At 46.4% G+C, this 144,179-nt stretch overlaps 2 protein-coding genes and 1 long non-coding RNA gene across 7 annotated transcripts in view; all 3 read left to right on the top strand.

Annotated features, from left to right (window-relative positions):
• Nucleotides 1–26,196: 26,196 nt before the first annotated feature.
• Nucleotides 26,197–39,521, top strand: LOC142292247 (uncharacterized). Its single transcript, XR_012750591.1, has 2 exons — nt 26,197–26,627; nt 39,365–39,521. It is a non-coding gene; the product is annotated as an uncharacterized LOC142292247 (long non-coding RNA).
• Nucleotides 39,522–40,251: 730 nt separating this feature from the next.
• On the top strand, nt 40,252–73,079 carry LOC142292246 (putative inhibitor of apoptosis). The gene is made up of 8 exons (XM_075337467.1): nt 40,252–42,290; nt 43,280–43,379; nt 45,458–45,536; nt 58,135–58,180; nt 59,123–59,362; nt 61,099–61,353; nt 71,404–71,445; nt 72,800–73,079. The coding sequence occupies exons 1-8, from the start codon at nt 41,444–41,446 to the stop codon at nt 72,991–72,993; spliced, it is 1,803 nt and encodes a 600-aa protein (XP_075193582.1). The 5' UTR covers nt 40,252–41,443; the 3' UTR covers nt 72,994–73,079.
• Nucleotides 73,080–137,436: 64,357 nt separating this feature from the next.
• LOC142292244 (putative inhibitor of apoptosis) overlaps nt 137,437–144,179 on the top strand; it is a 24,589-nt gene continuing 17,846 nt past the window's right edge. For 2 of the 5 annotated variants that reach the window (XM_075337464.1, XM_075337466.1), the window contains exon 1: nt 137,848–137,947. The gene's annotated coding sequence lies outside the window, so the exon portion shown is untranslated. Of the gene's footprint in view, nt 137,517–137,550; nt 137,793–137,847; nt 137,948–144,179 lie in introns of those variants that run through there. The other 3 variants (XM_075337462.1, XM_075337465.1, XM_075337463.1) reach the window with 3 other exon arrangements.

The following is a 144,179-nucleotide window of genomic DNA, read 5'->3' as shown; positions in this document are numbered from 1 at the left end:
AAGTAATAAAATGCCTTAAAACATTCTCTCTCTCTCTCTCATTATTCTGGCATTTGGGAAATATAAATAATTTTGTTTCCTAATTTACCTAAAATGGGAAACGTTTATTCTGATCTCATGTCAGATAGTGATAAAAACATGCAGCTGTGTCTTTTTAGAGAGCGTAGAAAAAAAACCTGCAGATGTGTCTTTATAGAGAGTGGATGGAAACTGCTGGTTTCAACTTTAGGCGTTGGAGGTCTATTCTGGTGTCGGTGGATGCGCACAACTTTCAAAGAGAGACTAGGGTTACACACCCATGTTGGGTGATTTATATGCAAGAGAGGTACCCGTTTCAGACATGCTTTCCTCTCCCCTCCTTCCCTTCCCCCTTCCAGTTTTAGTTTTTGGATTATTCTTCTATGAATGAAAGTAACCCTACTTGGAATATATATATATATATATATATATATACATATATATATATATATATATATATATATATATATAGTTAGGTCCAGAAATATTTGGACAGTGACACAAGTTTTGTTATTTTAGCTGTTTACAAAAACATGTTCAGAAATACAATTATATATATATAATATGGGCTGAAAGTGCACACTCCCAGCTGCAATATGAGAGTTTTCACATCCAAATCGGAGAAAGGGTTTAGGAATCATAGCTCTGTAATGCGTAGCCTCCTCTTTTTCAAGGGACCAAAAGTAATTGGACAAGGGACTCTAAGGGCTGCAATTAACTCTGAAGGCGTCTCCCTCGTTAACCTGTAATCAATGAAGTAGTTAAAAGGTCTGGGGTTGATTACAGGTGTGTGGTTTTACATTTGGAAGCTGTTGCTGTGACCAGACAACATGCGGTCTAAGGAACTCTCAATTGAGGTGAAGCAGAACATCCTGAGGCTGAAAAAAAAGAAAAAATCCATCAGAGAGATAGCAGACATGCTTGGAGTAGCAAAATCAACAGTCGTATACATTCTGAGAAAAAAGGAATTGACTGGTGAGCTTGGGAAATCAAAAAGGCCTGGGCGTCCACGGATGACAACAGTGGTGGATGATCGCCGCATACTTTCTTTGGTGAAGAAGAACCCGTTCACAACATCAACTGAAGTCCAGAACACTCTCAGTGAAGTAGGTGTATCTGTCTCTAAGTCAACTGTAAAGAGAAGACTCCATGAAAGTAAATACAAAGGGTTTACATCTAGATGCAAACCATTCATCAATTCCAAAAATACACAGGCCAGAGTTAAATTTGCTGAAAAACACCTCATGAAGCCAGCTCAGTTCTGGAAAAGTATTCTATGGACAGATGAGACAAAGATCAACCTGTACCAGAATGATGGGAAGAAAAAAGTTTGGAGAAGAAAGGGAACGGCACATGATCCAAAGCACACCACATCCTCTGTAAAACATGGTGGAGGCAACGTGATGGCATGGGCATGCATGGCTTTCAATGGCACTGGGTCACTTGTGTTTATTGATGACATAACAGCAGACAAGAGTAGCCGGATGAATTCTGAAGTGTACTGGGATATACTTTCAGCCCAGATTCAGCCAAATGCCGCAGAGTTGATCGGACGGCGCTTCATAGTACAGATGGACAATGATCCCAAGCATACAGCCAAAGCTACCCAGGAGTTCATGAGTGCAAAAAAGTGGAACATTCTGCAATGGCCAAGTCAATCACCAGATCTTAACCCAATTGAGCATGCATTTCACTTGCTCAAATCCAGACTTAAGACGGAAAGACCCACAAACAAGCAAGACCTGAAGGCTGCGGCTGTAAAGGCCTGGCAAAGCATTAAGAAGGAGGAAACCCAGCATTTGGTGATGTCCATGGGTTCCAGACTTAAGGCAGTGATTGCCTCCAAAGAATTCGCAACAAAATATTGAAAATAAAAATACTTTGTTCAGGTTTGGTTTATTTGTCCAATTACTTTTGACCTCCTAAAATGTGGAGTGTTTGTAAAGAAATGTGTACAATTCCTACAATTTCTATCAGATATTTTTGTTCAAACCTTCAAATTAAACGTTACAATCTGCACTTGAATTCTGTTGTTGAGGTTTCATTTCAAATCCAATGTGGTGGCATGCAGAGCCCAACTCGCGAAAATTGTGTCACTGTCCAAATATTTCTGGACCTATTTGGACAGTGACATAATTTTCGCGAGTTGGGCTCTGCATGCCACCACATTGGATTTGAAATGAAATCTCTACAACAAAATTCAAGTGCAGATTGTAACGTTTAATTTGAAGGTTTGAACAAAAATATCTGATAAAAATTGTAGGAATTGTACACATTTCTTTACAAACACTCCACATTTTAGGAGGTCAAAAGTAATTGGACAAATAAACCAAACCCAAACCAAATATTTTTATTTTCAATATTTTGTTGCGAATCCTTTGGAGGCAATCACTGCCTTAAGTCTGGAACCCATGGACATTACCAAACGCTGGGTTTCCTCCTTCTTAATGCTTTGCCAGGCCTTTACAACCGCAGCCTTCAGGTCTTGCTTGTTTGTGGGTCTTTCCGTCTTAAGTCTGGATTTGAGCAAGTGAAATGCATGCTCAATTGGGTTAAGATCTGGTGATTGACTTGGCCATTGCAGAATGTTCCACTTTTTTGCACTCATGAACTCCTGGGTAGCTTTGGCTGTATGCATGGGGACATTGTCCATCTGTACTATGAAGCACCGTCCGATCAACTTTGCGGCATTTGGCTGAATCTGGGCTGAAAGTATATCTCGGTACACTTCAGAATTCATCTGGCTACTCTTGTCTGCTGTTATGTCATCAATAAACACAAGTGACCCAGTGCCATTGAAAGCCATGCATGCCCATGCCATCACGTTGCCTCCACCATGTTTTACAGAGGATGTGGTGTGCCTTGGATCATGTGCCGTTCCCTTTCTTCTCCAAACTTTTTTCTTCCCATCATTCTGGTACAGGTTGATCTTTGTCTCATCTGTCCATAGAATACTTTTCCAGAACTGAGCTGGCTTCATGAGGTGTTTTTCAGCAAATTTAACTCTGGCCTGTCTATTTTTGGAATTGATGAATGGTTTGCATCTAGATGTGAACCCTTTGTATTTACTTTCATGGAGTCTTCTCTTTACTGTTGACTTAGAGACAGATACACCTACTTCACTGAGAGTGTTCTGGACTTCAGTTGATGTTGTGAACGGGTTCTTCTTCACCAAAGAAAGTATGTGGCGATCATCCACCACTGTTGTCATCCATGGACGCCCAGGCCTTTTTGAGTTCCCATGCTCACCAGTCAATTCCTTTTTTCTCAGAATGTACCCGACTGTTGATTTTGCTACTCCAAGCATGTCTGCTATCTCTCTGATGGATTTTTTCTTTTTTTTCAGCCTCAGGATGTTCTGCTTCCCCTCAATTGAGAGTTCCTTAGACCGCATGTTGTCTGGTCACAGCAACAGCTTCCAAATGCAAAACCACACACCTGTAATCAACCCCAGACCTTTTAACTACTTCATTGATTACAGGTTAATGAGGGAGATGCCTTCAGAGTTAATTGCAGCCCTTTGAGTCCCTTGTCCAATTACTTTTGGTCCCTTGAAAAAGAGGAGGCTATGCATTACAGAGCTATGATTCCTAAACCCTTTCTCCGATTTGGATGTGAAAACTCTCATATTGCAGCTGGGAGTGTGCACTTTCAGCCCATATTATATATATAATTGTATTTCTGAACATGTTTTTGTAAACAGCTAAAATAACAAAACTTGTGTCACTGTCCAAATATTTCTGGACCTAACTGTATATATATATATATATATATATATATATATATATTATATTATATATTTTACTACTTACTATCTTATGGTAATGCAGCATATATGTGGTTGCAGGCTTTGGCTAACCCTTCAAATTATGTTTTCTCAAAAATGCAAATTTCAGAGTAAAACAAACAGCTGTAATGCTGAAGCTAAACTCAGTTCCTGTCTAAGGTCATGTTCTCACATAGCCCTATTTTTGGACCAGTTATTCAATAGGGCTAATCAGATGAGCATTTTTTTTTGTCATAGACTGAATCTGCGTGAGAAACATCTCAGAATTCATTCGTTTCTCTCATACAACAGATGAGACACGGAGATTTAGGTCTATGAGTCGCAAAGAAAATCAGATCTCACACTGGTCCATCATATGGCATCCAATTTAAATTAGGAACAGCAGCAGGGATGAAGAAAATGAATGGATGGACAGACAAACATCAGGTTCTTCTCTCTTGTGAACCATATAGAATTTCACCCATATAAGCAATTGCCCAGTTTGCCACTCCCCACCGAGAATACGACTACCGTATTTTTCGGACCACAAGACGCACCGGGTTATAAGGCGCATTATCAATGAGCGCCTGCTAAGGTGTCAAGGTTCATATATACAGTGCCCTGCAAAAGTATTCAGCTCCCTTGAATTTTTCAACCTTTTCCCACATTTCAGGCTTCAAACATAAAGATAAAAATTTTAATGTTATGGTGAAGAATCAACAAGTGGGACACAATTGTGAAGTTGAACGAAATTTATTGCTAATTTTAAACTTTTTAAAAAAAATAAATAACTGAAAAGTGGCACGTGCAATATTATTCGTCCCTTTTAAGTTAATACTTTGTAGCGCCACCTTTTGCTGCGATTACAGCTGCGGTCGCTTGGGGTATGTCTCTATCAGTTTTGCACATCGAGAGACTGAAATTCTTGCCCATTCTTCCTTTGTAAACAGCTGGAGCTGAGTGAGGTTGGATGGAGGCGTTTGTGAACAGCAGTTTTCAGCTCTTTCCACAGATTCTCGATTGGATTCAGGTCTGGACTGTGACTTGGCCATTCTAACACCTGGATACGTTTATTTGTGAACCATTCCATTGTAGATTTTTCTTTATGTTTGGGATCATTCTCTTGTTGGAAGACAAATCTCCGTCCCAGTCTCCGGTCTTTTGCAAACTCCAACAGGTTTTCTTCAAGAATGGTCCTGTATTTGGCTCCATCCATCTTCCCATCAATTTTAACCATCTTCCCTGTCCCTGCTGAAGAAAAGCAGGCCCAAACCATGATGCTGCCACCACCATGTTTGACAGTGGGGATGGTGTGTTCAGGGTGATGAGCTGTGTTGATTTACGCCAAACATATCGTTTGGCATTGTGCCCAAATAGTTCAATTTTGGTTTAATCTGATCAGAGCACCTTCTTCAACATGTTTGGTGTCTCCCAGGTGGCTTGTGGCAAACTTTAAACAACACTTTTTATGGATATCTTTGAGAAATCACTCTTCCATAAAGGCCAGATTTGTGCAGTGTACGACTGACTGTTTTCCTATGGACAGACTCTCCCACCTCAGCTGTAGATCTCTGCAATTCATCCAGAGTGATCATGGGCCTCTTGGCTGCATCTCTGATCAGTCTTCTCCTTATTTGAGATGAAAATTTAGATGGACGGCCGGGTCTTGGTAGATTGGCAGTGGTATGATACTTCCATTTCAATATGATCGCTTGCACAGTGCTCCTTGGAGTGGTTACAGTTTTGGAAATCTTTTTGTAACCAAATCCAGCTTTAAACTTCTCCACAACAGTATCACGGACCTACCTATTGTGTTCCTTGGCCTTCATATAATAATAATGTTTTATTTCTATAGCGCCAACATATTCCGCAGCGCTTTACAATTCAGAGGGGACATGTACAGACAATTTGAGACAATACAAAAAAAAAGCAAAAAAACCCAAACAAAACAAAATTAAGATACCAGGAGGAGTGAGGGCCCTGCTCGTAAGCTTACAGTCTATGAGGAAATAGGGGAGGCACAAAAGGTGAATGGGGGGGGGGTGGGAAGCTTGTTATATATGGTCCAGCCTTCAATTTAATAGGGTATTCAAAACCAGCTGCATGAACCCGTCATTGGGCAGAATTTATACAGGTACAGGGGAGGGCCGTATTTGGGTTTTTTGCTGCCCTAGGCACTGTCAGTGGTGGCGCCCCCTTCTGATCAGTCAGATTAAGGGTATGTGCACACAGCATTTTGTTTTCAGACTGATCCACCCTGTAACCCGCCCAAAAACCCCAAACTCTAAATATTAAAGAAATGAACTCATACACTGCAATGTAAACGACTTGCTGTCCATATGTTCAGTCTTTGGAGTTTTTTTAAGCGCGTCAGGTTTCCTCAGACATGAAGCGGCTGACAGTGACCGGTCCATTATATGGCGCCTGCTGCTTGGATGCCGCTTACTACTTGATTTAAAAAATATAAGTAAAATCCAGTAGCTAAAAGATATTGGAAAAAACAACCAAGAAGCAACAGCAAAAAAAAAAAAAATATATATATATTTGCTACAGGATAAAATGATGACTGTCCTGAAGCGTATTCTGTCTGAATAATTCCGGGGGTTCACAGACATCTACAAGACGTGTGCACATTCCCTGATAGAGCCCAGAGCCTTCAGATAGTAGTTAACACCTGCATACACATTAACCTAAAGTGGTCTAAACCCGCCAATATCAACAGGTTCTGCTGATAGCCCAATGTGTATGGGGGCTCTCAATTCTGATTGTCGAGGGGGAATAAGGATCCAGCATGTCCGATTACAGAGTGTAGATCCTATTATCCTCTAAATGATAAGCTGCTGCTGGAGATGTCCATCAGCGGCTCTAATAAAGAACACAAAAACGTGGCAGAATGAGTGCTCCTGTATATGGGAGAGCTGCCGGCCTAAAAATCAGACTATAGTGTATGGGGGCTTTAGGGGTGCTTCACACATAGCGACAGCGACGTCGCTGTTACGTCACCATTTTCTGTGACGTAACAGCGACCTGGTAAGTCGCTGTTATGATCGCTGCTTAGCTGTCAAACACAGCGACGCAGCAGCGATCATAACATCGCTACATGTGCAGAGAGCAGGGAGCCGTGCACACTGCTTAGCGCTGGCTCCTTGCTCTCCTAGCTACAGTACACATCGGGTTAATTAACCCGATGTGTACAGCAGCTACATGTGCAGAGAGCAGGGAGCCGCGCGCACTGCTTAGCGCTGGCTCCTTGCTCTCCTAGCTACAGTACACATCGGGTTACTTAACCCGATGTGTACAGCAGCTACATGTGCAGAGAGCCGGAGCCGGCAGCACAGGCAGCGTGAGAGCTGCGGAGGCTGGTAACTAAGGTAAATATCGGGTAACCACCTTGGTTACCCGATGTTTATCTTGGTTACAGCTTACCGCAGCTGCCAGATGCCGGCTCCTGCTCCCTGCTCGCTTCATTTCGTCGCTCTCTCGCTGTCACACACAGCGATCTGTGTGTCACAGCGGGAGAGCGCCTTTGAAGAAAATGAACCAGGGCTGTGTGTAACGAGCAGCGATCTCGCAGCAGGGGCCAGATCGCTGCTCAGTGTCACACACAGCGAGATCGCTAATGAGGTCACTGCTGCGTCACCAAAACCGTGCCGTAGCAGCGATTTCGGAAGCGATCTCGCTATGTGTGAAGCACCCCTTAGTCTCTTATTTATTAGGCTGACAGACATGCAGATAGCTGTATTTTTAGTCCAGCATGCTGACCTTATGTTTTAGGATCAAGACTGATAAGGTAAAGATTACAACAGCTACATGACTATCACCAGAACCATCATCAGTACAGTAATACATCTCTAAAACCACACTAAATAGAAGAATACGTAACCAAAACCACAGTTAGTACAGTAATACATCAACAGAACTACTGTCAATACAGTAATATCACCAAAACCCTAAATACAATAATACATTGCCAAACCCACCCTAAAGAAAATAATACATTGCCAAACCCACCCTAAAGACAATAAGGCATCACCAAAACCACCATCAGTACATGAATACATTGCCAACTTCGTACAGCAATCAAGTGCAGTGTCAGGTTAAACCCATATACATATATGTATTCCATTAACGTACAACTCTCAGTATGTCCTTAACAATGGTAAGGAGATGCTGGTAGTTGTTACCAGCCATCATTAGACTGTAGACCATATAAGAACCACAATACTGATTAGTCCCAGGCAGTAGACTTAACTTTTGGAGGAGATCTTATATGTTTAGGTCCATTAATTCTGAGATTAGTAGGGCAGAGGTGGGCTCAGTAGGGAGAAGGGGCATCATGGGGTGGGACTTGAGACCCCCACCAATTGCTCAAAAGACCTCTTAAGTGCACAGCTCAGGAGACAGGACTATGAAATTTTAATCCCGGAATCCATTCTGTCTGCATGTTCTGGTTCTCGGAAAAACTCTGGGCCACGGTAGTCGGACCCCCAGCGATTGGAAAGTTATTCCCCATCCCAAGGATAGGGGGTAAGTTTCCAATGTGAGAAAACCCCTTTAAAGCATTGACTGATTCCAGCAATGTGTCACTTACTGAGCTGTTTGCTGTCATTTTCTCTGCTGCAGATCTCGCAGTTATACAGAGCTCATGAATATGCTGGACTACCTGCAGCACACCAAGAGTAAGGAAAACAGAGCAGTGTATATGGGCTTCATTAGGAGTGAAAGGCAACAACTTCAATAGGAATGCACAAATAAGAAGAAACAGAAGTCTTTACATTTGCCTAAGTATCTGTATATCCCATGGTCAATAATTAGCGATAATAAAACTTTTTATGTGCACTATAGCGTTTATTAGACACAAGGTACATGGGTTATAGAATATAATAACACACAGGACAGGATTTGACAATGACAGGCGAATAATCCCCCTGTTGGTAAACTCCTGTACTGCGATCTCCTCCTGTACTGCGCCACATGCGATCTCCCCCTGTTGGTACGCTCCCTGTACTGCGATCTCCCCCTGTTGGTACGCTCCCTGTACTGCGATCTCCCCCTGTTGGTAAGCCCCTGTACTGCGATCTCCCCATTGTTGGTACGCTCCCTGTACTGCGATCTCCCCCTGTTGGTACGCTCCCTGTACTGCGATCTCCCCCTGTTGGTAAGCCCCTGTACTGCGATCTCCCCCTGTTGGTACGCTCCCTGTACTGCGATCTCCCCCTGTTGGTACGCTCCCTGTACTGTGATCTCCCCCTGTTGGTACGCTCCCTGTACTGCGATCTCCCCCTGTTGGTACGCTCCCTGTACTGCGATCTCCCCCTGTTGGTACGCTCCCTGTACTGCGATCTCCCCCTGTTGGTACGCTCCCTGTACTGCGATCTCCCCCTGTTGGTACGCTCCCTGTACTGCGATCTCCCCCTGTTGGTACGCTCCCTGTACTGCGATCTCCCCCTGTTGGTACGCTCCCTGTACTGCGATCTCCCCCTGTTGGTACGCCCCTGTACTGCTGTCCAGTGCTGTTGTGGGTCTCCATGGCTCACTGTTTTTCTAGCCTGTGATTATCTGACTCTGGTCAGTCACTGCTGTAAGTAAGGGTTGGTAGGTGTTTCATGTATAAGTTTGGTTCTATCACTCAGCACTTTGTATATCAGGGACACAGTATATGAATGACCCTGCATGTGGCCTGTCATTGTCACATCCTGTCCTGTGTTTTATTATATTCTATACCCCATGTACCTTGTGTCTAATAAAACTTTTTATGTGCACTATAGCGTTAATTATCGCTAATTATTGACCATGGGATATACAGATACTTAGGCAAATTTAAAGACTTCTGTTTCTCCTTATTTCTGCAGCACACCAAGTAGTCCTGAAATGATAACTACTGCTGATTAAACAGTGATTTTATCAAAACTACACTAAGCAGCCCAGTAAGTGACAACACTGGAATCAGGATCTCTGCCCCTACATTATGCTGCTCTCAAATTAGGTGGCAAAAACCTGGTGAGACTCATAATTCTCCTCACTAAAGAGTAACCACCATAAGTAAGCCCAAGACTGTGCCCAAGAATAAATAACTGCCCATCACTGAGCTCACAGCACAAAAAATGACCCCACACCGTGTCACTTACAGTATACAGCCTCCACATTCTCTCCTATAACATTTCCACTACACTGCCCCCTCACATGAAAACCCCCACTGTCCTTCCTCCCCACTCAATTATACCCTCCAGACCTTCCTCACTTATGAAGTATGACCTCCACTGTCCCCACCTCTCCATGCAGCCCCCACTTAACTGCCCCCCTCATCCTGTCCCCACTCTATAATGAACCTTCTGCTTCACATTCTGTATACCGAGCCCTCCCAGGCTCCTAACTGAGCGCTCCCCATGCTGCCCCGTCTCCATATCAAGCCTCCTCCATACCAAGCCCACCATAGTTCCCCTTCCATACCGAGCACCCCCCATTCTTCCCCATTCTCCATACCATGCCTCCCCCCATGCTACCCCATTCTCCATACCATGCCTCCCCCCCATGCTACCCCCTTCTCCATACCATGCCTCCCCCCCATGCTACCCCATTCTCCATACCATGCCTCCCCCCATGCTACCCCATTCTCCATACCATGCCTCCCCCCATGCTACCCCATTCTCCATACCATGCCTCCCCCCATGCTACCCCATTCTCCATACCATGCCTCCCCCCATGCTACCCCATTCTCCATACCATGCCTCCCCCCATGCTACCCCATTCTCCATACCATGCCTCCCATTCTCCATACTGCAACTCCCATTCGCTATACTGTCCACCACTCTCATTTTCCCTCGCCCCCCCATTTTCCCATTCTGCTCCATCCCCCATGCTGCGCACCCCCATCATGCTCCATCCTCCATGTTGCACACCCACATCATGCTCCATCCTCCACGTTGTGCCCCCACATCATGCTCCATCCTCCACGTTGTACCCCCACATCATGCTTCATCCCCCCCCATCCTCCATGTTGTGCCCCCACATCATGCTTCATAACCACCTCATCCTCCATGTTGTGCCCCCACATCATGCTTCATCCCCCCCATCCTCCATGTTGTGCCCCCACATCATGCTTCATCCCCCCATCCTCCATGTTGTGCCCCCACATCATGCTGCATCCCCCCCATCCTCCATGTTGTGCCCCCACATCATGCTGCATCCCCCCCATCCTCCATGTTGTGCCCCCACATCATGCTTTATCCCCCCCATCCTCCATGTTGCGCCCCCCACATCATGCTTCATCCCCCATCCTCCATGTTGCGCCCCCCACATCATGCTTCATCCCCCATCCTCCATGTTGCGCCCCCCACATCATGCTTCATCCCCCCATCCTCCATGTTGCACCCCCACATCACGCTTCATCCCCCCCATCCTCCATGTTGCGCCCCCACATCATGATTCATCCCCCCATCCTCCTTCATCCCCCCATCCTCCTTCATCCCCCCCATCCTCCTTCATCCCCCCCATCCTCCTTCATCCCCCCCATCCTCCATGTTGCGCCCCCATATGTTCCATCCCCCCCATCCTTCATGTTGCGCCCCCACACCATGTTCCATCCCCCCCATCCTCCATGTTGTGCCCCCACATCATGCTTCATCCCCCCATCCTCCATGTTGTGCCCCCACATCATGCTGCTTCCCCCCCATCCTCCATGTTGTGCCCCCACATCATGCTGCATCCCCCCCATCCTCCATGTTGTGCCCCCACATCATGCTTCATCCCCCCCATCCTCCATGTTGTGCCCCCACATCATGCTTCATCCCCCCCATCCTCCATGTTGTGCCCCCACATCATGCTTCATCCCCCCCCATCCTCCATGTTGTGCCCCCACATCATGTTCCATCCCCCCATCCTCCATGCTGCGCCCCCATATCATGTTCCATCCCCCCATCCTCCATGCTGCGCCCCCATATCATGTTCCATCCCCCCATCCTCCATGCTGCGCCCCCATATCATGTTCCATCCCCCCCATCCTCCATGCTGCGCCCCCATATCATGTTCCATCCCCCCCATCCTCCATGCTGCGCCCCCATATCATGTTCCATCCCCCCCATCCTCCATGCTGCGCCCCCATATCATGTTCCATCCCCCCCATCCTCCATGCTGCGCCCCCATATCATGTTCCATCCCCCCCATCCTCCATGCTGCGCCCCCATATCATGTTCCATCCCCCCCATCCTCCATGCTGTGCCCCCATATCATGTTCCATCCCCCATCCTCCATGCTGCGCCCCCATATCATGTTCCATCCCCCCATCCTCCATGCTGCGCCCCCATATCATGTTCCATCCCCCCATCCTCCATGCTGCGCCCCCATATCATGTTCCATCCCCCCCATCCTCCATGCTGCGCCCCCATATCATGTTCCATCCCCCCCATCCTCCATGCTGCGCCCCCATATCATGTTCCATCCCCCCATCCTCCATGCTGCGCCCCCATATCATGTTCCATCCCCCCATCCTCCATGCTGCGCCCCCATATCATGTTCCATCCCCCCCATCCTCCATGCTGCGCCCCCATATCATGTTCCATCCCCCCCATCCTCCATGCTGCGCCCCCATATCATGTTCCATCCTCCCCATCCTCCATACTGCGCCCCCATATCATGTTCCATCCTCCCCATCCTCCATACTGCGCCCCCATATCATGTTCCATCCCCCCCATCCTCCATGCTGCGCCCCCATATCATGTTCCATCCCCCCATCCTCCATGCTGCGCTCCCATATCATGTTCCATCCCCCCCATCCTCCATGCTGCGCCCCCATATCATGTTCCATCCCCCCCATCCTCCATGCTGCGCCCCCATATGTTCCATCCCCCCCATCCTCCATGTTGCGCCCCCATATCATGTTCCATCCCCCCCATCCTCCATGTTGCACCCCCCCCCCGGGTTGCTTGTTCGGCGCTGTCTTCGGCTGTAAAGCGCTTACCTGCTCCAGGCTGCATCTCCCGTTCTCCACGGTGGCGGTGGTGGTGGCGGCGGCGGCGGCATCTGACATCTTGCTCGGCGGCGGTTCCATCTCCGGCGGCGGCTCCCGTCCTCCTCTGCGCGGCCTCACGCTGCTGTGACCTCTGCACAGTGAGCGCACGGCAGCACGTCGGGGCGGGGAGCTGATTCCAGCTCCTCTGACCCCGGAAGTAAGTGCCGGCACGCTTACAGTTTCATTTATAGTCGCGTGTTATAGACGCGACTATAAATGACTGCGGTGCCCCCTCCCTCCTCCAAAAAGGCGCCGGATTTAATAAAGAGTTTGGAGGAGGGAGGAAGATTTAAAAAAAAAAAAAAAATTTTAAAGTTTTGGTCTGGGCGCCGCCCCCCTGGAAGACGCCGCCCCAGGCACGTGCCCTCAAGTGCCTAATGGCAAATACAGCCCTGTACAGGGGTAAAGCATTGGAAGTACATTTTTTGTTATGAAGGGCAGAAAGGGTCTAGATTAGATCAGGGCAGTGAGGTGATAGGCTAGTCTGAAGAAATGCGTTTTTAGGGCCCGCTTAGGCTATGTGCACACATTGCGTTTTTTTCAGCGTGGAAAAAAACCGCACCCTCTGGCAGAGGGGAGAATTGTAAACAATGCGTTTTGGGGAAAACGCATCAAAAACGCATGCGTTTTTCGTGCGTTTTCCATGCTTTTTCTTCAGGTGCGTTTTTGACCACATGATCCAGTGACAGTGCCACAGTACATCCAGTACACAGTGCCAGCCTTCCTGCAGAGATGTGAGTGTTGTCCACGGGAGAACGCAGCTGCCCATGCCCACGATTTGGGTTCAGGCTGCTGTGGACTTTAGCTCTATTCTACCTGCAGAGAACACTCTTGTCTCCGCAGCATATATTTACATGCTGAGGCTCGGGAAGCTGCACCACACGTCAGTGTATGCTGCGGAGAAGAGAAGCACAGTGAGCACAGGATTTCTAAAATTCCTTCCACTGTGCTTCTACTGCACAATGCAGCGTTATGGACGCAGGGAAAACACTCTGCGCCCATAACGCTGCAAACCCTGATTGTGGGCACACAGCCTAAAATGTGTCAATGGATGTCAAACATATATATAACGTCCCACCCCCCCTGCATATTCTAAGCTGGCGCCCTTTAGTGCCTTTCATGTGGCAGTAAAGGGTGCCTAGCCTTGTATTTAGCCCAAAAAAAAAAATAATTAAAATAAATGACGTGGGGTCCCCCCTATTTTTGATAGCCAGTCAGGGTAAAGCAGACAGCTGTAGCCTGCAAACCACAGCTGACAGCTTCATCTTGTCTGGTGATCAATTTGGAGGGCTCCCCAAGCTGTTTGTTTTTTTTTATTTATAAATAATTAAAAAAAAACAACAAAAAAAAACGTGGGGTCCCCCCCAAATTAGATCACCAGCCAATGTGAAGCTGACAGCTGGGGTCTGGTATTCTCATGATGGGAAGAGCCATGGTTATTGGACTCTTCCCAGCCTAAAAATAGTAGGCCACAGCCGCCCCAGAAGTGGCGCATCCATTAGATGCGCCAGTCCTGGCGCTTCGCCCTAACTCATCCCGCGCCCTGGTGCGGTGGCAAACGGGGTAATATATGGGGTTGATACCAGATGTGTAATGTCACCTGGCATCAAGCCCAGCAATTAGTGATGTCACGGCGTCTATTTGATACCAGACATAACTAATTGACAGTAATTATAGCAAAAAAAATTGACAACCAAAAAAAAATTTATTTGAAAAAAAACACTCCCCAAAAACATTCCCTCTTTGACCAATTTATTGGAAAAAAAAAAAATTGGGTCCGCAGTATCCATTTTTGACGTCCCACGTTGCCTCTGGACCTTCTAGAATATGGGGGGCACGCTCAGGGAACGTGTCCCCCATTTTCTAGTAGTGCAGACCCTCCATTTGAGGAGAGTGGGTGCAAAGAATCTGCACCCACTCTCCCCGGGTCACAGCTGCACAGTGCCGAGCAGCAGCCAGCGCAGCTCACACTGAACACAGGAAGCTGTCAGCTGCTCGGCACACGTGACCGGCGCGCACTGTGAAGGAGGGGGCCGCGGGGATCAGCGCTGTGACAGGTACGGGGGTTACCGGGGGACACCGGAGGACACCGGGGGGAATAGGGGGTGACCTGGCAGGGCCTGGGGAACAGTTTTCTGTCGCATGTGTTATTGCACATGCGACAGAAACAGAGGAGTAGGGCGGCCGATGCGCTGCTGTGCACGCGGCCATGTTGGATTTTCGGGAGGGGGGGGAGGGGCGGGCACTTTGGCGACACCGGGGGCTTTCCTGAACTTTGCCAGGAAGTGAGGTCAACAGGAACCCTCTTGACCTCACTTCCAGGTAAATGCCTGCGTTCTGTATGCCGACAAAGCCCGCGGACCGCAACAAAAAAGCAGTGAACTGCATTGTAGCTACGTTCTGACCCGCATCACTGATTTCAATGGGGGAGAGATTGCAGCCACAACGCACAAAAGAAGTGACATGCTGCTTTTCTTTCCGCACCGATTTTTGGCATCCAAAACGCTGCGTTTAGAAACGCAGCGTGTGCACTGATTTTTCGGCTTTCTCATACACTTTGCTGGGAAAGCTGAACGCATGCAATTTGCCACTGAAACGCTGCGGTTCTAAACGCAGCGTTTCTGCGGTAAAAAACGCACACAGCCTAAAGGTGTGGATGTTGGGAATTAATCGGATTGCTCTTGGTACTGTGTTCCAGAGCATAGGCGCAGCTCATGAGAAATCTTGAAGACGGGAGTGGGAGGTTCAAATTGTTGAGGATGTCAGTCTTAGGTCATTAGCAGAGCGGAGGGCACGGGTGGGGTGATAGACAGATGTGAGGGAGGAGATGTAGGGTGGTGCGGAACCGTGGAGAGCTTTGTGAGTGAGAGTGATAAGTTTATGTTGGTCTTCATGATGCTATCTCGCTTTAAACAGAACACTGAGACTATCACAGAGCAGGTGTATTTATACGGAGACTTGATTACACACAGGGGCTTATATTTATCATCATCAGTCATTTAGGACAACATTGGATCATTCAGAGATCCTCAATGAACTTCTGAGTTTGCTGCACTGAAAGTAAAGGGGCCGAATAATATTGTACACCCCAATTTTCAGTTATTTATTTTTTAAAAAAGTTTCAAATAAGCATTAAATTTCGTTCAAGTTCACAATTGTGTCCCACTGGTTGATTCTTCACCAGAACATTACAATTTTTATCTTTATGTTTGAAGCCTGAAATGTGGGAAAAGGTTAAAAAATTCAAGAGAGCCGAATACTTTCGCAAAGCACTGTACCTGAAGGTTCCTTCTACATCTGTACAAATAATTATATACAAGTACTAACAAGATAGGAATGTCTAGCCATCATACCGCTCAGGAAGGAGGTGTGTTTTGTGTACCAGAGATGAATGTGCTTTGGTCAGACATGTGCATATCAACCCAAGAACAAAAGCAAAAGACCTTGTGAAGATGCTGGTGGAAGCTGGTAAGATTGTGTCATTATCCAGTGAAACAATTATTGTATCAACATGGGCTAAAAGTCACTTTGCCAGGAAGAAGCCATTACTATAAAAGAAACATAAAAAAAGCCAGATTAATGTTTGCAAATGCATACATGAACTAAAACCTTAATTTTTGGAGACCTGTCCTGTGAAATTGAACTGTTTGGCCATAATGACCATTGCTTGCTTGAGGAGGGAGATGGCCCTTTAAATTGGTCAATTTCTGCCTTCACTGTAGATTTAACCTCTTCTTTGATTAGAATTTTAATCTCCTGTATTATAGAGCGGGTTTCTTCTGCCACCATCTTTTCAATAGAAGAACGGCACAGCTTTTTATCATATTCCCTATCTAGCTTCCTCTTGCACAGGGCACATTCTTTATGCTTTGTTTTAGATGTTGCTTTCCAAGCCTAAAAGACAATAATAAGGCTATCAGTATTGCATTACAGAGTAGGCACTCACCCATTCTTTATCCCAGCAATACCTCGCTAGCAGGGCTGTGGAGTCGGAGTCGTGGAGTCGGAGTCGGTGTTCATTTTGGTGGAGTTGGAGTCGGTATAAAATGGACCGACTCCAACTCCTAAAATATATAATAAATTGGGTACAGTAGTGCAATGCAGAATGTGCTGAATATTTTTTCATAAGAATTTGGGAAAGTTATGAAATGTCCTATAAATGGCTATTCTATTACTGATCTAAGGCTACATTCACACAGTATTTTTGCTGCGTTTTTTGAGGATACGTTTCTCAGCTGCAAAAGCAGATCAGCTTTTTTAAAAACCGCATCACCTGAAAGGTTTTTGAGCTCATAGATTATGTTTTCAATAGCAAAAGCAGATTTGAAAAACGCCACACAAACTGACATGCTCACTCTTTGTGAGGATCCTTTTTTGAGCCCAAAAACGGATCCTCACAAAACAATGCTTCAAACATGATAAGTGCAATTAAACTGAGAAATGAGAGTAATGAACAACAGCTAGAAGAAAATTTAGGATTCAGTATGTGTGAGATGGAGCCACAGTGCTGTTCATGTAACTAAGGAACAAGCAGATATTACAACAGAAGAGCAGCAAAATTATACTTTAGAATTAGATGATCTTGTTGAAGCTGCTTCAAAACACTTTCATATTCATCAAATGCGCTGTGTTGTGCACACGCTGCAGCTGGCAATAAGAGATAGTCTGCAAGAGGGACATGCTGGAAATCTGATTGGAAAAGTGAGGAAATTGGTTATTGCCACCAGAACCCCTAAAATTGATTCCATCTTGAAGAGACGTGCTGGAAAAGGAGCAATTGTTGATCAAGACACTCGGTGGGGCAGCACTTATTTAATGATTGAGCGATTGCTTGAACTAAACCGTTTCTTATAGATATTGCGAACCCTCAGGTAACCCTAAATGAAGGTCAATGGACACAGGTGGCTGAATTGAAGGCATTGCTTAATCACCCATTTACCGTGACTAAAAAATTACAAGCTGAGAATTTAACTCCTGGCATTTTCATAAGGGAGTGGAAGAACTTGCTATTTTGCCTGTCCCAAAGAGGAGGTTTAATCGCAGATGGCATTTCTGCTTCAATGAAACGGAGAGAGAAACAGCTATTGGAAAATAAAATTCTTCTGGCAGCTGTTTATGTGGACCCGAGCCATCGTATACTGCTTGATGATCAACAGCTTACAAAAGGAAAAGAAGCTCTGACTGAGGTAGCAGTTAGGATGAGTGGCCTACAGGACTGCCAGGCGCAAGAGGACTTGGGTCCTGACAGTACTACCGCTGTCATATCTTCATCCTCATCAGATGAGGAGTTTAACTTTGACAAGTATTTGGATGACATGGCGCAGGCAAAGCGTTGTCGCAAGGAAAAAGATTTCACTCCGTCTCCTATAGCAAGCAGATTGACTATATTTCAGCAACATTTTTCACTTGTTCTCAAATAATAGAAAAATTCAACTGTTCATCAAAACTGACTGTTCATGAGGCAATTCCTTTATACCCGGAAATTGTTAGAGATGTTGCCCATGTGGTTACGGCTTTGCCTCCAACCCAAGTTAGTGTAGAAAGGTTGTTCTCTAGCCTTAAAATTATTAGGTCACATTTGAGGTCATCTGCGAAGGAGGATCTGATGGAGGCAATTCTATTTCTTAGAACAAATTCATAGACTGTACAAATGTCATTTAGTATATTTTTGTTGAAAACTGTTTTTTTTGCCACTTACACAGTTTATTACATAGTGATATATATATATATATATATATATATATATATATATATATATATATATATATATATATACAGTACAGACCAAAAGTTTGGACACACCTTCTCATTCAAAGAGTTTTCTTTATTTTCATGACTCTGAAAATTGTAGATTCACATTGAAGGCATCAAAACTATGAATTAACACATGTGTGGAATGAAATACTTAACAAAAAAGTGTGAAAAAACTGAAAATATGTCTTATATTCTAGGTTCTTCAAAGTAGCCATCTTTTGCTTTGATTACTGCTTTGCACACTCTTGGCATTCTCTTGATGAGCTTCAAGAGGTAGTCATCGGAAATGGTTCTCACTTCACAGGTGTGCCCTGTCAGGTTTAATAAGTGGAATTTCTTGCCTTATAAATGGGGTTGGGACCATCAGTTGTGTTGTGCAGAAATCTGGTGGATACACAGCTGATAGTCCTACTGAATAGACTGTTAGAATTTTTATTATGGCAAGAAAAAAGCAGCTAAGTAAAGAAAAACGAGTGACCATCATTACTTTAAGAAATGAAGGTCAGTCAGGCCGAAAAATTGGGAAAACTTTGAAAGTGTCCCCAAGTGCAGTGGCAAAAACCATCAAATGCTACAAAGAAACTGGCTCACATGAGGACCACCCCAGGAAAGGAAGACCAAGAGTCACCTCTGCTGCGGAGGATAAGTTTATCCGAGTCACCAGCCTCAGAAATCGCAGGTTAACAGCAGCTCAGATTACAGACCAGGTCAATGCCACACAGAGTTCTAGCAGCAGACACATCTCTAGAACAACTGTTAAGAAGAGACTTTGTGCAGCAGGCCTTCATGGTAAAATAGCTGCTAGGAAACCACTGCTAAGGACAGGCAACTAGCAGAAGAGACTTGTTTGGGCTAAAGAACACAAGGAATGGACATTAGACCAGTGAAAATCTGTGCTTTGGTCTGATGAGTCCAAATTTGAGATCTTTGGATCCAACCACCGTGTCTTTGTGCGACGCAGAAAAGGTGAACGGATGGACTCTACATGCCTGGTTCCCACCGTGAAGGAGGAGGTGTGATGGTGTGGGGGTGCTTTGCTGGTGACACTGTTGGGGATTTATTCAAAATTGAAGGCATACTGAACCAGCATGGCTACCACAGCATCTTGCAGCAGCATGCTATTCCATCCAGTTTGGACCATCATTTCTTTTTCAACAGGACAATGACCCCAAACACACCTCCAGGCTGTGTAAGGGCTATTTGACTAAGAAGGAGAGTGATGGACCTGGCCTCCAGAGTCACCAGACCTAAACCCAATCGAGATGGCCTGGGGTGAGCTGGACCACAGAGTGAAGGCAAAAGGGCCAACAAGTGCTAAGCATCTCTGGGAACTCATTCAAGACTGCTGGAAGACCATTTCCGGTGACTACCTCTTGAAGCTCATCAAGAGAATGCCAAGAGTGTGCAAAGCAGTAATCAAAGCAAAAGGTGGCTACTTTGAAGAACCTAGAATATAAGACATATTTTCAATTGTTTCACACTTTTTTGTTAAGTATTTCATTCCACATGTGTTAATTCATAGTTTTGATGCCTTCAATGTGAATCTACAATTTTCAGAGTCATGAAAATAAAGAAAACTCTTTGAATGAGAAGGTGTGTCCAAACTTCTGGTCTGTACTGTATATATATATATATATATATATATATATATATATATATATATATATATATTACATAGTGTATTCCATATTTACAATTTATTACAGTTTATTTGTGTTCTAAAGTTGTATTCCAATAAATATATTTTATGTTCTATCTAAATTTCTTGATTATTGTATCATAAAAATGATTAAATGTCTGATGTTCACATTGTACTACAATACATTTTTCACTTAACTATAAGCAATATATGTGGGAGTCGGTGCAAGGGAAATTGAGGAGTCGGAGTCGCAGGTTTGGCTTACCGACTCAACAGCCCTGCTCGCTAGGAGGGGGTTTTGGGTTTTCTATGGCGTCCCCTGGTGTTTTGGGATTCTCCATGGTAGGAAGGTTCCACATGCATCCAGGTCCACAAGTGACAGGGTGCCACTGGTTGCGTTCCTTTAAATATTATATGCCTGGGTGCAGTACATGCAGTGTCTCCGGCTATTTCCTCCCGGAAGTGCCAGAATACCGCGCCTCCAGTGTATGACATCACTGTTGCCGGAAATGACCCGGGAAACCCTGAGCACAGGTGCACTTTCCAGGTATGCCCCCTTCCGGCCCAGCTTCCAGCATAGAGCGTTCACCGGAACTCTGTTGCCTGGACTTTGTTGCAGTGGGGCCATGTGTGCAGGTGCACACACTATATCCGCCCCCTTCCAGTCCTGCTTCCAGAATGGAGCAGTCACCGGTATTCTTATTACTGGACTCGCCAGCTCCGCCATCGGCCAGCTCAACCTCCAGCATGGAGCGGCTACGGGAGTACTTCACTGTAGCGGCCCGTATGTGCAGGTGCACATACCACATCCTCATGGAGCAGTTGGCAGGATCAATCGTCACTGACAGCGGTACGCTCCAGGAGGGAGGTCGCTGCCAGCTGGAGATGCCAACGGCAGCCGCACGCAGTACTGCATCCATCCCCCTCTGGCCCGCACGAGGAAGACACAGGTAGGCCTGGAACTTTCCCCAGGCAGCACCGTAGGTATGCTCTTCCAGGAACAGGAAACACACTGAGGCTGCGGAAAGGTGCCGCCCTTTTTATCTCTATCGGTTTCCTGTTCTTAGGGGCGGACACTCGCTCATGTACGGTGCTATCATGGTGAAAGGAAAAATTAGAATAATTACCACAAAACAACTGCAAACGCTTCCTAAACTTTTAAAATGGTCCTTTAGTCTGCTTCAGTTGGCTATACAGCCATGGAAAAGACTGCTGACTTGACAGATATCCAGAAGGCAGTCATTGCCACACTCCACAAGGAGGGTAAGCCTCAAAAGATCATTGTTAAAGCAGCTGGCTGTTCACAGAGTGCTATATCCAAGCAAACTAATGGAAAGTTGAGTTGAAGGAAAAAGTGTGGTAGAAAAAAGTGCATAAGCAACCGGGAAAACCACAGCCTTGAAAGGATTGTTAAAAAAAGGCCATTCAAAAATTTGGGGGAGATTCACAAGGAGTGAACTGCTGCTGGAGTCAGTGCTTCAAAAGCAACCACACACAGACATATTCAGGACATGGGCATCAACCTACTCTTGACCAATAGACAACGCCAGAAGCATCTTACCTGGGCCAAGGAGAAAAGAAACTGGACTGTTCTCAGTGGTCCAAGGTGTTGTTTTCAGATGAAAGTAAATTTTGCATTTCATTTGGAAATCAAGGTTCCAGAGTCTGGAGGAAGAGTGGAGAGGCCACAATCCAAGCAGCTTGAGGTCTAGTGTGAAGTTTCCACAATCAGTGATGGTTTGGTGAGCCATGTCATTTGCTGGTGTAGCTCCACTTTGTTTTATCAAGACCAAAGTCAGCGCAGCCGTCTACCAGGAAATTTTACAGCACTTCATGTTTTTCTCTGCCAACAAGCTTTTGAGAGTTGGAAATTTCATTGTTCTGCAGGACTTGGCCCCTGTCCACACTGCCAAAAGTACCAATACCTGTTTTAGTAACCAAAGTATCATTGTGCTTGATTAGCCAGCAAACTTGCCTGACCTAAACCCCATAGAGAATCTACAAGAGACACCAGAGCCAACAATGCAGACGAGCTGAAGGCTGCTATCAAAGCAACCTGGGCTTCTATAACCCCTCAGTAGTGCCATAGGCTCATCGCCTCCATGCCATGCCGCATTGATGCAGTAATTCATGCAAAAAGGAGCCCCGACCAAGTATTGAGGCATTTACTGTACAGTCTTTTCAGTAGGTGCCAACATTTCGGAGATAAAAATAATTTTTTCAGTTGGTCTTATATAATATTCTAATTTTCTGAGATAATGACTTTAGGGTTTTCATTGGCTGTAAGTCATAATCATCAGTACTAACAGAAATACACACTGGAAATAGATCCCTCTGTGTGTAATGACTCTATATAATATATAGGAATAGATCCCTCTGTGTGTAATGACTCTATATAATATATAGGAAGCAGTGGCGTAACTAGAGTTTGATGGGCCCAGGTGCAAAGTTCAGACCTGGGCCCCCCCCTCCATGTACACCGTCACTTGGGATACGAGATAATGATGGGGTATGGGATAAAAAGCACCCAGGTTTCCCATGATCTGAAATCCCTCTATCAGCACCCAGCGTTCCTATGTTCTGATATCCATCTTGTCTTCGGCACCCAGCTTTCCCATGCTCTGCTATACATCTTTCCCTCAGTACTCAGCTTTCCTATATCAGAGCACGGGAAAGCTGGGTGCTGAGAGAAAATGTATAGAAGAGCATGGGAAAGCTGGGTGCTGAGGGAAAGAGCCTTTTTCCCTAAGCACAAAACATTCCCATCCCATGCTTGTATCTTTCTCCCCCCTTGTATATAGTTCTCCAAATACTATAATGGCCCCCGCATAGCCTTCCAAATAGTATAAAGAGTCCCACATAATCCTTCATATATTAGAATACACTTCCATAGTCCTCCATATATTATAATGCATTTCCCATAGTCCTCCATGCATTATAATTCACCCCATAGTACTCAATATATAATACTGCACCCCATAGTCCTCCATATATTATAATGCACCCCCATAATCCTCCATGTATAAAGTAGCCCTCATAGCCCTCCAATTATTATAATGAATTTCTCATAGTTCTCTATATATTATAATTCACCCATAGTACTCCATATATTATACTGCACCACATAGTTCTCCATGTTTTATAATGCACCCCCATAGTCCATGTATAAGGTAGCCTCCATAGTCCTTTATATATTATAATGTAGCCCCCATAGTCCTATAGGTATTATAACGCAACCCCATAAAACTTCATATTGTATTTTGCAGCCCCATACTCCATCATGCATAATGCACCCATATATTCCATGTATGTGTCCTTCCAGCCCCATAGACATCCATGTATAATGCAGCCCTTGTCCTTGTATAAGGTGTCCTTCATGTTTATTATGCAGCCCACCAGACCTCCATGTATAATAATGCAGCCAGCCTCCCCAGGCCTCCATGTATAATAATGCAGCTAGCCTCCCCAGGTCTCCATGTACAATAATGCAGCCAGCCTCCCCAGGCCTCCATGTATAATAATGCAGCCAGCCTTCCCAGGCCTCCATGTATAATAATGCAGCCAGCCTCCCCAGGCCTCCATGTATAATAATGCAGCCAGCCTCCTCAGGTCTCCATGTACAATAATGCAGCCAGCCTCCCCAGGCCTCCATGTATAATAATGCAGCCAGCCTTCCCAGGCCTCCATGTATAATAATGCAGCCAGCCTCCCCAGGCCTCCATGTATAATAATGCAGCCAGCCTCCTCAGACCTCAATCTATAATAATGCAGCCAGCCTCTCCAGGTCTCCATCTATAATAATGCAGCCAGCCTCTCCAGGCCTCCATCTATAATACTGCAGCCTCCCCAGTCCGCCACGTATAATATAGCGGCTAGCCTCTCCAAGCCTCCACGTATAATAATGCAGCCAGTCTCCCCAGTCCTCCATTTATAATAATGCAGCTAGCCTCCCCAGGCCTCCATGTATAATTATGCAGCCAGCCTCCCCAGGCCTCCATGTATAATAATGCAGCCAGCCTCCCCAATCCTCCATGTATAATAATGCAGCCAATCTCACCAGGAGTCCATGTACAGTATAATGCAGCCTCCCCAGGCCTCCATATATAGTATAATGCAGCCTCCTCATGCATCCATTTACAGTATTATGCAGCCTCCCCAGGCCTCCATGTACAGTATAATGCAGCCTCCCCAGGTCTCCATGTACAGTTTAATGCAGCCTCCCCAGGCCTCCATGTACAGTATAATGCAGCCTCCCCAGGCCTCCATGTACAGTATAATGCAGCCTCCCCAGGTCTCCATGTACAGTATAATGCAGCCTCCCCAGGCCTCCATGTACAGTATAATGCAGCCTCCCCAGGCCTCCATGTACAGTATAATGCAGCCTCCCCAGGCCTCCATGTACAGTATAATGCAGCCTCCCCAGGCCTCCATGTACAGTATAATGCAGCCTCCCCAGGCCTCTAACCACCGTGTACTCACTAATTTATATATATATATATATATATAAAAAAAAAAAAAAAAGTACTCATCGCATTCCTCCTTCCACCGCTGCTCTGTCCTCACGTCTCCTCTTTCCACCGCTGCTGTCCTCACCGCTCTCATCTTCCACCACCGCTGCTCTATCCTCCCCTCTCCTCGCTCTCCCGGTTGGCGTCCTCCCTCCCTGCGCTCTGTGCACTCAGCACAGCAGTCGCACAGGAGTGACTTCACCGCGCAGGCACAGGGGGAGGATTATGATGCATAGCGCGGCGCCAGCCGCTCTGCTTCATTATTACTGTGCGTGGTGACGGGGGAGGAGGGCCCCGGTGCCGCCGCTGACACCGGGCAGGGGGCCCGCTGTCGGCGGTGGCAGCAGGTCATATAGTGGCCGCGTGCACTGTGACAGATCAGCGCAGCTCCTCTCTCACTGACAGGAGTTGGCTGCTGATCTGCCGGGCGGCCGCCGGGCCCCTAACCTCCCGGGCCCGGTCGCAATGGCGACCGCGGTAGTTATGCCCCTGATAGGAAGAGATCCCTCCGTGTGTAATGACTCTATATAAGGCCCGTTTCACATGTCAGTGAAAAACAGTGGATGTTCTTGACTGACGTGTAAAACACGCACATGTCCCTCCGTGTTCCGTGATTCACGGCACACGTGGGTTGTCCATGTGCAATCCGTGAGGATACGCCAGGGATTGTGTATATACATCACACAGGATACGCCAGGGATCGTGTATATACATCACACAGGATACGCCAGGGATCGTGTATATACATCACACAGGATACACCGGGGATTGTGAATATACGTCACACAGGATACGCCGGGGATTGTGAATATACGTCACACAGGATACGCCGGGGATTGTGAATATACGTCACACAGGATACGCCGGGGATTGTGAATATACGTCACACAGGATACGCTAAGGATTGTGCATACACATCACATAATAAACCCTGGGTTTTCCAAAACAGTTTTACAATTCTGCCAGGAAAATAAAAACTAATAAGCATGGGCAGATTTCTGATGGCTTTTGCTGGTAGTGTCAAAAGCAGCTCTTAATTTTCATAAACCGCGACAAATATTCACGTGGGAACAGCGCCAAAGGGGAATAACGCATTCAGTACACGAGGGAATTTCTTGTCTGATGAATTATTATTATCTTGCCATTACTCATTGTGATCTATAAACCCTGAAGGGCGGATGATGAAGCAGTCACATAGTAACTTGACACGAGACAATGCCACGTCTGAGGGACTTTCCAGACCGAGGAGTTTCCAGTCTCCACTTCAATTACACGGGTGGTTTCTATTTCCCGCCTCTTCTACTTTCCAAAATCACTATTTATTTTCAAAAATCTCCAATTTAAGTATTCACTGCACAATAAAAACCCTCCCCATCCGCACCACCACCGCATCGCAGGGTGACGTAGCGGACTGTGAGAGGAGCGGCTGAGGCAGAGCTGGGCGCCATTTCGCGCTATGTGAGGTAAGTCAGCAGAAAGTAAATCCTCCGTGAGCATTCTCAGAAAAAGGGAGTCAGAAAGACCGAGGGGAAAAAAAACCCAAATCCTGGAGCCGTGCGATAGTCGTGTCTCATCGCGTAAAAGAGCTGAAGGGACGACATAAGGAGACAAAGCCGCCTGCTGCACCCGGTCACAAAATGTCGGCGGTCCTGAGTGTGTGAAAGCGCTGAGTGTGGGAGAGAAACCGACCGCATAGTGACTGCCCGGAGCCTGGTACCGAGGGCTCTGACTGGCGCTGACCGTAGCAGGATTATACTGTATATGATAATGGCTGAGATTTCGTCAGTTATAGGGGGATTTTTGAGGCGTGGTGGTGGGCGTGTATATTGTATAAGAGCCACCTATTTAGTCAACTGCTGCAGTGCATAGCTGCGACATAATCCTGAGGCAGAAAGCGTCCAACACAGGAATGTGTCTGCTGCCGGCATTACCGGGGTAAGTTACCTCAGCCTTACCATACGTGCATGCAGATATGCACGGGAGTGCACCTCACTGTATACATATATACACGGCGGTGTGCACCCCACCTCAGCCCCCCTTGTATACATACATACACGGCAGCATACACCCCACCTCAGCCCCCCTATATACATATATACACGGCGGCGTGCACCCCACCTCAGCCCCCCTGTATACATATATACACGGCGGCATACACCCCACCTCAGCCCCCCTGTATACATATATACACGGCGGTGTGCACCCCACCTCAGCCCCCCTGTATACATATATACACGGCGGCGTGCACCCCACCTCAGCCCCCCTGTATACATATATACACGGCGGCATACACCCCACCTCAGCCCCCCTGTATACATATATACACGGCGGCATACACCCCACCTCAGCCCCCCTGTATACATATATACACGGCGGCATACACCCCACCTCAGCCCCCCTGTATACATATATACACGGCGGCATACACCCCACCTCAGCCCCCCTGTATACATATATACACGGCGGCATACACCCCACCTCAGCCCCCCTGTATACATATATACACGGCGGCATACACCCCACCTCAGCCCCCCTGTATACATATATACACGGCGGCATGCACACCATTATTATAATACAGATTTATCTCCCCTCTCCATAGGTGTGGAATACGATGTCCAATTTGGTATTTTTATTTTTTTTTTTTAGAAACTGTCAAGAAAAAGTCAAGTTGCTAACCCTGTGGGGAGACTATTTAAAGGGAATCAGTCCCCAGGTTTTCGCCACCTAAGCTGTGAGCTAGTGATGTCTGTTGCGAAGGATCCAACACACAGATCCGACACCCCGCTGTGACTGACAGGTGCCGGCACCCCAGTGAGAGCCACTAAATACTCTTAGGGCCGTTTCACACATCCGGCATTTTGCCGGATTCGGCACACTCCAGTACAGTGTAAGGCTATGTGCGCACGTTGCGTAACTGCATGCGTCCTGCGTCCCCTGCACAATCTATGGCGATTGTGCATGAGACGTGCGGACGTGGCGTCTTAGAGCGCAGCGCTCGCGCGTTCTAAGAAGTGAAATGTCACTTCTTTCCGTGCGCTTTGCATGCAGCCCCCGCTCTGTCTATGGAAGGAGCTGCAGTCAGAGCGCATGGAATCTGCTTTTTTTTTTTTCATTACGGACTGTTTCTGCAGCGATTTGAAGCGCACGTGTGCTCTTCAGATCGCTGCAGAAATTTCTGCAGGGCCAGTACGCAACGTGCGCACATAGCCTAATACGGCATCGCGGCAACCTCCGGTCACATTCTGTCATGTGACTGGAGCATGTGACTGGAGCATGTGACTGGAGCATGTGACTGGAGCATGTGACTGGAGCATGTGACTGGAGCATGTGACTGGAACTTGCCGTGATGGTATTGTACAGTATTAACACTGTACTGGAGTGTGATAGATCCGGCGAAATGCCGTATGTGTGAAACTGCCTTTAACTGCTCCAAGAAATCTAAAATTTGTGTTCGCCTGGGGTAAAAACATATTTACTAGGGATCCATTTAGAATGCAAAAGAACTGGCTCTTTTTGGTTAGCGGAGCCATGGGAACCAGATCACCAAAAAGAGCCAGACTGCCCATCACTACTGAGAGCAGCATAATGTAGGGGCAGAGATCCTGATTCTAGTGATGTGTCACTGGGCTGCTTAGTGTAGTTTAGATTATCATTACAGGACTACATGGCGTGCATCAGGTAGTCCAGCATATTCATGAGCTCTGTAGAACTGCTGGATCTGCAGCAGAGAAAACATTGATTTTTTTTTTTAATCAAAATAACAGCAAAAGTAAGTGAAACATCGCTGGAAGCAGAGTCTCCGTCTCTACATTATGATGCTCTCAGATGAGGGAGCAAAAACCTGGTGACAGATTCCCTTTAACTTTTGATGGGTTGAAGTTGGGGGGGGGGAGGAAACAACAACTCAAAGGTCTATAGATGTGGAATATATTTTTGTGACAACTGCTGGTGTTGGATAAAATGCTGCCACTTCAGTGAATCTGTTTACTCATGTGCTCGCTCGTGACCACTGCAGCCAGTCAGAACACACCGGCATCATTACTTAGCTCAGTGATTGGCTGCAGCGGTCCCATGACATCGTCACTAGGGGGAAGCACACACTGGTGTAAGGGCTCATGTGCATGTTGTGTAATTTCATGCATTTACGCTGTGTATTGCACCGCAGCGTAAATGCATGCGACCTGCGTCCCCTGCACAATATGAAGATTGTGCATGAGACATGTGCACGTTGCGTTTGAGAGCATAGCGATTTGGATGCCAAAATTTTGTTTAAAATCGTTCTAAGAAGCAACATGTCACTTATTCCGTGCGCTTTGGATGCAGCTCCTGCTCGGTCTATGGGAGAGGCTGTATCCAGAGCGCATGAAATTGTTTTTTTTTTTTTCTGCAGAAACACTGCATTCATTATGCAGTGTTTCTGCAGCGATTTGACGTGTACATGTGCTGTCAAATCCCTGCAGAAATTTCTGCAGGGACACGACGCAAGGTGCGCACACAGCCTAAGGAAGGATTGATCTCATGAGTGTAGCTTACATTGGTGAAATTGTTGGAGCAAAGAAGAGATATGAACCAATAATATTGATAATTTTCTATAGAAAGTTAATTAAAAAATACATTTATACAACAAAAATTGCAAAATATATATGTTGTTTCTTTGTTTTTTGGGTTGTTTTTTTTTAACGTTTGTTTCCTAAATCTCTTTTGGATGTATTTAGTGGTCAATTTTATTTATTTATTTTTTTTTTTTTTTTATCATTTAAAGAGGTTGTCCACTACTTTTCATCAATTTCTGCTCGTTATGTGGTGGGTGGAGTGTGACACCCCTGTTGATCAGACATTGAACATAGTAGTGGACAATCTCTTAAGATTTGTTTTGTAATTAATTAGGTTGTATTGCTGTAATGGAAAAGGCATAGTGACGGATCTATATTTTGAGTGCTTATTTTCTGTTTTGTTTTTTTTTTTGGGGGGGGGGTTGTTTCTTTCAAAGAGAAGCTGTCAACAATATTTTGTAATGTAAAGACATGGCTGTAACACTGATTATATTGATTCCATTTGGAGACGAAATCCGCTTTGTTCTTTGTAATTTTTCTGCTAAATTAGATTTTGGTGCACAGGGGCTGGACTATACACTAGATCCTCTCCTCCCAGTCTGTGATTCCCCAGCCCCCTCCAATGCCTCTGGTCTGTGAATGACCAATAACTGCTTGAGATTTCAGAGGAGGCAGAGGGAGGGGCTGGGGAATCAGACAGGGAGGAGAGGACAGTTTACAGTCCAGCCCCTGTGCACCCAAATCTAAGTAGCAGAAAACAACAAATCATTATTAAAGAAGAATAAAGTGGATTTCTTCTCCAAAGGTATCAAGATCTGGAAGCATGGTGGCTCAGTGGTTAGCACTCCAGTCTTTCAGCGCTGAGATCCTGGGTTCAAATCCCAGGAGTTTGTATGTTGTTTCCTCCCACACGTCAAAGATATACTGATGGGAATCTAGATTGTGAGCCCCAGTGCAGACAGTGAAGATAATCTCTAAAGCACTGCAGAATATGTTCACGCTATATTAAGCAATGTATAACAAATCAATTTAATCAGTATTGGCGTATGTCAGCACATTGCAATTTTGTCGTAACCACAAAAACACATGCGTTTTTGGTGCGTTATATATATATTTTTTTCTTTTTTTTTATATTATGAATGGGGGGGGGGGGGGCAAGAAGAATTGACATGCTGCAGTTTTGTTGTCGCCACAAAACTGCACCCGCCAAAAAAAGCATCAAATCTGATATCTACTAGACTTTGCTGGGGAGAAGCATGCAGTTTGTGGTGACTAGAAAGTAACCACAAATTGCACCGTAAGCGTATAAAAAAAAAAATGCAGCGTTTGCCTGGGGCCTTAACCCCTTCATGACACATGACTCGCATATCAGCACCTACGCACTTGACCCTCTCACGTCCCACCTCATCCCCCATCCTCACCAGATTCTTCATTCCAACTCTAAAGCGGGCTTTACACGCTGCGATATCGCTAGCGTGCGTACCTGTACCCATCTGTTGTGCGACACAGGCAAATCGCTGCCCGTGGTTACCTGCCTAGCGACGTCGCTGTGGCCGGCGATCCGCCTCCTTTCTAAGGGGGCAGTTTGTTCGGCGTCACAGCAACGTTACTAAGCGGGCGTCCAATAGAAGCGGAGATGAGCGGGACGTAACATCCCGCCCACCTCTTTCCTTACTCATTGCTGGCGGCCGGAGGTAAGGTGAGGTTCCTCGTTCCTGCAGTGTCACGCATAGCGATGTGTGCTGCCGCAGGAACAACGAACTACATCGTAACTGTAGCAGCAAGGATAATTGGGAATAGGGGGGATATCACCGATTAGCGATTTTTGAACGTTTTTGCGACAATGTAAAATCGCTCATAGGTATCACACGCAACGACATCGCTAAAGCGTCCGGATGTGCGTCAAATTCCGTGACCTCCAACGACATCGCTTTAGCGTGTAAAGCCACCTTAACCCATCTCTTCAAACTATCACTAACAACTGCTGTCTTCCCCTCATGCTTCAAACATGCTTCCATCACACCCATCCTCAAAAAGCCCTCCCTTGACCCATCCTCTGTTTAGATATCGCCCCGTATCACTTTTCGCCTATGCCTTTAAAACTACTGGAACAGCATGTCCATCTTGAACTGTCCTCCCACCTCTCCTCCTGCTCCCCCTTTGACCGGTTACAATCTGGCTTCTGACTGCATCATTCCACTAAAACTGCCCTAACTAAAGTTTCCAATGACCTACTAACCGCCAAAGCCAAGCGATACTACTGTCCTCCTAGGACCTAGGCCTTGTCTTCTGCCTTTGACACTGTGAACCATTCACTCTTGCTACAGATTTTCTCATCTTAGTATCAGTCTTGGCACTATTCTGGGTCACTTCATATCGAACTTGCTGGACTTTAAGCATCTCCCTCTTTCATAGCACCTCCTCATATTGCCCCCTATATGTAGATGTCCCCCAAGGTTCAGGTCTAGGACCCTTGTTGTTCTTAAACTATGCTCCTTTTTTTTTTTTTTTTTGGGCGTTTAACAGCTCAGAGTCCTTCAATATCATGTCTATACTGATGACTCGCAGATCTACAGGGTGCTTTACATGCTGCGACATCGCTAACGATATATCGTTGGGGTCATGTCGTTAGTGACGCACATCCGGCGCCGTTAGCGACATCGCAGCATGTGACACCAAGGAGCGACAAGCAACGATCGCAAAAACGTCAAATCGTTGACACCTCGCTCCTTTTCATAATATCATTGGTGGTGCATGCCACTGGTTGTTCGTCGTTCCTGCGGCGTCACACATCGCTATGTGTGACGCCGCAGGAACGACGAACATCTCCTTATCTGCTTCCACCGGCAATGAGGAAAGAAGGAGGTGGGCGGCATGTTCCGGCCGCTCATCTCCGCCCCTCCTCTGCTATTGGGCGGCCACTTAGTGACGCCGCAGTAATGTCGCTATGATGCCGAACGCACCTCCCCCCTTGAATGAGGGATTGTTCGGCGGTCACAGCGACGTAGTTGAAAAGGTATGAGCGTGTGACGCTGCTGTAGTGATAATGTTCGCTACGGCAATTATCACCAAATGTCGCACGAACGACGGGGGCGGGTGCTATCGCGCATGACATCACTAGCGATGTCGCAGCGTGTAAAGCACCCTTGCCTCTCTGGACCTGATACACCTCATTACTACCCAAAATCATGGAATGTCTCTATTTCATCCTTATTCTTTTCTGCTTGATTTCTAAAACTGAACAAAACAAAATTCATGATCTTTCCCTCATTTCATTCTACCACTTCCGCCAAACCTGTTCATCAAAGTCAATGGCTGCTAAGTCTCCAGTCTCACAAGCTCCCTGCCTGGGGGTAACACTTGACCCTACTCTCTCCTTTTAGCCAGACATCCAAGCGCTTTCCACTGCCTGCCGAGTCCAATTAAAAAAAATATATCCTGAATTCGTACATTCCTTGAGCAAGAATCTACAAAATCACTAGTGCATGCCCCATCATATCCTGCCTGGATTACTAGAACCTCCTACTCTGTGGCCTCCCTTCTGGAAAATGGAATTTTCTCAAGAAAATTCCGCAGGTATTCAAAGAATACCGCACCCGCGGTAAAAAACCGCGGCAAACCGCACCCGAAAACCGCATGCGGTTTGATGCAGTTTTACCGCGGTATTGCCGCGGTTTTGCCGCGTGCGGGTTGGGATGTGCTTTATTGCATTCAATGCAATAAAGCACATTGAAAAAAAAAAGTAATTTCACTCTGAGATAGAGAGATAGATAGAGGACAGATCGCTGCATTTCCCACGGATGGCAGTGAGTTCACATTACCGGCCGTGGGAAATTACCGGTAATTACCTCTGCTGTCTGCTGCATTCAGCCTGTGTCTGTGACACATCGCGGCTGGATGTAAGCAGTGCAGGACCCTGTGGATTATGCCGGAGCTGTGTGGATTACGCCGGAGCTTTGGTGCGGGAGGGGTTAATAAAAGGGTGAACGAGGCTTGTTTGTTTTATTTAAAATAAAGGATTTTTCGGTGTCTGTGTTTTATTCACTTTACTTACGGGTTGATTCATGTCAGCTGTCACATAGACGCTGCCATGATCAAGCCTGGAGTTAATGGCGGTGATCCACCACCATTAACCCCTTGTTATATTACCCTGACCGCCACTGCTACACGGCGGCAGGAAGAGCCGAGGACACTCCCGGTGCTGCCGCATAATGCATGCGACAGTCCCGGGACAGCTGCGGCTGATATTCTCAGCTGCGGGAGGGAGAGTGAGGCGGGGGACATTAACCCTGCCCCTCTCCCTCCCCAGCCTGAGAATACCGGGCCGCCGCTGTGTGCTTACCTCGGCTGGACGGTAAATATACAGCGGAGCCCACGTTTTTGTTTTTTTTTTCTATATTTCCGTTTTCTTTCTATGTGTGTTCTATGTGTCTGTGATGTCTGTGTGTGTCTGTGATCTGTGTGTGTTTACTCTCTGCTTTGCTTCCTCTTCCTGTAATGACATCACTTCCCTGCAAAACCGCAAGCAAGTGATGTACATTACCGGAGGTAAACCGCGAAATACCGCAGGGAATAACGCAGTGAACCGCACAGAATTTGCTGCCTGCGTTATTCCCTGCGGGATTTCATGATTAACATTGGAGTCAATGGAGTGAAATCCCGCAGCGACGTGTGGAAAAGAAGTGACATGCAATTGTTTTTGCTGCGGGAATCCCGCAGCAAAACATGCAGCTGTCAAATTCCGCCTAGTGCGCACAGGATTTTTTTTGCCCATAGGTTTTGCTGGTGATTCACTGCAGAGATGTTATGAACATTTTCTGCAGCGAAACATGCAGCAAAACCGCAAAAAAATCCGGTAAGTGCGCACATAGCCTAATTCTCCCACACCCTTAAAATTTATCCTAAACTCTGCTGCCCAACTAATCCAACTGTCCCCTCGCTATTCCCCAGCCTCTCTGCTCAGCCAATCTCATCATTGGCTTCTCATTGCCCAAAGACTCCAGTTCAAAACTCTAACCATGAAATACAGAGCATCTACAACCTGTCTCCTTCATACATCTGTGACCTACTCTCCTGGTACTTATCTGTACGCAACCTCCAGTGTTCACAAGATCTGCTTTTTCTCCTGCCCTCTTATCTTCTCTTCCCACAATCACATACAGATTTGCCCACCTCACCAATACTCTGGAACTCTCTGCCCCAACATATCAGACTCTCTCCTACCATGGAAAGCTTCAAAATGAACCTGAAGATCCGCCTGTTCTGACAAGCCTACAACCTGCAGTAACCCCTGAGTCCACTGTACAACGACCAGTTCTACCCTCACCCAAAGCTTGTTGACTGTGAGCCCTCACGGGCAGGGTCCTCTTTCCTCCCGTACCTGTCTGTGCCTTGCATTGTTCATTATTATTGAACTTGTCTACAAATGGCCCTTTTCACATGTAAAGCTCCATGGAATAAATGGTGCTATAATTATAATATTAAGTATATTTATATCATGTTGTCTCCCTGCCTGCAGGGCTTCCACAGTGACGCGTGTCGTTATGATCACTGCTGCGTCTGCTGTGTTTGACAGCTAAGCAGCGATCATAACAGCGACTTACTAGGTCGCTGTTGCGTCACAGAAAATGGTGACGTAACAGCGACGTCGCTATGTGTGAACCCAGCTTTAGGCTGCAGACACATTAGCGCATGGCATGGCATCCCCCCACCCCCTCCCAATCTCCTCCATTGTCAGCCTGTGCGTATTTTGCACTCCACTGGGATAACATCTGAGTGGAATCTGATGTTTCTCCCACACCCATTCACTTGAAGGGGTGCGAGTGATACGGCTCTCGCAGAAAATCACAGCATGCTGTTTTGTTGTTTTTGTTTGTTTTTTTTCCCCCTCAGTCTATTTAGGGCTGAGAAAAAAAATCGCTGATCTGAGCTTCAGCATTGTCTAATATGGGGCCGAGTGCAATGCAAGATTTTCTCACTTTGCACTCGTCCGATTTATATACTCGTGTGAGTGTACACTAAGGCTATGTGCCCACGTTGCGTATTTGCATGCAGTTACGCTGCGTTCTGAACTGCAGCGTAACTGCATGCGTCCTGTGTCCCCAGCACAATCTATGAAGATTGTGCATACCGTATTTTTCGGACCATAAAGACGCACTTTTTTTCCCCCAAATGTTGGGGGAAAGTTGGGGGTGCGTCTTATGGTCTGACTATAGGGCTGCGGCTGGGAATGAGGGTGCTGCAGGTCATCGGGGGCACGAGCAGGCAGCAGCAGCGCCTGCTCGTGACCATGTGGGCCCGCTCATTACATATGCACTCCCATCCTCCCGCCCATCTCTCAGCGCTGAAGCCGGCACTGACAGGTGGGCGGAAGGATGAGCGGGGACGCGCGCATAGTAAAGAGCCGGCCGCATGATCACCCCTGGCAATTACAGCCTGGAGTGATCATGTGCGGCTGTATTCACTGCCCCCCCCGCGCGTCATTACCAGCGCGGGGTGCAGTAAATCAGTACACTCACCCGTCCCCGTGTGTGGAGCCGCCCCCCCTGCTGCACGCGATGTCTTCCTGTCTGTGCCGGTCAGCTGATCTGTGCTGAGACGGTCAGCTGATCTGTGCTGAGCTGGTCAGCTGATCGGCACAGACAGGAAGACATCGCGTGCTGCAGGGGAACGGCTCCACACACAGATCAGCGTGCCAGAGAGGAAGATGTGATCGGTGCTGCAGGGAGTGAGGAAAAGGTGAGTATAAACGTTTATTTTTTTCTCTGTGCTATAGGATACAGGCCATATACCGGGATGGTATATGAGCACGATGGGGGGATATAGCAGGATGGGAGTACCGTATATGAGCAGGAGGGATGGGGGGGTGTATGTGAACAGGCTGGATGGGGGGGGTATGTGAACAGGCTGGATGGGGGGGGGGGGTATGTGAACAGGCTGGATGGGGGGGGGGGTATGTGAACAGGCTGGATGGGGGGGGGGGTATGTGAACAGGCTGGATGGGGGGGGGGGGTATGTGAACAGGCTGGATGGGGGGGGGTATGTGAACAGGCTGGATGGGGGGGGGGTATGTGAACAGGCTGGATGGGGGGGGGGTATGTGAACAGGCTGGATGGGGGGGGGGGTATGTGAACAGGCTGGATGGGGGGGGGTATGTGAACAGGCTGGATGGGGGGGGGGGTATGTGAACAGGCTGGATGGGGGGGGGGTATGTGAACAGGCTGGATGGGGGCGGGGGTATGTGAACAGGTGGGGGGGGGGGGGGTATGTGAACAGGCTGGATGGGGGGGGGGGGGGTATGTGAACAGGCTGGATGGGGGGGGGTATGTGAACAGGCTGGATGGGGGGGGGTATGTGAACAGGCTGGATGGGGGGGGGGGGGTATGTGAACAGGCTGGAGGATGGGGGGGGGGGTATGTGAACAGGCTGGATGGGGGGGGGGTATGTGAACAGGCTGGATGGGGGGGGGGTATGTGAACAGGCTGGATGGGGGGGGGTATGTGAACAGGCTGGATGGGGGGGGGGGTATGTGAACAGGCTGGATGGGGGGGGGGGTATGTGAACAGGCTGGATGGGGGGGGGGGGGGTATGTGAACAGGCTGGATGGGGGGGGGGGGTATGTGAACAGGCTGGATGGGGGGGGGGGTATGTGAACAGGCTGGATGGGGGGGGGGTATGTGAACAGGCTGGCGATGGGGGGGGGGGGATGTGAACAGGCTGGATGGGGGTTTATAGCAGGATCATATACAAGGCAGGAGGATCATTACCAGGATGGGGTACCTTAGTAGAGAATTTGGGGCCATTACCCCCATAACAGTGTCAGCAGCAGATCCTCGCCCCATAACAGTGTGTCATGACCACATTTTTTGCTTAAAGTTTTTATTTTCCCATTTTCCTCCTCTAAAACCAGGGTGCGTCTTATAGTCCGGTGCGTCTTATAGTCCGAAAAATACGGTAATCCATGCCAGACACAAAACAAATTAACAGTGGAGCACCTTAGAGAGGTGTATCAAAATAAACACATTTCTCAGCCAAGGGAATACTCACTGTGCCCATACATAACTTGAGGTACAAATTAGGAGGGCTCCATATTAAAGGGAACCTGTCATCAGAAATTTCGCCCAAAAGCTAAAAGATTCCCCCTCTGCAGCTCCTGGGCTGCATTCTAGGAAGGTCCCTGTTATTATTGTGCCCCATGTGAGACCAAAATAAAGCCTTTATAAAGTTCTACCTTTTTGTATGCAGCTTCTGTAAATCCGTCACGGGGGCGGGCTCTCTGCCGTCCGTTATTCTGCCTCCTGGTCCTGTATGCCGCCCCCATCGCTCCTTTCCATATCTGATGAACCGCCCACTGCTCCAGCCATCCCCGCGCATGCCCAGTGCCAGTCTCACAGGACTGAGCAGTGTGACCGCTGGTGACATGTGCGCAGGCAAGTGATTATGGACGGGACTGTGACTGTTATCAGCAAGTACCCCGGCCATAATCTCTTGAGCGCGCAAACCTCTCCAGCATTCACACTGAGCTCAGTGTAGATGCTAGACTGTATGGGCTGCTTCCAGGGATGACGTCCCTTTGTCATGTGATAGTATTTCGAACACGCCCCTATCACATGACAAAGGGACGTCATCCCTGGAAGCAGCCCATACAGTCTAGCATCTACACTGAGCTCAGTGTGAATGCTGGAGAGGTTTGCGCGCTCAAGAGATTATGGCCGGGTACTTGCTGATAACAGTCACAGTCCCGTCCATAATCACTTGCCTGCGCACACCGTCACCAGCGGTCACACTGCTCAGTCCTGTGAGACTGGCACTGGGCATGCGCGGGGGATGGCTGGAGCAGGTGGGCGGTGCATCAGATATGGAAAGGAGCGATGGGGGGCGGCATACAGGACCAGGAGGCAGAATAACGGACGGCAGAGAGCCCGCCCCCGTGACGGATTTACAGAAGCTGCATACAAAAAGGTAGAACTTTATAAAGGCTTTATTTTGGTCTCACATGGGGCACAATAATAACAGGGACCTTCCTAGAATGCAGCCCAGGAGCTGCAGAGGGGGAATCTTTTAGCTTTTGGGCGAAATTTCTGATGACAGGTTCCCTTTAAGGCTGGTTGCAAATCCTACACTTGCAGAAATGCAATTCCAGATCTGTGTCCAAATGATCTCTAGTTACAGAGTGCTCAGAATAAGGTAGATCTGGTTAAACTTGCACCAACCTCGATATGACTCCTTAGGCTATGTGCGCACTTTGCGTCGAGGTAGTTGCAGTTCAAAAAGCATCCTCTGGCAGAAAGGACAATGCTTTTGGCTTTAAAAATGCATGTAAAACGCAAAGAAAGTAGCCTATGCGCACCTTGGAAAGTAGCCTATGCGCACCTTGCGGTTTTCATGAGTTTAGTGCTTTTGCGGTGCTTTTAGAAACGCTGCAGTTTTGTATTAAATTGAATGGATGGGAAACGCAGCCAAATGGCAAAAACAATTGATATGTTGCTTCTTTAAGCGCTGAGTTTTTGCCCAAATTATGTAAATTAAACGCAGCGTTTTGAACAGCAAAGTGCGCACAAGAGAAGCTCAATGTCCATTGACTTTGATTGAAAAGCATAACGCATGCATTTTGGCATGAAAACGCTGCAGTGGAAAAACAGGTAAAAAAAAAAGCAAAGTGCGCACACAGCCTTAGTGCGGGGTACTGTGAGGCTCTATCCCAACACCTCGGCCGTCGTCCCAAACACAGCAAGGCACCGAACACTGAACGCGCAGAAGTAGGAGGGGGGACGTCACCACCAAGTACGGCTGCCTCCAAGTTCCAATCCGATGCGTTTTGAAAATGTTTTTTTGTTTTTTGTTTTTTTTTCCTCAGGGATCATTTGTTTGACACTTTGCAGGAGTGTTTGTTACTTGCTGCATCCATGTGCTCTCTATGTGGTGGTGATTTAGGGTGCAGATACCCACCTTTTATATTCTACAGCTTAGTTTAAAACTAGCCACACGAACAAGAAGCAAAAAAATACAGAAATATAAATGAAAGTAGCCTAATTTATTTAGTAGGTGCAGAAAATCTGCAACATCAAAAACTCATGGATCGTAGCTTAATTTGTTTTTGTTTTTTTTCTCTTACAGATTGTAAAAAGGTGCAGGAAAAAAAAACCATCTATGTATCAACGTCATCATTTTTTTTACGGTGTTTGCAGAAGTATGCAAGGCTAAAGGCCTAACACAGAGGGAAGTCCTATTCTGGGAGGTAGCATTTTCTGGCTTTTTTTTTTTTTTTTTTTTTTTTCCTCTGCCAATGAATGAATTTTTTTTTGTTCAAACACTAACCCATATTCAAAGCCCCAACCCACCCACCTCTGCATCCAACTAAGGAGATATAATAATATATCACAGCACAACAATGTTTTTGCTACTGAGGGTAAAACATGTGTTCTTTACTAATTTGAACATGCTGATTCCAAATATGAACTCAGAATTTGCACAGCACGTCCAGATTTTGAGTTATACTTAGAAAAGGCCATACGCCTATTCAGGCATTGTTGAAGATATTCTTACACACATTCGTTGACCTCCCCGGACCTATCCGGGCATGTCCAGACAGGTCTGGGAGCTGATATCAGCACTAACCAGTTATGGCTATATGTAGGACCTATCCAGACATGTCCAGACATGTCTGGGAGCTGATGTCAGCATTAACCAGTTATGGCTATATATAGGGAGTGCTGACACCAGATTTACAGACAACTGTTGGACAGTGTTCAGTAAAGTTTTCTTTTAAAGCTAGTAGTGTGATTTATCTGGATTACAATGAATAGACGTAAATGTCTTAACGACCCGGACAATTTTTGTTATGTTTGCGGGAAATTTATTACGTTTGATCAACGCAAGAATTTGACCAGAAGAGTAAGAGTTGCTTACAAGTATTATTTTGATTGTCAAGTAGGAGATCAGGCTAAAAACTGGGCACCTCATGTGTGTTGCACTGTGTGCTACTCTGGCTAACGCAATGTTGAATGGGAAAAGAAAAGGATTGACATTTGCAGTGCCCATGGTTTGGCGTGAACAGAAAGATCATAGTTCGGACTGTTATTTCTGTATGACTAAAATTGCCGGATATTCAAAGAGGAATAAATCACAAATTGTGTACCCTGACTGTGAGTCTGCTCGTAAGCCATTACCACACGATGCGGAGAATCCAGTGCCTGTTCCTCCTTCACCAGCCACAGCTACTGAGACAGACAGTGATAGCTCAGATCCTAATAAAAAAGATGATGGCAGCGATGATGAATTTCATGCCCAAGAAGATCAGGAATATCAGAAGAGTAAGCCACACCTACTAAACCAATCTGATTTAGATGATCTGATACGAGATCTGTCGTTGTCTAAAGAGAAATCAGAACTGTTAGCCTCTAGACTTCAGGAATGGAATTTGTTACAAGAAGGCACATCAGGCCTGAAGCACTTTTAAAAGTACTCTGCTGAGTTCAAGGCGATTTCTTAAGCTACTATAAGTGATTTTTAAGTTTTTTGGTTTATTTATCTATACTTCTTTTTCAATAAAAATGATAATACATGTTGTGAAACTGTGGGACATAACGATTCTGTATCTTTATTAATTGCTTATTTTAATTTTCACAAAAATTGGAATAACTTAATATCCTGACGTGCTACAAAAAAACTAATTTCAGATTTGGATTCAGCGCATTCGATTTAGTATAGCGCACATGGTTTTTGCCAAGTAGCAGACAAAAAGTGTTTATTTGTTGTGCTGTGAATGGATGACCATGTAACTGCTATGTCTTTTTTACATTTTAAGAACTCTGATTTTGAAAAATTGCTAAATTATTTTCCACCTTAATTTTTTCTTTTCCCTATTATACATGCGCAGCCATCTTACTTTTAGTTTAAAGCAATAACCTGCGTCGCTCTCTGTCGTGAAAGGAAAGGTTTTTTGATGTTGCGCTTGGGTCGACTTTTAGTTTGCAGGTGAGCTAGTTCCGGCACATTGCCAGCGATGTGTTGTATGTAAACCTGAAATATATGGAGAGCAGCTTAATTTATTTTTTTTATATTTAAGCTGCAAAAGTTGACTGTTTCAGTATATAGAAATAGCCTCTACGGTTACATAGCGGTTAGTTGGGGTTTTTGGGTAGGCACAGAACGACCTCCCAGAAGGACTTCCCCTCTTTTTTTTCACACAGCAATATGCAAGATTTGAACAGTAGCCCGTTTTTGGCAAATTTGCTGAAGTCTACGCCGAGCATGAATACCATAACTATGGAGCTTTCATGTGAACTTTATCGGATGTCTACTTTTTCTAAATTTCCAATAAACGCCCCAGTATCTGAACGCAGCCTGGCCAAGGCAGGCTTTTATTACATCGGCAGTGACGACAAGGTGAAATGCTTCAACTGCGGCCTAATGCTCGATAACTGGAAGAAAGGAGACAATGCAATTGAAAAGCATAAAATGCTCTATCCAAGTTGCAGTTTTATCCAGAATGTATCATCGATCAATCTCGGGGCTTCTATAAATTCTGCCTTTTCCCCTCCTATAAGTAATCAGACACATTCAGCCTCTTGTGAAGAAGAGACTGGGTTCTTCAGTGGATCTTTTTCAAGTGTTCCTAATCTATCCGTTTCAAGAGCCGTCGAGGACCGATCTCATGAAAGGGGCGATAACAGCGCCTCCTTTATGTACACAGAGGAGGCTAGGCTGGGCACTTTTACAAACTGGAATCTTAGTTTTCTCGCTCCTACAGAACTTGCCAAAGCCGGGTTTTACTACGTTGGTCCCGGAGATAAAGTGGCTTGTTTCACTTGTGATGGAAAATTAAGTAATTGGGAACCCAAAGATAATGCCATGTCTGAGCACCGACGACACTTTCCACATTGTTCATTTGTGAGCAATAGCGCAAGACCTTCCTTAAGATGCAGTGTTTCTAATGTCAGCATGCAGACCACCTCGTCAAGACTTAAAACCTTTGTAAACTGGCCACCGAGGATCCCAGTGACACCGAAAAAACTGGCAGAAGCTGGCTTTTATTATGTTGGTAAGTACTGTGAGGTAATAAACCATATTCTCATGCAACCATGATTAAATATAGCCTACCTTTTTGTGTCTACAGTCCATATGCAGATCATTGTATCTCCATGGTTACAGGCTTGATTTTGCTGTCAGTCTCTGGCATATGTCCCCTATTTGCTTACCCAGTAGGTTAGTTAGCTGGCAGTAATGGACAGGGAGTACCACTGCAATTTAACACTGGGTTTATTGTTTGTCTGCCATGGAAACAGGTCTGTTAAAGGGAACCTGTCACTGTTTTTTTTGCCCTATAAGCTGCGGCCACCACCAGTGGGCTCTTGTATACAGCAGTCTAACATGCTGTATATAAAAGCCCAGGCTGCTGTGTAGAACATAAAAAAAAAAAAAAAACCAAACACTTTGACACTCCCCTAAACCGGTTGCTGTGGTGGATGTGGCTGAAATGGGCGTCTTCGTGCTCCAGTGCTGGCGCCTCCTCTTTTTCTGCCATCTTCATCCTCCTGAAGCCTGTGTGTATGACGCGTCTACGTCATACACACTTGCCGGTCCCGCGCATGCGCACTACAATACTTTGCTCTGCCCTGCTCAGGACCTGAAAGCTGGTGTGTGTGCATGACGTCGAACACATCATGCACCCAGGCTTCAGAAGATGGAAGACAAAGATGGCCGAGAGAGGAGGCACTGGAGAACGGAGACGTCAATCTGACCCACATCCACCGCAGCGACCGGTTTAGGTGAGTATTATAAAGTGATTCTACACAGCGGCCTGTGCTCTTATATACAGCATGTTAGAACGCTGTATATAAGAGCCCACTGGTGGTGGCTGCAGCTTATAGGCCATAAAACTGGTGACAGGTTCCCTTCAACCAGCTAGTAGGACCGCTATATAAACAAATCTAGTAATCCAGAGCAATATATAGCCTTTAATTAAAACAGGAATGATGTATAATTTTAATTTTCTTTCAACTTAACAGACCTTCCTTCGTTCTCTTGTAGGGCGTAATGATGATGTGAAATGCTTTTGTTGTGATGGTGGTTTGAGATGCTGGGAGTCGGGAGATGATCCATGGGTTGAACATGCAAAGTGGTTTCCCAGGTATTTATTAACTTTTTCAGGTGACCTAGTAAATTTCAGTCTTCACAAGCGAAAGAGCTTAATAAAAGGTCTTATGCCCCTCCCCCCTCAAAAAAAACCCCAAAACAGCTTTCTATATTGGCTATTAAAAAAGGCCTTTATCTTTTCCACTTGGTAAAACCATTCATAGAACCATTGGTGAATGTGCAGTTGCTGAGAACCTAAAGTCCTCCGGCTTCTCTTGCTATAGAACGGCAGTAAGAAGTAATTTGTATGGAGGTTAGGCCACCCATCCAAATGACTACTTCCTTTTAGTGTCAGAAACATCGGAAAATGGATCTAGTTTTGGGTTTCATGTTTTAAAACAGATATTCTGAAGTTAGTGTCAGTTCAAAGACGGCAACTAGATTATTACAAGGAATGAAAGCCTCCCAGATGAGGTTGGAAACGGTGGGCTTGTTTAGCTTAGAAAAAAAGACGCCTCAGAGGAGATCTCATTTATATTTATAAATATGTGGGGTCAATACAAAGGACTGGCTCATGACTTATGCTTTCCGAAGATCATACTAAGGACCAGGGGACACTCACTGTGAGTGGAAGAAAGGAGATTCTGGTAGCCAAACAGGAAACGGTTCTTAAAGGGGTTATCTGGCTTCTTTGACATTTTTTTTTTTATTTCCCTATTGGGCTACATTGGGGCAGGTAAGTAGATAGAGAGCACTTGCCTGCCCTGCTGTCAGCCCCTCTCCCCCGGCTCAGAGCGGTCATGTGACCGCTCCTGCCGCGATTTTGCTGCTTCCGGTCATTTCATGTCTACATGGGCAGGGCCATGTTGACATGCAAATGTGGTACAGCTTGTCGCCTCCCTGCTGGGTGTCTACAGTGTGATGAGCCCCGCCCCCCTTCCCTGCACCCTCCCACACATTCCCCCGCACCTCCAGTAACCTCCCCCTGCACTGCTGTGGGGTCCGTGATCTGGCGGAGGAGCCTGGCGGCAGCTGCCATGGTGTCAGCGCCAGCACCAGGCCCCCTGCCCAGGATCGCACATTCAAATGTACCGGCATCACAGATCACAGATGCCGGTACATTTGAAAGTGCTGATGAGAAGCAGCGCAGCTTCTCATCACTGTCCCTCCCGCTGTCTGAGCTCTCTTGAGCACGGTGGTGACATCACTACTGTGCTGAAGAGAGCACGAACGTGCAGGAGCGGCGGGGACCGAGGACAGGTGAGTATGTACTCCACATGTGTTCCCGATGGGGATGGGGGGGGGTTGCAGAGCCATATGTGTGCAGAGCCATATGTCTGCGTGTGCGGTGCAGAGCCATGTGTGTGCGTGTACAGAGCCATATGTGTGTGTGTGTGTGTGTGTGTGTGTGTGTGGTGCAGAGCCGTGTGTGTGTGTGTGCGGTGCAGAGCCATATGTGTGCGGTGCAGAGCCATATGTGTGCGGTACAGAGCCATGTGTGCGTGTGCGGTACAGAGCCATATGTGTGCGTGTGCGGTGCAGAGCCCGATGTGGGGCTGTTATTTGCAATGCTGTAGTGATACTAGGTCAGGTGCTGGGGGAGAATACTGACAGGGAATGTGTGGGCAGGGGGCGAGGCTGGACACTGGGGTGGGGCTGGACACTGGGGTGGGGCTGGACACTGAGGCTGGGCGGTGACGGCTCTGACTGAGGTTTTGCACAGGAAGTGGTCATGTTTGCTGGAGCTGAATGTAAACAAGAGCTGCAGAGAATAAAGGGATAATTCAAGAGGAACAAAAGTTAGAAAACAAAAAATAACAATGTAGGTGTGATTTATATGACAGTACAGCACAGATAAACTCAAAAATTTTTGTTAAGCTAATGTCGGACAACTCCTTTAACAGTTAGAGCAGTCGGACAACTCCTTTAACAGTTAGAGCAGTCAGACTGTGCAATGCCCTACCACAAGTGGTAGTATGGCAGATACTAGAACAGCTCAACCCCCGCCCCCCCCCCCCCCCACCTATGTAATACTTTCTACTATCTTGAGGCAGACTGAAAGCTGGGTTTTACACGTGCATTATAAGAAAATTGTGTTTTTTAAGTGGTGTAAATTTATTTTTTCCCCTCTAGATGTGAATATTTACTGCATGTGAAAGGTCAGAGCTTTGTAACTGAAATTCAAGACCGATATCCGCATCTTCTAGACCAGGTAAACACATTACTATATCCTTTGCACATTTCCATGGACTCATTAATGTTGCCTGATAATATAATCCAGGAGCTACTGGGTAAGGCCTGTTTCAAGTTAGTGAAAAACAGACTTTCTTTGTCGCTCCATTGGGAGACCCAGACAATTGGGTGTATAGCTATTGCCTCCGGAGGCCACACAAAGTATTACACTCAAAAGTGTAAGGCCCCTCCCCTTCTGGCTATACACCCCCAGTGGGATCACTGGCTCATCAGTTTTCATGCTTTGTGCAAGGAGGTCAGACATCCACACATAGCTCCACTGTTTAGTCAGCAGCAGCTGCTGACTATGTCGGATGGAAGAAAAGAGGGCCCATACAGGGCTCCCAGCATGCTCCCTTCTCACCCCACTTTATGTCGGAGGTGTTTGTTAAGGTTGAGGTACCCATTGCGGGTACGGAGGCTGGAGCCCACATGCTGATTCCTTCCCCATCCCTGTTACAGGGCTCTGGGCGAAGTGGGATTTTAACGGTCTCCAGGCACTGAGACCGTGCTCCATCTGCAGCCCCTGGAGAAGACGCTGGATATGGAGCGGAGTACATCAGGGACATGGCCCTGCTTCCTCAAGGTACTCTGTGTCCCCGTGCATTTCGCACGCACACCGCAGCATTGCTGGGTGTGTTAGTGCGCCGGGGACATCAGCGCTGCTGCGCTTGTGCCATTGTCTCACTTCAGCTTAGCTGAGTGGGCAGACTTATGTAGAACGGTCGCGCCGGCCGCTGGGACTGCGACGCGGCTGGGACTTGTGGTGCGCCGGGGACTTCCGCGCTGGCCGCGCTTTTACGGCGGCCGCGCTTATAAATCGAGTCCCCGGCTTTTGCGGCCTAGTTCGTTCGTTAACGCCCACAGGCCTGCCAGTCAGGGTAGGGGCGTGACGCTGCACATCACGGCAGCCCGGAGAGCTGGAGTATGTTTTGCATACTCCACCCCTCTCACTGTGTGCACTGTGAAACCGGATTCCCGCACTTTCTCAAGCACGCCCACGGCTTCCTTCTCTAACACAGGACGCCGGCAGCCATTATTGTCAGTTCTTTCTATAGCGATAAAACAGACAAGTGTGGGAACACCCTGACAGGGATTCTGAGGTTCACACAATCGCTGTGAGCAGGCGTTAATCAGCACTTGTGGTGCTAACCCCACTAGTGCCGAAGTGCATTGAGATATATGCTTCTACGCTATGCATTGCACTGTTTTGGTCGTACTTTTGTATATATCCTCCTTATTGTGCGGAGGAGATTACAGCATACTGTCTGTGGAAAACAGAGGTGCAGAAGCACATGTTTTCCATGCAGCCGGTACAGCAGGTACGGCTATATGGCCGGCAGGTTACATACACCCCCATTGTATGCAACTCAGCCGGAGTCTCTGCTAATGATCCAGAGGCTGGGGATGAAGTCTGCAGTGTTTACTGACAGATTTTCTGAGACTATGGCTGTGATACTGGAAGCCTTGCAGTCCAGACAAGTCTCTCACACCATGAGCACTGTTGAATCATTGATCCATGGTCCCCCTCAGTGTGAACAATTACAGCTCCGGGGGGGTCACGTGCATCCCAGAGTCACGGCTCTGACACGGACGACAGTCCCAGACAGCCTAAGCGGGCTCGCTGAGCGGCCCTCAGTTTCATCGCACTGGTCAGGGTCCCGCAGGTGGACTCTCTGGGTGCTGAAGCGGAGATAGCTGCTCAGGAGTCTTATCCTGAGACCGCTCTCAATCTCGGTACACCTGATGGGGACGCCATAGTGTATTATCTTATAGCGTCCATCAATAGAATGTTGGTCATTTCTCCCTCAGCTCCTCCTGTGAAGGAGCCAGCTGTACGGCAGGAGAAATTCTATTTCAGGTATCCCAAGCGTAAATTAGGTATTTCTTTTTCGCTCCTAATTGGGAGACCCAGACAATTGGGTGTATAGCTATTGCCTCCGGAGGCCACACAAAGTATTACACTTAAAAGTGTAAGGCCCCTCCCCTTCTGGCTATACACCCCCAGTGGGATCACTGGCTCACCAGTTTTGTGCTTTGTGCGAAGGAGGCAACACATCCACGCATAGCTCCACTTTTTAGTCAGCAGCAGCTGCTGACTATGTCGGATGGAAGAAAAGAGGACACATATAGTGTCCCCAGCATGCTCCCTTCTCACCCCACTGTATGTCGGAGGTGTTTGTAAGGTTGAGGTACCCATTGCGGGTACGGCGGCAGGAGCCCACATGCTGATTCCTTCCCCATCCCTTTTTACAGGGCTCTGGGTGAAGTGGGATTTACCGGTCTCCAGGCACTGAGACCGTGCTCCATCTACAGCCCCTGGAGAAGATGCTGGATGGAGCGGAGTACATCAGGGACATGGCCCTGCTTCCTCAAGGTACTCTGTGTCCCCGTGCATTTGGCGCTCACACCGCAGCATGCTGGGTGTTGTAGTGCGCCGGGGGACATCAGCGCTGCGGCGCCTGTGCCATGGCCTCATTCAGCTTCGCTGAAGCAGGCTCACTTATGGGAATTGGTCGCGCCGGCCGCTGGGACTGCGGCGCGGCTGGCACTTGTAGTGCGCCGGGGACTTCAGCGCGGCCTGCGCTTTTACGGCGGCCGCGCTGATAACTAGAGTCCCCGGCTTTTGCGGCCTGCTTCCGTTCGTTCCCGCCCCCAGACCTGCCAGTCAGGAGAGGGGCGGGACGCTGGCCACTTCTAGGCATCGGTCGCGCCGGCCGCTGGGACTGCGGCGCGGCTGGCACTTGTGGTGCGCCGGGGACTTCAGCGCGGCCCGCGCTTTTACGGCGGCCGCGCTGATAACTAGAGTCCCCGGCTTTTGCGGCCTGCTTCCGTTCGTTCCCGCCCCCAGACCTGCCAGTCAGGAGAGGGGCGGGACGCTGGCCACTTCTAGGAATCGGTCGCGCCGGCCGCTGGGACTGCGGCGCGGCTGGCACTTGTGGTGCGCCGGGGACTTCAGCGCGGCCCGCGCTTTTACGGCGGCCGCGCTGTTAACTCGAGTCCCCGGCTTCTGGGCCTAGTCTCCCTTCGTTACCGCCCACAGCCCTGACAGTCAGGGTAGGGGCGTGACGCTGCATAGCACAGCAGCGCTGAGAGCTGGAGTATGTTTTGCATACTCCACCCCTCTCACTGTGTGCACTGTGAATCCGGATTCCCGCACTTTCTCAGGCACGCCCACGGCTTCCTTCTCTACAAGGACGCCGGCAGCCATTAGTGTCAGTTTCTGTACGAACAGAGACAAGTGTGGAAGACCCTGGCATTCTGATAGTCACACAATCGCTGCAACAGGCGTTAAGCAGCACCTGTGGTGCTAACCCCACTAGTGCAGAAGTGCACTTATAGATATGCTTGTACTATATACATTGCACTGTTTGGTCGCACGTTGTATATACCCTCCTGGATTATGCGGAGGAGTTATCAGCATATTCTCTGTGTAAAACAAAGGTGCAGAACCACATGTTTTTCTATACAGCTGGTACAGCATGTACGGCTATACGGCCGGCAGGTTACATAGACTCCCATTGTATGCACTAATGGCCAGGGGATGAGGACGGTGTCTGCAGTATTTACTGACAGTTTTTCTGAGACTATGGCTATGATACTAGAAGCCTAGCAGTCCGGACATGTCTCTCACAATATGGGCACTGTTGAATCATTGATCCATGGCCCCCCTCAGTGTGAACAACTAACAGCTCCGGGAATGTCACACGCATCCCAGAGTCACGGCTCTGTACGGACGTCAGTCCCAGACAGCCTAAGCGGGCTCACTATGAGCGGCCTCGGTTTCATCAGGGTCCTAGCAGAAGGACTCGCTGTGTAATGAGGCGGAAGTAGCGGCTCAGGATTCTGATCCTGAGACCGCTCTCAATCTGGATACACCTGATCGTGACGCCATAGTAAATAATCTTATAGCGTCCATCTATAGAATGTGGGTTATTTCTCACAGCTCCTCCAGTGGAGGAGTCAGCTTCACGTATTTTTCTGGACCACTCTGCCTTCAGAGAGGCAGTCCAGGAACACCACGCTTATCCAGATATGCGCTTCTCCAAACGACTTAGGATACACGTTATCCCTGTCCCCTGACTTGGTCAGGGACTGGACCCAGTGTCTCAAGCGGCATCCTCCAATCTCCAGACTTGTAGCTAGATCCATAGTTGCAGTGGGAGATGGAACTGCTGTTGGCTCCGGCATTCTCTCCCTTGGGGCACTCCAAGCTATTTCAGCTTGTCTTACACAGATTGACACGGTTACACGTACATCTGTGCCGCAGGTGGCATCCTTAACCTCTCAAATGTCTGCATTTGCTTCTTACGCGATTCAGATTGTCCTGGACTCTGCGAACCGTGCGGCGGTAGCCTCCGCTACTCCGTGTTTTTAAGCAGAGCCTGGTCTGCTCGTTAAGTGAATGGAAGGCAGATTCTGCTTCCAAAAAAGGTTGCCTACCAGTTGCCTTTTTCTGCTGACCGACTGTTTGGTGAATGTAACCATTAAACAGTCCAGGGGTAAGGATTCATCCTTTCCTCAGCCCGGACACAACAAACCCCAACAGAGCAAGAGGCAGTCGGGGTTTTCGGCCTTTTCGAGGCTCGGGCAGGTCCCATTTTTCCTCGTCCAATGTGGACTCAAAAGGATCAGAGGAGCTCAGGTTCTTAGCGGGCTCAGTCACGCCCAAAAAATCGACAGTCTGAAAACCCGCTTCCAAGGCGGCTTCCTCATGACTTGCGGCCTCGGTCGGTAGCAGGCTCTCCCGCCTTGGCGATATTTAGCTGCCATAGGTCAATGACCATTGAGTGTGAGACATTCTGTCTCACGGGTACAGGATAGAGCTCACTTCTCGTCCTCCAACTCGATTCTTCAGAATTTCTCCACCTCCCGGCCGAGCCGCTGCTCTTCTGCAAACAGGGTGCACTCTATAGGCAGAAAGAGTGATGACCCCCGTTCCTCTTCAGGAACAAGGTCACGGTTTTTACCCCAAATTCTTTGCGGTACCTATAACAACGGGCCGTTCCATCCCGTTCTGGATCTAAAAATGCTCAGCAAGCTCGTGGACACCAGGCGGTTCCGGATGGAATCACTCCGCCTCAAGGTCCCAAGGATATTTCCTAGCATCATTAGGCATCAAGGATGCTTATCCACACGTGCCGATTGATCCAGAGCACTAGCGTGTCTACGCTTCGTTATAGGAGACGAACACCTTCTGTTCGTAGCTCTACCTTCCGGCTAGCGACAGTCCCACTGGTCTTCGCCAAGGTCAGGGCAGCAGTAGTCACAGTCCTGCACTCTGAGTCACTCTGTGATCCCGTATTTAGACGATCTACTTGTCAAGGCACTCTCTTGGGAAACATGCCAACACTGCCCGAACGTTGCGCTGGAGACTCTCTAAAGTTTTGGGTGGATCATCAACTTTTCAAAGTCAGATCCGACCCCGACCCTATCGATAACATATCTAGGCATAGAGTTTCTTACTCTCTCAGCGATAGTGAAGCTTCCGCTAGACAAACAGCATTCACTACGGGCTGCAAGCTCTTCTTTAAGAACCAGTCGCACACATTGAGACGCCTCATGCACTTCCTACGTAAGATGGTAGCAATGGAGGCAGTTCCTTTCGCGCAGTTTTACTGCGTCCACTACAATGGGACATTCTCCGCCAATGGGACGAGGAGTCGACGTCCCTCAACAGAGTCGTCGTTCTTTCTCAGGCGGCCAAGGAATCTCTACGGTGGTGGCTTCTTCCCACCTCTTGGTTAAAAAAGAAGGTCCTTCCTATCCCCATCCTGGGCGATAGTTACGACAGACGCGAGTCTATCAGGGTGGGGAGCAGTTTCTCTCCACTACAGCGCTCAGGGTACGTGGACTCAGCAAGAGTCCACCCTTCAGATCAATGTTCTTGAACACAGAGCAGTGTATCTTGCCCTACAAACCTTCCAACAGCGGCTGGAAAGCAAGCATATCCGACTTCAGTCGGACAGCTCCACAGCGGTGGCATACATCAACCACCAAGGAAGAACGCGCAACCGGCAAGCCTTCCAGGAAGTCCGGCAGGTTCTGATGTGGGTGGAAGACACGGCATCCACCATATCCACAATTCACATCCCAAGTGTGGAAACTAGGAAGCTGACTTCCTAAGTCGCTGAGGTGTGGCCGAAAGAGGATGGTCTCCTCACCCGGACGGGTTTCAGGAGATCTGGCGCCGCTGACAGAGGCCGGACGTCGATCTAAGGGCGTCACGGCACAACAACAATGTGCCAGCTTCATGGCACGGTTTCACAATCATCGAGCTCTGGCGGCAAACGCCTTAGTTCAGCATTGGTCGCAGTTCCAGCTACCTTAGGTGCCACCTCTGGCATTGTTGCCCAGAGTACTGCGCTAGATCAAGACCGACTGCGGCCGCGCCATCCTCGTCGCTACAGATTGGCCGAGGATGTTGTGGTACTCGGTTCTGTGGTGCCTCACGGTAGGCTAACCGGGGGCACTACCAGACCAATCAGACTGGCTGTCTCAAGGGCCATTCTTCCATTTGAACAGGACGTGGAAGATATTCTTATCTCGGTGCTCGGCGCAGGGTGTTTCTCCCTGGCCGGTTGCATCGTCTATGTTTCCTTCCTTCCTGCAATCTAGGTAGGAAAATGGGTTGTCGCTCAGTTCCCTTTAGGGACAAGTCTCAGCGCTATCTGTATTTTTCAGAAACGACGACTTCCTCAGGTACGCACGTTCCTACGGGGAGTTTGTCTTCTCAGCACTCCGTACAAGCGGCCGTTAGAGCCCTGAGATCTGAACAAGGTTCTAATTGCTCTCCAGATGCCGCCTTTCGAGCCTTTGAAAGATGTCTCCCTTCCCGCTTTTCACGGGAAGTGGCCTTCTAGTAACGGTCTCGTCTCTTGGGACAGTGTCCGAGCTAGCAACGCTCTCATACAAACTCCCTTCCTGGTCCTTCACCAGGACAGGGTAGTTCTGCGTCCGGTTCCGGAATTTCTCCCTAAGGTGGTATCCCACTTTCATATCAATTAGGATATCACCTCACCTTCTTTGTGTCCTCGTCCAGTCCAACAATTTCAGAAAGATTTGCATCTGTTGGTTCTGGTGAGAGCACTCAGGTTCTACTTCCCGCATGGCGCTCCTGCGCCACCCGGATGCACTCTTTGTCCTTGTCGCTGGTCGGCGTAAACAGTCGCAAGCTTCCAAATCCACCCTTGCTCGGGGGATCGAGGAACCAATTCTTGAAACCTACAGTTCTACTGGGCTTCTGGTTCTCTCAAGGCCGAAGGCCCATTCTATCAGAGCCGTGGGTGCATCCTGGACATTACGGCACCAGGCTACGGCTCAGCAGGTGTGTCAGGCACCTACCTGATTGGGTCTGCATACTTTTACCAAGCATTTTCAGGTGCATACCTACGCTTCGGCAGACGCCAGCCTAGGTAGATAAGTCCTTCAGGCGGCAATTGCCCACCTGTAGGAAAGGGCTGTTTGACGGCCCTATCACGAGGTATTCTTTTACCCACCCAGGGACTGCTTTTGGACGTCCCAATTGTCTGGGTCTCCCAATTAGGAGCGAAAAAGAAGAAGGGAATTTTGTTTACTTACCGTAAATTCCTTTTCTTCTAGCTCCAATTGGGAGACCCAGCACCCGCCCTGTTTTCTCTGGGTTTTTCTGTTTTTTCGGGTACACATGTTGTTCATGTGGTATGGTTCAGATCTCCGATGTTTCCTCGGATTAAATTGGTCTTTAAACCAGTTATTGGCTTTCCTCCTTCTTGCTTTGGCACTAAAACTGGTGAGCCAGTGATCCCACTGGGGGTGTATAGCCAGAAGGGGAGGGGCCTTACACTTTTAAGTGTAATACTTTGTGTGGCCTCCGGAGGCAATAGCTATACACCCAATTGTCTGGGTCTCCCAATTGGAGCTAGAAGAAAAGGAATTTACGGTAAGTAAACAAAATTCCCTTCTTTTCTGGACCACTCTGCCTTCAGAGAGATAGTCCAAAAACACCACGCTTATCCAGATAAGCGCTTCTCCAAGCGGCTTAAGATACACGTTATCCCTGCCCCTGACGTGGTCAAGGGCTGGACCCAGTGTCCCAAGGGACATCCTCCACTCTCCAGGCTTGTGGCTAGATCCATAATTGCAGTGGAAGATGGGGTTCCACTTACAGATGCCGCTGACAGACAGATGGATCTATGGTCGAAATCCACCTATGAGGCTGTAGGCGCGCCGTTGGCTCCAGCATTCGCAGCCATAGAGGCACTCCAAGCCATTTCAGCTTGTCTTACACAGATGGACACAGTCACACGTACATCTGTACCGCAGGTGGCATCCTTAACCTCTCAAATGTTTGCATTTGCGTCTTACGCGATTACGCCTGTCCTACACTCTACGAGCCGTACGACAGAGGCGTCCGCTCACTCCGTGTTTTTACGCAGACCCTGGTCGTTAAGTGAATGGAAGGCAGATTTTGCTTCCAAAAAAGTACTTAACCAGTTTGTTTTTTTCTGCGGAACGACTGTTTGGTGGGCGTTTGGATGAAATCATTAAACACTCCAAGGGTAAAGATTCATCCTTACCTCAGCCCAGACAAACAAACCCCAACAGAGCAGGGGTCCCCTCGTCCAAAAGGACTCAAAAAGATCAGAGGAGCTCAGATTCGTGGCGGGCTCAGTCACGCCCAAAACAGACAGTCTGAAAACCCGCTTCCAAAGCGGCTTCCTCAGGACTTGCAGCCTCCTCTCTTCGCATCCGCGCTCGGTAGCAGGCTCTCCCGCCTTGGCGATATTTAACTGCCATAGGTCAATGGCCGTTGGGGGAGAGACATTCTGTCTCACGGGTACAGGATAGAGTTTAGTTCGTCCTCCAACTCGATTCTTCAGAACTTCTCCACCTCCCGGCCGAGCCGTTGCGCTTCTGCAAACGATGGGCACTTTATAGGCAGAAGGAGTGGTGACTACGTTTCTCTTCAGGACCAAGGTCACGGTTTTTGACCCAATTTATTTCGGGAGCCAAAAAAGGACGGGTCGTTCCGCCCCGTTCTGGATCTAAAACGGCTCAACAAGCTCGTGAGCACCAGGCGGTTCTGGATGGAATACTCCGCTCCGTCATCGCCTCAATGTCCCAAGGAGGTTTCCTAGCATCAATAGACAGGATGCTTATCTCCACGTGCCGATTGATCCAGAGCACCAGCGTTTCTGCGCTTCGTTATAGGAAACGAACACCTTCTGTTCGTAACTCTTCCTTCCTGCTGGCGACAGCCCCACGGGTCTTCGCCAAGTTCATGGCAGCAGTAGTGACAGTTCTGCACTCTCAAGGTCACTCTGTGATCCCGTATTTCGACGATTTCCTGGTCAAGGCACCCTCTTAGGGAACACTGCCCGTATGTTGCGCTGGAGACTCTCCAGAGTTTTGGGTGGATCATCAACTTTCAATGTCAGATCCGACCCTGACCCAATCGCTACCATATCTAGGCATAGAGTTTCATACTCTCTCAGCGATAGTGAAGCTTACGCTAAATCAACAGCGTTCACTACAGACAAGGCTACAATCTCTCCTTTAAGGACCAGTCGCACACATTGAGACGCCTCATGTACTTCCCAAGGTCCTTCCTACTCCCATCCTGGGTGGTAGTTACGACAGACGTGAGTCTATCAGGGTGGGGAGCAGTTTTTCTCCACCACAGGGCTCAAGGTATTTGGACTCAGAAATAATCCAACCTTCAGATCAATGTTCTGGAAAACAGAGCAGTGTATCTTGCTCGACTAGCCTTCCAGCAGTGGCTGGAAAGCAAGCAAATCCGAATTCAATCGGACAACTCCACAGCGGTGGCATACATTTACCACCAAGGAAGAACACGCAGCCGGCAAGCCTTCCAGGAAATCCGGCAGATTCTGACGTGGGTGGAAGGCACGGCATTCACCGTATCCTCAGTTCACATCCCAGGGGAAGACTGGGAAGCAGACTTCCTCAGTCGCCAGGGTATGGACGCAGGCGTATGGTCTCCTCAAGATCTGTCGCCGCTGACAGATGCCGGACGTCGACCTAATGGCGTCACGGCACAACAACATCGTCCCGGCTTCATGGCACGGTCTCACAATCTTCGATCTCTGGCGGCGAACGCCTTAGTTCAGCATTGGTCGCAGTTCTAGCTACCTTATGGGTCACGCCGCTGGCATTGTTGCCCAGAGTGCTGCGCAAGTTCAGGCCCGACTGCCGCCGCGCCATCCTCGTCGCTCCATTGGCCGAGGATGACGTGGTACTCGAATCGGTGGTACCTCACGGTGGGCCAACCGGAGGCACTACCAGACCGATCAGACTTGCTGTCTCAAGGGCCATTTTTCCATTTTTCCAGTTGAATTCTGCGACCTTCAACCTGACGGTGTGGCATTGAGTCCTGGAGCCTTGCGTCTTCAGGATTATCTCAGGACGTGGTTGCCACCATGGGACAGACTAGGATACCAACGTCCGCCAAGATTGACCACAGGATGTGGAAGATATTCTTATCTGGGTACTCGGCTCAAGGGGTTTCTCCCAAGCCGGTTCCATCGTCTATGTTTCCTTCCTTCCTGCAATCTAGGTTGGAAAATGGGTTGTCGCTCAGCTCCCTCTCGGGACAAGTCTCAGCGCTATCTGTATTTTTTCAGAAACGCCTAGCACGACTTCCGCAGGTACGCACGTTCCTGCAGGGAGTTTGTCTTCTCAGCACTCCGTACAAGCGGCCGTTAGAGCCCTGGGATCTGAACAAGGTTCTAATTGCTCTTAAGAAGCCGCCTTTCGAGCCTAGGAAAGATTTTCCCTTTCCCACCTTTCACGGGAAGTGGCCTCTCTAGTACGGTCACGGCTCTTAGGAGAAGTTTTCGAGCTAGTAACGCTCTCATACAAATCTTACTTCCGGGTCCTTTACCAGGACAAGGTAGTTCTGCGCCCGATTCCGGGATTTCTCCATAAGGTGGTATCCCACTCTCATCTCAATCAAGATATCACCTCACCTTCTTTGTGTCCTCATCCAGTCCACCAACTTCAGAAAGATTTGCAGCTGTTGGATCTGGTGAGAGCACTCAGGTTCTACACGGATGCACTCTTTGTCCTTGTCGCTGGTCGGCGTAAAGAGTCGCAAGCTTCCAGATCCACCCTGGCTCGGAGGATCGAGGAACCAATTCTTGAAACCTACAGTTCTACTGGGCTTCCGGTTCCTTCAGGGCTGAAGGCCCATTCTACCAGAGCCGTGGGTGCGTCCTGGGCATTACGGCACCAGGCTACGGCTCAGCAGGTGTGTCAGGCACCCACCTGGTCGAGTCTACTTACTTTTACCAGGCATTATCAGATGCATACCTACGCTTCGGCAGACGCCAGCCTAGGTAGATAAGTCATTCAGGCGGCGGTTGGCCACCTGTAGGAGAGGGCCGTTTGACGGCCCTATCATGAGGTATTCTTTTACCCACCCAGGGATTGCTTTTGGACATCCCAATTGTCTGGGTCTCCCAATGGAGCGACAAAGAAGAAGGGAATTTTGTTTACTTACCGTAAATTCCTTTTCTTCTAGCTCCAATTGGGAGACCCAGCACCCGCCCTGTTTTCTCGGGGGTTTTTTCGGTTTTTTCGGGTACACATGTTGTTAATGTGGAATGGTTTCAGTTCTCCGATGTTCCTCGGATTGAATTGGTCCTTAAACCTGTTATTGGCTTTCCTCCTTCTTGCTTTGGCACTAAAACTGATGAGCCAGTGATCCCACTGGGGGTGTATAGCCAGAAGGGGAGGGGACTTACACTTTTGAGTGTAATACTTTGTGTGGCCTCCGGAGGCAATAGCTATACACCCAATTGTCTGGGTCTCCCAATTGGAGCTAGAAGAAAAGGAATTTACGGTAAGTAAACAAAATTCCCTTCTTTTTCACTGACGTGTTAAAAACTCATATGTCCCTCCGTGTGCCATTATTCACGGCACACGTGGCCTGTCCATGTGCAATCCGTGATCCGTAATACGTGATTACACATGGAGATAAACTCTCCTGTCCCCGCTCCTGCTGTCTGTGGTGCTGAACTCTTCGGCTATGATGTGTTTCCTGTCGCCGCTGACCCGCTGCAGCTACTTCCGGGTCAGCTGTTCCTGCATACATGAATATGCATGCCAGTAATGAGCCAGCCAGGAAGAAGCAGAGAGCAGCTGCCGAACACAGCGTCGCTGGTGAAGGGGAGTTTAAAAAGCTTTTTAGTTTCAATGTCCGTGTTTTTCTGGAATAATCAGTGATGCCAGAAAAAATGGACATATCTCCGTGTAGCAATCACGGACATGCGTGTACGCCGCACGGAGACACGGTCAGTGAAAAATCACTGTGTGCACAGACCCATTGATTAAAATGGATCTGCATATGTTCGTGATTATGGTACGTATAAAAACTAATACATACGTCCCAGACTCGCTGACATCTGAAAGATGCCTAATTGTTATAACTGGTTCTGATGCTATAGGTAAAGGGCCACTATGTATCTGAGCCAATGCAGTAGTTGTAGTTTTCCTAATGACAGACCTGCTTTCTTAATACGCCTCTCTTTATACTAAATGCCACTTCTTTTTTTTTTTTTTTTTCCCTCCTACAGCTGTTGTCCTCTTCAGATACACAGAACGAGGCTCAGTATCCACCAAGTAAGTATAATTGAAGTTTCTTTCCAAAGATTTAAACAAAAACTATTTAGGGCTCAGATAAATAATTTTTTTTTCTATGGACAAATATTTTCATCATACTATTCTGACTTTTATTTCAGATTTCAATATAAGTTAGTTATTCCTAGAGTTGAGCGAGTACCTAGCTATTCGTACTCACTATGCTCATAAGGAGTAATGTCTAATACTCGCGTATTTGTTCCGAATAGTGTGTGCAATGCAAGTCAATGGGGGAAAAACTCACAAAGTAATGGGTAACCCGAATGCTGTACTGTACATGTGAATAGTGCGGAATTTGGGTTATTCGATACTTTGCGAGTATTTCCTATTGACTTGCATTGCACACGCTATTTGGAATACGCAAGTATTAGTACTCGTTATGAGTATAGCGAGTGCAAATAGGTACTCGCTCATCTCTAGTTATTCCCCTTCTTATGGTCCTGTTTAACTACATTTTCTATGGTGCATTGCTTCTCAACTTGAAGAAAAAATACCTTGATGAATCATTTAGAAATTCGCGAGTAAACCTTTTCTATTCCTGTTTAAGCTTCCTGTCGCATACTTCCTGTAAAATGCTGACTTTGCGGTTTGCTATGTCAACATTGCAGATGTTTTAAAGCATGCCCTCACTTTCTGCATAAAGGATTATAGTCTACGCCTCTGAAATATAATTTTTTTAAATCCCTCCAGCACATATTTTTGCTTTTTATCTGCAGCAATGTACTGGGGAGAAATAAAAACAAAAAACTTTTTATATATATATATATATATATATATATATATATATATATATATATATATATATATATATATATATATATATATATATATATATATATATATATATATATATATATATATATATATATAATATATATAACAAACTCTGGCACAGTTCTCCAACGTTTTTGTTTTTCCTCCCAGTTATTCGCTTGGGCAACGAAAACAACCAGGATGATGAGGTTTATCTGAACACGCCTCTAGTCCAAAATGTACTGCAGATGGGATTTCTACGACGACTGGTAAAAGAAACTGTAATGAGTAAAATATTAACATCTGGTGAAAATTACAAAGAGATTGAAGAACTGGTCACTGACTTGTTATGTGCTCAAAAAGAGCAAACCGAAGAGGAGCGAGACCGGCAAATGGAGCAGAGTTCATCAGGTAATCGCAGCACAGAACATCATGATGACGACTTTGCTGTCTGTCTTACTATTGAATTGGAGCTCTGAAGTAGTAACCACTATCACCTAACGAAGAATACTGCCTGCTCTCCTGCAGTGAAGTAATTAGACCCCATCAATGATGCTTCAAAAACTTTAGGATGTATATAAACAAAGGTGGCTGGGCCTATGACTCCTCTATCCAGTGGAGGAAAGTCCATTATTGGCTGACATGTGGTGGTACATTAAAGGGAACCTGTCAGGTGCAACATGCATCCAGAACCACGAGCAGTTTTGGGTGCATATTGCTAATCCCTGCCTAACCGTCCCTGTAAACATCAGCACAGACAATGGGATCTTTAGAAAACGTATTCCTAAAAATCTATTAACTTATGCTAATGAGCGCTAGTCCCAAGGGCGTTATATTCCCCGACTAGCCGCCCTCTTAGCATGTTGGTACGCCCGTGTGGGCGTGCTACCATGCTTTTCAATGCAGCATCACCAGCGGTGCCGTGTGTACCTGTGTTCACTATGACTGCGCTTCTGAATGCCGGGCACTTCCGGTCATGCGCAGAGTATGAAGCCAGGTGTATGCGTCCCGGCTTCAGAGGTCTACTGCGCATGACTGGAAGTGCCAGGCATTCAGAAGTGCGAACACAGGTACGCTCAATACCGCTGGTGATGCTGCTTTGAATCGCATGTTAGTACGTCCCTGGGGGTGTGTTAACGTACTAAGAGGACGGACTAGTTCGGGGATATAAGGGGTGCTTCACACAGCGAGATCGCTGCTGAGTCACGGTTTTTATGACGCAGCAGTGACCTCATTAGCGATCTCGCTGTGTGTGACACTGAGCAGCAATCTGGCCCCTGCTGCGAGATCGCTGCTCGTTACACACAGCCCTGGTTCGTTTTTTTTATTGTTGCTCTCCCGCTGATAAGCACACATCGCTGTGTGTGACAGCGAGAGAGCAACAATCCTGAATGTGCAGAGAGCAGGAGCCGGCATCTGACAGCTTGCGGTAAGCTGTAACCAAGGTAAACATCGGGTAACCAAGGTGGTTACCCGATATTCACCTTCGTTACCAGCCTCCGCCGCTCTCACGCTGCCAGTGCTGGCTCCCTGCTCTCTGCACATGTAGCTGCAGTACACATCGGGTTAATTAACCCAATGTGTACTGTAGCTAGGAGAGCAGGGAGCCAGCGCTAAGCAGTGTGCGCGGCTCCCTGCTCTCTGCACATGTAGCGACGTTATGATCGCTGCTGCATCACTGTGTTTGACAGCTAAGCAGCAATCATAACAGCGATATACAAGGTCGCTGTTGCGTCAGAAAATGGTGACGTAACGGCGACGTCGCTGTCGCTATGTGTGAACCCAGCCTAAAGATCCCTTTATGTATACAGGGATGGTTAGGCAGGGATTAGTAATATACACCAAGAACTGCTCATGGTTCCTGACAGGTTCCCTTTAAATACTGCAATCAAGTCGCTGTTCTTGCTATGACTTTGTGAAAACCATGCCCAAAACAAAGGCTTGAAATTTGGAAAACGTAGAATGGAGTTGGCCGCAGTTTGATGCACGAGCGCCACAAAGTCCTAAAATTCTGGAAATAGCAAGTTAGAGATCATATAACCTGTGGGTATTTATTTATTTATTTATTTTTAACTCCTTGGTTAGGTATATGGGATATGATTGGTCATAATCCATAACAGGAATTTTATTTATTTTTCTCTTTTTAGATGAGATTACATTAATTCGAAAAAGTCGGCTTACCTTGTCTCAGCGCATGGCAAATTGCCTTCTAATTGTAGAAGACCTGGTCACCTCCGAGGTCCTTACACCTGCTGAATATGATGCCATAAAGCAGAAAACTCCAGTTGCTTTACAAGCTCAAGAGCTGATCGAAATTGTTTTAATAAAAGGACGAAATGCAATTGAATCTTTCAAAACTAGTCTTAATAAGCACGACCCGGGTCTCCACAGAGAGTTATTCAGTAAGTGGAATTTTAACATATTTTGATATGAATTTATTAAATATTCACAAACCCATCAAAAGTGGGAAGTTTTGGGGGGTTTTTTTGTTTTTTTTTTTTTTTATAGCTTTGCCCTACCCCATTTATTTTGAAATATCTAGTTTAGAAATTGATGGCAGCAACACATGGCAGTGGCAGGACATTTACCTACCATTGTGTAGCATCCCCTCTTCTTACAACAGTCTGGGAAGTCAGGAGACCAATTGATTACATTCTGATGTAAGATTTTCTCCGCTCATCAATCTTGCATTCTAAAGCGAAAAATCTGGCAAATACGATGCATCATATATTTTTGGTGAAGGGGACTGCATCACTCAAACTCTTCTTCTGCAAAGCCCTGCTGTAGTGAGGGGTGCAGAATGTGACTTAGCATTGTCTTGCTGAAAGATGCAAGGACTTTCCTGAAATAAACATTGTCTGGATGGGAGACATGTTCTAAACAAACAAAAAACATGGGGTGTCAGCTCACCTCCGGAGTTCACCTCCTGGTTCCAGATCCGAAACTTGGCTGTCTTGTCATGGCAGAGACTTTATAAGGCAAATAGATGTCAGCGCTTTAAGAGCCGGGACAAATAGACACACACATATATCGTAAAACTTCACATTTATTTACTTTTAAAATCGCCATGGTGATTTGGTGATTTTAATGAAGCAAATAAATGTGAAGTTTTATGATATATGTGTGTCTATTTGGACAGGTTCTTCCAGCACTGGAATCAATTTGTCTAATGTTATAAAACCTCTACATAATGCTTAGTATCGGGATGTATAAGCCGCCCCTGCCATAGGCACTATTGTTCTCCATTTCATCTTGAGAGGCAGGAACTGTGATCTTATAACAAACTGACTGGTCCCTTTCCTCTTGAGTCCACAGGACACGGCATCTGTGGTTTCTGTAAACCATTATACATTTTGGTACATGAGACCACAAATTGTTTTGTTTTTTTCCATTTTTGCCTCTGTCCATAAGTAATGAGCTTTGACCCAGGAAAGATGGCAGTGTTTCTAGACCATAATGATATACGGTTTCTTCTTTGCACAATAGAGCGTTAACTTACCGTATATACTGGCGTATAAGACGACTTTTTACCCCCTTAAAATAATGGCTACAGTGGGGGGTCGTCTTATACGCCGGATATACGGGGGGGGGGGTGTGTGTATGTATATGTGTGTATATATATATATATTATATATATAAATATATATAAATATATATAAATATTAGTACACTGCAGCGTCCAGGGGAGGTGGGGGCAGCAGCTCTGGAGCACAGGGGAACGGTGCGGGCTGCAGCCTTTGATCTCCTGCAGCCGCTCATATAATATGCACAGCCGCTGTCCATCTCCAATGGTGCTGAAATCGCACGCAGTGAGGGGCTGGGGCAGCGGTGCATATTATATGAGCCTGCGTCCCAGTGTGATCGCACATGCCCACCCCTGTGTTAGATTTGGCCCCCAGGCTGCTGCTCATTCTAAAATAAAAAAAGCTTTACTTACCCCTGCAGCGTTTCTCCCCGTGTCCCTGCTTCCACTGTGATCAGGCAGGCAGAGAGCTCAGCCTGCTGTGCCGATCACATGACCGCACTGAGAACCAGGAAGTGGAAGAACAGAAGCACGGAGCCAGACAGGAGGGAGCTCAGCGCTGGAGGAGATAAGGAAAGAGGGTTTTATTTTACTTTGGGCAGCAGCCTAGGGGCCATATCTGACACAGGGGGACTTGTGCGATCTATATAGGGGCCATGGGCAGCACTATGGGGGAGATATCTAACACAGGGGGACTTGTGCGATCTATATAGGGGCCATGGGCAGCACTATGGGGGCGATATCTAACACAGGGGGACTTGTGCGATCTATAGGGACCATGGGCAGCACTATGGGGGCGATATATAACACAGGGGGACTTGTGCGATCTATATAGGAGCCATGGGCAGCACTATGGGGGCGATATCTAACACAGGGGGACTTGTGCGATCTATAGGGGCCATGGGCAGCAGCATGGGGGCGTTATCTAACACGGGAACGTGTGCAATCCATAGGGGACCATAGGCAGCACAGGGAAACGTGTGCCATCACAAGGGGGCTATATTCAATATAAGGGGGCCATATCCAGATTAAGGGGGCTAATTTTAGGATGGGGGGCTATGAGGGACATATACCCTATATGATTTGTTAGAGGGACACTGGCATTATAAGATGGACCCCATTTAACATTAAAAAAAAAAATTCTCTTTTCCTTCACCAAATTTGGGGGTGCGTCTTATAATCAGGTGCGTCTTATAAAGCGAAAAATACGGTATATATCATACAGCAGGGGTCGGGAACCTATGGCTCGCGAGCCAGATATGGCTCTTTTGATGGCCGTATCTGGCTCGCAGACAGGGCTCCTACCTGTCTATGGGCAAATGCCGGGGCCCTGGAGAGCCGGGGGGGCCCACTCGGCCTCGTCAGTTCTCCTGTCCCTTGGCCGGGGCCCACTCGCCTTTATAGTTCTGCTGCCCCCAGCCGAGTTCCGGGGACCGCAGCAATCTGCGGCGCCGTCACTTTAAGGCGCGCAGACATCCTGTTTTGAATTTCATCTGTGGGCGGAGCTACCGCCTTCTCAGTCCCACAGATGAAGGAGGCGAGCTTCTGTCCGGCGCTGTGTGGGCCCCCTCTCCACCGTGACCTAATCGGGTAAATGCCCTCCCCGCCTCCCCATTATGGGCCCCGGTGAGCTGCTTCTAACCCCCCAGATGTATGCCCTGCCAATTCCCCCCCCCCCCCCCCCCCCCGCCGATGCCGCGGGTGCTGTACCCGCCGAGCCGCGGGTGCAGGCCCCGCAGAGCAGCAGAGTTGTGTGTATTTGTCTGTATGTAGCAGAGTTGTATGTGTTTGCCTGTATGTAGCAGAGTTGTATGTGTTTGCCTGTATGTAGCAGAGTTGTATGTGTTTGTCTGTATGTAGCAGAGTTGTATGTGTTTGTCTGTATGTAGCAGAGTTGTATGTGTTTGCCTGTATGTAGCAGAGTTGTATGTGTGTGTGTGTGTTTGTATGTAGCAGAGTTGTGTGTGTTTGTCTGTTTGTAGCAGAGTTGTGTGTGTCTGTTTGTAGCAGAGTGTAGTACCATTGTTTCAGTCCAGTTGTGGCTTTATACAGCAGGGAGGAGCATTCCTTGCTGTACTAAGTGAACATTGGAGCGATTGATCTGTCAATGGCCCTTTAAAAACATATTGTACGGCTCTCGCGGAATTAAAATTAACATGTTGCAATCAAAGCAGACTTTTTTTCATTTGGGAGCGGGGTAGTCTTATACAGTGAGTATATCCCAAATTCTATATTTTTAGGACAGAAGTTGGGGGTCGTCTTATACGCCCAGTCTTATACGCCGGCATATACGGTAGTCAATGATTTGTGGCAATATTCTTGAGCCCAGGAAAGTGTGTGTGTGTGTGTGTCTGTGTGTGTGTCTGTGTGTGTTTTTTGCACTACTGGATCATGCCTGTAGATAACGAGCATTCAGTGTGCATCCAATATTAACCATCTGCCTTGTGCACATGGATTTCTTCATGATCGCTGAATCTTTCTTTGTCGCTCCATTGGGAGACCCAGACAATTGGGTGTATAGCTTCTGCCTCCGGAGGCCACACAAAGTATTACACTTTAAAAAGTGTAACCCCTCCCCTCTGCCTATACACCCTCCCGTGCATCACGGGCCCATCAGTTTTATGCTTTGTGTTGAAGGAGGCACACATTCACACAATGCTCCCATTTTAGTCAGCAGCAGCTGCTGATTATATCGGATGGAAGAAAAGAGGGCCCCTAACAGGGCCCCCGGCATGCTCCCTTCTCACCCCACTGAGTCGGCGGTGTTGTTAAGGTTGAGGTACCCATTGCGGGTACACAGGCAGGAGCCACATGCCGTTTTCCTTCCCCATCCCTTAGGGGCTCTGGGTGAAGTGGGATCCTAACCGGTCATCCAGGCACTGGGACCGGGCTCCCTCCGCAGCCCCTGTGGGATTCTGACGGACAGGAGACTGAGTATCATCAGGGACAGGACCCTGCATCTACAGGTACTCTGTGTCCCCTTGGGGACGGTGCATGGAGCACTTTGGCCTCAGACGCTGCAGCGACTGCGGTGTTGGTATGAGACCGGGACTACCGCGCCTGCTTGCCGGCCGCGGTTTTAAATTTAGTCCCCGGCTTTTGCGGCCTAGTGCCTTAAACTCCCGCCCCCGGGCCTGCCAGTCAGGGGTAAGGGCGGGACGGTCGGTCTGACGCCGACAGTGAGGGCTGGAGCACACTTAGGTGTCCTCCTCCCCCCCCTCACTAATCACTCTGGGGCACCAGATCCCATATGGTCTAGCGGTTAGGATTCCTGGTTTTCACCCAGGCGGGCCGGGTTCGACTCCCGGTATTGGAACCAGCAGCTCTGGGAGACCCGAGGCAGGGAATCTGGTGGCCACACACCGCTTGAGCGGTCGGTAAGCCACACCGGTTACCCGGTGCTGGTCCCCCTAGGGTGCCGAAATATATATTTTCTCGGTTCGGCTGTACTGTTAGCTTGTGGCTATATACCCTCAGTGATCACGCTCCTGGAGACAACAGCATGTCGTTCACAAGGAGCAAGGGTGCCAAGACACAGTTATTATGCTACCTGCAGGTTCCACATATCCTCACTGTGAGCTATGCTCGGGCCCTGGGGCACTCGCTCAGCCGGAGCCTGGGTCACTGAGGGGACCCTCGGCCCAGGTAGAACCGCCGGCTCCCCCTGTCCAGGTGGCAGGGACAGAGTTTGCTGTTTTAGCTGACAAACTCTGAGTCACTTTCACAATCCATGGCTCAGTCTATGGACAAATGGTCTGCTAAGATACTAGAGGCCTTGCAGTCCAGACCGGCACTTATACAGGCCCCGGGCACTGCGGGATCGCCCCCAGGCCCCTCTCGGTCTGCGACGAAGCGTGCACCTGGTGTGACCTCTAGTTATTACGTGGAGGACTCCGGCACGGACCGCAGTCCCAGACCTGCTAAGCGGGCTCGCTTAGAATCTTCCCCGACTTCATCATGCTGTTCGGGGTCTCAGCTTGAGGACTCTCTAGAGGATGAGGCGGAGGTCGCAGCCCAGGACTCTGACCCTGACGTTGCTCTCAATCTTGATACACCTGAAGGGGACGCCATAGTAAATGACCTTATAGCGTCCATCAACCAGGTGCTAGATCTTTCTCCTCCAACTCCTCTTGTTGGGGATTCGGCTTCACAACAGGAGAAGCACCAGTTTAAGTTTCCCAAACGTACTCGAAGTGCTTTCTTCGATCACTCTAACTTTAGAGATGCTGTCCAGAAGCACAGGGCTTTTCCGGACAAGCGCTTTACTAAACGCCTTAATGACACACGTTACCCCTTCCCCTCTGACGTAGTTAAGGGTTGGGCTCAATGTCCCAAGGTGGATCCTCCAGTCTCTAGACTGGCGGCTAGATCCGTAGTAGCAGTGGCTGACGGTTCATCGCTCAAGGATGCCACAGACAGGCAGATAGAGCTCCTAATGAAATCCATCTATGAAGCCATAGGCGCGTCCTTTGCCCCAGCTTTTGCAGCAGTGTGGGCACTCCAGGCTATCTCAGCTTGTCTGTCTGAGATTAATGCGGTCACCCGTACCTGTGCGCCGCAAGTAGCGTCTTTGACTTCTCAGGCGTCGGTATTTTCATCCTACGCCATGAATGCTATCCTGGACTCTGCTAGCCGTACAGGGGTAGCATCCGCCAATTCGGTGGCAGTCCGCAGGGCCATGTGGCTACGCGAATGGAAGGCAGACTCTGCTTCCAAAAAGTTCTTGACCGGTTTGCCTTTTTCTGGCGACCGATTGTTTGGCGAGCGATTGGATGAAATTATTAAGCAATCCAAGGGAAAGGACTCGTCCTTACCCCAGCCCAAACCAAACAGACCTCAGCAACGAAAAAATCAAGCGAGGTTTCGGTCCTTTCGGCCCTCAGCCAGATCCCAATCCTCCTCGTCCAACAGGCCACAGAAGAGCCAGAGAAACTCTTCTGCATGGCGGTCTAAGTCACGTCCTCCAAAGACCGCCGGAGGCACCGTCTCCAAGGCGGCCTCCTCATGACTTTCGGCCGCCCCAAACCGCATCCTCGGTTGGTGGCAGGCTCTCCCGCTTTTGCGACGCTTGGTGGCCACATGTCCAAGACCGATGGGTGAGAGACATTCTGTCTCACGGTTACAGGATAGAGTTCAGCTCTCGTCCTCCGACTCGTTTTTTCAGAACATCTCCGCCCCCCGAGCGAACCGTTGCACTTTTTCAGGCGGTGGACACTCTGAAGACAGGAGTGGTGATCCCCGTTCCCCTTCAGGAACGTGGTCGCGATTTTTACTCCAACCTGTTCGTGGTGCCAAAAAAGGACGGTTCATTCCGTCCCGTTTTGGACCTCAAATTGCTCAACAGACATGTGAGAACCAGGCGGTTTCGCATGGAATCCCTCCGCTCTGTCATCGCTTCGATGTCCCAAGGAGACTTCCTAGCATCAATCGACATCAGAGATGCCTATCTCCATGTGCCGATCGCTCCAGAGCATCAACGCTTCCTGCGTTTCGCCATTGGGGACGAACACCTTCAGTTTGTGGCACTGCCTTTCGGCCTGGCGACAGCCCCACGGGCCTTCACCAAGGTCATGGCATCCGTTGTGGCAGTCCTACACTCTCAGGGCCACTCGGTGATCCCGTACCTAGACTATCTCCTAGTCAAGGCACCCTCCCGGGTGGCATGTCAACACAGTCTGACCGTTGCTCTGGAGACTCTCCAGAGGTTCGGGTGGATCATCAATTTCCCAAAGTCAAAATTGACTCCGACCCAGTCACTGACTTACCTCGGGATGGAGTTTCATACTCTCTCAGCGATAGTCAAGCTACCGCTGGACAAACAGCGTTCGCTGCAAACAGGGGTGCAATCTCTCTCCTTCGGGCCCAGTCTCACCCCTTGAGGCGCCTCATGCACTTCCTGGGGAAGATGGTGGCAGCAATGGAGGCAGTTCCCTTTGCGCAATTTCATCTGCGTCCACTCCAATGGGACATTCTCCGCAAATGGGACAAGAGGTCGACGTCCTTAGACAGGAACGTCTCTCTTTCTCTGGCAGCCAAGACCTCTCTTCAGTGGTGGCTTCTTCCCACTTCTCTGTCGAAGGGAAAATCTTTCCTGCCCCCATCCTGGGCTGTGGTCACGACGGTCTGTCAGGGTGGGGAGCGGTTTTTCTCCACCACAAGGCTCAGGGAACCTGGACTCCGACAGAGTCCTCCCTTCAGATCAATGTTCTGGAGATAAGGGCAGTGTATCTAGCCCTAAAGGCGTTCCATCGGTGGCTGGAGGGCAGGCAGATCCGCATACAGTCGGACAACGCCACGGCGGTCGCGTACATCAACCACCAGGGCGGCACTCGCAGTCGTCAAGCCTTCCAAGAAGTTCGGCGGATTCTGCTGTGGGCGGAGGCCACAGCCTCCACCATCTCCGCAGTTCACATCCCGGGCGTAGAAAACTGGGAAGCAGACTTTCTCAGTCGCCAGGGCATGGACGCGGGGGAATGGTCTCTCCACCCGGCTGTGTTTCGAGAGATCTGTTGCCGCTGGGGAACGCCGGACGTCGATCTCATGGCGTCTCGGCACAACAACAAAGTCCCGGCATTCATGGCACGGTCTCAGGATCACAGAGCTCTGGCGGCGGACGCCTTAGTTCAGGATTGGTCGCAGTTTCGACTGCCTTATGTATTCCCTCCTCTGGCAATGCTGCCCAGAGTGTTGCGCAAGATCAGGTCCGACTGCCGCCGCGCCATCCTCGTCGCTCCAGACTGGCCGAGGAGGTCGTGGTACCCGGACCTGTGGCACCTCACGGTGGGTCAACCGTGGGCGCTCCCAGACCGACCAGACTTGCTGTCTCAAGGGCCATTTTTCCATCTGAATTCTGCGGCCCTCAACCTGACTGTGTGGCCATTGAGTCCTGGCTCCTAGCGTCCTCAGGGTTATCTCAAGATGTCATTGCCACTATGAGACAGGCTAGGAAACCAACGTCCGCCAAGATCTATCACAGGACTTGGAGGATCTTCTTATCCTGGTGCTCTGATCAGGGTTTTATCCCCTGGCCGTTTGCCTTACCCACTTTTCTTTCTTTCCTTCAATCCGGAATGGACAAGGGTTTGTCTCTCGGCTCTCTCAAGGGACAAGTATCGGCGCTTTCCGTGTTTTTTCAAAAGCGTCTAGCCAGGCTTCCGCAGGTCCGCACGTTCCTGCAGGGAGTTAGCCACATAGTCCCACCTTACAAGCGGCCGCTGGAACCATGGGATCTTAACAGAGTGCTAAAGGCTCTTCAGAAACCACCTTTCGAGCCGCTGCGGGATGTCTCTCTATCACGTCTTTCGCAGAAGGTGGCTTTTCTAGTGGCAGTTACTTCGCTCCGTAGAGTGTCGGAGTTGGCAGCGCTGTCATGCAAAGCCCCTTTCCTGGTTTTTCACCAGGATAAGGTGGTTCTGCGTCCGGTCCCGGGATTTCTCCCTAAGGTGGTATCCCCTTTTCATCTCAATCAGGATATCTCCTTACCTTCTTTTTGCCCTCATCCAGTTCACCAATGTGAAAAGGATTTGCACTTGTTAGATCTAGTGAGAGCACTCCGGCTCTACATGTCTCGCACGGCGCCCCTGCGCCGTTCTGATGCGCTCTTTGTGCTTGTCGCTGGCCAGCGTAAGGGATCGCAGGCTTCCAAGTCAACCTTGGCTCGGTGGATCAAGGAACCGATTCTTGAAGCCTACCGTTCTTCTGGGCTTCCGATTCCTTCAGGGCTAAAAGCCCATTCTACCAGAGCCGTGGGTGCATCCTGGGCATTGCGGCACCAGGCTACGGCTCAGCAGGTGTGTCAGGCGGCTACCTGGTCGAGTCTGCACACTTTCACGAAACACTATCAGGTGCAAGCCTATGCTTCGGCAGACGCCAGTCTAGGTAGGAGAGTCCTTCAGGCGGCGGTTGCCCACCTGTGAGAGGGGGCCGTTTTTCGGCTCTTTTTATCGAGGTATTCTTTTACCCACCCAGGGACTGCTTTTGGACGTCCCAATTGTCTGGGTCTCCCAATGGAGCGACAAAGAAGAAGGGAATTTTGTTTACTTACCGTAAATTCCTTTTCTTCTAGCTCCTATTGGGAGACCCAGCACCCGCCCCTGTTCCCTTCGGGCTGTTGTTCTTTTGTGTACACATGTTGTTCATGTTGAATCGTTCTTTTGGTTCATGGTTTCAGTTCTCCGAACATCCTTCGGATTGAATTTACCTTAGACCAATTTATAAGTTTCCTCCTTCCTGCTTTGGCACCAAAACTGATGGGCCTGTGATGCACGGGAGGGTGTATAGGCAGAGGGGAGGGGTTACACTTTTTAAAGTGTAATACTTTGTGTGGCCTCCGGAGGCAGAAGCTATACACCCAATTGTCTGGGTCTCCCAATAGGAGCTAGAAGAAAAGGAATTTACGGTAAGTAAACAAAATTCCCTTCTTTGAGATACTCAGTAGTTTGGTATTTTCAAAGTCTTTGAAATGTTCCGTTTTATTGTTCCACAATTCATAGATGCAGTTTACAGATCGCTGAACCTCCTGACAATCTTTGCTTCTGAGAGACTCTGCCTCTCTAAAAAAAAAAGTGACTGAGAGTTGACCCTTTAGGTATTTCAACAGAAAAACGTATTCTTCCAGTCTTCTGTTAATCCTGTGCCAACGTTTTTGAGATGTGTTGCTGCTGTCAACTTCTAGAGGAATTCATTTTTACAACTAAAGTGGGAAAAATATCCAACATTCACCTTCTGATCTGTATCCCATGCTCTGTTGTGAGAGTTTTCCAAATCCTTCCATTGTTGTTCTCAACATTTTACCCAGATTCACAACCTTTTGGGAACTGTGTGTGTGTGTGTGTGTGTGTGTGTGTGTGTGTGTGTGTGTGTGATATTTTTCAACATTCTTATATTTGCATTGTATACAACATTTTGTGACTTTTTTTATTTATTGTAGTTGAACAGTCATTGATATGTCAAGCATCAGAAGGCTATTCAGGTATGTTTAGTTTGCTACTTTTTTTTTTCGTTTTAAAACCCAGTGCTTCAGACATATTGTAATTGATATGTCTTCAGCAGTAAATTTACTGTTGATTGCACAACATATGTATTCCCATATACCAGTAGAATCCTGAGTGTAGTTGTAGCTGTGGAAAATTGACCTGTTTTGTTAACTTTCCAGTAGATATAATGTAATATATTGGAGACTGTTAGGCCCAGTGCCCACGCTGTGTAGTTTTGACACGTATTTTCAGAAATCTGCAGCTAAATCTGCATGTCCATTGTGAAGCCAACAAAGTCTGAGGATTCAGAAGTCCTGTGCCCACGTTGCTTATTTTTCCCTTGCGTATTTGGTGCAGAAAAAATGAAATCTGCACCAAATACGCAAGGGAAAAATACTCAATGTGGGCACAGCACTTCTCAATCCTCATAGACTTTTCTGGCTTCACAATGGACATGCAGATTTTGCTGCATATTTCTGAAAATCTGCGTCAAAATACACAGCGTGGGCATAGGGCCTTAGGCTGTGTTGACACGGTGGCATGAGTTCTTTGCAAACTAAAAGCTGCTTTTATAGCAACAAAAGGTTTTAGATTATAGAAATCGCATGCAAAATTGCTTTCCTTCCTGACCTGAAAACTGCTGCTTTTTTTTTTTTTATTTTTTTTTGAAGAGAAAAAAAGCAGTATGTCAGTTGTTCGTGGGGTTTTTTTGCAGCATGTTTTATTTATTTATTTTTTTTTTTTTATCTGAACCAATGATACTGCAAAAAACGAAACTGCTGCTTTTGTAGTAAATCAAACTAACTTTATTAAAGGGAATCTGTCACCAGGTTATTGCTCCCCCATCTGAGAGCAGCATAATGTAGAGACTGAGACCCTGATTCCAGCGATGTATCACTTATTGAGCTGTTTGCTGTCATTTTGATAAAATCAGTGTTTGCTACAGATCTAGCAGTTATACAACACTCGTGAATATGCTGGACTACCTGGCAGCGGGCCAAGTAGTCCTGTAATGATGATCTCCTGCTAATTAAACTAATTTTATAAAAACTACACTATGCAGCCCAGTAAGTGACACATTGCTGAAATCAGGTTCTCTTTTTTTTTTTTTTTTTTTTTTCTTCCTTTCTCTGATCATGCTGCTCTCAGATTTGGTGGCAAACACCTGGTGACAGTCCCTTTTAAGTATGTTGGGTAGACAAATGAAACAACTTTTTTTTTGCCAATAGAGCAGGTTTTGGCTGCAGAAAAATGCAACTTGTGAACATAGCCTACTATTTAGTTATTTTTGTCCTAGGTTTTTAACCCATGCACTTTTATAATTTTTTTTTTTTTATTTATTTATTTTAGATCTTCCAATGGAAGAACAGTTGAGAAGGTTACAAGAAGAACGGACCTGTAAAATATGTATGGACCAAGAAGTTTCTATAGTGTTTATCCCATGTGGACATTTGGTAGTTTGTAAAGACTGTGCGCCATCTCTCCGGAAATGCCCAATTTGCCGAGGCATAATCAAAGGCACAGTTCGCACGTTCCTCTCATAAGGGCACGATCTTCCTTTCAGATCTCTTGCAAAGCTGCCAAGTCTGGTCCCACATGGATCTGACTCAATAAACTATTATTTTTCTAAGCGCCTGTGACTGGTTTATCTTGTGAATGTGGGGATTTCTCTAAATTCTGGTTAACAGAAAGATGTGACCTCTGATCAAATGCTTAATCATCTTGTGACCTTAAATGATTGGAATACCAGAGTGTAAATGATTACATGCCTTCAATATAGAAGCCTTCTTTATACACTATATTCCCACCCCCTGAATTCTTTACACTTTATCTGTACTTACTCATCAATGGCTATACAAGGATGGAATTTGCAACTTCACCCGGCTATAAATCCGAACCCTGCCATGACACATTAGACTACTGTTCACCAAAAACTGCAGATAGACTGGTTCATCGACTGTTTAATGTGTGTGTGGAGGTTCCGGACAATTTGTTGGTAGAAATATTGATTGAGTTTGTACAATTTCAGAATGCCGATCATTTGGTTCTCCTATAGATAAGAACAGAGCAACACACCCTTTGTGACATTTTTCTGTGGTTATTTTGAGTCGGTGACTAGTGACATAGGCATGTCCCCACCTATGTGTTCATAAGGAGAGTCCTGTCCGTCTAAATGAGCGGGGATCATGCCGGGTTCCCGAGAAATGTCATAAAAATCTAATACATAAAGCTGAATTTGTGTGTGTGTGTGTGTGTGTGTGTGTGTGTGTGTGTGTGTGTGTGGTCAGATCATTCAGCCGGATTTCCCACTCTCCAAAGAATGATTTGGGTTTCATGACTGTAGCTATTGTATTACAGTAGAAGTAGTCGGTGCTTTCAGCTATTGTGTGGTGTAAAATAAGATATAGACAGACAGCAGTATAGTGTAATGGACCTCCCTCTTTTCCCAGTGGTTTAGCATAAATTTTTATTACAAAATAATCATGTAAGACTCTCCTTTTATAATTTGGGTAAATTATCATGCAGTGGATACTTAAACCTCATCACGACCAATGACATACATGTATGTTATCGGCAGTGTCCCTGCCTTTGGGCCTGCATCTTTCTCTGCACTGGATGGATGATTTAGTCAGCGTTCAAGTGCCTCTAACAGCCAGTGGTGGATCCGAGGTCCACGCGTGGCATTCAACACTCGCTACCCATCAGCACACATGTCACGTGATTACAGGGTGCCAATGGGTTGTCATGACAGCTGGGGTTCATCATCCGCTGCCTTACATCACGATCCTCTGAACCCCGGGTGCATTATGGCTCTTGGAGGAGGGGAAGAAAAAAAAAACAAACTTAAGCGAATAAAGGAAAATTGCCTGGAGGTGAAGTAGTTAACATCATTACAGGGAATATGCATCTAACATATGGCAAGGAATAGAATTTAAAGAAAATATATCAAGCCACAAGTTGTCTAATGAAATAATGCTAATATGAAAAGGGTAAAGGGGGCTTTACACGCAGCGATATTGCTAGCGAGCGTACCCGCCCCCGTCGGTTGTGCGTCAAGGGCAAATCACTGCCCGTGGCGCACATTATCGTTAGGAGCCGTCACACAGACTTACCTGCCTAGTGACGTCGCTGTGGCCGGCGAACCGCCTCCTTTCTAAGGGGGCGGTTCGTGCAGCATCACTAAGCGGCCGCCCAATAGAAGCGGAGGGGTGGAGATGAGCGGCCGTAACATCCCACCCACCTCCTTCCTTCCTCATTGCCGGCGGCCGCAGGTAAGCTGTAGTTCGTTGTTCCTGAGGTGTCACACATAGCGATGTGTGCTGCCTCGGGAACGACGGAAAACCTGCGTCCTCAACCATCAACGATTTTTAGAAAATGAACGATGTGTCATCGATGGATGATTTTGGTGAGTATTTTCCATCGTTAGCGGTCGCTCGTACGTGTCACATGCAACGACGTCGCTAACTATGCCGGATGTGCGTCACGGAATCCGTGAGCCCGGCGATATATCGTTAGATACGTCGCTGCATGTAACTGGGCCTTAAGGGTATGTGCCCATGAACAGTACTCACTTTGTCCTGGACAAAGCGGGTCCTGACTTGCAGGGCCAGGAGTCTCCTCCTCAGCTGACTGTACCCAAGATCAGGGTTCAGTGCGCTGTGGTCTCTCACTTGTGTTCTCCTTATGGAGGACGAGTGCGATTTTTCCCAAACAAACAATTGACATGCTGCAGTCTGGAAAGACGCACCGCAGGTCAGTGTATGCTGCGGAAAAAACAACCACAGTGCGCATAGGATCTCTAGAAATCCCGTCCACTATGCTTGTACTGTACAACTCAGATTTTTATATGCAGCTTAAGTATGCTACGTCTAAAACACTGTAAACACTGATCGTGGGCACGCAGCCTTAGTAGGGGGAAGTGCACTAATGTGTTAATCTCCGTATGTGGTACAATTAAATCAGTTACTTCAAATAGTGACCCACTGCAGGCAAGTATTATCTGACTGGCATTGTAATAATGTGCTAGCAGCCGCCGCTGCTTGGGCCCGGACCTTCTGGGGGGTGGCTCGAGGGTCTCCAGACCCGGGGGGTCTTGCGGACACGATGAATAAAAAGGGGGGACTTAGATGTATGGGCTAGGTTGTATTAAGTTCATGACGCCACCCACGGTGTGTGGTGAGGTGGGACACCACCGCTACTGTTATGGGGCACCTGTGGGAGATGTAGTGGCAGCTGGATGTTAACCCCTCCGTGGGTAGGGATGGTTGCCCCGGGACCCAGTGTCTTTGTGCAGGGTATAGCGATAGCAAGGGCCGGCGCGCCCGGACGTGCAGGGGAATGTCTGGTTACTCACAGTAAATGAATCACACGAGTCTTTTGGTAAACCAAGGTGCTGGTGGTCGGCCGCCGCGGCCGGTTGCATTCATGTCCCCCACCTAGGCTGGTAGTCACTGTCTTTTTCCTCTGCACTTGTTTTGTGTAAGGTGGACTGCCTGGTCTGGAACTCAGGAGTCCGCTCCCGGCTGGATGTGGCCTAAGGAGCCGTGCCCGCAGACGCTGGCCCGTGGGATTTATGGGCCCTGGCGGTGGCCTCCTATCCCTATCGGTGGGCTGTTGTCTTCTATTAGGGACTTTAGGTGGGACAGGACCTATAATTCTGCCCTCAATCGGTTAATTAGCCAGGCCGCTGGTTTCGGTCCTGGATTCAGGGTCAGAGTACCCCCTCTGTGCTACGGTTTCCAGGTTGGTTCCCCGTGTCGGTACCGGCGGGCTATAACCCTGTCCCGGTCCACCTCGGTTCTGCCGAGCCGTCTTCCCGTCTCCTGCTGACGGAGAACACCGTCTGCCTCCTAGCCAAGGCACCAGGGCTCCAACACTGGCACCGTTCAACTTGAACCTCCTCTGCTGAAGCTACACCTAGCTCCAGCCCACACCTCTCAACTTGAACTTTACTAAGAACTGTTTGTTTTCCCGCCCCGGGCTGTCTACACCCCGGGGTGGACGTGTCCAACCGCCTGGTCCTGCCCACTGGTATGCCAATCTTTCCCTAAAGGGGGGTGACTAGGGTTTCAGGTTGGCTGTGTGTTTCCTGTGTGAGGGAAGGTGTTATACGGGGGTCTATCTGTGACTACCTGGTTTTGCCAGGGCGTCACAATAACACTGGTCAACAACAAAATTGCATTTGATTTGGTATATTACAAACCAAATGCAATGCATTTTCGCCTCCAGATTCCAAATATACCGTCAGAAATGGTGTATCACGTAAGATTTTTTTTTTTTTAGATATTGCAGAAATTTGAAATGTATTTTCTTTATCGTTCCTATGGGAGACCCAGACCATGGGTGTATAGCTACTGCCCCCGGAGGACACACAAAGTTACTACACTCAAAACGTGTAGCTCCTCCCTCCCAGTATAAACACCCCCTGCTAGCCAGTCCTAGCCAGTTTCATGCTTTGTGTCAGGAGGAATCACACACACATGCATCCTTTTTTGATTTTCATTTTTTTTTAAAGATTTGGAAGAAAAGCGGGTCCACTGGACCCCCGGCATGTCCCTTCACACTCCCCTGGCGGCAGTGCTGTTAAGGTTGATTCAGGGCAAGAGCCCTTCATGCCGCGCTCCTTCACCATCCCATGCTAGGGCTCTGGCTTGAAGTGGGAGCCAACACGGTTCTCACTGCTTTGCAGGAGACCGGCCTCCATCCGCAGCCCTTTGACAGGACCCTGCTGGACGGAGCACTGGACCCCTACCCCACCCAGGGACTGGACCCTGCGTCTCAAAGCTAAGTATAGAGACGTTATTCAGAGGGTCCTTCTGCAATGTGGGGCACTTTATTAGGGGGACAGTGTTTGACTTTGATAATGCTGCTTTTACTATGTTTCCGGCCGGTTCCACTGTTTTTTTCTGTGTACCGCGCCGATGATGCCTGATTTTCGGCCGCATGTTTAACTCTAGGCCCCGGCTTCAGCCGCGGCCTAGTTTCGTCTCGTTCCCCTGCATGTCAGTCATGCAGGGGGACGCTGCAGCGCCGCCCAACCGCCGCTCTGCACAGGGGAGGACACTCCTTGTTGAGGAGATGTTTCCCTCCCCTGTACATTTCTTAGCCCTCCGATTCCCGCTCCTGGGTTAACCCCCGCCCTCCCCCCTCACTCTAGCGCCATTTTCTCAGCGTTCTTAGTACGCTGATCGGCGCTGGCTTGGGGGGGCAAGGGAGTGAATATCTGGCTGGGGGTCCAGGTTTGGACCCTGGGGGGGGCACTCACAATAGCGGCCTGACAAGTCACAACCTCTGGTTGTGCACTTTTATATACTATCAGGGCATTGTGAAGGAGTTAATTCTTTATTATGATACCTCCTCCTCAGCAGCATGTCTCACTAGGAGCAAAGCTCCAAGGCTGTACACTACATGTTCTGCATGTAGGCTCATATTGCCTGAACCGGCACAGACCACATACTGTAATGGTTCTTAGGTGGTGGTGCCTCAGCCTGGAGTCTCCCCAGGCTGAACCCCTGTCTTGTGTTTTCTAGTCGTTCTAGACAGAGCCCCCCACCTCTGCAGCATGTCTCACAGAGCGAGGCTGCAGGCTGTTTTTTATTATCCACTGCTGGTAGTCTCGTACGGCTGTACCGAGCTCATAACCGCTGTGGCCCCTCAGCTTGGAGGCTCATGCATGGTCCCTCCAGCTGCTCCGGGACCCCTGGGGGAATCTCTTTTTCCAGGGGTCGGCTGTCCCGGCATCTGCTGAGCATGCAACCCCCTTCTCAGGGCGTTTTCTGCTTGCTCAGCAAAGCTCACAGACCCCGTCCTCCTGACAGGGAGACGCAGGGTCCCCTGTCCTCCCCGTCCCGCAGCTCCGATACGAGCTGACTCACTGGACGAGGAGGATGTCTCTATCAGGGGCTCGGACGCTGCTGTACGTACTTTGATCCGTCCGTAGATGACGGGGATGCGAATGATTAGATTGCGTCCATTATACTTGTATTGGACCTCCATCCGCTTGTATCAGGGGAGTATTCTCCGCTGGCAAAAAGGCATCAGTATACCTTTAACAAGACGAGGAGTGTGTTCCTTAACCACTCCAGTTTTCAGCCCGCTGCGTCCAAGCCCGCAGCCTGTCCTGCAGATCCCACAGCGGGGTTCTGCTGCCTGTCTCCCCCTCCCATCAGAGGTGGTCAAGGAGTGTACTCATTCGCCAAGCGTGGCCACTCCGGTGTCCAGACTTTCAGCCCGGATAGTTGTATCAGTGGCTGACGGCACCTCTATAAGGATCCCACGGTACATTAATATTGTACTGGACCTCAATCCGCCGGAGTTACCTTATCTAGGTGAACACAACGTGTGTTCCTTAACCACTCCAGTTTTCAGGCCCCTGTGACCAGCCCAGGGGCCGCTCTGACAGTCGCTTCCCATGAAGCGTGATTCTGAGGACTGGGTTTCCCCCGTCCACCAATGGTCAAGAGGTGGGCTCATTCACCTCAGCTGGCTCAGCCCGGACCGTTATGTCAGTGGCTGATGGCTCCTCAGAGGAGATGCATTCCCTCACAGGGACTCTATGCCCAAGACGGTTGCCTGAACTTCCAGACTTCAGTCTTTCCATCCTCTGCCAAGTCTGCCATGCTGGACACCGCACAGCGGTGGTTTTGGCTACTTTCCTCGCTTTCCGCAGGTGTGGCTTCGGCAATGGAAGGCAGATGCCTCTATAGAGGTTCCTTGCTGGGCTTCCCTTTGGTGGGACCAGTCTCTTCGGAACCAACTAGATGAAATTTAGGAAGCTCTCGGCGACGAGAGTCCTTCCTTGCCACAAACCTAAACCAGGGCAGGAATCAGTTGAGGTTTCGGTGGTTTACGCTCCTCCTTCTGATCGTCCTCTAGCTCGGCCTTAGTTCTTAGAACCAAATGGCTTGAAGCTGCGTCTTCAAAAGACCGCAGGAGATGCTACCACGGAGTCAGCTTCCTCCGAGCTATCTGGCCACGCCAACCACCTCCTTGGTCGGTGGCAGGCTCTCTCCACTTGGCGACGTATGGTTCTACCACGTCTCCGTTCAGTGGGGGCGAGTTTATATCTCCCATGGCTACAGGATGGAATTCTGTCCACCCGCCAAACAGATTTTTTCTGTCAACTCCTCCCGGCTCCAAGGCCGCCGCCTTCTCACAGGCCGTGGCATTTCTTGCAGGCCAACGGAGTAATTGTTCCGGTTCCCGACTGGGAACGGTTCTGAGATTTTGCTTAAATCTATTTCTAGTCCCCGAAGAGGGCGGTGCCTTCCGACCTGGATCTTTAGCTTTTCAAGCATGGTCAGGTGTGGCGTTTTCACATGGAGTCCCGGTCTTGTTCCGTGTGGTTTTTCACCGGATCAATCAAGAACCCAAGGAGATTCCCTAGTAGCCATTGGCATCAGAGATGCTTTTCTACAGGGGTCAATCGCAGGTTCACACCAGCGTTGACTACGTTTTGCCATCAGAGTGGTCCAATTCGTGGCTCTTCCCTTGCGGTTAGCCACGGCCCATCGAGTATTCTCATGGGGCTGCTGTGATTAGGGTCCTGCACCCCTAAGGATTGGCAGTGATCGTTTACCCGGGACGGCCTTCTTCTCAGGGTTTCATCCAGTGCAGACTCTTAGCAGAGTACTTCGCTTACTCTCACCACTCTAATCTATTCGGGTGGCTTGTCATTCTGTCCAGGCCCACTCTGACTTCGCATCAGAGGTTTTCAGGGACGCAATTCGAGACTCTGTCGGCACTTGTGAAGCTGCTCTTAGTCGTTCAGTAGTCCCTCCGCTGGCGGTCTACGTCGTTCTATCAGACACCAAATAGGTGCTGGTCAGACGGTGGCGTCAATGGAAGCGATTCCTTGCCCAGTTTCTCCTGCGTCCTCTGAGACTGGAGGGTTTCCGCTGTACACGCGACCTTCCTCCTTCTCGGAGTGGTGGCTTCGCCACTGACCAGGGGCTCGTTGCAGTGGTGGTATCGGCCACACTGTCTCAGGGATGCTCCTTCCTGGCCCCGTCCCGGGTGATTCTCACCAGGGTGCTGGTCTTTCCGCCTTGGGAGCAGTATATCTCCACTGTGGAGCGCAGGGCGCTTGGACTCTGTCCGAATCAGCCCTCTGGTTCAATGTGCTGGAAATCAGAGCTGTATTTCTAGCTCTCTAAGCCTTCACCATCTGTTGGCGGCTAGGCACATTCGAGTCCAGTCGGACAACGTGACAGCGTTTTCCTACATCAACTTCCAGGGCGGGACACTCAGCCGCCTGGCAATCTTGGCGGCTCATCATTCTTCAGTGGACAAGGGACTCCTAGTCCACCATATCCGCAGCCCACATCCTAGATGTGAAAACTGCGAGGCAGACTATTTCAGCTGTCCAACCGTGGTCCACAATCCTCAGGTTTTGCGGTAGGCACACTGGTTCATGTCTGATCCCAGCTTCGTCTCTACCTCTTGCCCAGAGTCCTGCGTAAGATCAGTTAAGGGGGCCGTCGGGTCATTCTCATTCTCCAGACTGACCCAGGCAGGCTTGGTACCCTGACCTGCTCCTTCTGTCCGTTGGGTTGCCAGGGCATTTTCCGGACCGTTCAGACCTTTTCTCAAAAGGGTCCGTTTTTTCCGTCAGAATTCAGGATTCTCAGATTGACGGCGTAGCTCTTGAGTCCTGGATCTTGGCGACTTCTGGTATCCTTCCTGAAGTCATCTCCGCTATAACTCGAGCTTCAAAGTGTCCTTTGACCTTTTTAGCCTTGCCGACCCTCCTGGCTCTTTCACAGTCCGGTTTACAGCTACGACTATCCCTCATTAAGGGACAGGTCTCGGCTCTGTCAGTATGTGCCAGCGGCGTATCGTCCGGCTGGCTCCGGTGCGCTCCTTTCAGGGCGCATCTCACATTATTCCGCCTTTCCTGCGGCCTATGGAGCCCTGGGACCTTAATCCGGTCCTCCCGGTTCCCGGAAACCCCCCTTTGCGCCTCTTAGGGAGGTTTCTTTGTTTCATCTTTCACAGAAAGTAGTCTTCTAGTGGCTATAATTTCCCGCCAGAGAGTTCTGGCTGTACTCTCTCGGAGTCACCCCCTTCTTGGCCTTTTGCATCAAGACAAGGTGGTCTCCGTCCGACTCCGGATTTTTTTTCCCTGAGGTGGTTACTGCTTCCACCTTATCCGGGGCAATTTTCCTACCTTCCTTTTGTCCGGCTCCTGTTCATCGCTTGAGAAAGCGTTGCATATCCTGGATCTGGTGCGGGCGCTCCGGATCTATGTGTCCTGCACCGCCGTTATTAGGCAGTGCACCTCTCTCTGGTGCTGACCGCTAGTCAGCGTAGCGGTCTCTCGGCATCTAAGCCGACCCTGGTTCGTTGGCTTAGGTCGGCCATTTCCGAGGCCCAACAAGTGTACTCAAGTGCCTTCCCCGCCGGGGATCAGAGCACATTTGATCAGACCTGTCGGTGCCTTTTGGGCTTTCAGGCTCCAGGCTACGGCTCAGTAGGTCTGTCAGACTGCAGCTCGATTTAGTTTGCATACTTTTTTCGAAGCTCTATCCAAGGCATGCTTATGCTTTGGCAGACGAGGGCCTAGGCAGACGCATCTTTCAGGCGTCTGTCGCCCATTTGTGAAGTTAGGTTTTGCCTGCTTCTCAGTTGTCTGTTTATTCCCACCCATGGACTGCTTTGGAACGTCCAATGGTCTGGGTCTCCCATAGGAACGATAAAGAAAAAGAGAATTTTGTTTACTTACCGTAAATTCTTTTTCTTATAGTTCCGTCATGGGAGACCCAGCACCCTCCCTATTGCCTGTTGGCAGGTTCTTGTTCCGGTGTCTTCACCGGCTGTTATTGTTGTAGACAGAGGTTCCGGTTCTTCCGGTTTTTACTCTGTCTCTTCTTGTGGGTGGATGTCCTCCTTCAGCTTTTGCACTAAACTGGCTAGGACTGGCTAGCAGGGGGTGTATATACTGGGAGGGAGGAGCTACACGTTTTGAGTGTAGTAACTTTGTGTGTCCTCCGGGGGCAGTAGCTATACACCCATGGTCTGGGTCTCCCATGACGGAACTATAAGAAAAAGAATTTACGGTAAGTAAACAAAATTCTCTTTTTGTGCTTGTTTTGTCACCGCAATTACTTTTTTTTTTTTTTTTTGGGAGGGGGAAGTTTGTTTGAAATGATTGAATCACTGACTAAGCATGTGATAGTATTCATTGTGTTCATTGTCAGGTTGGTCTAAACCAGACCATTCAGATATATTAGATAGTAATTGGATGGTAAGGCTATGTGTCCACGGGAGAATGTAGCTGCGGATTTTTCTGCACCAAAATCTGCAGCTTTCCCGCAAAATCTGCACCTTTTCAAAGGTGTGGATTTGCCGCGGATTTACTGCGGAATTGCCGCGGATTTTTTTTTTTCCCCCATTTTAAAGCCAAAATCCGGATGAAAATCCGCAACAATAATTGACATGTTGCAGATTTTTCCGGATCAAAATCCGCACGAAATCCGCTGCGGAAAAATCCGCAGCGTTGGCACAGCATTTTCAAAATGCCATAGAAATGGCTGGGAAGTGCCTGAGCTGCAGATTTTCGGGAAATCCGCGGCTTTTCCTGCGAGAAATCCGCGCATTTTCTGCAGCGTGGGCACATAGCCTAAGACTGCAGTCCGAATGCAAATTATGCATAGTCAATAATGAGCCTGGGTACAAATGCAAGTACCATAAGTTTTATTAAGCAAATCTCTCTCATATTTATACACAGGTAGGTGTGTGGATGTGTTAGCCAAAGTCCATTATGCTCTAATAAGTGTGATCTAATATTACGCGTGACATCTGGAGTTTCTGACCAACATGCTGAATGTAGCAATAATTATGCTTTTGCATGTGTTTATATTTATTACAGCAATAAAATCATAGTTGTGCCTGGTACTTTGTGTAATAGTCACAGTAGAGTCTGCAGGTCATCCTGACAAATTAAACTGTATTAAGCATTATTCTATATTGGTTTCTGGAAAGGGGGTCTTACTGGTATATCATCATTTTTTGGTGTAATATCCAGTGTAAAAAGCTATAAACAGTCATCAGAGGGCTGGCGTCCTATATGATTGATATTGTGTAATGTGATATAGCGAGCTTCCGTGGTATTGCTCAATGAAATGGTATTGCGCAATGATATGTAAAGCTTGGGAATGAGTGAGATATCTGAACGGTATATAAATGTGCAATCGTAGAGTTCTTGTGTATTTCTTAGCGTTGGTGAGACCCTTTTAAAATTCTTGCCATTTTGCTGTAATTAAATAAGAAAAGTGCTCAACGTCGTTGTTGTTGCGTAAACCATGAATGGCAGATTTGCTGTGATTTAAAAGTTGTTGCTCTGCTTTTAGGCTTACAGGGTGGTTTTACTAAATTCTGCTGCTTTTTTGTGTCTGTGGGACAGCTGAGACACCAAAAACCACTACACAGTCAAAGAATGGCCTGTGAGGAAATTGTACATTCCTGGAAAACAAAATGTCAAATATATCCCACTGGTTGATCCAAGCAAAATAATTTTGCTTCCTCTACATAAATATCCAAAAAAACTGACCAGCACATCCAACAAATGTGCACATGTGCTAACTGAAAAAAAACATAGTAACTATAAAATGCATACAGCTGCACACTAAAAAGCCAAAAATGTACAAGGGAAAATATGGCACTGCATTACTGCAAAAGAGAGATATCTAGTTTATGTATTGGCCAATGTATGTAAGCCCGGAAACTAACGGCAAGGTATATCTCTGTAATCCGGGAACCTAACTTAAATGCCACTATGTAGGTTAAAAACATCCGTGTCTGGGCAAAATGCCACTATTTGGACTACAAACCTCCATGTATACATATAAAGCTGGGGATGATCAAGAACTTTGTAAAAGCTCTTGATAAAGAGGGTCAGGCTTTCAATCATTTGGTTGCTATGTTTCCAAAATTGAGTGTAGCTAAGGAAGGCATATTCATTGGACCTCAAATCAGTTAATTGCTAAAAGATGAAACGTTCGAGTCAAAACTCAAGAAGCATGAGTCATCTGCTTAGTCCCCCTTCAAAGCAATTGTTGCTGGCTTCTTGGGTAACAATAAAGATGATGACTGTTTCCATAGTCAGTTATTGCAAAACTACAAATAAATGGGCTGTAGAATGTCATTGAAAATTCATTTTTTACATTCGCACCTTTTTTTTTCCAGAAAACTTGGGTTCTGTTAGTGACGAACAAGATGAGCGTTTTCACCAGGACATTCTTACCATGGAGAAATGCTACCAAGGACGCTGGAGTCCTGCAATGATGGGCGACTACTGCTGGATGTTGTGTAGGGAGACAGATGAGGCTTTCCTTCTGTATGTAGTCTCATCAGCCCATTTTGCCCAAACATGACATTAGAATTTGGATTTTGATAGCAATTAAGCTGAAAGTGTATAATTTAAGTGCTATTGCTATTATGACTTTGAGTCCTCATTACGACTTTATGGCATTGATAGTGTAACTTTTAAGTAGGCCTAATAGTTTAGTGTCTTTCTTAAAATGCTGTGTATCTATTAAATGTGACGTGGTCAAAAGAATCCGACTTTTCCACTGAAATCAGCACCCCAAAATTAGTTAAAATCACCCCTTTTTAAACCTGATACAGAAAAAAAAATGTTGTTGCCCAGTTGTTTTGCTAATATTTTTAGCACTAAGGTTCAGATACGGCTTTAAAGAAGGCAAATAAGTAATTTTATTATAAAGATTAATATGAAATACAAACTTAAAGGAAAAGTATGATATTGCGTACACTTTTGTATAATCAACATACAAAGGTTAAGTACAGTTAAATACTTACAGTACATCACCAAGGAGCTTTGGACATCATCTGTCTGGAGCTACAGTTAGAGAAGCATGACATAGACAGAGGACTCCTGGACATCACTGCCCGGACGTCTCACGGTGCAGCAAACACGAGCTTCTGTCTGTGCTATACTTCAGCTGATTTTAAAAAGGCTTGAACAATATTACAAGCCTTAAAGTTAGGGTACCTTCACACTTAGCGATGCAGCAGCGATCCGACCAGCGATCTGACCTGGTCAGGATCGCTGCTGCATCGCTACATGGTCGCTGGTGAGCTGTCAAACAGGCAGATCTCACCAGCGACCAGTGACCAGCCCCCAGCCAGCAGCGACGTGCAAGCGACGCTGCGCTTGCACGGAGCCGCCGTCTGGAAGCTGCGGAGACTGGTAACTAAGGTAAACATCGGGTATGGTTACCCGATGTTTACATTAGTTACCAGCGCTGTGTGCAGAGAGCAGGGAGCCGCGCACACTGAGCGCTGGCTCCTTGCTCTCCTAGCTACAGTACACATCGGGTTAATTAACCCGATGTGTAATGCAGCTACATGTGCAGAGAGCAGGGAGCCGCGCACACTGAGCGCTGGCTCCTTGCTCTCCTAGCTGCTGTACACATCGGGTTAATTAACCCGATGTGTACAGCAGCTACATGTGCAGAGAGCCGGAGCCGGCAGCACAGGCAGCGTGAGAGCTGCTGGTAACTAAGGTAAATATCGGGTAACCACCTTGGTTACCCGATGTTTATCTTGGATACAGCTTACCTCAGCTGTCAGATGCCGGCTCCTGCTCCCTGCTCGCTTCATTTGTTGCTCTCTTGCTGTCACACACAGCGATCTGTGTGTCACAGCAGGAGAGCGGCTTTGAAGAAAAGGAACCAAGGCTGTGTGTAACGAGCAGCGATCTCGCAGCAGGGGCCAGATCGCTGCTCAGTGTCACACACAGCGAGATCGCTAATGAGGTCACTGCTGCGTCACAAAAAGCGTGACTCAGCAGCGATCTCGGCAGCGAGCTCGCTGTGTGTGAAGCACCCCTTAATGTGTTGTAGTCTTATTGATCCATGCCCTTTGATGGCCAGTCATTGGGCATAGATGAACCAGAGATACACCACACATCAGACAATGGGGTAATAAACCCACAGCATTCAAGTCTCCCAAGAATACACATCAGGTATTTGAGCTAGGTAAATGGATATATTGTTTGTCTGTATATTCAAGACAAACACACAGAAATCCTTAAGTATATACAAGATTTGTAACCATGTACACTTTGTCTGTCTGATTAATCAATGTTATAGTATAACATAATTTATAAACTCAAAAATAGCCATTTTTATATTTGCAATACATTCCACCCTTGGCTATTTTGAGCCATACATTATTTATACAATGTCCCATACCCTAACGGCATAGTTTTAGCGGATGATACAACAACACAAAGCAATGCATGCACAATATCAAAAATTACTCCTAATATATATAATGCATATATCCAAAAATCAGGTAACTAAGAAAATACACATTCCCACCATCTACCATTATCTTGTGTATTGTAATTAATCTAGTATAAATCCATCTCTACTTGTGATAAATATAGCCACCAAACAAGAGAATCGTCCTATTGCTTTAGCTGCATGTGCTGCTACAGTGAGTGTTCCTACAATTATTATAGATAATCCTTGTATCTATGATTTCGTTAACAATTTTACATTTTTTGTATATAATGAAACAGTCATTATATTGTTAATCTCATATTATTTCCTGCCCTCATACGTTTGCATTTTTTATTTGTATGAGAGACACAAATAATAGCAATCTGTTTATGCCCTGTCTTATTCTGTATTTTTAATTGTTGACATCTGCCTATTTTGCTTTAACAAGTCCTCTGATAGATCAACTCATGTAACCCTTTGAGTCCTTAGGGCAATCATCTCTTCTGTTAGAGAATGTTCCCCAGTGCAGTTCATATAGGCACAATACAGATTGGAGATGAAGTTTTGGGTCACATCTTCTTCTTCTAGGTCTTCATTTATGTAAAGGGGTCAGTAGCGCCTCGATACAAGTTTCTCATATATTGTCATCACTGGTAGTCTTTGTTATACAAAAATGGCTCGTATTCATCAGCTGAGCCAGGTAAACCCATAGATTCTGTTTGGCTTTCAATAAGGCCACATTTTCCATGGTTGGTCTCTCTGTTTTCGGTCTGAAGGTTGCTTGGCTTCTGACGGAAGTAGATCCATGCCCATGGTGGCGCCAATGATGCAACATTTCCAGAGTTTGATCTAAAGGGACAAAAATACACATATTACTCATCTGTCAGTTGGGATGTATTCCCACTTTTCTTGTTTCATAACTGTCAGCACATTGTCTGCTCCTCGAGCAATGACTTCAGCAGGTTCTGGAATACCTTTGTCACTCAATTGTTTCACCCAAATGTTTGCACAATCATTGATCGGATGTGAAGATCCAAATCATTTATCTTCTCTGCAGAACTGAAGGAGCCCTCCCTCTGACTATCTACATTTTAGAAATAGACAGTACCATCAACTGATTAACATGTCACTGTCTCCACTATTCATTAGAATTACCTTAATTAATAATCCTGATCTATCCCTTCTCTTATTAACTGAGTTCAGTTGAAGGCCAAATCTGACCTTTGGACTATGAGACCATCATACTGAGAGGACATTTACAAGCCTATTGTGGTCCTGATTGAACATACACATAAAACAAACAACAACCATTAGGTAAATACAATACCCATTCATCACAATGGGATGATTACTTGTTTCATTGTTTTAGCCTGATTGCTCTAATAACATGTAAAACTCTGGTCTCCAGTCTAAAAAGAAAGCACAAACATGATTAGCATATAAGCTCAAATAATGCACAAAACACAATTTTATCCAGTCCATTATCCATATGCTAAAAGATTCACATCTAACTTGACAGCCTAAAAAGTTCACTATTTACCCAACCATATTGGTATATTGTGCTGTATTAATTATCAGCATGGGTATGTAAATATGAGACCAAACAAACAATAGCAAAAATAATTGCCCTTCCAATAGACTGAACACAGGAATTCTGCTGGTTTCCAGTCTCTCTGTTAACATTTGTACGGCTCTGTATTGTTTATGAGCAGGAATGGCTTTTGTAATACTTATCTCTTTACATATCTCTGTACATTCTGTATTGGTGGCAATCTCCTCTGTGGTCTCAATATTACCCTTATCTTTTTCAATCTCCTCTGTGGTCTCAATATTACCCTTATCTTTTTCAATCTCCTCTGTGGTCTCAATATTACCCTTATCTTTTTCAATCTCCTCTGTGGTCTCAATATTACCCTTATCTTTTTCAATCTCCTCTGTGGTCTCAATATTACCCTTATCTTTTTCAATCTCCTCTGTGGTCTCAATATTACCCTTATCTTTTTCAATCTCCTCCGTGGTCTCAATATTACCCTTATCTTTTTCAATCTCCTCTGTGGTCTCAATATTACCCTTATCTTTTTCCCCCCATCTATCTTCCATTTCAGATGGAGACATCTTGATGGAAGATGATGATAACCTCTTCTGCTGGGCTTTGATTTCCTGCACCAAACATTTGACTTCAGCATAAAGCTCCAACACCCCCGGTGCTGTAGGCTTTGCTGGTGACGATGAGAAAGTGGGCCCTCTTTCTTCCCGTGTCCTGCTTTGCCTGCGCTGTGGAGATTCAGAATCTTTTGCTGCAACCTTTTTATTATGTGAAACCCCTGACTTTTTATTGAGTCCTCTCCTTTGATACAATTTTCTCTTTTGATACAATTTCCACATCTCGTCAGTACTAATCCCGTCTATTTTATCCCAGGGAACACCATCCTTTATCAGGGCCATAAACATATCTCTCCTGGTAACACGGGATCTACGATTTGTACTACTTTTGACGTTGTTACACTGTTCTTCAAAAGTAAGCTGACCTCTCTGTTTGGGACCCCATTCTCCCAGACCCCCTAACTGTCGGATCGCCTCCAATGTATTGGAGATGGGTTTTCCAGTGTGATTTACCATTAATGCCATCATGACATGTTTATAAGCTGGAGGGGCATTTCTAATGATACAATTTCTAATAGAAACACAACAACTTGCATGTAATCATCATATGTACTTGCTGAAATAGCATTTTTCATAGCCTCCTCCTTCAATCTCCGAGCACAATCTTTCAATATAAACCATGGTTTTTCATTAGGCGGCCAGTCCACCTCAGATGGGTATTTATGCTGCAATGCCATAGCCACAACATCCATCATACTACACACCACATCTGGTCGCTGAACCATCAAGGAACAAAATGCTTCCTTCACTAAAGGCTCATGGCTGAGTTGAACAAACTTTGGGCCATCCACAGCATCCAGCTGTACTCCATGAGCTCCCATCTCCCATAATCTGACTATCCAAGTTATCAAAGATTCATTTGACCTTTGTGAAAAACGATCAAGAAGCTGACTGCAATCCTCTACCATATTCCTGTTCTTAACAAAACAAAACTCACATCAAGAGCCATTATATAATGAGCACCAAGCCTCCCTAATTTAGGCAGGGAAGGTGCCCGCACTACTCATTACAGGAATGAACACGAGAGAACAAGAGTAAAGTGCAAAAATAGACATAATTTTTATTGAATACACAACAAGACAAATATTTCATTAAAATGGTGCACTACCAATAAATCCTAGGGATGCCGACATAAAAGATTAGACCAGTGGTTATAGCCAATCAGATAAGTCAAAAAAACCAACTAGTAAATATCTATATATATGGCAGCAACTAGCCTAAAAAGATCACAGTGGTTGGAAAAATACCCAGAAAAAAGGGGGGGACTGCAAAATGGGGTGTAGAATATGATCAGATCAAACCGTGGTTGCCCACCATGTAAGGGTGGGGAACCATGGTGATCCCGCTGGCTCTACTGTTACTGAACACTAATGCCCAGCAGAGAATCGGCATGGAGTAACAATATGGCACAAGTGTGTGATTAGAACAAATTCCCTTACCTAAAGTTCTAAGGTGCAAAACAAACCAGCGCAGGAAAGCCAGCCGTGGACACAAGCAGTCCCTATGGGGTGTAAGAAGGCATCCCTCAGATCATCCTAGGGTCTCCATCCGACGCGCGTTTCGCGGGGATAGCTTTATCAAGGTGGAAAACCAAAGTAATAACCCCATGACCTGCATACCTATTATATATACCCCTCCTAATGTGAAATCCAACAGCTGGGGGGCCGGAAATGGCGTGGAGACAGGAAGTGACATCGCTTAGCAGCAAACTTATATCAACATCGTACCTCAAAATGGTTTAAAATACATGTAATCTAAGGGTCCATGGTGCGTCCAGACTGATCTCGATTGAACCGCTAGAAACTGCGGTCCAGGAGACAGAAACTAAATTAACCGTCAGAGCTCCAGCCCTGGCATATGCCGTTGCTATAGACGCACTTCCTGATAGAAATAACAGGAAGTCGTCAACATAAGGGGCGGGGAAAGTCCAGTGGCCGCTGTGTGCGCTAGCATATCGTAACTATGGACGCTATTCCGGGTAGTTACAGGAAGTCGTCATAGGGGAAGTAGGAGGATCCCACATGTCCGCTGTGGACGCCGGTAGCTAAGGTAACAATAGACGCGCTCCAAGATGAGACAGGAAGTCATCATAGGTCCCGAGGTTAGCTTCACGCTATCGCCGGGTGAGTGACGCGTGAATCGCCCAATGGCAATCCAAATGCGGACATATAGGGATCGTCACAAAAGGGGAGGAGACAAGGAAAGATCATGTGACCGCTGTGAACACGTCCATCCCACGGCCACGCCTCTCCATCCCCGATTGGTACGGATACAAACAGAGCGCACAACCCTGTCATAGTATATCATGCCACATGTAACTAACTAAACGGGCAAGAAAAATAATGGTACTACAACCGAATAGCGCAGTAACCAAGGAAGTCACTTATAAGTAGAACCCAAAATGACTGTAAAAAGAGAAGCACACGTCTCCCAAGACTTTGGCACAATATATTAACACTCATAGTGGCCCAGAGAGAAAAAAGTGTCATCGGTTTTCATACCTGGTGGGAAGGCCCCACGTGGCTAGTGGGGACGTGTCACCCCACAACCACGCACCACCATTCCCAATCAGGACGACAAAACCCAAAAGGGCCATAGACCACCACGTTGTGTCCTGAGTCCTGTCACCACAAGACCACCTGGTCCGAGGGACACGTATCCCCGGAGACAGAGTGTACATGTGTATAAGACAGGTGCCAAGGAACACCTTGGGGGAGTAAAGAGAGATCAAGATGAGTAAAAGGATCTCCATATCGCAAGGATGTCATAAAACAATTATAAAGTGCCAAAGTAAATAATATTGCATAACAAATAGGATCACATGGAAAAATGGTACAGTTAGAGTTACTCAAAAAACCACTTGAGGGCATGCAACTCGAGCTTCAATTGATCTTAGACGTGAGAAAGGCCGCCGGAGTATAAAGATCGTGCAATTCTCGCCATGAGAAGATGGTAATTCTTCAGATTTTCCAAAAGTCCAGTATCCAGCAGAGGTCCAGGCCAAACTTCAGCCATACGGCAATTAGACACCCGTACCGCATAAAGGAGGAATAGATCTAAAAGGTAACGTATCAATAATTAATAGCAGGTCAGAGGTCACTACAAAAGTAAGCAAAATATTGCTCCCGGTAGCGTTAAAATAAAAATAACAAACCAATAAAAACAACACTCATGAACACACAAACAGAGAAGTTAAAAGAAGGGAATTGCAAAAAACAAGAGAGCGAGAAATGGCTGGAACGCCAACTAGATATCACATTATAAAAAGGAGACAAAGCTGATGTTCTCATTGAGCCCCTTGGGGGCCAAAGTATCCAAAGGGGAGATCCATCGAGCCTCAACTTGAGCTAAACGCTTTTTCAAATCGCCACCACGGGATCCACCACGTATATGATCAATACCCCGTACCTTCAGTCCAGACGGGTTACTCCCATGAAATTTGTAAAAATGCCTAGGGAGTGTTTTCAACGTGGTAGGATCAATAGTGTCTTTGGCCGCGCTGATGTCCCTTACATGCTCCCTCGTACGTACCCTCAATTCGCGTGAAGTGAGACCAACATACACGAGGGAGCAAGGACACGTGGCGTAATAAATAACGTGTGTGGTAGCACATGTAATATAACACCTGATGTTAAATGTCTTAGTACCATCTGAAGACGTGAATATGAAGGTACGGATGGTGTTCTGGCAGGCCAAGCACCGACCACATGGAAAACACCCTAACAGGGGACCGCGGGTACTGAAAGGATTACAAATAGGTGGTACGTAATGACTCCTTACCAGAATGTCCCGAAGGTTTTTAGACCGACGAGCTGTCATGAGAGGGCCAGGAGGGAGGACATCAGCCAGGATAGGATCCGATCGAAGAACAGGCCAGTGCTTACCCAGGATATCTCGCATGGTCTGCCAGTGATCGTTGTGAGTGTCTATAAAACGAATAGGGGGATCAGTTTTTTGTGATTTGGGAGTATATTGGAGCAACTGCTGACGGGAAGTCCGCTTAGCACGTAAATACCCCTTTCGGACACAGCGATTACTGTATCCCCGATCCCTGAATCGGCTCCTGAGGTCGGCCGATTGTGACTCAAATGTCTCATCAGTGGAACAAATCCGCCTAGTTCTCAGGAACTGGCCAGTCGGGATAGCGCATATTGTAGAAGGTGTATGGGCAGATGACGCATGCAGCAGGGCATTGACTGAAGTGGATTTTCGATGGACACTAGTCTGAATCATCGACAGAGGGTCCACTTCGATGTTAATATCCAAAAAGTCAATGCACCTGCTGCTATGTTTGTATGTTAATTTGATGTTAAGGTTATTATTGTTCAATTGCCCCATAAATTCGTCGAGCTGCTCCACTGTGCCCTGCCAAAAAAACAAAACATCATCAATATATCTGAGCCAGCACTGCACATGGGAGCTAAGCCCAGTGCCACCCTCGCCAAAGACCACCCTCTCCCACATACCGAGGAAGAGGTTGGCATACGCGGGGGCACAGGCCACCCCCATGGCAGTGCCGCGCTGCTGCAGATAAAATTGGTCCTTAAAAATAAAAAAATTATGTGTAAGGGCAAAGTGGAGCAGCTCAAGGATAAATTTATTAAGTTCGCTATCCCGACCGGCCATCCCCAAAAACAGGCGGGTGGCCTCCAAACCGTCATGATGGGAAATACAGGTGTACAGGCTCTCCACATCAGCTGTAACTATCAGCATGTTCTGGTCCATAAAGATGCCATCGATCCGCCGGAGCACGTCAGTCGTGTCACGGACATAGGAAGGCAAGGTTTCAACTAGGGGCTTGAGATGGTAATCAATAAATTTGCAGATGGGATCGCACAAGCCTCCTATGCCGGACACGATGGGGCACCCCGGAGGGCAGAGGGCATCTTTATGGATTTTTGGTAACAAATAAAAAGTGGGTATCGTAGGATATTTGGTGGAGAGCCCGCACACCATTTTGTTGGTAATTAGGCCAACCTCAGAAGCCGACTCAAGGATCTTGGAAAGGTCACGAGAAAAGGACTGCACGGGGTTGTAAGATAGCTTGGAGTAAGTACTTCTGTCACGCAGCTGCCTCAATGCCTCCTTCTCATAACTTGCTACTGCCCAGATCACAATATTGCCCCCCTTGTCCGCTGGTTTTATCACGATATCAGATATATTGTTTAACTCCTCTAACGCTAGTCGCTGTCTATGGGTAAGATTATCATGCCGTCTCCGCGATGAAATTTGTTTAAGGTCACTAGACACTAGGCGGGTGAAAATTTCAATAGCAGGACAAAGGGACAAGGGGGGAAAACTTGTAGATCTGGGCAGAAGTGACCTGGGAAACACACCTGCTGTGGCACTGGACTGTTCTTCAAGCAGGTCCTCTAATACCTGCAGAGCCTCCCTCTCCGCGGGACTATCCAATCCCGCGTCGTCCCGTCTATGGTGGAGTCTCTTGAGTATTAGCTTCCGTGCAAAAAGGTGGGTATCTTTCAGAGCTGAAAAGAAATCAAATTTATTAACAGGGGAGAAGGTTAGACCCCTTGATAATACCTCCAACTGGTCGTTGGAGAGTATATGTGTGGAAAGATTAATCACCTGGAGTCTATTCCTCCCCCCTTGTCTGGTGGTCTGTTGCTTATTACGGGTGGTTTTTACTCGGGCACCAACGCTTGATTCGACCTCACTGCCGCCGCCCGATGCCTCCGATGATTCACCAAGAGAAGTAAGGGACGACAGGGATGCAGACTGGCCACGAGTGATGGTTCTACCCCGAGGGCCCGTTCTGGATCTAGTTTGCCATCGATATGCAGTAGAGCTGGCATAATCACTTAAATCTCTATTGAATTTTTTCAGTTTCTGGCCACAGATCTCTTTCTCCAATTTGGACAGCTCTTTTTCAACTTCGGCCTCCATCCCAGTGACAACATCAGCTGTGCAATTGCTCTTGATGGTTTTCTCGAGCTCCTCTAACTCAGCCTCCATAGTGGAGAGAGTCATTGTGTTATGTTCCTTCAACAGAGACAGGAATCCCAAGGAGCATGTCTGGGCCAGACACTCCCACCTCTCACGGAAGGAGGAGTCCTCCACCGGAAAGGATGGGAATATCTGGACCCGCAGGCCCCGAGGGATCATGTCTCTGTCAAGGTATTTAGAAAGTAATGCGCGATTCCAACAAATTCTCAATCTCCTTTTAAGCAACTCCTTGTATTTAAAAATCAAAATATCACTGTTGGGCGAATTGACATCATTAGTGGTATCCTTGTTGTGGTCTTTCAGAACATTATCGAAATGTACTGACCAAGCCCGATCACGGGCGCGGAAATCCATGCTCGGATGCAAGTAATCTGTGAGAAGCACAGAAACACACATTAACAAAACAAAACTCACATCAAGAGCCATTAGATAATGAGCACCAAGCCTCCCTAATTTAGGCAGGGAAGGTGCCAGCACTACTCATTACAGGAATGAACACGAGAGAACAAGAGTAAAGTGCAAAAATAGACATAATTTTTATTGAATACACAACAAGACAAATATTTCATTAAAATGGTGCACTACCAATAAATCCTAGGGATGCCGACATAAAAGATTAGACCAGTGGTTATAGCCAATCAGATAAGTCAAAAAAACCAACTAGTAAATATCTATATATATGGCAGCAACTAGCCTAAAAAGATCACAGTGGTTGGAAAAATACCCAGAAAAAAGGGGGGGACTGCAAAATGGGGTGTAGAATATGATCAGATCAAACCGTGGTTGCCCACCATGTAAGGGTGGGGAACCATGGTGATCCCGCTGGCTCTACTGTTACTGAACACTAATGCCCAGCAGAGAATCGGCATGGAGTAACAATATGGCACAAGTGTGTGATTAGAACAAATTCCCTTACCTAAAGTGCTAAGGTGCAAAACAAACCAGCGCAGGAAAGCCAGCCGTGGACACAAGCAGTCCCTATGGGGTGTAAGAAGGCATCCCTCAGATCATCCTAGGGTCTCCATCCGACGCGCGTTTCGCGGGGATAGCTTTATCAAGGTGGAAAACCAAAGTAATAACCCCATGACCTGCATACCTATTATATATACCCCTCCTAATGTGAAATCCAACAGCTGGGTGGCCGGAAATGGCGTGGAGACAGGAAGTGACATCGCTTAGCAGCAAACTTATATCAACATCGTACCTCAAAATATTCCTGTTCTGTTTACCTGTAGCTGTTTCTATAACTTGTCTATGGTATATAGGATGAACTCTTATTGGGTTAAGATGAGGATCAATTTCCTTCTCCCCACTGACATGTTCATCCTCCTGTTCTGGGTCGGTGACGTTTTCAGAATCAGTTGAGTTCTGTACCTCACCACTCCACTCATCTGAGTTCCCCTCTGACCCCGCTTTGGCTATGGCCAAAGCTACTTCCGTTCTATTCTCCTTCCCTCTCTTCTTTCTGTATTTATACTGCTCTATACATACAGCAGACTTGTCTGCATCATGCTGATATCCATCACATTTGTCCACTGACAACTTATTCTGGCACTGTGCTGTGACCAATGCAGTCTGGACCTCACACAACTGTCTCTCTAATTCCTGAACTTTTGTTACCATACGTATCTTTTCCTGATGCTGTTTTCTATATGCAGACAACAGGATCCATCCACGCCTACCAACAGCACCCAATTCTTTACCTTTCTCCACTTTCACTTTCTGCAAGCATTCAACCACATCAACAGGTTCAGCATTATTCAAACATTTGTCCCATGGTTCACTCAAACCAACACTTTGCGACCACTTAGTTGCCAAAATATCATAGGGACTCTGTTCCCAACCTGGAATCTCAATGCATTCACTCACAACCACTTTTTTCTTAAAAAGAGGCATATTTTACGCAATATCACACTAACAAAAATACTCAAAGCCTTCTGCGTATACCCTGCTCGCAGCGCCACAATGGGGTAATAAACCCACAGCATTCAAGTCTCCCAAGAATACACATCAGGTATTTGAGCTAGGTAAATGGATATATTGTTTGTCTGTATATTCAAGACAAACACACAGAAATCCTTAAGTATATACAAGATTTGTAACCATGTACACTTTGTCTGTCTGATTAATCAATGTTATAGTATAACATAATTTATAAACTCAAAAATAGCCATTTTTATATTTGCAATACACCAGTGTAATTTTATAATTTATCCTAATTGTTCATGGTTTTTAAACTATATTTTTTTAAGACTACAACAATTTTTATGTCCGACAGATTCCACTTGTCAGACTTGATCCCGGATAAAAAAAAATCAGTATATAGAAGCCAGTATCTTAACATATATTACATTATGAAGACTGAGGGAAAATGGGGGTGCGGGGATGGTGAAGAAAGAAGTTCATAGCCATGTTAGTCAAACAAAGGATTGTGCTCCATGTCCTGTACATCAGTTCTATGGTTTCCTGTGTTTTGTAGCTGGTTTTACAGTTAAACATTATGTATAGGTGAATATATCCACATGTCGTACTCACAACATGAAAGGGTAATGTGTGGAAAAATTGTGTTGGAGAACTCTCTTCAATTTAGTGGACAAAAGTTGACCATTGAACAAGGCAGACTGGCATTTCACTCCCCCACCTAGACCCACACAAGATGCATAGTCAAATGGTTAATAATGGGGGTTGATTATACCAGTTGGCAAAGTATATTTATCTAAAAAAAAAAAATTCCCCCTTCTTTGCACATTTCATTCCTGTAACAGCTGGATTAGAGAAATTTATGTCTAACGCATGCTTGTACTTCCTAAGAAATGATCCTGCTAAATATATTCAAGGCTGTTGAGGTTTTATGCTGACGGCCATTAACGTCTGACGGGATCTGAAAATGATCTTTGGGCGTAATTTGGAAAGTGTCATTAAACAAACATGAAATTGAAGATTGCTAAGAGCATATTAAGAGACAGAAAATTGTATAAACATTGCTGAAGGTGACAGCTCACCGTGGCCTCAATAAAGCCTAGATGGAAGAAGTTCCAAAGCTTTATAAAGTTGACCACTTGGTCAAAGTGAGTGATCAGAAGGGGAAACGCTTCAGATTTATTGTGAAGATGACAACCTACTCGAAGAACAAACATTTTCACTAGCATTCAGGCATTTCTGATACATTTGTCAGACAAAATCCACATGATACGCTGTTTGCAGTTGGCAACAAGATATAATGATGAGACTTTTGCAACTGCGAGAAGTCATACATGTTGAAAATAGAGTAAAGTGCATTGTGAAAAGTTGCACTATAGACTACTGTGAGGGTAGGCCTGGGCTGTAGAGTGCTGGCCAAAAGTATTGGCACCCCTGCAATTCTGTCAGATAATACTCAGTTTCTTCTTGAAAATGATTGCAATCACAAATTCTTTGGTATTATTATCTTCATTTAATTTTTCTTCAATGAAAAAAAATAAAAAAAAATTGTCATAAAGCCAAATTGGATATAATTCCGCACCAAACATAAAAAAGGGGGTGGACAAAAGTATTAGCACTGTTTGAAAAATCATGTGATGCTTCTCTAATTTGTGTAATTAGCAGCACCTGTAACTTACCTGTGGCACCTAACAGGTGTTGGCAATAACTAAATCACACTTGCAGCCAGTTGACATGGATTAAAGTTGACTCAACCTCTGTCCTGTGTCCTTGTGTATACCACATTGAGCATGGAGAAAAGAAAGAAGACCAAAGAACTGTCTGAGGACTTGAGAATCCAAATTGTGAGGAAGCATGAGCAATCTCAAGGCTTACAAGTCCATCTCCAAAGACCTGAAAGTTCCTGTGTATATGGTGCGCAGTGTCATCAAGAAGTGTAAAGCTCATGGCACTGTGGCTAACCTCCCTAGCTGTGGAAGAAAAGAAAAAGTGACGAGAGATTTCAACGCAAGATTGTGCGGATGGTGGATAAAGAACCTCGACTAACATCCAAACAAGTTCAAGCTGCCCTGCAGTCCGAGGGTACAATAGTGTCAACCCGTACTATCCATCTGCGTCTGAATGAAAAGGGACTGTATGGTAGGATACCCAGGAAGACCCCACTTCTTACCCTGAGACATAAAAAAGCCAGGCTGGAGTTTGCCAAAACTTACCTGAGAAAGCCTAAAACGTTTTGGAAGAATATTCTCTGGTCAGATGAGACAAAAGTAAAGCTTTTTGGGAAAAGCCATCAACATAGAGTTTACAGGAAAAAAAAAAAGAGGCATTCAAAGAAAAGAACACGGTCCCTACAGTCAAACATGGCGGAGGTTCCCTGATGTTCTGGGGTTGCTTTGCTGCCTCTGGCACTGGACTGCTTGACCGTGTGCATGGCATTATGAAGTCTGAAGACTACCAACAAATTTTGCAGCATAATGTAGGGCCCAGTGTGAGAAAGCTGGGTCTTCCTCAGAGGTCATGGGTTTTCCAGCAGGACAATGACCCAAAACACACTTCAAAAAGCACTAGAAAATGGTTTGAGAGAAAGCACTAGAGACTACTAAAGTGGCCAGCAATGAGTCCAGACCTGAACCCCATAGAACACCTGTGGAGAGATATCAAAATGGCAGTTTGGAGAAAGCCCTCTTCAAATCTCAGGGACCTGGAGCAGTTTGCCAAAGAAGAATGGTCTAAGATTCCAGCAGAGCATTGTAAGAAACTCCTTGATGGTTACCGGAAGCGGTTGTTCGCAGTTATTTTGGCTAAAGATTCTGCAACCAAGTATTAGGCTAAGGGTGCCAATACTTTTGTCTGGCCCATTTTTGGAGTTTTGTGTGAAATGATCAATGATTTGATTTTTGTTTCATTCTCTTTTGTGTTTTTTCAAGCAAAATAAATGAAGATAATAATATCAAAGAATTTGTGATTCCAATCATTTTCAAGAAGAAACTGAGTATTATCTGACAGAATTACAGGGGTGCCAATACTTTTGGCCAGCACTGTAGGTGGTTTGTCCAAATGTAATAAGATTATCAGTGTGTGTAAATAATCAAAGTATAGATGTTGCATAATTATCTGTGTGTCTATATGACAATTGCATAGAAGCTTTATAATATGATTCTAAAGGTCCAGTCACACTAAACAACTTACGAGCGATCCCAACAACGATACAACCTGATAGGGATCGCTGGTAAGTTGCTAGGAGGTTGCTGGTGAGAGGTCACACAGTCAGACGCTCCAGCGATCCCACCAGCAACCTGACCTGGCAGGGATCACTGGAGCGTCGCTACACGGGTTGCTGGTGAGCTGTCACCAGCAACCAGTGACCAGCCCCCAGCGACGCACTGAAGCGATGCTGCGCTTGGTAACTAAGGTAAATATCGGGTAACCAACCCGATATTTACCTTGGTTACCAGCGCACGCAGCTACACGTTCAGAGAGCAGGGAGCAGCGCACACCGCTTAGCGCTGGCTCCCTGCTCTCCTAGTTACAGCACACATTGGGTTAATTACCCGATGTGTGCTGCAGCTACATGTGCACAGAGCAGGAGCCGCGCACACTGCTTAGCGCTGGCTCCCTGCTCCCCTAGCTAAAGCACACATCGAGTTAATTACCCGATGTGTACTCTGCTACACGTGCAGAGAGCAGGAGCCGGCACTAACAGTGAGAGCGGCGGAGGCTGGTAACGAAGGTAAATATCGGGTAACCAAGGACAGGGCTTCTTGGTTACCTGATGTTTACCGTGGTTACCAGTGTCCGCAGAAGCCGGCTCCTGCTGCCTGCACATTTAGTTGTTGCTGTCTTGCTGTCACACACAGCGATCTGTGCTGCACAGCGGGAGAGCAACAACTAAAAAATGATCCAGGCCATTCAGCAACAACCAGCGACCTCACAGCAGGGGCCGGGTTGTTGCTGGATGTCACACACAGCGACATCACTAGCAACATCGCTGCTACGTCACAAAAGTTGTCCATCAGCAGCGATGTTGCTAGCGATGTTGCTTAGTGTGACGGGGCCTTTAGATGTGCGTACAGGGATGTGTTAACTAGATAATCAAGCCAGAATGAACAATAAACAAAGAGGTATTTGGAAGAGAATCTGTAATCAGTTAGTTCTCACCATGTGGGAGGTTGACTCCTAGTTCTTGCTCATCAATGTGTTAACAAAGAAGTATTCAGTAGCTGGTTTAAGCTGGTATTAGGAAGCAAGAAACAGGCTAATGACGTACTATATGAACATTGCTGGTTACCTCTGACCAATCAGGGACAATGTTGAACTGAATAACTGTGTGTATTTTACAATATACGGATCAGAAGACCATTGAGCTTCTCCCGGATAGAGACATGTCTCTGTGTGGTTATTGTTCCTCATACATACATCTGCGCAGATCGATTTGAACTCTGTCTCTGTGACCCTGAAAAACCGAATTTGCGGTTTTCCCTAAATTCCCAACCTTGACACTACAATTCAAAGATTCATCTTCCAACAGTACTTGAAAAGCACAAAGCCAATAACCTGACAAGCACATAAAGTAATGCAAGTCGGGCTTCTGGACAAGTTTGTGTGACCCTTCCAGAGCCCAGATTTCACATCTTGGTAATGATCTGAAAAAATTAGTGCCCTGAAGCTAACCATCCATTCCCCATAGATCCTGTAGGATGACAATAGGAGAAAATATCCAATATAAGAGTACTAAGCTTGTACCATCATTGCCAAAACTACTACTGACTACTCTGTTGAGGCATCTTTGCAGCAAATATTGAAAAAAAAAATCTATAAATATCGTTTTTATTGTTGCACAATTTTCAACAAACCTAATTTATTTGGTCTGTAAAATAATATCCATTTAAGAATAAGACTTTCATGGGAGTCTGTCACCATAAAAAAACTACAATATACAGGCACAATGTTATACTGTAGAGCAGGGGGAAGCTGAGTAGATCAATTTAAGGATTCAGTATAACCTGTGATTTATAATTATAATATTTATCCACTTATATAGCACTATTAATTCCATAGTGCTTAACATACAGCTGCAACATTGTCCCTTTTGGGGTTCACAATCTAAATTCCTTATCAGTATGTCTTTGGAGTGTAGGAGGAAACTGGAGAACTTGGTGGAAACACGCGAGAACATACCAAGTCCTGGCAGATGTTGTCCTTGGTGGGATTTGAACACAGACCCCAGCGCTGCACGACTGCAGTGGTAACCACTCATTTTAAACCTCTGCTTTTTTCTGGGATTTGGGGTTCAGTGAGGCGTCTGAATAGTGACTGAGAGCTTTCTTATGTCTAAACATGCATACAGAAATGGCTGTCAATCTGACCATGAAATGAAGACACCTTACAGAATTTCATACATCTTTTCAGCAGGGCGTGGAGTCGGAGTAATGGAGTTGGAATCATGGAGTCGGAATAAAATGGACCGACTCCTAAAATATATAATAAATTGGGTACAGTAGTTCAATGCAGAATGTGCTGAATATTTTTTCATAGGAATTTGGGAAAGTTATGAAATGTCCTATAAATGTCTGCTCTATTCCTGATCTAAGGCTACATTCACACTCAGCATTTCTGCTGCGTTTTTTGAGGATACGTTTTTCAGCTGCAAAAGCAGATCAGCTTTTTAAAAAACCGCATCACCTGAAAGGTTTTTGAGCTCATAGATAATGTTTTCAATAGCAAAAGCAAATTAGAAAAACGCCACACAAACTGACTGCTCATTCTTTGTGAGGATCCGGTTTTGAGCCCAAAAACGGATCCTCACAAAACGATGTGTCTGAATGTCATATCTTGAAACCCATTTACTTTGCTGGGATGCCAGAGTCACTGCATTTCACTGCAAAAAACGGATCTGCAAAAACACTTTGTGTGAATGTACCGTAATTTTCGCTTTATAAGACGCACCGGATTATAAGACTCACCCCAAATTTAGACATAAAAAAAGGTAAAAAAAAGAAAAATGGGGTCCGTCTCATACTCCGGTGTTCTCTTACCGGAGGGGGGCAGCAGTGGTGGTGAAGCGGGGACACAGGAGGCACAGGTTGTGCTGGCAGGTGCGGCGGGTCAGTGGCAGTGTGGTCCGTGGTTGCAGGTGCCGTGGCGTCCGTGGTTGCAGGCGCGGTGGCGTCCGTGGTTGCAGGAGCTGTGGGGTCCGTGGTGGCGGCAGTAGCGGCGGCGGGTGAGCCGTGCAGCAGGCCGGTGCAGTGAGTGTCCGCGGTCCCGGTTCAGTGGTGGCAGCGGCGGTGACTGCTCAGTGGTGGCAGCGGCGGCGACTGCTCAGTGGTGGCAGCAGCGGGGACTGCTCAGTAGTGGAGCAGACAGATGCTGTGTTTTCCCAGTGTGTCCGCGGTCCCGTTTCAAGTAATGGTGCCCGGAGCGACGCATGCGCAGATGGAGCTTTCATCCAAGGGCTCCATCTGCGCACGCGCTGACTCCCAGAGCAGCGCGTGCGCAGATGGAGCTCTCATCCAAGAGCTCCACCGGCGCTATCATTTGAAAGTGGGACCGCGGACAACTGGTAACTTGCTGCACAGCTGCCCACCCCGCACGCACAGAGTGGCAGCCAGCAGGCTGCCCGCCCACCTTGCATGCAAGCTGCCGGGTACCCGTGCTTGCGTGCGGTGGCAGCCGGGTACCCGTGGCTGTGTGCGGGCGGCAGCCGGGTGCTGTGTTCGGGCGGCACCTGGGTGCCTGTGTGAGGGCGGCAGCCGGGTGCCTGTGTGAGGGCGGCAGCCGGCTGCCGCCTGCACACAGCACCCGTTGCCGCCCGCACACAGCCATGGGTACCCGGCTGCCACTGCACGCAAGCACAGGTACCCGGCTGCCGACCCCACACAGCACCCGGCTGCCGCCCGCACACAGCCACGGGTACCCGGCTGCCACCGCACTCAAGCACAGGTACCTCGCCGCTTGCATGCAGCCACAGGCACCCGGACGTCCGATCGCCTCAGACAGGACCCCCCCCCAGGTACCGCTATATAAGACGCACGCCCCATTTTCCTCCCAAATTTTTGGGAGGAAAAGTGCGTCTTATAAAGCGAAAAATACGGTATGTAGCCTGAGGATCTAGGTTTTGTCTTAGCTCAGATACGTCTGTGCTGCACTTGAGCACCAGTGAAGCTCCTCCTCTACAGGCAAGGGTAAAAAGAGATATTGCTAATCCCTGCCTAACTGTCCCTGTATACCAGTGTTTCTCAACTCCAGTCCTCAAGACCCATCAACAGATCATGTTTTCAGGTTTTCCTCAATATTAGACAGGGAATAATTCCATCACCTGTGCAACATTAATGAAAGCCTGAAAACCTGATTGAGGAAAACCTGAAAACATGATCTGTTGGTGGGTCTTGAGGACTGGAGTTGAGAAACACTGCTGTATACACTAGCGTAGATAAAGAGATCTTTATCTATTTTCTAAAAATCGCTTTATCTATGCTAGTGTATACAAGGACTGTTAGACAGGGATTAGCAATATGCACCCAGAACTGCTCGTGGTCCTGAGTGGACTGGAGACCTGACAGGTTTCCTTTAAGTATAATGCAAGCCACATGCAAAACACCTAAAGGGAATCCGTAGCATGAAGCTTTACTAACAATGCGGCCAGGTCATACTAATGACTAGTAGAAGTTTCATCTGTTGAACCTTCACGATCACGAAGTTCTGAGATATCTTAATAATCAGTATACTCATTTAGTACAACTATGAGTAAAAGACTTCAGACAACTCAGACATTAACAATATACCCAATCGATTGGGAAAACCCTTTATTGGTGACTTTTCAAAGATAAGTAATGAAGAAAAGGCCACGTTTCAAGCTGACATTATGTCCCAATAGTCAAAATGTAACTAGTTTGACTATCCCCAAATATCCTTTTACAGCCAATAGCTGCACTATGCAAGAACAATTTTTTAAAGTGTTCCTGGTCAGAACCAAAGACTGGAAAAAACATCATGTGAAAAAGAAATTCTAATTCCTCCTCCAAACCATCTGTATAAAAGAAAACAAAAAAAAACCCAAAACTACTGAATATGTATGTTAGATCAGATCAGCACATATATTAATTGTCATTAGTCCTAGCACCATCTGTTTACTAAAATGAAAGAAAAAATGTATTTGACAAAAGTGTAAAACAAAAAATATTCAGTTTTAGAATGTGGCATTCCAAAAGGTGAAATTTTCTGCAGACAGTAAGGGTACCTTCACACTTAGCGATGCAGCAGCGATCCGACCAGCGATCTGACCTGGTCAGGATTGCTCCTGCATCGCTACATGGTCGCTGGTGAGCTGTCAGACAGGCAGATCTCACCAGCGACCAGTGAACAGCACCCAGCCAGCAGCGACGTGCAAGCGACGCTGCGCTTGCACGGAGCCGCCGTCTGGAAGCTGCGGAGACTGGTAACTAAGGTAAACATCGGGTATGGTTACCTGATGTTTACATTAGTTACCAGCGCACACCGCTTAGCTGTGTGAGCAGGGAGCAGGGAGCCGCGCACACTGAGCGCTGGCTCCTTGCTCTCCTAGCTACAGTACACATCGGGTTAATTAACCCGATGTGTACAGCAGCTACATGTGCAGAGAGCCGGAGCCGGCAGCACAGGCAGCGTGAGAGCTGCGGAGGCTGGTAACTAAGGTAAATATCGGGTAACCACCTTGGTTACCCGATGTTTATCTTGGATACAGCTTACCTCAGCTGTCAGACGCCGGCTCCTGCTCCCTGCTCGCTTCATTTGTCGCTCTCTTGCTGTCACACACAGCGATCTGTGTGTCACAGCGGGAGAGCGGCTTTGAAGAAAACGAACCAGGGCTGTGTGTAACGAGCAGCGATCTCACAGCAGGGGCCAGATCGCTGCTCAGTGTCACACACAGCGAGATCGCTAATGAGGTCACTGCTGCGTCACAAAAAGCGTGACTCAGCAGCGATCTCGGCAGTGAGCTCGCTGTGTGTGAAGCACCCCTAAGGCATATGAAAGTCTTGGTCTCGAAAGGATTTCTTCAAGCCTCCCTATCGGTTCACTTCAAGCCTGAAGGACAGATTGTCTGTGTTGTAGCTGTTTTGTTTTGTCACAAGTCAGCTTATGGGATCACCAGTGAGGTCCTCTGAATTAGGCCTCTTCAGACCTAATCAAGATCGAGCGCTCGGAGAAAAAGACCTGCATTCATGTGAGCATGATCAATTTTCTGTTTATTCAGCTAAGGTACAGTTTATTTATACCATTTACAGATCAATGTGATATTGCAAAAAAAGGCTTCTAGCTGGACTTTACAAGTTGCTCATATGACCTTTAAGTTTTAGCAAAACAAAAATGTAGAGTCATGCATATGAGATAAGAAGAAGATAAGAAGAACATTAAGGGGTGCTTCACACAGCGAGCTCACTGCCGAGATCGCTGCTGAGTCACGCTTTTTGTGACGCAGCAGTGACCTCATTAGCGATCTCGCTGTGTGTGACACTGAGCAGCGATCTGGCCCCTGCTGCGAGATCGCTGCTCGTTACACACAGCCCTGGTTCGTTTTCTTCAAAGCCGCTCTCCTGCTGTGACACACAGATCGCTGTGTGTGACAGCGAGAGAGCGACAAATGAAGCGAGCAGGGAGCAGGAGCCGGCGTCTGACAGCTGAGGTAAGCTGTATCCAAGATAAACATCGGGTAACCAAGGTGGTTACCCGATATTTACCTTAGTTACCAGCCTCTGCAGCTCTCACGCTGCCTGTGCTGCCGGCTCCGGCTCTCTGCACATGTAGCTGCTGTACACATCGGGTTAATTAACCCGATGTGTACAGCAGCTAGGAGAGCAAGGAGCCAGCGCTAAGCAGTGTGCGCGGCTCCCTGCTCTCTGCACATGTAGCTGCATTACACATCGGGTTAATTAACCCGATGTGTACAGCAGCTAGGAGAGCAAGGAGCCAGCGCTCAGTGTGCGCGGCTCCCTGCTCCCTGCTCACACTGGTAACTAATGTAAACATCGGGTAACCATACCCGATGTTTACCTTAGTTACCAGTCTCCGCAGCTTCCAGACGGCGGCTCCGTGCAAGCGCAGCGTCGCTTGCACGTCGCTGCTGGCTGGGGGCTGTTCACTGGTCGCTGGTGAGATCTGCCTGTTTGACAGCTCACCAGCGACCATGTAGCGATGCAGCAGCGATCCTGACCAGGTCAGATCGCTGGTCGGATCGCTGCTGCATCGCTAAGTGTGAAGGTACCCTTAGAGACAATAATAATCCTTGAGCTTGTCTCTAATTCCGAAGGCTCCATGATTATTATGAACTACCACCAGATATACTTACTAAATTTCAATAAAATATCTTTAATAAAGAAATAGAGAAACTATTAACCCTTCTATATCAATATCCCCTTTTTGTAAATGGTATAACCTTCACTACAGGGTCAGTAGGCGTCCAAACAGGAGCTGCTGGCTCATGGGCCTAATACCCATGAGGGGTCTTACTACCACTTCACCCATCCACCCTCAGTGTGGACACCTACTCCCCGTCAGCAGAGGCCATTTGGGGTCTGTAGTAAACTACAGAGGGTTCAATACTGGAACTCTTAGCACATACATTATTCAGTAGTTTAGGTAATGCATATATCAATGCTTTTACAGCTATATAAAGCAATAGACAGAACAACAATATTTGCAGTGTTTTATGAGCACACCACGTATTGTTCATTTGTTTTCCGGTCATACCCGAGATACAGCTACCCCGCTCTCTCCTAAAAGTCCGTCTAATAAATGATGATGTACAGCCCTCAATACCCTTCTGATATACTGTCTCATTGTCCTTGGTTAAGTCATGTGTATGTATATAGAAACAGTTATTGTTTTTTCCACAATTTCCAACACCATTGTATTGAAGACTGAACCATAATCCATCATGGGGAATGGGGCCGAATGAGGAATCTTAGTCTTTATTTTGGCTATTATGCCCTTGTCTGAATCGTATTCCATCCACCACGAGTATCCATCGGGCCGTGTGATATTTAGCTTGAACCAGGGTTTAGTGACCCATCCAACTACAGTCAATGTAGCAGATACGCCACGAGGTACATCTTCTCCCAAAAATCTAGATTGAGTCCAGGTTTCATTGTGTATACAGTCTGGTACCAATACCTCCTGTGGTTCCAGAGGTAAGGCTAAATAAGGCATAGTCTTTGAAGAAATAGGACTGTGTGTGCAGATCCAAATGTCTTTTGGCTTTTCTCCTTCCATGTCCTCAGTAAGAGAAATATGGTGTCGAATGAGTTTATTATCCCAGTCCGTATTTAAAAGTTCGCTCAGTGTCTTTGTTTTGTGCAGCAACCCTGCTACACCTAGCAGGATAATTAGCAAAACTGTCATTCTGCCGGTGGAGTGACCTTTTTACAGTGACTGGCGTGGATCCAGGTGGGCTTTCCTTCAATTTTCACTGAGGTGGATGTGGTCAGCTGGACTTGGAATGGGCCATCAAAGCGTGGATCTAGGCTCCTTCTCACGTGTCTGCGCATGACCACCCAATCACCTGGATTCAGCTGATGCACATCTGCACTTGCATTGGGATCTGGAATGGATGAAAAGACATGTTCATGCACCATATTAAGTCTTTCCTGTAAGGCCTGGATGTAGGCTGTCATAGTGCCGTGTTGCATCTGTAACACTTGTGGAAAGTACAGACCTGTTTTTGGGGCACTACCGAAAAGGACTTCAAAAGGAGACAAGCCTGTCTTTCTATTTGGAATGAGTCTGACTGAAAAGAGTGCCAGGGATAAGTACTCTACCCAATTCTTTCCTGTCTCTGCCATGGCCTTTTGAATTTTTTGTTTAAGTGTCCCATTTAATCTCTCTACTTTTCCCCTGCTCTGCGGATGATAAGGGGTATGGAATGCCTGCTCTATTCCCAGGGCCTGCATAATGTCCCTCATTATTTCTCCAGTGAATTGCGTACCCCTGTCACTTTATATGGCTTCTGGGATGCCATACCTACAGACTAGTTCCTTCATCAGTTTATCTGCAGTTGTTTTAGCATTTGCACATTTTACTGGATAGGCCTCAACCCATCCTGAGAAGAGATCTACACATACCAGGACGTATTCATACACTCCTACCTTGGGTAGTTGTATGTAGTCTATTTGCAGTCGTTGAAACAGGTAGAGCGGTCTGGGTGTTGCTTTCTTAGGGACTTTTACTGTTTTACCTGGGTTGTGTTGTGCGCAGATAATGCAGGATTGTACGTGTTTGGAGGCTTCATAACTGAAGCCAGGAGCGATCCAGAAGGCATTCACCTGGTTACACATGTGACTTTTTGAGGCGTGAGTGGGGCCATGTGTTGCTTGTGCCATCATAGGGACCAGGGACCTTGGTGAACACAACCTATCCTTACTTTCCCATACTCCATTTGAGTTCAGCCCAGCTCCCATTTTCTCCCAGTGTTCCTTCTCTGTTTGGGCAGCCTGATGCTGGAGGGATTTCAGGACATCCAGACTCACTGTGGCTGGGACTTGCTGGCTCCCTGCCACTATCCTCTGATCCCTAGGCCTCTTTGCCGCTGCTTTCGCAGCCGCATCTGCCCTTCTATTGCCCGCTACCTCCAGTGAGTCACCTTTTGTGTGTGCTTTCACCTTAATGATGCCAACCTGGACTGGTAACATTAGTGCCTCCATTAACCGTTTTACCAATTCTGCATTTTTAATAGGCTTACCAGCTGAAGTAAGAAAAGTTCTACTTCTCCAGATAGGGCCAAAATCATGACAGATCCCAAATCCATAATTTGAGTCTGAATAAACGTTAATTTTCCTACCTGATCCCGCTCTACACGCCTCAATGAGCGCTGTTAGCTCCGCCTCCTTCGCGGACATGTGGGGCGGGAGTGGTTCAGCTTGGATTACCTCATGTGAGGATACTACTGCATATCCAGTGTAGAATCTCTCATCCAGGTGGTATCTGGAGCCAGCTACAAAAAAACTCAAAATCTGCATTAGTAATAGGTGTATCATAGACATGCGGAAAACCTGCTGTCTCCTGACTCATCAGCTCTATGCAGTCATGTTCATGCATCATGTCAAAGTATTCATCCTCACTTGCTACCATTGTCACCAATTCCCCCTTTTCTGAATCTACTGGCAAAAGGGTGGCTGGATTCAGAACATTACACCTCTTGAGGGTGACATACTCAGGAATCAGAAGGGCACATTCAAGTCTGAGCTGTCTGGCCATAGACAGGTGTTTCGGTTGGACTTGCACAAGTATAGCATGGATGTCATGCGGGGAGTAAATTGTTAAGGGAAATGTCAATGTGATCTCACAAGCCTTCCCTAGCAGTACTGCAGCAGCCGCTACAGCACGGACACACGTGGGTGACCCTCTGACAACTGGGTCCAGTCGCGCTGAGTAGTTTAAGGGAATGAAAGGAATCAATAGCTTCCTGAGCGAGGTCAAAAGGGGTCAGATGACAGACAATCATAGAGGGGTTGCATCATTTGCGAGGCAGACCTTATCCAAGGCCTGTTGTGTGACACTAAGCGCAAAAAGGTGCGCAGTTGCCGGTGGGACCTGGGTAAGGAGAGATTTTGGACTGCTTGTTTTCTCTCCTCAGTCAGGTGTCTTGTATCTTCAGAGATACAGTGACCCAAAAATGTTACCTTTTGCTTACAGCACTGTAATTTTTCACGTGAAACTTTGCAACCATTCTCTGCCAGAAAACACAGCAAAGAAATTGTGGCTTCCTTGCAGGATGTCTGGTCTGGACAGCAGAACAAAAGGTCATCCACGTACTGCAATAGCGTAACCTGTGGATGAGGCGGTTGCCACTGCTCCAGAATTCCTGCCATAGCTGTAGAATAAATGGTAGGTGAATTCATTCCTCCTTGCGGGAGGACTGTCCTCATGTGTGAAGGCAAAAAGATACTGACAGTCAGGGTGTAGAGGCACAGAGAAAAATGCATTTGCCAAATCAATTACTGTAAAACATTTGGAGGTCCCTGGGATTTGTGACAGTAAGGTATGAGGGTTTGGAACAATGGATGTTACACTCTCAGTGACAGCATTGACAGCTCTCAAATCATGCACCATTCTGTATGTATCAGGGGAACCTTTGGGCCCTTTTTTTCTTGATTGGATACAAGGGAGTGTTACAGGGGGAGGACCTTTGTACTAGAGCCCCTGCTTGCACATATTCTCTTATCTCTGGTCAGGGCCATTGATTTGGCTGGGCTTAAGGGATACTGTTTTGTCAAGGGAATTTCAGACACCAATCCCTCCAGTCCCTTCATGGTCACCAGTTTCCTAGGCCAGAGGCAAAGGAGGAGGGAAGGGAGGAGGAGAGTCAGTCTGCTCCCTCTCCTATTTGGGGTTTTTGCACTGTCTGGCGTAATGTCCATTCTGTCCACAATCCCAGCACTTTACGGTCACTAGGTCACCTGGTGCCCTCCCTCTCTGCTTACACTGTCTTCCTTGTGCTCTAGCATACATAACTGGTCGCTTGCATTTTGTCAGTTCAACCCCCTTAGCTACTTGCAGAAGGTCTGTTGGGTCCATGTTTCTCCACTCAGGTCTGGCTGGCTGTACTGCTTCTCGTAAAAACGTATTCATACCGTTAACGAATATACTCATCAGTATTTTGTTATTAAGGGAGGTTCTGACTTTGTACCCCACGTCTGCCCACTTCAGCTGTAACCTCCAAAAGTACGTCTCTATACTCTCCCCTTCCTGCTGTATTACGTCAGTCAGGGAAGGAGGGAAAGGTTGGTCTTCAGGGTCAGATAACTGTTTTCTTTCCTCACCGTCAGAGTAATGTCCAGCTTCGTCCCCAAACCTCAATTCCTTCACTACCTCTGTCTCAGTGTCAGCGTCCTCTGTCATCACATGTGATCTGGTTCGAACAGGATTTAGTGCAATCCGCTTAGGGCGAGTAACATTACACATAGCACAAGTACTTCTCCAGTCTGGGTTTTTCTGACTACAATGTTTACAAGTCCATTCATCTGGTCTGGGTTTCTGATCGTGTGAAGGTGGGGCGGTAGCAGTCACAGTTTTTTATTTTGGTGCATTAAAACATTTATAATACACTTTACATAACAATAATATAATAATACATCCCACTGTTATTTCTTTACATCCACAATGCTGCACCTCTTCCTTGAATCTGTGCCATTTCTCAACATCCAAACACCCACACTCTGGCATGTTTGCCTTTCTGAGTATTGGTCTGATATTTTTCACTGCTTCCTTGACTTTCCTTTCTTGCACTATCTGTTTGGCTGTTTTGGATCCCGCTGGAGCCCCAAACTGCACACTGAACAAGTTGCCCATGGCTTCAACTTATTCCCACACAGCCCACCTTTCTGCAAATGCCCTCTCAGTGTCCCTGGACCTTGTCAACAGGCCACACGTCTCCTGGCAAGTCAGAATGGGCTCTCAAGTGGTAGATGCAAGGCTAAATGAGCATTCACTCTCACCTGCTACACTTGCAGGGCGTATTGGGAAGGGTTAAAAAAACACCTCTCTCACCCAATAGACCAGATGACTAAAGCAGGAGGAAGGACCAGGTGTGATAGTCCTCTCACCTACTAGACCACCTCCATGTAAGTGGGAAGGCCACACTGCTCTCTAACCCACTTAGACCTGATGTGCAGTTGGGTACTCCATGCTGGTCCTTTTCAAAGTATTCCAGCAACCAACGTAAACTAGAGTTAAACCAAAACAATCCTCAGAGCTGACTTCTCACAGAGGGCAGAAAATCGCGCAGCTGTTCACTTGCCTCCTCCCAACAGAATAGCAGCGCACAGTTTGTTTAGCAAGAGTCTTATCTCGTCCAGATTCAGCTTTCCAAAACATTCCTAATAACCACTGGTATAATACACAATCCCAGCAGAAAATTGAGACTACTTATATACCTTCACAGCACTTGATTCTAGAAATATATGTAACAATACACCTTCCAAGGATCAGTTAACCTCACATGTAAATAAAATTATCTAAACCGCTGTTGACACTGATGGGAAAAAAAATACCTATGTCAGGTATCCACTCAAATACTCTATATGGCTATGCCCTGTGACATTTCACAACCAGAACATCGTTTCACAGTCCACAGTATGACCTATAACCATTAAACTTATACATACATATTATTTCACCAAGTCTCTTATCTCAATTACTTGTCACTTTGTTATTCAGAGGCTTCTCATCAATATACAACAACCTACTGCCTGCCTACTTTATCTAGGCATTAATATGAAACCACTTATGAACACATATCCCTAGACCAGTGTATTGCCCATCAAAGATGCAAAGATGGCCAAAGCAAAACACAAAACACAGCAACACAGCAAATGTAATTATACAGAGACTGTCCCAAATTCCGTGCTATGCAATCTATGCAATCAGTTAATGGACGGACAACAGATTATCTTATTACAGTATATTTCAACTCTCATTCAGACATGCATGAGGAAAAAAACAATACTCACTGGTGATGCCAGAGTTCTTGAACCGTGTGTACAGCCTTACCCAGAATATTCGGGAAATCAGAGAGAGTGAAATAAAGTGTAAGAATAAAGCTTCTCACCTTGCTGCAGCTGAAATTTCACTGTCTCAAGAGTCCCCAAAACTTCTTCCGAATAGGCTGGTTGGCCACGGCTCCACGTTGGGCACCAAAAACTGTTGTAGCTGTTCTATTTTGTCACAAGTCAGCTTATGGGATCACCAGTGAGGTCCTCTGAATTAGGCCTCTTCAGACCTAATCAAGATCGAGCGCTCGGAGAAAAAGACCTGCATTCATGTGAGCATGATCAATTTTCTGTTTATTCAGCTAAGGCCCGTTTCACACGTCAGTGAAAAGCACTGACGTTTTTCACTGGCGTGTAAAACACGCACATGTCCCTGCGTGTGCCGTGAATCACGGCACACGTGGGTTGTCTAAGTGCAATCCGGGCTCCGTTCTCCGTGGCCCGTGATTGCACTTAGTAATCAACTCACCTGCGCCCGCTCCCGCTCTCCATGGTGCTGATCACTCCCGCGGTGCAGCATCCGGCCGGCGCTGACCCCCGCAGCAGCTGCTTCCTGGTCGGCTGTGTCGCGCATCATGAATATGCGCGACAATAATGAGCCGGCTCAGAAGCAGCAGGGAGAACGGGCTGCAGAGGACATCGCTGGACGCTGGGTGAGTTAAAATGTTTTTTATTTTAAAACCACGTTTTTTTCATGATTAAGACCTGAGCGTAGAAACGCGTTGTTCTGTAACCCATCCGACATATGCTGTACCTGCTGTTTTTTATTTTATTTTCCTAATAAAGTGGACTTTTAATTGAGCTTCTCCTGGCGCTGGAAATTTGCTGCTTTTTCCTACGTTTTTTTCTGGCACGTGTTTCACGGACCACACCACTGCGTGGTCCGTGGGACATCAGTGATGCCAGAAAAAAATGGACATGTCTCCATGCGGCAATCATGCACACGCGGGTACGCCGCACGGAGACACGGAGACACGTGCAGTGAAAAATCACTGACGTGTGAGCAGACCGATTCATTATAATGGGTCTGCATATGTCAGTGATTCTGGTACGTTTAAAAAAAAAGCACAAACGTACCAGAATCACTGACGGGTGAAAGAGGCCTAAGGTACAGTTTATTTATACCATTTACAGATCAATGTGATATTGCAAAAAAGGCTTCTAGCTGGACTTTACAAGTTGCTCATATGACCTTTAAGTTTTAGCAAAACAAAAATGTAGAGTCATGCATATGAGATAAGAAGAAGATAAGAAGAACATTTAGAGACAATAATAATCCTTGAGCTTGTCTCTAATTCCGAAGGCTCCATGATTATTATGAACTACCACCAGATATACTTACTAAATTTCAATAAAATATCTTTAATAAAGAAATAGAGAAACTATTAACCCTTCTATATCATCTGCAATGTTGCTACTAGGTTTTGATGAAATCCAGAATAAAGTTATAAGGACATAAATATTCACTTTGCCTCATTAAATATTTTTGAAAAACATTTTAGTTTGTGATTTGTTACTCATAGTTACATAGTTACATAGGTTGAAAAAAGCCCCTGGTCCATCTAGTTCTACCTTCCTCCACCAATTACACATTTCTCATTTATCAGCATGTTTGGGTACTCGCAGAGCTCGGCCAAGTATCGTGGGTACCCAGATATTTCATCCATGAAACAATGACCGCAACGCATAGGCTTGCTTCATTGCATGACATGTGCAGGCACCCAACTGCAACTGGCTCTCCCGGGGATAAAACAAACTTCTTGGGTGTAGTGATACCCACCCCCCCAAAAAAAAAACCTCCCTCCCCTTGAAATGCTCTGTTAATGGCTGGCTGTATAAGGGGGAAACCAAAAACGCCAATCATTGATTCTTCAGAATACTCGTTACTTGCGTCAAGCTTATCCATAACAAGCATTTTAGTGCTCACCCATCACTAATTGTGATGTTTGGCTTTATAAAGTTTTTCAGAAGTGAAAGGTTCTTTTTTATAAACTCCATTGTATTTTAACAAGCTCTTTTCACAGCTGACCACGATACTCTGTCAGACACATACAACCGACACCAATGAGGTCTGTGTTTTGGTTTCGAGACTAAGAATAAGCTGTAACTGGGCAGAAATCTATAAAAATACCCCACTAATAAGATAATGAACTGAAATTGTCACAATGCACTTTCTCCTGTAACTACCTCCGTATGCAGTGAACAGAAAGTCTAAATGTGAACATGGTCAGACGACACTGCATGGCGTTCGTGCACTATCTCCTGCTGTAGCTCTCCTCAGTTGTATCCCAGTGTATCCACTCTCACCTTGTTCTGCGACATGAAAAAAAGGCAAAATGCTACTTGTAGTGATGAGTGAGCACTACCATGCTCAGATGCTCATAATGAGCAGTTGGATGCTCAGATGGACGCGACTTGAGTCCCCGAGTATATCGGAAGTCAATGGAGAACTTTTCAGGAAAAGTGCTTGAGTTCCCCACTTCCATTATACTAAAGTACTTGAGTCACGCCCATCTGTGCATCCAACTTCTCATTACAAATTTAGAGCACCTGAGCATGGTAGTGCTCACTTATCACTAGTTATTTGATTTTAATCGTCTACATAAAGAAAAATATAAATACGTTTGTTCATCAATTGTGGAAAAGTGTATCGTAATAAAAAGTTTGCAAAGATTACGATTTATCTGCTGCTGAGGGTTCCACCCCTCTCTACCTGCACCTCTTCTACCTCTACTTCTCTGCGCACGTTCAGTCTTTTACTTCTTTTAACCACTTTAGGGTTTGGAAACCATAAAGCATTGAAAAGAAGTAACACTGCATCATTCTATTTGAAGCTCAACTATGAAGCCACTCACAATTAAGGTTTAAAAAACAGAGAAAAAAGGATGTTGGTGGACCCGCCAGAAAAAGCCACTTCAGGAAAAAAACTGCCAGCGTTCTCCTGAAGAAGTTTCACCTAGAGAAACTATTTTGCTTAAGGGTATGTGAATATGATACAAAGAATGAACATGTGCACAGCAATGAAAAAAACACTTTGGGCAAGCCGTTAAATAAAAAAGTAGCATGTTCATTCTCTGGGCGGCTTCCACTTGAAAGCCGCTCAGTATTTCAATTACAGAAAATATATCGCCGCAAAAACGACTAAGCAAAATGCCAATGAAGACACTTCAGGAAAAACATCACCAGGAAAGCTGCCTCAGTAAAATGCTGGAAGCAGCTTCGCAGACAGGTTTGCCTTTGTTCTTGCGGTGGCTCTGCAGCCCTGCCTAATATTTCAGGGTGTCCTGACTCTCCTCCTACAGATGGTGTCGGGATAGAAAAGGGTCTGCAACATCAGGCTTTCAATGGCTGATCCTTTTGTTCTCCGTGAGCTACTGCCAGAAGTCAGGTAGCAGCTCTTCCATAGAAAACACAGGAGAACTTGACAGAGCTAATGGTTCCTTTGTATGGGGGACATCGGAGAGAGAGCTGTCGGAAAAAAATAATTTGACTGACAGTTAAAGGGAACCTGTCAGGTACCCTATGCCCTCTAACCCATCTAATGGATGTGGCAATACCGGGTGGCTGCGGGTTGAGAATGCCAATCCCCAGCTGGCTTTATCTTGGCTGGGTATCAAAATTGGAGGGGGACGGCACATTGTGTTGTTTTTTTTAATTATTTAATGCGGTTTCTCTTAGGCTGGAGGCACACTTGCGAGGGACTCGAGCGAGTCTTGCGTTGCATCACCCAGCCCAGCCGCATACTCTCCTAACAGGAGCGGGTCTGCCATTGTGTTTCTATGTACCTGCATGCTCATGTTCGGAGAGCAGCAGACCGTGTCGGGTGATGTCATGCCAGACTTGCACGGGTCTCACATTGCATCACCCGTCACAGCCGCACACTCTTCTGACAGGAGCGAGTCGGCAGCGTGTGTTTCTATGTACCTGCACACTCATGTTCGGAGAGTGGCAGGACATGCCGGGTGATGTGATGTGAGTCCCTCGGACGTATGACTCTGGGCTTATTTTGATACACAGCACAGATAAGGCCCAACAGCTGGGAGCTGCAGCCGTGGGCTTTATCTGTGCTGGCATCAGAATATGGGGACCCTGCGCCGATTGTTTTATTTATTCATTTATTTTTATACCACCAGACTGACCCGCTGACACTTGCATTGCTTTCCCCGCCCACCAGCCGTCCATGCACCTGTGATTGATAGCAGTCAGCTGACACGCTGACACTCACGGTGGGGGCGCATCTAACTGCAACCAATTACACCTGCCGGTGGGCGGGCAAAGCAGTGACTATTCAATGAGGATTTATCGTCGGCTCTGTAAGGGAAAGCCGCCATGACAAAGCCTCGGTGAGTACACCACACGCGCTCCTACCCCCTATCCCTTCCACCAATGGTTTTACTCTCCAGATTCTGGTTCCCATAGGGTCCCGGATTCTGGAGCGGATATTCATGGTTTTTGGGTTTTTTTTAATTTAGCCACCGATCCCAGCTTTTTGTGCGTAAAATCTGCGACAGTTAAAGCAAAATGGATATGATTTAATGAAAACTCGTGCCCACTTGTATTTATAACACTCATGAACTCTGTATTTTTTAGTGTTTTGGGTTTTTTTGCCTTATAGATATCAATGTGGAAGGTAAAAACAAAATGTATGTAAAAATTATATTGTATTTTCAAGTTATAATCTTAGCATTTCTGCATTAAAAAAAAAAAAAGAAAGCAAAAAAGAAAACATAAAATGTAGCAAAAAAGGTAATCATGGCAGATTGCTATTGCATATTTTTGTGCACGTTGGACACTTGTTCCGCACACAGCGATTCCTCCCAACTTCCCCATACACATGCATGCTTCTCATATTCTCAACGGGTAGAGGGTAATAAGGCACAGCCAGACATCTTTGTTGAGGACTTAATTCCCTTGAGAACAAAAGGAATGAAATCCAACATGCCCAATCCTTATTTTCCTTTAGATTTGGCTCTTACTTGGTTCTTCGAAAATCAGCCTTTTCAGCCATAATTTAGCTGATGTGTATGGCCGTCTTTACTGCTTTTTCGTTCATGTGTAAACATTTCTGTACTTGTATTACCAATTTTTACGACATTTCTCCGGAACCCGGCATGCTCCCCGCTCATTTAGACAGACAGGTCTCTCCTTATGCACACATCACATAGGTGGGGACAACAGACAACATGCCTATGTCACTAGTCACAAATGTCACAAAGGGTGTGTAAATATAATTTGTTTTATAATTGTGCATGATGCAATAGTAAAAAATTCTTTTTTCTTTTCTTGGTTTATTAAGTGTTGTTAAAGGCTTAAGTACAGAGCACTTACAATACAAGCTTCAACATTTTTTAAGAATGTATAAAAAGCCCTTAGTGATCCTGTCCAAACTGTAAACATTTCTTCCAGTTTCAAAATGTTCTAATAAAGTTCAACAGGCAGGTAAATACTCACATTTGAAAGTGATATTCTGTCTGCGGATTAAACGCTGCATCTGATAATGATGAAAACTCCATAAAGCACCACTTCAGCTTAATTTTTGTTTGTTTTTCTCAGCGCTGTAGTGGCGTTTTAAATGTAAGTCCCCTGTCCTTTGTGTTACATTCACCCTCTGGCGTTTTAATACTTTTTCAGCGCTGCTCTGGTCCCTCTGCGCCATCTTTTAACTACAACTTCTGATTGGCCACAAATCAATGCAACTCTATGAGAGCCAGTACAAGGCTCTCCTAGAGTCATATACTGATTTTTGACCTTCAGGCGCTCCATGAAACACTGGAGCTGCTGGCAGGTCACAAACTGCCTCAGACTGACCGGGGCAATGGTGAAAGAAGGTGAAGCTGCCAGAAGGTGAGTATAATACAGGCGTCAGAGGACTTAAATTTAAAGCACCACTCCACAAGTGCAATAAAAAAAGTTGGTGTGGTGCTTTAACTTTGTAATATAATGAGATTTCCCTCGTGAACATTCAACTGGAGACAGGGGGCTCCTGATGATATAGCAACCGGTGAAGTTCTGAGAGTTGTGTAAATCTGTTGTAAGTTCAACCTGACGTAAGACGATTGTGAAAACTGTCCTGGGACATTTACTACCCAAATGTCAAACAGATGGGATATTACAAAAACTGTTGTGCATTAAAAAAAAGCTTATATAGACATGCATGAAATTCACACAACACATACCACTCACATGTAGACATGCATGAAATTCACACAACACATGGTAATGCTGGAGTTCTTGAACCGTGTGTACAGCAATACCCAGAAATTCAGGAAATCAGAGAGTGAAATAAAGTGTAAGAATAAAACTTCTCACCTTGTTGCAGCTGATATTTTACTGTCTCAAGAGTCCACAAAGCTTCTTCCGAATAGGCTGGTTGGCCACGGCCCCATGTTGGACGCCAAAAACTGTTGTAGCTGTTCTGCTCTGACTCAAAGGTCAGATTACGGGATCACCAGTGAGACCTCTTATATATCAAGCGCTTGGAGAAAAGGATGATGCACACTTGTGAGCAAAATCAGTTTTCTGTTTATTTACCAGTGCACGGATAATATATACCATTTACAGATCAATGTGATATTACATAAATGCTTCTAGTGATAATTTACCAGTTAAACTCCTCGATAATATGACCTTTAAGTCTCAGAAATACAGAGATGTAGAGTCGCATATGAGATAAGAAAATATTTTAAACAAAACTAAGACATTGAATTTTCAGATAGACTAGACTGCAGCTACTATGTACCCAAAACAAAATGTACTAATGTAATAATAAGTAATTGAGAATTCAGCTCACCGAATTGCTGTGATCCGCTGTCTGTCTGGACCCGCGCACGGAAGGTTAGGCTGCCAGTTTCACAATCAGAAGGCAAAAAAGTCCAGCGCAAACCTCAGAGTGGAAGTTAAAAATTGTAACATTTATTTGGTAAATCCTTTAAAAATGAGTAGTATACAAAATGGTCAGCTGGAAAATTATAAGGGACATAGGTTGAACCACACAGAACTACGCGTTTCGACACATAGTCTTAATCATGTTCAAAACATGATTAAGGCTATGTTCACACACTGCGTTTTTTACCTGCGTTTTGGGTCCGTTTTTGCTGCAGAAATTTCTTGAGAAATTCTTGTAACCTTTCTGCAGACATTCCCCAGCAAAACCTATGGCAAAAAAAATTAGCTGTGCACACACTGCGTTTTTTTCTTAAGAAAATTCTTTCAGTAGATTTTCTTAAGAAAAAGAATGAGCATGTCACTTCTTTTCTGCAGCTAACTGCGTTTTTTGCCATAGATAATTGGCACAATAACGCAGGGAGCAACCAGCGGTAAAAACGCACCGAAAACGCACCGAAAACGCGGCAAAAATGCAGGTGCGTTTTTGGTGCGTTTTTTAACGCAGGTGCACTAATCCTTCACTCTTAAGAAATTTCTTAAGAAATTTCTTAAGAAAAATAATTTTTCTAGTGTGAACATAGCCTAAGACTATGTGTCGAAACGCGTAGTTCTGTTCAACCTATGTCCCTTATAATTATCCAGCTGACCGCTTTGTATACTACTCATTTTTAAAGGATTTACCAAATAAATGTTACAATTTTTAACTTCCACTCTGAGGACTGCGCTGGACTTTTTTTCCTTCTGAATGTAATAATAAAGTATTTAAAATCTAGAAATATAGAAACTATTAACCCTTCTATATCATAGGTACAGCTTCAAAGAAGTCTCCCATGAAGACTATTTGTTACTAAACAAGTGCATATATGTAAGTAGAGTAGTGTGTTTGTATTTTTAATACACTCACCTAACGCCATTTTCTTTGTCATCCAGCGCTGTTCTACTCCTGTTCTCAGTGACATCAGTGCAGTTATGCTTGCTCTATACATGAGCCGAAAGTCTCTTTTACAATGGAAACCTATAGAGTCTTCTTCTGAGGCTCCATAGGTCCTTGGTGTCAGAAGAGCGTTGGCGTTACCCAGAAGAAGAGCAGAACGGGACTGGATCCAGGAGAAGATGGTGGTGAGTATACACACTACATAGACATATACATGGGTTTAGTGAAAAAAAAAAAATCTTAATGAGACGGCTTTTTTAAGGAGGTTGCTTAAGATTTCCAAAAAAAAAAATTCCTTCTGGTTGTTGCCGGTATTAAAATTAATACCCACTCAAGTAAATGAGGCTGACCAAGCCGTACCCATGGCATCAAGAGGATTCTGAGAGGTGGAAGAAAGCAGACCTTTCTCATAGGCTGAATTTAGATATCAGTATATTCTGAGGACATCCATGTCTGGACTGACTATGGGTCTCCTCAGTCGAAGTAAGAGCCTCATAAATGCCTAAAATGTGCAGTCAATACAGGCATTATAGTCCATATACGGTCCAGGAAACAAGGATGTCTGAACAAGGATATTCCAGCTACAATAACTTACCACCTATCTACAGGATCAGTAATAATGTCTACACTGGTGGGGGTCCGACTGCGGAAACCTCTGGCGGTAGCTAGAACATGGCAGTTTTGTCCGCCATCTAAGTGGAGCGCATCCTAAACCACCGCTATATTCATTTTCTATGGAACTACTGTCTACATCTATTTACAATTCTAGAGGGAATGTAGAATGGATCGTATTTACCATAAAGCTTGTTACTATTTTATACAATGTGCATGATCTATGGCCAATCTGGCCAAAAGCATTTCTTGATTATCCAAACTCGATTATGGAAAAAGTCCTGGATTTTTTTTTTACTCTGCCTTCGACGTAACATGTCTGCATGTACAACCCTGTTACAGGAGAAGAGAGCAGTAGATGACCTTCTGTATTCTTCCTCTTGGCTCTGACTCGAGATTTTTCCAAGAAGTGTGGAACAACAAACAACCTAGTGTTTCTCTATCAAGTGTAATTTTTTTTTTTTTTTTTAAAGAGGGGGGACTTAATATAGGAAATCTCAAGCCCAGAGGAGAGAATTTTCTTGACTTTATGCTCCCATTGTCAAAGGGTATATTGGAGAGGATTAATTTAATAACTTGTTTGAATTGATTTATTGCTTCAGTATCTTTAGTTGAAGCTTTGCTTTAGCCCAGAGGTCTCAAACACGCGGCCCGCGGGCCGCATGTGGCCCCTGAGGCTGCTTCTTGTGGCCCGCAGACACCTAGACCCCGTGACGATTGCGCCCGGTACATACATGGAGCCGCCGCTGTCACCTCTTTCCTTCAGGTAAATATAACTTGCTGCACTGCGCAGAGCAGCATGTCTCTACACAGCTTCACTAATGGCAGCTGCCACCGGTGAGGAGAGCAGCAATGCTGGAAATTATTCCCCAGAAGGACAGCGCTGATGGCGACAGCCCCATGTAGAGGACAGCAATCGTCACGGCCCTCACAGGGTCTAGGCGCCTGCGGCTGCAATAAGCAGGTAAGGAAAACACTGAGGGAATGGAGGAGAGGTGAGAAGAATCATTTTTTTTTGTATGTGATCATAACAGGGGATATTACTACAGGATGGGACATTACTACAAGGGGACAATATGGGACATTACTACAAGGGGACAATATGGGCACATTACTACAATGGGGCACAATATGGGCACATTACTACAATAGTGCACAATATGGGCACATTACTACAAGGTGGGAGGTGAGTATATGTTTATTTTACCTGGTGAAATCAGAAAGGGTTGTCCAAGTAGTAGACAACCCTTTAATGGTTAAGGTCTGTTTACATAGAGTGATTGGCAGCATTAGCCATTTTTTAGAGGGACAGGTTGTAGTTTGAAATGATGTAAATATGAAAATTGGCACTCGGATACAATGAAGAAGTAGATTTAATCAATATCAGCAATGCAAAAATTGATGTTTCAGTCTGTACAATAGACCTTGATCAATATACTGTAGAAAATAATTTACAAGACCAAACAATTCAGGTAAATATAATATTATTATTTATTATTAAAGCCCCATTTATTCCATGGCGCTTTACATGTGAAAAGGGGTATCATAGTAGGAACAAGAATAATAATCATAAACCAAACAAGGCACAGACTGGTACAGGAGGAGAGAGGACCCCGTCCACATGGGGTCACAATCTACAAGTGAAGGATGAGGATACAGTAAATGAGGGTAGAGATGGTCGTGCGGTGCCATAGCGGACTGAGGGTTACGGCAGGTAATAGGCTTGTTGGAAGATGTGGGTCTTCAAGTTCCTTTTGAAGCTTGTCAAGGTAGGCGAGAGTCTGATACGTTGTGGCAGAGCATTCCACAGTATGGGGGATCCACGAGAGAAATATTGGATGCGGTGGTGGGAAGAGGAGATGAGAGGGGAGTAGAGAAGGAGATCTTGTGAAGATCTAAAGTTACGTGCGGGTAAGTATCAGGAGACTAGGTCACAGATGTCTAGAGGAGACAAGTTGTGGATGGCTTTGTAGGTCATGGTTAGGGTTTTCAACTGGAGTCGTTGGTCAATGTGAAGCCAGTGAAGGAATTGGCAGAGAGGAGAGGTTGGGGAGTAGCAGAGGGACAGGTGAATTAGTCGGGCAGCATACCTTAGAATAGATTGTAGCGGTGCAAGACTGTTAGAAGGGAGGCAATAGAGCAGGAGGTTGCAATAGTCTAGGCAGGAGAAAATAAGGGCATGCACTAGTGTTTTTGCATCTTCTTGGGAAAGGAATGTACAAATCCGGGAAATATTTTTGAGTTGGAGGTGGCAGGAGGTGAAGAGGGCTCGGATGTGTGGCTTTAAAGAGAGAGCAGAGTCTAGAGTTACTCCTAGTCAGCGAGCACGTGGGACTGGGGAAAGTGAGCAGCCATTGACTTTGATGCATAGGTCAGTTGGGGGGATTGAGTGAGGAGGAGGAAAGATAATGAATTCTGTTTTGTCCATGTTCAGTTTTAGAAATAGAACAGAGAAAAAGTATGAAATAGCAGACAGACATTGTGGGATTCTGGTTAGTAAGGAGGTGATGTCAGGTCCAGAGAGGTAGATCTGCATATCATCAGCATAGAAGTGATACTGAAAGTCATGGGACTCTATGAGCTGTCCCAGACCGAAGGTGTAGATGGAGAACAGCAGTGGTCCAAGAACTGAACCTTGGGGGACACCGACAAATAGCAGGCAAGATGAGAAAGTGGTGTGAGGTTGGGAGACGCTGAAAGTTCAGTCAGTTACGTAGGAGGAGATCCAAGATAGCGCCACGTTTGTGATGCCCAGAGACGAGAGAATCTGTAGTAGGAGGGAGTGGTCTACTGTGTCAAAGGCAGAGGACAGGTCCAGGAGGAGGAAGACAGAGTAGTGTCGCTTGGCTTGCAGTTAGTAGGTCATTGGTGACTTTAGTTAGGGTAGTTTCAGTTGAATGATGCAGTCGGAGGTCAAAGAGGGAGCAGGAGGTGAGGTGGGCTGACAGATCAAGATGGACATGCTGTTCCCATAGTTTTAAAGCATAGGGGAGAAATGATATGGGGTGATAGTGTGACATAGAGAAGGGTCAAGGGAGGGCTTTTTGAGGATGGCTGTGATCGAAGCATCTTTAAAGCATGAAGGGAATACACAAGTTAGTGATAGGTTGAAGAGATGGGTTAGAGTTGTGATGAAGACTGTGGTGAGATTGGGGATGAGGTGGGATGGGAGTGGGTCAAGTGGACAGGTGGTGAGATGTGATCTTGAAAGTAGAGTGAAAAGAAAGAAAATCAAGTCAAATTAGAAAAAAAATGAATATTAAATAGTAAGATCATCTCTCAAAATCTAAAAGGGAAAGGAGATCAAAAGGGAAAGAGAAAAAAGGAAAAAATAAAAGAGAAATCAAAAGCACAGAATATCAAAAGAATACTGAATAATTATAATAGATATATCTAGATAATCCAATGGAAAAATGAAATGAAAATAAATAAAGAATAAATTGAAACAATAAAAGGAAAATAATGGAAAAATAAATAGATTAGTTTTTATTTAAATGTAGAAAATAAATTCAGAAATTTGGTTAAAATGTAACCATTTTAAGAAACCCAGAACATTTTTGCTTTTCCGTCATTTCAGCTGGGTGAGGGCTATTTTTTGCTTAACAAGCTGACAGTTTTACTGATACTATTTTTGGGGATATAGATACAGTCATATGAAAAAGTTTGGGCACCCCTATTAATGGTAACCTTTTTTCTTTATAACAATTTGGGGTTTTGCAACAGCTATTTCAGTTTCATATATCTAATAACTGATGGACTGAGTAATATTTCTGGATTGAAATGAGGTTTATTGTACTAACAGAAAATGTGCAATCCGTATTTAAACAAAATTTGACAGGTGCAAAAGTATGGGCACCTCAACATAAAAGTGACATTAATATTTTGTAGATCCTCCTTTTGCAAAAATCACAGCCTCTAGTCACTTCCTGTAGCTTTTAATGAGTTCCTGGATCCTGGATGAAGGTATATTTGACCATTCCTGTTTACAAAACAATTCCAGTTCAGTTAAGTTTGATGGTCGCCGAGCATGGACAGCACGCTTCAAATCATCCCACAGATGTTCAATGATATTCAGGTCTGGGGACTGGGATGGCCATTCCAGAACATTGTAATTGTTCCTCTGCATGAATGCCTGAGTAGATTTAGAGCGGTATTTTGGATCATTGTCTTGCTGAAATATCCATCCCCTGCGTAACTTCAACTTTGTCACTGATTCTTGCACATTATTGTCAAGAATCTGCTGATACTGAGTTGAATCCATGCGACCCTCAACTTTAAGCAAGATTCCTGGTGCCGGCATTGGCCACACAGCCCCAAAGCATGATGGAACCTCCACCAAATTTTACTGTGGGTAGCAAGTACTTTTCTTGGAATGCCGGGTTTTTTTGCCTCCATGCATAACACCTTTTTGTATGACCAAACAACTCAATCTTTGTTTCATCAGTCCACAGGACCTTCTTCCAAAATGTAACTGGCTTGTCCAAATGTGCTTGTGCATACCTCAGGCGACTCTGTTTGTGGCGTGCTTGCAGAAACGGCTTCTTTCGCCTCACTCTCCCATACAGCTTCTCCTTGTGCAAAGTGTGCTGTGTTGTTGACCAATGCACATTGACACCATCTGCAGCAAGATGATGCTGCAGGTCTTTGGAGGTGGTCTGTGGATTGTCCTTAACTGTTCTCACCATTCTTCTTCTCTGCCTTTCTGATATTTTTCTTGGCCTGCCACTTCTGGGCTTAACAAGAACTGTACCTGTGTTCTTCCATTTCCTTACTATGTTCCTCACAGTGGAAACAGACAGTTTAAATCTCTGAGACAACTTTTTGTATCCTTCCCCTGAACAACTACAGTTAGGTCCAGAAATATTTGGACAGTGACACAATTTTCGCGAGTTGGGCTCTGCATGCCACCACATTGGATTTGAAATGAAACCTCTACAACAGAATTCAAGTGCAGATTGTAACGTTTAATTTGAAGGTTTGATCAAAAATATCTGCTAGAAATTGTAGGAATTGTACACATTTCTTTACAAACACTTCACATTTTAGGAGGTCAAAAGTAATTGGACAAATAAACCGAACCCAAACAAAATATTTTTATTTTCAATATTTTGTTGCGAATCCTTTGGAGGCAATCACTGCCTTAAGTCTGGAACCCATGGACATCACCAAACGCTGGGTTTCCTCCTTCTTAATGCTTTGCCGGGCCTTTACAGCCGCAGCCTTCAGGTCTTGCTTGTTTGTGGGTCTTTCCGTCTTAAGTCTGGATTTGAGCAAATGAAATGCATGCTCAATTGGGTTAAGATCTGGTGATTGACTTGGCCATTGAAGAATGTTCCACTTTTTTGCACTCATGAACTCCTGGGTAGCTTTGGCTGTATGCTTGGGGTCATTGTCCATCTGTACTATGAAGCGCCGTTCGATCAACTTTGCGGCATTTGGCTGAATCTGGGCTGAAAGTATATCCCGGTACACTTCAGAATTCATCCGGCTACTCTTGTCTGCTATTATGTCATCAATAAACACAAGTGACCCAGTGCCATTGAAAGCCATGCATGCCCATGCCATCACGTTGCCTCCACCATGTTTTACAGAGGATGTGGTGTGCCTTGGATCATGGGCCGTTCCCTTTCTTCTCCAAACTTTTTTCTTCCCATCATTCTGGTACAGGTTGATCTTTGTCTCATCTGTCCATAGAATACTTTTCCAGAACTGAGCTGGCTTCATGAGGTGTTTTTCAGCAAATTTAACTGTGGCCTGTCTATTTTTGGAATTGATGAATGGTTTGCATCTAGATGTGAACCCTTTGTATTTACTTTCATGGAGTCTTCTCTTTACTGTTGACTTAGAGACAGATACACCTACTTCACTGAGAGTGTTCTGGACTTCAGTTGATGTTGTGAACGGGTTCTTCTTCACCAAAGAAAGTATGCGGCGATCATCCACCACTGTTGTCATCCGTGGACGCCCAGGCCTTTTTGAGTTCCCAAGCTCACCAGTCAATTCCTTTTTTCTCAGAATGTACCCGACTGTTGATTTTGATACTCCAAGCATGTCTGCTATCTCTCTGATGGATTTTTTCTTTTTTTTCAGCCTCAGGATGTTCTGCTTCACCTCAATTGAGAGTTCCTTAGACCGCATGTTGTCTGGTCACAGCAACAGCTTCCAAATGCAAAACCACACACCTGTAATCAACCCCAGACCTTTTAACTACTTCATTGATTACAGGTTAACGAGGGAGATGCCTTCAGAGTTAATTGCAGCCCTTAGAGTCCCTTGTCCAATTACTTTTGGTCCCTTGAAAAAGAGGAGGCTATGCATTACAGAGCTATGATTCCTAAACCCTTTCTCCGATTTGGATGTGAAAACTCTCATATTGCAGCTGGGAGTGTGCACTTTCAGCCCATATTATATATATAATTGTATTTCTGAACATGTTTTTGTAAACAGCTAAAATAACAAAACTTGTGTCACTGTCCAAATATTTCTGGACCTAACTGTATGTTGAATAATCTTTGATTTCAGATCATTTGAGAGTTGTTTTGAGGAGCCCATGATGCCACTCTTCATAGGAGATTCAAATAGGAGAACAACTTGCAAGTGGCCACCTTAAATACCTTTTCTCATGATTGAATACACCTGCCTATGAAGTTCAAACCTCAATGAGGTTACAAAACTAATTTAGTGCTTTAGTAAGTCAGTAAAAAGTAGTTAGGAGTGTTCAAATCAAGAAATTGATAAGGGTGCCCATACTTTTGCACCGGTCAAATTTTGTTTAAATGCAGATTGCACATTTTCTGTTAGTACAAAAAACTCATTTCAATCCAGAAACATTACTCAGTCCATCAGTTATTAGATATATGAAACTGAAATAGCTGTTGCAAAAACCCAAATTGTTATAAAGAAAAAAGGTTAACATTAATAGGGGTGCCCAAACTTTTTCATATGACTGTATTTTGATCTGTTTTTAGTGCAAATTTTGTTTTAGGGAGGAGTAGTGACTAGTGATGAGCGAACTGCTCGGTAAGCTTACCGAGCATTTTGATGCTCAGTACTTGTTTACAGAGTATAATGGAAGTCAATGTGGAACTTGAGCATTTTCCGTAAGATTTTGACCTGGAATTGCTTGTGAGCAGAGTCTATGAGGGGCTGCTGATAAGTCTTTGCTTTTTTTGTTTGCATGGCAACGAATGTTACATCACATGGAAGCCTTGTGTGTCTAATATATGTTTTCAAAAATTTGTGTTTGTTGCTTATGGTAACAGTGTTCTACACATGCGGGAAAACAAAATGGCGGCGTCCAATGCAATATTCATAGCAGCTGAAAGCAGAGGAGTGATAAAATTCTTGTTTCTGCAAGAAAAGTCTGTGAAGGATATGCATAGTGATATGTTGCAGATATTGGGGGATTAATGCCCTTCATATTCCACAGTTAAGAACTGTATTGCCAAATGTAAAATGGGGCACTTCAGCACCAATGATGAGGAACGTCCTGGACGACCGATAGTGGTTATTGTTCCGGAGATTGTCCATGCTGTGCACAACCTCATACTGGAGAATCAACAAATTTCAGCTAAAACAATAGCAGACATCACGGGGATTTCCCGTGAACGTCTTTGTGTCATTATCCATGAACATTTGGACATGAGGAAGCTATCTGCAAAGTTGGTCCCCAAATGTTTGCCAACAAATCAGAGAAGCATGCGAATGAAAACTTGTCAGCGTAACTAGATTGATAAGAGCTTCCTGGATTAACTGGTCACTATGGATGAAACCAGGATTTATTTGTATGCCCCTGAAAACAAGGAGCAGTCAAAACAATGAAGGCACAGTGGTTCTGCTCGTCCAAAGACGTTCAGGGTGCAAAAAACAGCCACTAAGGTGATGGCGTCTGTGTTCTGGGATTAGGAGCGAGTGCTGCTAGTAGACTACCTTCAAAAGGGTTCCACCATCAATGGAAGGTATTACATTGAACTTTTGGACCAATTGAAGGCAGCTCTGAAGGCCAAAAGGCACGGCAAGCTATCCAAAGGAAACTTGTTCCTGCAAGACAACGCCTCCGCTCACACTGAACAAATGACCGCGTCAAAACTGGAAGAGCGGGACTTCCATCTGGTTGACCACCCACCTTATTCACCAGATCTAGCTCCCTCCGACTATCATCTGTTTCCAACGCTAAAGAAACACCTCAAGGGTGCCAAATTTCACACCATTTCTGATGCCACGGCTGCTACGAATGCCTGGTTTGAGGTACAACTGAAAACCTTCTTTTTGCTAGGCTTACAGAACTTGGAATACCGATGTAAGAAATGTGTTGACATCAGTGGAGAGTATGTGGAATAAATATAAAGTTTCATCATCCTATCTCGTTTCTTTCTGTATAAAACCAAAGACTTATCAGCAGCCCCTCGTATAGAAGTCTATAGACTTTGTTCGCCAGATATTCTCTGGACTACGGTGGTTCAACTGTAATTTTTTTTTTAATTTTTTGAATAAAGTGATAATTGACCAATAGACAACGCTAGAAGTGTCTTACCTGGGCCAAGGAGAAAAAGAACTGGACTGTTGCTCAGTCCAAGGTGTTGTTTTCAGATGAAAGTAAATTTTGCATTTCATTTGGAAATCAAGGTCCCAAAGTCTGAAGGAGGAGTGGAAAGGCCACAATCCAAGCTGCTTGAGGTCTAGTGTGTAGTTTCCGCAATCAGTGATGGTGAGCCATGTCATCTGCTGGTGTAGGTCCACTGTGTTTTATCAAAACCAAAGTCAGCGCAGCCGTCTACCAGGAAATTTTAGAGCACTTCATGCTTCCTCGGCCGACAAGCTTTTTGGAGATGAAAATTTCATTTTGCAGCAGGACTTGGCACCTGTCTACACTGCCAAAAGTACCAATACCTGGTTTACTAACCACATTATCATTGTGCTTGATTAGCAAGCAAACTTGCCTGACCTAAACGCCATAGAGAATCAATGGGGTATTGTCAAGAGGAAGATGAGAGACACCAGACCGAACAATGCAGACGAGCTGAAGACTGCTATCAAAGCAACCTGGCCTTCCATAACACCTCAAGAAAAAAACAGGCTGCAGCCAATATAGGAGGGAACAAATTATGTAAGACCAAGAAAGAAAAATTCCCTTAAAATATACCCTTTAATATAACATTTAAAAGGTATAACATTTTTACCAAGGTGTAACACTCACCCTAATAGTGTAGGGACAATGGAAAAAATTAATTAATTAGCCAGGGGGAGGGGGGGGGGAGATGCACCTATACTAACCCTCCAGTCACCCTACCTAGCAATGGAGGGTATGACGCACTAGGGTTGTGGCGCCCCCATTCACCGACGGGAAACCCTAGAGTAACCCTGGATAGCCCTACACTACACTAATATGTGCACAAAGTGAATTAAAATAACATATTGATGGAGGTAGTCAACATAATAGTGTGACTTATCTGGCCAATTGTATCAGATCCTCATGACGTCGTCCCGACGCGTTTCTCCCTGTTTGCTTCACAGGGTTCATCAGGGAAAAAATGTAGATAGAGTCCAGGATTAAAGTTTCATCCTGCTGGTAGCCAAAGTCCAGGTGCTGTGAGGAGAATCCTTGTCTTTTTTTGTATTTTATGTCATGTTCAGTTACGCACCTGTTCACACGTCAGTTTGGCGAGTGCAGTCAGTCTTTTTGTCTACATTAAGAGGGTCATACCTTCTGACCGTGCACCCCTCCTTCACTTGCCACAGGTAATCTTATCCTATATAGCAGGTTCCTACTTGCCCATACACAGGAGGTTTTTAACCCAGAGAGAGGCTTCAGCATAGTGTAGGTACCCAGTTACGAGATATGCCGTGACGTGGCAACTGGGCAGATATACAAATGGCCATTTATGTATGCTAAATATCTCATTTTTCTTAGATTTTCCTTAGCAGTAATGCAGGTCCATGTTCACACATTCATGGTCTCCATACTTTAGCATTATCAGAGTGCAAACTGTTTTTTTGTATTTTATGTCATGTTCAATTATGCACCTGTTCACATGTCAGTTTGGTGAGTGCAGTCAGTCTTTTTGTCTGACTATCTGCTTCTCCCCTCTCCCTCTTCAGGCTGTCACTTCCTGTCTGTGTGAAACTGCACTGACCAGCCCCTCCTCCTCCCAGATCTCTGACTAGTGGATTGGATGCGTCCCAGCCTATAGGTGACCACCCGTCAGTTCCATCTATAGCCTGTCACCCAGTCTGGGGAAAGGGCGTGGATTTGTGTGTGTGTGTTGTGGTGTTTACCAGCACTGGTCTTCCAGGAATCCGGGGTTAGATGTAGTACCCTGTGGCACCTGACAGTCAGGGGCGCCACATTCCCCCTTGGAAAAATCCCAGCACGTCCTGCAACATAAACAACAAATTATACTTTTTTTTTTCATTTGCAGAAAAACTTTAAAATGTTCTTCCCATACAAGGGAGGCACTTCTCTTAAACGTTTCTATAAACTGAAACATATGTACATGAGGCTCCCCTTTCTGCCACCCCAAATCTGGTGTTCCTGGGAGGTACAGTTAGGTCCAGAAATATTTGGACAGTGACACAATTTTCGCGAGTTGGGCTCTGCATGCCACCACATTGGATTTGAAATGAAACCTCTACAACAGAATTCAAGTGCAGATTGTAACGTTTAATTTGAAGGTTTGAACAAAAATATCTGATAGAAATTGTAGGAATTGTACACATTTCTTTACAAACACTCCACATTTTAGGAGGTCAAAAGTAATTGGACAAATAAACCAAACCCAAACAAAATATTTTTATTTTCAATATTTTGTTGCGAATCCTTTGGAGGCAATCACTGCCTTAAGTCTGGAACCCATGGACATCACCAAACGCTGGGTTTCCTCCTTCTTAATGCTTTGCCAGGCCTTTACAGCCGCAGCCTTCAGGTCTTGCTTGTTTGTGGGTCTTTCCGTCTTAAGTCTGGATTTGAGCAAGTGAAATGCATGCTCAATTGGGTTAAGATCTGGTGATTGACTTGGCCATTGCAGAATGTTCCACTTTTTTGCACTCATGAACTCTTGGGTAGCTTTGGCTGTATGCTTGGGGTCATTGTCCATCTGTACTATGAAGCGCCGTCCAATCAACTTTGCGGCATTTGGCTGAATCTGGGCTGAAAGTATATCCCGGTACACTTCAGAATTCATCCGGCTACTCTTGTCTGCTGTTATGTCATCAATAAACACAAGTGACCCAGTGCCATTGAAAGCCATGCATGCCCATGCCATCACGTTGCCTCCACCATGTTTTACAGAGGATGTGGTGTGCCTTGGATCATGTGCCGTTCCCTTTCTTCTCCAAACTTTTTTCTTCCCATCATTCTGGTACAGGTTGATCTTTGTCTCATCTGTCCATAGAATACTTTTCCAGAACTGAGCTGGCTTCATGAGGTGTTTTTCAGCAAATGTAACTCTGGCCTGTCTATTTTTGGAATTGATGAATGGTTTGCATCTAGATGTGAACCCTTTGTATTTACTTTCATGGAGTCTTCTCTTTACTGTTGACTTAGAGACAGATACACCTACTTCACTGAGAGTGTTCTGGACTTCAGTTGATGTTGTGAACGGGTTCTTCTTCACCAAAGAAAGTATGCGGCGATCATCCACCACTGTTGTCATCCGTGGACGCCCAGGCCTTTTTGAGTTTCCAAGCTCACCAGTCAATTCCTTTTTTCTCAGAATGTACCCGACTGTTGATTTTGCTACTCCAAGCATGTCTGCTATCTCTCTGATGGATTTTTTCTTTTTTTTCAGCCTCAGGATGTTCTGCTTCACCTCAATTGAGAGTTCCTTAGACCGCATGTTGTCTGGTCACAGCAACAGCTTCCAAATGCAAAACCACACACCTGTAATCAACCCCAGACCTTTTAACTACTTCATTGATTACAGGTTAACGAGAGAGACGCCTTCAGAGTTAATTGTAGCCCTTAGAGTCCCTTGTCCAATTACTTTTGGTCCCTTGAAAAAGAGGAGGCTATGCATTACAGAGCTATGATTCCTAAACCCTTTCTCCGATTTGGATGTGAAAACTCTCATATTGCAGCTGGGAGTGTGCACTTTCAGCCCATATTATATATATAATTGTATTTCTGAACATGTTTTTGTAAACAGCTAAAATAACAAAACTTGTGTCACTGTCCAAATATTTCTGGACCTAACTGTATGTCGCCGGTTGCTATAATGACTGGCTCTCGGCCGCCTCTGCCGCAGACCCTTTCTGCGACCTTTCCTCTCCCCAAATCTTTGTTTGCAGAATAAGGGTCCTCTTCAAAAGACTTTGCTACAGAATATAGGTCCTCTTCGAAAAACTTTGTTGCAGAACACAGGTCCTCTTCGAAAGACTTTGTTGCAGTATTACTCTGGTAGTGTGCACAACTGGTGCAACTATTTACAAGGCAAGTTTTTGCTACTAGCAGTCCAGTAATTGGTGATCCATTTTTATCAAAACCAACATTATCATAACCATATTAAAGCAAAAATCAACATTATATCAACATGTGAAACACTCTAGTAGCAACAGGTTTCAGCTACCGGGGACTTGGTAACTGGAAATCCGGTTCAGCTGGCTTCCTGGTTTGGGTGCAATGATCCCTTGCACCTCTGCTGCCTCCTGGTGGTATTGGTGAGACTGGTGCTGGTGGTGGAGAGGCGGTGACTGGCTCTGGATCCATCGGGATCCCCTTTTCTACAACGACTCTCTGTCGGGCTATGACCACTCCCCACTCCGGGCCTGGTCGGGAGGCCTCCGGTTCTGGAGCCGGACCCTCCTGATCCGGGTAGTAGGCTGCCGCGTCCCCGGCAGCGGCTTGGGGCGGTACCTGGTCATCGAGGATGGCTGTGGCGTCCTCCTCTGCGGCTCCCGGTGGCGGTGTGGCCTGGTCCTTCATGGTTGGGTCAGGTAGCGGTACGGCCTGGTCCTTCACGGCCGGGGCAGGTAGCGGTGCGGCTTGGTCCTTCGCGGCCAGGTCAGATGGCAGTGCAGTCTGGCTGAGGAAGGATTGGTAAAGACCAGCACAAACCGGGTAGCAGCAACTCCTAAACCAGTGAGTAAAGCACAAATTAAACTGCAGCCCCTGTGTTGTCAGAATTCTTCCCACACGTTTGCACTTAGATACTACTACCACCATCATCCTCCCCTGGGGCCTAGCTCTACTTGCGGAGAACCATAACACCTACGCAGCCTAATACCACCAGCCCCAGCAGTGAAAGACTTTGCAGCGGCGGCTTCTCCCATATAGCCGCATACCACAAGTGGCGTCACGAAAAACTTTATTTTTATTTTTCCCTTGTACAAAACCCCTTTTAAGCGACCCCCAGGGTCACGGAAACGGGCAACGGCCACCCAGTGAAATATCCCAGCAATATACAGCCCGGGACCGAGTACCCCAAAGCCCTGGGGTGTGTCAGCTTTTTGGCGTCACGAACAGGATAGGCCAGAATCTCGTCACCAGTTAGGGCCCACTTCATCTGTCTGAAGGAGTTCTCTTCTCCTTCACCCCATTCAAGTGGAGGACCAGAAGTCTTGCCCTTCTTTGCCTGGCCTACCAGGAGTTCTTGCAAAGGTGCTGCCATCTTCGTATAGCCCTTTATGAATCTCCTGTAGTATCCTACCAGGCCTAGGAACTGACGTACCTCTTTGTCGGTGGTCAGTCTGGGCCAGTTCTTGATGACTGTGATCTTCTCTGGATCTGGTGCCACTCCCTCTGTACTGACCACATGCCCGAGATACTGGACCTTTGGTTTCAGCAAATGGCATTTTGATGGCTTCAGCTTCATTCCATATTTGGACAGTGCTTCAAATACCTCTGCCAGATGTTTCAGGTGTTTCTCATATGTTTTTGAATACACGATGACATCATCCAAGTAGAGCAGCACGGTCTCAAAGTTTTGATATCCCAAGCAGAACATACATCACATAGGATACGCCGAGGATTGTGTATATACATCACATCAGACACGCTGAGGACCGAGTATATACATCACACAGGATACGACGAGGATAGTGTATATACATCACACAGGATACGACGAGGAAATTGTATATACATCACTTAGAATATGCCGAGGATAGTGTATATACATCACTTAGGATACACCGAGGATAGTGTCTTGATGACGGTGATCTTCTCTGGATCTGGTGCCACTCCCTCTGTACTGACCACATGCCCGAGATACTGGACCTTTGGTTTCAGCAAAATGGCATTTTGATGGCTTCAGCTTCATTCCATATTTGGACAGTGCTTCAAATACCTCTGCCAGATGTTTCAGGTGTTCCTCATATGTTTTTGAATACACGATGACATCATCCAAGTAGAGCAGCACGGTCTCAAAGTTTTGGTATCCCAAGCAGAACATACATCACATAGGATATGCCGAGGATAGTGTATATACATCACTTAGGATACGCCGAGGATTGTGTATATACATCACATCGGACGCGCTAAGGATTGTGTATATACATCACACAGGATACGACAAGGATAGTGTATATACATCACTTAGGATACGCCGAGGATTGTCTTTATAGATCACTTAGGATACACCGAGGATAGTGTATATACATCACTTAGGATACACTGAGGATTGTGTATATACATCACATTGGACACGCCGAGGATCGTGAATATATATCACACAGGATACGCCGAGGATAGTGTATATACATCACACAGGATACGCTGAGGATCGTGTATATACATCCCATAAAAAACACTGCGATTTCAAAAACGTTTCCAATTCAGGCAGGACAAAGAGAAAATAAAAACTAATAAGCATGTGCAATTTCAGAAATTTAATAATTTTTGCTGGGACTGGCAAAAGCAGCTTTTAATGTTCATAAAAGCTGCTGCAAAAACGCAATGTGTGAACATAGCCTGACCTGTGCAGAAAATCTGTGTATATCTTAAACCGTGACAAATATTCATGTGGGAACAGCGACAAAGGGGAATAACGCATTTAGCAAATTCCTGTCTGATGAATCATCAGTCATTGTGATCTATAAACCCTGAAGGGCAGATGATGAAGCAGCATAAGCCCCTTTCACAATCATTTTTTTTCGACGGATCCTTTGCAGATTGTGTAAAAACTGAGTCGTACAAGATTTTTCAGGCCAATGGTTATTTGCTGTTTAAAACCCAAATCACTCCATTGAGAGCAGTTAATTTACACCCCATCTGAGCATGGTCAATAACAAAAAAACAGATCCGTCACCAGATTCCGTCATTTGACGGATGACGATGGATCCTGCGTTCATAGGCTTCCAATCTATGGATCCGTCGCTGTCCATTTTTTCGACGTACATAAAAAAGGTTACTGTGGACGTCGTCTCCGTCCAATGGACAAACATTTTTCAACGATTCCGTCGGACGGATGAAACGTGAGGCCACCCGTCGCACTCTGTCGCTAATACAAGTCAATCAGAAAAAAACTGATCCAGCGCTGGATCCGTTTATTTAAAAATTTGACGGATTGTGACTGATGGAAAAAAAACGGATGTGTGAAAGGGGCCTAAGTGACGCATGAGGCAGTGCCACGTCTGAAAGACTTTCCAGAATGCGGACTTTCCACACTTCAATGATACGTATGTTTCTATTTCCCGCCTCTTCTATTTTATAAAATGAATAATAAAAAAACACCGAAAAATTACAAATTATATTCAAAAATCTCCAACTTAGTATTCACTGCACCATAAAATCCCTCCCCAGCCCCTCCACCACCACCTCGCAGGGTGACGTAGCGGACAGTGACAGGAGCGGCTGAGGCAGAGCTGGGCGCCATTTTGCGCTGTGTGAGGTAAGTCAGCAGAAAGTAAATCCTCCATGTTCCTTTTCGGCAAAGTGTTAGAAAGACCGCAGGGTGAGGGGGAAAAAAACACAAATCCTGGAGCCGTGCGATAGTCGTATCTCATCACATAGAAAAACTGAGGAGAAGGGCCAAAATGTCGGCGGTCCTGAGTGTGTGAGCGCTGAGGAAGAGCTCGACTGCATAGTGACTTCCCCGAGCCCGGTACCGAGGGCTCTGCCTGGCGCTGACACAAGCATGATATGATAAGGCTTTCATGGAGATTTCGTAAGTTATTAGGGGAGGTTTGAGGCGTGGTAATGGCGGGCGTGTATAAGAGCCGCATATTTAGTGAACTGACTGCTGCATGTCCGGGTGGCGACATTCCTGACTCTGAGTCAAAAAGAGTCCACAGGAATGTGTCTGCTGCTGGCATTACCGGGGTAAGTTACCTCAGCCTTACTATACGTGCATGCAGATATACACGGGAGTGCACCTCACTGTATACATATATACACGGCGGCATGCACCCCACCTCAGCCCCCCTTGTATACATACATACATACATACATGGCATTGTGCACCCCACCTCAGCCCCCCTGTATACATATATACATGGCAGCACGCATCCCACCTCAGCCCCCCTGTATACATATATACTTGGCGGTGTGCACCCCACCTCATCCTCACTGTATACATATATACACGGGAGTGCACACCACCTCATCCTCACTGTATACATATATACACGGGAGTGCACACCACCTCATCCTCACTGTATACATGACGGTGTGCACCCCACCTCAGCCCCCCTGTATACATATATACATGGCAGCACGCATCCCACCTCAGCCCCCCTGTATACATATATACTTGGCGGTGTGCACACTACCTCATCCTCACTGTATACATATATACACGGGAGTGCACACCACCTCATCCTCACTGTATACATATATACACGGGAGTGCACACCACCTCATCCTCACTGTATACATGACGGTGTGCACCCCACCTCAGCCCCCCTGTATACATATATACACGGGAGTGTGCACCACCTCATCCTCACTGTATACATATATACATGGCATTGTGCACCCCACCTCAGCCCCCTGTATACATATATACATGGCATTGTGCACCCCACCTCAGCCCCCCTGTATACATATATACATGGCATTGTGCACCCCACCTCAGCCCCCCTGTATACATATATACATGGCATTGTGCACCCCACCTCAGCCCACCTGTATACATATATACACGGGAGTGTGCACCACCTCATCCTCACTGTATACATATATACATGGCATTGTGCACCCCACCTCAGCCCCCCTGTATACATATATACATGGCATTGTGCACCCCACCTCAGCCCCCCTGTATACATATATACATGGCATTGTGCACCCCACCTCAGCCCCCCTGTATACATATATACATGGCATTGTGCACCCCACCTCAGCCCCCCTGTATACATATATACATGGCATTGTGCACCCCACCTCAGCCCCCCTGTATACATATATACATGGCATTGTGCACCCCACCTCAGCCCCCCTGTATACATATATACATGGCATTGTGCACCCCACCTCAGCCCCCCTGTATACATATATACATGGCGGCATGCACCCCACCTCAGCCTCCCTGTATTCATATATACATGTATACATGGTGGTACATACATACACGGGAGTGCACACCACTGTATACATATATACACGGCGGAGTGCACCCCACCTCATCCTCACTGTATATGTACACACGGTATGCACCTCACCTCTCGCCCTCCCCAGCCTGAGAATATCGGGCCGCCACTGTGTGTTTACCTCAGCTGGACGGTAAAAATACGGCGGAGCCCACGTTTTTTTTTTTTTTATTTTTAACATGTATGTTTGATTTCTATGTGCATTCTATGTGTGTGTGTGTGTGTCTGATCTGTGTGTGTGTTTACTCAGCTTCCTCTTACGGTCATAATGACATCACTTCCCTGCAAAACGCAGGGCAGTGATGAACATTATGTCCGCAAAACGCGAAATACCGCAGGGAATAACGCAGGAAAACGCAATGAAACGCACATAATTTGCTACCTGCGTTATTTCCTGCGGGATTTCACGATTACATTACAGTCAATGGAGTGAAATGCTGCAGCTGCATGCAGAAAAGAAGTGATATGCAATTCTTTTTGCTGCGGGAATCCCGCAGCAAAACCTGTAGCTGTTAAAATCCGCCTAGTGCGCACAGCATTTTTTTTTTTTCCCATAGGTTTTGCTGGTGAATCACTGCAGAAAGGTTATGAAAATTTTCTGCAACGAAACATGCAGCAAATCCGCGGTAAAATCCACCTTGTGCGCACATAGCCTTATGCCTTAAAACTACTGCAACAGCATGTCCATCATGAACTGTCCTCCTCCTGCTCCCTCTTTGACCGGATACAATCTGGCTTCCAACTGCATCATTCCATTGAAACTGCCCTAACTAAAGTCACCAATGACTTACTAACCGCCAAAGCCAAGCGACACTGCTCTGTCCTCCGAAGACTTGTCTTCTGCCTTTGACACTGTAGACCTTTCCCTCTTGCTACAGATTCTCTCATTAATATCAGACTTGGCACTATCCTGGATCACTTCATATCGAACGGGCTGGACTTTCAGCGTCTCCCTCACACACTACCTCCTCATATTGCCCCCTATCTGTAGGTGTCACCCTAAAGGCCCTGTCACACACAGAGATACATCTGTGGCAGATCTGTGGTTGCAGTGAAATTGTGGACAATCAGTGCCAGGTTTGTGGCTGTGTACAAATGGAACAATATGTCCATGATTTCACTGCAACCACAGATCTGCCAAAGATTTATCCCTGTGTGTCACGGGGCCTTAAGGTTCGGTTCAGTTCTTCATCTATACATTTGGCCTGGGACACCTTTATAGAGTCTTACAGCTTTCAGTATCATATCTATGCTGATGATACACAGATCTACTCTTTGGACCATATATTGCCTCGTAACTAACCAAAATCCTACAATGTCTGTCCTCTATTTCATCATTCTTTTCTGCTCAATTTCTAAAACTGAACATGGACAAAACAGAATTCATCATCTTCCCCCCCTCATTTCTTCCTACCCCTCCACCAGACCTATCCATCAAAGTCATGGGCTGCTCATTCTCCACAGTCCCACAAGCTACCTGCCTGGGGGTAACCCTCGACTCTGCTTTCTCCTTCAAGCCACATATCCAACCACTTTTCTCCGCCTGCCGACTCCAATTCAAAAATATATTCTGGATTCGTACATTTCTTCACCAAAAATCTGCTAAAATACTAGTGCATGCCCCCATCATCTCCCGCCTCGACTACTGCAACCTCCTGCTCTCTTGACACTCTTCTAACACTCTCGCACCCCTACAATTTATCCTAAACTCTGCTGCCTGACTAATCCATCTGTCTCCTCTCTATTCTTCGGCCAATCTCTTCCCTGGCTTGCCATTGCCTAAAGACTCCAGTTTAAAACACTAACCACGACATACAAAGCATCTACAACCTGTCTCCTCCATACATCTGTGACCTAGTCTCTCGGTACCTAACTGTATGCAACCTTTGATCCTCACAAGATCTCCTTCTCTCCTGCCCTCTTATCTCTTCTTCCCTCAATTGCATAAAAGACTTGTCCCTTGCATACCCACACTCTGGAACTCTCTGCCCCACCATATCACTCTCGCCGATACCTACCATGGAAACCTTCAAATGAAACCTGAAGACCCACCTCTTCCAACAAGCCTACAATCTGCAGTAACCCTCAGTCCACTGTACCACCGCACAACCAGCACTACCTTCGCATACTGTATTCTCACACAAAGCTTGTAGACGGAGTAGCGATGGGTGAACCCGAACTATAAAGTTTGGGACGTCTGTAACAAACAGTGTTCATGCATACAGTCCCGAACACGAGTTTTCCTGGGAAGCTTGTCTTACAGTTCTGGTCCAGGAGCTGTAAAAAAAAAAAAAAAAGCACATTATTAAAAAGCATTATGATTATACTTACAGGTCCCGCAACATGACCCGTTACCTCCCGGCTGCTGCTGCTTCTGCTTCCGGGTCCAATCATTAACGTTCGGGAGTATTTACTTCACTGCTGTCACTCAGCAGGTCGCAGAGATGTCAGGGTTCACCTGAGTTGAACTCGATTGAACTTTGACAGGGTATGATTCCACTTGGATATGACTCGTGCGAGTCTCTCATTGGTATCACCTAACACGGCGCACACGCCAGTGACAGGAGGGGGTCGACTGCATGTATTTCAATGCAGCTGAGCCGCCCCGGTCAGGAGAGTGTGCGGCTGTGGCGGGTGATACCAATGTGAGACTGAATGAGTCATACGCAAGTGGAACTCCGGCCTCAGTGTCAACCTGCTTCTTGTCTGTACAGAGCGCCATTTCCAGAAGAGGCCGCGGTTTTTAGTGTGGGGGCCCAGAACATTTGGGCCTTACCACGCTGAGAATCCCAGTCCCCAGCTGCCTGGTTTTACCTGACTGGCGATCAAAATACGGAGGGAGCCCACGCTTTTTTTTTTTTTTTTTTAATAAATTAATAGGCTTCCTGTACTTTGTCAGCCAAGGTAAAGCCAGGCAGATGGGGGAGGTGGCAGCCCGTAGCCGTCTGCTTTATCTGCGCTGAGAACCAAAAATACCACGGAGCGCTACGTCATTTTTTTTCATTATTTATTGGTATACTACTATATGTGTGAGGGACCCAACAGCCAGTCACAGATGCTATCAGAGTGGGCGTCTGTGATTGGATGCTAGAGTAACCTGAAACCAGCCCATACATTCTAGCATCTAGAATGTATGGGTAGATTCCAGGTTACTCCCAACAGCCAATCGCAGACGCCCATTCTGCGTGACCGCGTCTGTGATTGGCTGTTGGGTCCCTCACACATTTATTTTTACACTAATTAAAAAAAAAAAAAATGACACAGCACTTCACACAACTGTCTATACAAAGCGAGAAGCAGGCTGAGGCTGGAGTTCCACTTGCGTATGTTATGCTAATTTAGTTTTAAGTTCATCAGAGCTGAACTGTGCACAAGGTCATCTCGTCCTTAAAGTAAGAAGCTTTCCAACCATATTGGATGGTAAAAAAAAAAAAATATGCCTAAGCTTCATTCCAGCAGAGTTAAAAATACCTGTGGTGTTGTTTTTTTTGTTTTTTAATAAGCATTTTAGATTAAAATGTATTGTGAAAAATATTTATAACTCATTATCAATAAATGAGAACTAAGTTTTAGTCTGAGACATTACATTTTTAAATTCGGAACACGGCTGAAAGTTTCTTGCTTTAGGCCAGGGGTCTCAAACGCGGCCCGCTGGCCGCATGCGGCCCCTCAGGCTGCTTCGTGCGGCCCCCAGGCCCGTGCCCCTGTTCACTATCGCAGCAGGTGCAGGGGCCGCAGCCACTGTCTACGCTTTATGTCAGATGAATGTTTTGCAGGCGCTGCGCTCTCGCGCCGGCAATACAATCATCTGACATAAATCACTGACACTGCACCGGCTGCGATAGTGAACAGGGGCACGGGCCTGGGGGCTGCACGAAGCAGAGATGAGGCTCACTGGTACTTAAGGACTCATGACGCACCCAGGATGTCATGGCGAAATCACAGCCCCGGAGCCCCGGTGGCTGCGATTGCTTTGCAAATACCTTAGATTCGGGGAGGAGGGGACCTCTGCCTGACTTCAGGAGGGGTGGTGTCTCCTCCCCGGACCTACGGAGGCTGTGATTGGCTGAGCGGCGTTCGTCAGCCAATCACAGCCACTGTAATGTTTAAGCCATTGAAAAAGGCTGAAACATTGAAATCCAGCCATGGTCAGTGCAGCTGTAGCACCGATCGTTGGCTGGAGCTGGGTGACCTCAGTTTCACCCGCCCCCAGCTCTGATTGGAGAGACCGGCCTTGTGACCGATCTATCCAATCACTGTGGATCTGGGGCCGGAGACCGCTCCCCTCAGCTTCACTCCGGCGTCTGTGGAAGGTGAGGAGAGCAATCGTTAAGTTATAGCCACTGCCCCCCCCCCCCCATTACTACAGGATGGGGACAAAGTGCGCAGATTACTATGGGATGGGGATAAGGCTGGGGACATTACTATAGGATGGGGACATTACAAGGATGGACACAATACTATTGGATGGGGACATTATTACTATAGGATGGGGACTCGGTGAGCACATTACTATAGGATGGGGACTCGGTGAGCACATTACTATAGGATGGGGACTCGGTGAGCACATTACTATAGGATGGGCACAGTACTACAGGATAGGGCCATTACTACAAGGGGGCAAGGATGGGAAACATTACTTTAGAATAGGGATAATGCTGGGGACATTACTATAGGATGGGGACAAGGTTGGCACATTACTATAGAATGGGGACATTACTATAGGATGGGACAGTACTATAGGATGTTGACTTTGCTACAAGGGGACAAGTATGGGGAACATTACTATAGATTGGGGACATTACTATAGGATGGGGACAAGGATGAACACATTAGTACAGGATAGGCACATTACGATAAGATGGGGACATTACTATAGGATGGGGATAAGGATGGGCACATTACTATAACATGGGGACAAGGATGAGGCACATTACTACATGATGGGGACAAGGATGGGGACA

The sequence above is a fragment of the Anomaloglossus baeobatrachus genome, chromosome 2 (genome assembly GCF_048569485.1).
Source record: "Anomaloglossus baeobatrachus isolate aAnoBae1 chromosome 2, aAnoBae1.hap1, whole genome shotgun sequence".
Lineage (NCBI taxonomy): Eukaryota > Metazoa > Chordata > Amphibia > Anura > Aromobatidae > Anomaloglossus > Anomaloglossus baeobatrachus.
Note: the sequence above shows the minus strand (reverse complement) of the source record. Positions and strands in the feature narration are given on the sequence as shown.

Coding starts and splice junctions, on each gene's coding strand:
- LOC142292246 (XM_075337467.1), top strand. CDS start 41,444: ATGCAAGATTTGAACAGTAGCCCGTTTTTGGCAAATTTGCTGAAGTCT. Junction 42,291..43,279: donor AGCTGGCTTTTATTATGTTG/GTAAGTACTGTG, acceptor GTTCTCTTGTAG/GGCGTAATGATGATGTGAAA. Junction 45,537..58,134: donor ATCCGCATCTTCTAGACCAG/GTAAACACATTA, acceptor TCCCTCCTACAG/CTGTTGTCCTCTTCAGATAC.